This window comes from Cuculus canorus, chromosome W, assembly GCF_017976375.1.
Source record: "Cuculus canorus isolate bCucCan1 chromosome W, bCucCan1.pri, whole genome shotgun sequence".
Classification (NCBI taxonomy): Eukaryota; Metazoa; Chordata; class Aves; order Cuculiformes; family Cuculidae; genus Cuculus; species Cuculus canorus.
Genome location: NC_071440.1, coordinates 12,225,899 through 12,370,077, shown reverse-complemented (window position 1 = coordinate 12,370,077; position 144,179 = coordinate 12,225,899). Strand labels below are relative to the sequence as shown.

Below are 144,179 nucleotides of genomic sequence, written 5' to 3'. Positions count from 1 at the left end.
CCGTATGATCCATGTCTATTTTGGCAAAAGGTAAAACAACAGGCTATGCTAGAAGGACAGTGGACATTGTCTGAGGCAATAACTACACCTTTAAAGGAACGTGACCCGAGTCCTGTGACAGCTATGGCATTCCTGGTGGTCTGGGGGGATCCAGGACAGGGAATTATGGATGAGCACAGACCATACACCTAGAAAGTAATACAGGAGCTTCAAAAAACTGTTACACAGTATGGTCCCAGCTCCCCTGCAACAATGCAATTGCTTCAGTTATTAACTATGGAAGAAATGACACCATATGACTTTGCCCAAATTGCACAAATTATGTTTCAGCCTGTTCAGTGCACAGTTTTTCGAAATATTGTTGAAAAAAATTTGCTTTTACAGATCCTTTGACTAATCATTCAAGATATCATTGGAAGGTTTTCCGAAAAATTGGAAAAGGAGAATTGGAAAGGGACACTAGACAAATGTTGGAATGTTATGGCCTGATCATTGCCCCTGAAAAGGTACAACGTGTTAAACCGTGGTTGTATTTGGGCATGAAAGTGCTGGCCAAAACAGTCCAACCTCAGGCAATTAAAATAGTAACTGAAATCAGGACTTTAAATGATGTTCAAAAAATAGTTGGAATTATAAATTGGCTGAGACCCTATTTGGGCCTTACGTCATCACAAATACAACCCCTAGTTGATCTGTTAAAAGGCGACACAGATATTGCAGCACCCAGGGTTCTAAATAAGGAAGCCAGAAATGTTCTGACACTTGTAGAGCAAGCCATTCAGGAAAAGCATGTCTGGTGCATTGACCTGACTGTAATTGTGCAGGCATTGGTCTTTGTGGAAGGCTCGATGCCCTATGCTGCGCTCGTGCAGTGGGATCAGGGGTGGGAAGACCCCCTCCATATATTGGAGTGGATCTTCTTACCATTTCGAACAAAAAAGGGTGCTCCAGGATTATATGAGCTGTTAGCTCAACTCATTATAAAAATTCGAACACGATGTGTGGAACTATTGGCACGAGATCCGGAATGTATTGTTATTCCTCTACAACTTCAATATTTTGAATGGTGTCTTGCCAATAGTTCTGCACTTCAAGCAGCGCTACTTAATTTTACAGGCCAGATATCGTATCATTTTCCTTCCCATCCACTTTGTAAACTGGGAACTCAAATCTCTATTGCACAGAAATTGTTAAGCCAAACAGCACCTGTTGATGGACCTACAGTTTTCACAGATGGGTCTGGGAAAACAGGGAAAGCTGCTGTTACATGGTTTGATGGACAAAATTGGCAACATTTAATTGAGCATCAACAAGGCTCCCCACAAGTGGTGGAATTACAAGCAGTCGTATTGGCATTTCAACAGTTCCCACAAGCCATAAATGTGGTAACCGACTCTGCTTATGTTGCAGGCCTAGTGCAGAGACTGGATAAAACAGTTCTTGGACAAGTGACAAACCACCTGTTGTTTCGAGTTATGAAGCTCCTGTGGGAAACTGTACAAAAACGCAGCCTACCCTATTATATTCTACACATAAAAAGCCATACTGACTTACCTGGTTTTATAGCAGAAGGAAATGCCTGGGCTGACCAATTAGTATCTGCGGTAGCATTAGGACCAGTACCAAACATTATGCAACAAGCAATTGCTTCTCATCAATTTTTTCCACCAGGGTCACAGAGCACTCAAGAGACAGTTTCAGCTTTCTACTACTGAAGCTCGATCTATCGTTGCCTCATGTCCCAATTGTCAAGGCCAACATTTTCCAACAGTTTATGGAGTAAATCCTAGAGGCTTACAGGCCCTACAAAGTTGGCAAACTGATATAACTCATATTACAGAATTTGGCCGACAAAAGTATGTACATGTATCAATTGATACCTTTTCTTCTGTCATTATTGCTACTGCACATACTGGAGAAACAGCAAAAGATGCTATTAGGCATTGGCAAAAAGCCTTCGCCACCTGTGGTGTTCCTCCACAAATTAAAACTGACAATGGTCCCGCTTATGTTTCTGGGCGAGTGAAATCATTTTTACAGTCTTGGGGTGTCAGCCATGCTACAGGTATTCCTCACTCTCCCACTAGTCAGGCACTTGTAGAACGTGCCCATGGTACACTTAAGTGCCTTTTACAAAAACAAAAGGCGGGAATGTCTGGGGAATCACCTGAAGCAAGGCTGAACAAGGTGATGTATGTATTAAATTTCTTAACTATCCATGAGGAACGTCAGAATCCCCCAATGATTCGACATTTTGAATCCTTGAAGTCTACCACAGCTATCTCTGATGGAGTGAAGGTTCAAGTGAAGGACCTTCAAAGTGGTCAGTGGTCAGGCCCATGCAAGCTATTAACTTGGGATCGAGGATATGCTTGTGTTTCCACAGATGAAGGACCTCGGTGGTACCCTGCTGGTTGTGTTTGCCCTGCTGTGGATAAGCCACGGAGGCCACGTGTGGAGAATCAAACAGCTGGAGATGAGTGTGATGGATAGCCCTTGCTAACATCAAAGAACTGCCATAACAACTGGAGTATAAATCGCATATCGGAACCACAAGTTAGAGCTGTTAGGATCAGTAGAAGTGGAGCATAAGTCATGTACTGGAATCACAAGTTAGAGCTGTTAGGATCAGTAGAAACAGAGTATAAGTCATGTACTGGAACCACAAGTTAGACCTGTTAGGATCAGTAGAAACAGAGTATAAGTCAATGTTTGTATACTTTTCAGATGCACCTACAATATTACTCAGCGTGGTCAAGTATTGATGCTGCCTTGCTTCCCTGTTTCAAGAATGGGTATGTTTGTAGTTGTGCTGTCGATGTTGCCCTGAATTGTGTGTCTGCTGCGAAGGGCCTCGCAGCAGCCGACACAGGCAATTTTCAACGGGCAATTTTCTTTAGCACAAATACAAAAAGGGGGAATTGTGGGGTCCACAGCGGGCTGAGGACCCCTGATTAATGCACCCGGAAGGACATCATGGGACGGGAAGTGGGCAGACAATATAGGACCATGCATGAAAGTAGTACTATCCATTCACAGATTGTTTATGTATAAGCTAATCCAATCACGCGGAGACGCGTGTGTTAATCAAGGGTATAAGAGGCACGCGTAAGATCAAGCACCGGCCAGTCAGCCCTGTAACTTCAATAAAGAAACTTGCTTCCACATCACCGTGTCGTGTCTCAACAGCGACAGATGCGGTTAGCTTCTACTGTAACTAACTCATCTCCTGTTTCTATTAAGGGAGGATGAACAGCTGCAGACCTTTCGACAGTTTGATTCATGGGCGTGCCAAACTCAGAAGCCGTATTGAAGAATTATACGATGTTACATGATTCTGCTATTAACATTTCTTATTTGGTGTCTTTTCTCAGCAGGTATACAGCTACACGCCAACAAACATTACAGAATTGATTGACGGTGGACTGTTCCCTCCTTTGACACCATAAATGCTGCTTCAGTTGTGAAGGCATGTGTTGCTTCAACAGAACTGATGAACCAGCCAACGTAGAGGGCAACATTCAACATTACCACAACTCAGTACACCAAATGAAGCAATCTACTGATGGTGCCTGGCTGGCCAAGTGGTTTAATTCCCTGACAGGATGAATGGCACACCTGGTTCAAAGCATTATTGTAGAGATATATTTATTCCTTTTTCCATAGTATCAGAGTAGTTAGGGTTGGAAGGGACCTTAAAAATCATCTAGTTCCAACCCCCTGCCATGGGCAGGGACATCCCACTAAAGCAGGCTGCCCAAGGCCCCATCCAATCTAGCCTTGAACACCTCCAGGGATGGGGCAGCCCACAACCTCCCTGGGCAACCTGTTCCAGCGTCTCACCACTCTCATGGGGAAGAAATTCTTCCTAATGTCCAGTCTAAATCTGCCCCTCTTCGGTTTATATCCATTCCCCCTAGTCCTATCCCCACAAGCCTTTATGAATAGCCCCTCTCCAGCTTTCCTGTAGGCCCCCTTCAGGTACTGGAAGGTGGCTATAACATCTCCCCTGAGCCTTCTCTTCTCCAGGCTGAACAGGCCCAACTCTCTCAGCCTGTCCCCGTAGGGAAGGTGCTCCAGCCCTCTGATCATCTTTGTAGCCCTCCTCTGGACCCATTCCAATAGCTCCATATCCTTCTTACGTTGAGGATTCCAGAACTGGACACAATATTCCAGGTGAGGTCTCACAAGAGAGGAATAGAGGGGCAGAATCACTTCCCTCGACCTACTGCCCACGCTTCTTTTGATGCAGCCCAGGATACGGTTGGCCTTCTGGGCTGTGAGCGCACACTGCCGGCTCATGTCAAGCTTCTCATTGACTAGCACCCCCAATTCCTTCTCTGCAGGGCTGCTCTCAAGCACGTCATCCCCCCATCGTGTACTGAAAACAGGGAATGCTCCGACCCAGGTACAGGGACCTTGCACTTGGCCTTGTTGAGCCTCATGAGGTTCTCAGAGGCCCACTTCTCCAGCCTGTCCAGGTCCCTCTGGATGACATCCCGTTCTTCCGGTGTGGCAACTACTCCACTCAGCTTGGTGTCATCCGCAAACTTGCTGATGGTGCGCTCAATCTTGCTGTCAATATCTTTGATAAAGATATTGAACAGCACCAGTCCAAGTATAGACCCCTGAGGGACACCACGTGTCACGGATCGCCATCTGGATGTTGAGCCATTGACCACTACTCTCTGAATACGAGCATCCAACCAGTTTCTTATCCACCTTACCATCCACCCATCAAATCCATCTCTCTCCAATTTAGAGAGAAGGATGTTGTGGGGGACCGTGTCAAAGGCTTTACAGAAGTCCAGATAGATCACATCTGTTAGTTTACCCCTGTCCACTGCTGCAGTTACCTCATCACAGAAAGCCACCAAGTTGGTCAGGCAGGACTTGCCCCTGGTGAAGCCATGTTGGCTGCCATTAATCGCCTCCCTGCCCTCCATGTGCTTTAGCATAGCTGCTAGGAGGATCTGTTCCATGATCTTCCCAGGCACAGAGGCGAGGCTGACAGGTTGGTAGTTCTCAGGGTCATCTTTTCTACCCTTTTTAAAAATGGGCACAATGTTACCCTTCTTCCAGTCACCAGCGACTTCTCCTGATTGCCATGACTTTTCCAATATCATGGAGAGTGGCTTGGCAACCACATCTGCCAATTCCCTCAGGACTCTGGGATGCATCTCATCAGGTCCCATGGACTTATATATGTTCAGGTTCCTCAGGTGTTTGCGAACCTGATCCTCCTCTACTGTGGGAGGGGGTCTACCTCCTGGTCACTATCTGGCTGTCCCATGACCCAGGAGGGGCGAGGAGAGCAGTTATCAGTGAAGACTGAGGCAAAAAAGTTGTCGAGTACCTCAGCCCTTTCCTTATCTGTTGATACATGATCCCCATTTCCAGTCATCAGTGGGGGTACATTCTCTCTGACCTTCCTCTTTTGATTGATGTACCTGTAAAAGCCCTTCTTGTTGGCCTTTACTTCCCTTGCCAAGTTCAGCTCCAGGTGCGCCTTGGCCTTCCTGACTTCATCCCTACACAACTGTGCAGCATCTCTACACACATCCCAGATTACCTGTCCCTGCTTGCACTGCCTGTGCAGTTCCTTCTTCTTTTTTAGTTTGACCAGCAGGTCCTGACTCGGCCATGCCGGTCTCTTCCCTTTCCTGCCTGATTTTCTACATACGGGGACCGAGCGCTCTTGCACTTTATGGAAAGCATCCTTAAATATTTGCCAGCTCTGTTCCACTCCCTTGTCTCGGAGGACCATGTCCCAGAGGGTCCTACCAAGCAATTTCTTAGAGAGCTGGAAGTCTGCTTTCCCAAAATTTAGGGTCCTGACTATAGTCCTCACCTGTCCCATATCCCTCTGGACCTTGAACTCCACCAGTGCATGATCGCTGCAGCCCAGGCTGCCACCGATCCTAACATCACTCATGTGTTCACTTGTATTGGTGACCATAAGGTCCAGTATTGCTTCTCCTCGGGTGGGGGTCTCCGTCAGCTGGACTAAGAAGTTATCTTCGATGCACTCCAGGAGTCTCCTGGACTGCCTACAGCTTGCCATGCTACTTCTCCAGCATATATCTGGGTGGTTGAAGTCCCCAAGTAGGATGAGAGCTTGCGAGCGCAAAGCCTCCTGTAGCTGGAGGAAGAAGGCCTCATCAGTTGTCTCACCTTGTTTGGGTGGCCTGTAGTATACACCAACCACAAGGTTCCCGTTGGTTCTTCCATCTTTAATTTTTACCCACGAGCTTTCAATCTGTTTGTGGCTATTCTGCAATGACAGCTCTTCATGTTCTACCCCTTTCCTGAGATAGAGGGCAACGTCTCCACCTCTCCTACCCGGTCTGACTCTCCTGAACAGCCTGTAGCAGTCAATAGCTACATTCCAGTCATGGGACTCGTCCCGCCACGTTTCCGTGATGGCAACCAGATCATAGCTTTCAAGTAGCACAGCAGCTTCCAGCTCCTCCTGCTTGTTACCCAAGCTTCTTGCTTTAGTGTAAAGGCACTTCAGCTGGGCTGCCAGTTGCATCACCTTCCCAGTGGACCTTCTTTTGCCTATAAGGTGTTTTGGAGAAGTCTCCTCCCTAACACCTGACACCTGTCCTTCCACCTTTTGTTAAGGGCTAGCTCAGTGTTATCCCCCTCCTTTTTGTATCTAGTTTAAAGCCCTATCTACAAGCCCTGTGAGTTCCCGGGCAAAGATCCTCCTCCCCCCTCTGAGAAGGGTGGCTCCCATCTGAAGCCTGTAACCCTGGTGCCATGTAGGCCATCCCATTATCAAAAACCCCATAGTTATTGTTGTGACACCAGCAACGGAGCCATGTATTAATAGACTGGACCCATCTGAGCTGTTCTATGTCACCACCTGTTACTTGGAGAAGGGAAGGAAAAAAAAAAAAAATCACCTGGGCCCCTGATTCTCTCAGTAGCCATCCCAAGGTCTTAAAATCACTTTTAATCTCCCTTGGGCTTCTTACAGCTGCTTCATCGCCTCCCACATGGAGCAGCAGTAACGGGTAATAGTCAGTTGTTCTCACCAGGCTGGGAAGTTCCTTGGTTACATCCCTTACCTGGGCTCCTGGGAGGCAACAGACTTCCCTGTGAGTGGGGTCTGCTCAACATATCAGACCCACTGTCCCCTCCAATAGAGAGTCTCCTACAACTATGACTCTCCTATTGGTCCTTGTGCCGGTCGTAGCAATGGTGTGTTCACATCGTCTCGGTCTCTGACGCTGCTCTGATGTGGGTGCATCTTCCTCCATGCTTTCCTCTGGTCTGTCCTCCACATTGAGAGCCTCAAATCTGTTGTGGAATGACACCTGAGGTGGAGTGGGCAAGGAGGGGGTTGATTTTCTGCCCCACCGGTGGACTCGCTTCCACTCCCTATCTCCTTTTGAGCCTTCGCACACAACCTTAGCGGGGGAAGATGCCAGATCCTTTTCTTCCTGGGCTCTTACCTGTGTATGCGTCTTCTTGTCTTTTGCTTTGGAGCTCAGGGTGTGATCCCGTCGGTCTATTACCATCTCACACTCCCCGATGCTCCTCAGCCTCTCTAGTTGCTCTTTCAGCTCTGCTACCAGGATGAGGAGGAAGTCCACCTGCTCACACCTTACGCAGCCCTCGCCGCCCTCTGTTTCCAGTGCAAGCTGGTGGCACTCCGTGCAGCCAGAGACCTGGACGGCTGCGTGCTTTCCCGGGAGCTCAGTCTGAACCGAGGCATCCCTCCTGGCAGGTGCGGAGAAAAGAGCCTTTCGCCGGGTGGACGCCATGGCTGGGCTCCCTCTCACTGACCGAGCTTGGCTTTCGAGCACTGGAACTGCTCCCTCCTTGCGCGCCCTGCATTCGCGAACTGATCTCGCTAACTGATGCGAGCGCGCCCCTTTTTGTGCGCTCCTGTTAGCATCGCTCCTGGTCGCGTTTTTCCCAGAAGACCGTTTAAATCTCCCGCGGCCGCTTCCGGGACCGTCCCCTCGCGTCACCCGTCACGTACGAGCCTGGGCTTGCTGCGGTCCGGACCCGCCCGCTGGGCTTCCCCAGCTCTGTCAACCGCCCCTCTGCCTCGATCTAGTGCCCGGCTGCAGCACTTACCGTGTCTGCCGCCAAACCGCGTCAATGTGTTTGTTGCATGCCTCTGTAAATCGCTTTGCACTACACCTCACAGACCTGGATGTGCACCTTCAGTTTTGCCAGCCCCAGCGGAGGTGGTCTCTTGAGCAAGGGGGTGGAATGTGGGAATATAACAGAAGATTGGCGAGGAGGAACTATGGACATGCTCGAGTGACTTGCAGATGGGATGTAGAAAACCACATATCTCATACTAATTGTTGTTTAGCCTTGTGTGCTTGACAAGTAGAACCTCTGTGTTTAGACAACATAGGCCTGTGAAACTCAGATTCCAGCTCTGCCATGAGAAAGATCATAAACGGGGGAAAAGCAGCAGTTCACTCTCATGCTTTCTAGCAAGGACTGAGCTCCGCAGTACCTGTGTTCCCAGTTGCGTTCCCTCTGCCCAGGCACAGTTTTGGAGTTGAGGTAACGATAATAAATTTATTCTTTGCTTTTTATCTGTGGCTTTGTGGTTGTTCCTGTGCTTTGCCTGCATTTGGCTCACACAGACCCCCTACCGCAAACTAGTCTGTGGGGATGAAGACCGGCAGACCTATAAACAATGAAGCTACTGATTCTTGGCCTGTGTTCGGGGAAAAACCCAAAAAGATCGGTTTATATTACAAGCTCTGTCTATCATTGCAAAGGGACATCCCAACAAAATGTAACAGTGGCAGTCATACAGTCTAGTTTGTTTGTTTCACGCCCAATGGTGGTTTGAAAAGAAGTATTTGCAATTAGAATGAGAGAAAGACACACACTCTTAGGCATAGTCACAGCAATAAGGTTCCCTCCCTTTTTGCTCCAACCTGCTTTTTTTTTTGCTCTACGAGCTGGAAGAAGAATGTGAGGAAACACCGAAATGATTTTACACGCTAGCAAATGGGGTGGGAGTGATCTCTGTGAGACCAGGGCAATGGATACACTGCAGAGCACAGCTGAGACAATCAGAAAAGCTGGTAATGCCTCTGTGAAAATATATTTGAGAAAGAGCAAAACGCCACATGGCAGTGTGAGGAGTGAGAAAAAAAGAGGCGTGAGAAAAAGAGGCATGAGAAACCACCCTGCAGACACTAAGGTCAGAGAAGAAGGTGGGGGAGGAGGTGCTCCAGGTGCCAGAGCAGAGTTTCCCTTGCATCCTGTGGAGAAGACCATGGGAGAGCAAGTATTTCCCTGTAGCCTGTAGAGAGGACCATGCCAGATCAGATCTCCATACTACAGTCATGGAGGATCCCATGCTGCAGAAGCTGGATATTCTGTGAAGGAACTCTGGCCTGTGGAGACCCCACACTGGAGCAGCCTCTCCTGACAGGACTGCAGCCCATGGAGAGCACATGCTGGAGTGGATTCTCCTGACAGGAACTGCAGCTTGTAGAGAGTCCATGCTGGAACAGAGCTTTTCCTTAAGAACTGTAGCCCATGGATAGGATCCATGCTGGAGCAGGGGAAAAGCGTGAGGAGAAAGGTGCAGCTAAGACAAACTGCTATGTATGGGCCACAATCCCCCAATTCCATGTGCATTCCATGCGCCATTTGGGGTGGCAGGAGAAGGAAGTAGAGGAGTTGGGAATGAAGGAGTGAAGCTGAGCCTGGGAAGAAGGGGTGGGTGGGGGGAAGGTGTTGTTTTAGCTTTTATCTTTGATTCTCATCATCCATCTCTATTTTAATTGTTAATAAATTAAATTAATTTCCCCAAGTCAAGTCTCTTTTGCCCGTGATGGTAATTGATAAGTGATCTCCCTGTCTTTATCTCGACCCACAAGCTTTTTCATCTTCTTTTCTCCCCCTAGCCTATTGGGGGGTGGGGGGTGAGATAACGGCTGAGCGGGCATCTGGCAGCCAGCCAAGGTCACCCCACCACAGTGGGGCAAAATGAGGCCATTCCCCTGTTGAAAGCTCTGTTTTGGCAGTCTTCCAAGCTATTGGTAGCAGTGTCTTTGTGCTTCTAGCAGTCCCTAAGTGCAAGAACAAGCACAACAGCTCTGGCAGCATACCAGCACCTGAGAGGATGGGTCTGGGAGCTCAGTGCCAGTGCAATAGTGCGTTGTTGGCACTCTCTACCCAGGCTTGGCAGCAGCGTGTAACACCCTGGGTGAGTGTCCACAGCTGAGCTACTGACCCATGCTACTTGCCCCAGGAGCGCTGGGACCAATCTCCCCTGGGTGTGGACGCTGGGGAGGATGGGGGACGGGGGACAGATACACACGACAGGATACACCCAACACTGACCTACAGCTGTGTCAGCCTGTGTGTATAGCCCAGCCTGCAGCTGCCTCCCCTTACAGAGCTGTACCCTAAGCTGCTTGTTAGCATCACTGTTTTGTCCATAGCAATCATAGTGTCTGGTACCAAACTGTGTTTTCTAGGGAAGTGCCGTGAGCTACATACTACTCTCTCTGCAGTCACCACCGTGACCAGAAATGACATGACAAGCAGTACAAGAAGGCCCACTTGAGCACTGCACTGAAGTCTAACCCTTTCAGCAGCACTTCCCACATCAAGAAAATTGTCCTGGAAAAAAAGTGTAAGTGAAATCTAATCTTTCATCTGTGAGATCAAAAGGTTAGTGCTGTGCCGCTGCTGTGGGTTAACTCCGGTAGGCAACTAAGTACCACACAACTGCTCGCTCACTCCCCCCCCACAATGTGATGGGGGAGAGAATCAGAAGGGTAAAAGTGAAAAGAGTGGGTTGAGATAAAGACAGTTTAATAGGGAAAACAAAAGCTGTGCACACAAGCAAAGCAAAATAGGGAATTCATTTACTACTTCCCATCAGCAGGCAGATGTTTAGCCACTTCCAGGAAAGCAGGGCTCCATCATGCATAATGGTGACTTGGGAAGACAAACGCCATCACTCTGAACGTCCCCCCTTCCTTCTTTTTCCCCCAGCTTTATATTGCTGAGTATGATGTCATATGTCATGGAATATCCCTTCGGTCGGTTGGGATCAGCTGTCCCGGCTGTGTCCCCTCTCAAGTTCTTGTGCATCCCCAGCCTACTTGCTGGTAGGGTGGTGTGAGAAGCAGAAAAGTCCTTGACTTGTAAGCACTGCTCAGCAGTAACTAAAACATTCCTGCGTTATCAACACTGTTTTCAGCACAAATCCAAAACATAGCCCCATGCTAGCTACTATGAAGAAATTTAACTCTATTTCAGCCAAAACCAGTACAATCACTTACATCTATTCTTCAACCTGTGTTGTTTTAGCTGTCATAACTGATTATCAGTTACTGTTTAGAAAATATTCAAAACAAAATTTGACTTTCTCATTATGACTGTGGTAATTATGCATAGTAATATTAGCCAGTTCCTATTGTTTTCAATCACTTCTAAACTTTGTAATTCAAATAATCCTGTACGAAGAGTTAGTTCTTTTCATTGAATCCTAAATCTGTTTCTGAGAAGAAACGCGTGGGGCCCTACACTTAGATTAATAGCTCCTGTAGTTCTCAAGGACCGTTTTCGATGTACCTTCTCTCCAGAACAACCACGGATACACTGATATCTTTCCTTTGTAAAGAAAGAGTAAACTTTCTTTTAAACACAGACATGTTTTCTAGAAAACAGTTGTAATCCTGGACTGGTAGAAGAAGAAAGCCTCTGAGGGAAGCAGTGAGTAATACATGGAATGAATACAAGGATACAAGGAATGAATAGCAAATGTTAAGAGGTTGGTTACTGACATTTTAATGTTTAGACTTTTATTGTACAGTTTTGTGGGACATCAAAAATCTGATTTCATAAGAAAAATTAGAAATCAGATTATACTATAAATTTTAAGATAAAGTGGTTATGTAACAGTACTAAGGTTCTCCAAAGAAAACAATTAGTTTCCACCCAGCTTCCAACAGTCTTCTAAGATAGGTTTCCTATGGAATTATTAATTCTGAGTATTTCAATGCTAAATACCTAACCTAAGTAGGGCCAGGAACATGTAAACAAAAGAAAAGGTAGAAGATGAGCTCCGTAGCCTATCAAAACTTTTCTGTTGTGGCTACATTTGTACAGTAATACTGTCCAGGGAGATTCCTGACACTGAGACTAATTGGCATGGAACAGCTACATCTTTGCTAGTGAACTCTTTGCCAGTGCCCAAGAGAGTAGTTATTGCAAACTGCTGTTGGGAATGGTCCCTGAAATATTCTGACTCCCAAGCTATGACCAGGAATTGTTTGGGAGAATTTTAGTGGGCAGAAATCAAAAGCATGCTAGGGACCATTCTGACATTTTGCATTAAAGACAATGGTGCTTCAGTGCCTGGGAACTTCCTGTTCCAGTAAATTAAACAGTAGCATGCTGTAGCATGAAGGAACTAACAGTTTAGTTGCACAAAACTTTGGATTGGGGTTTTCTTTAGCTCTCTGAAGAAATTTTTGCTGGTGTACTATTTTACTCCTATATCAAATGAACCTGCTTGAGTTTCTTAAAGCTTTGTGAATTGATGATTTTTAAATATCTGTGATACTGATAATTTTTAAAGCGATTTCTTTGTACTTTCAGTGGCGTGGAAGCTAAGCAGTGCAATTCTGCCATCAAAAAATGTGTCAAGAGTCCAACTGATCAAGAACAGCAAAACAAATTAGAAGCCTTTGTTCCCAAAAATGGTTGCTTGAACTTCATTGAGGTAAATGACTTATTTCTAATAGTACTATTAAATTCACAGTCCCAGCGCAACTGTGCTCAGAAGTAGCTATCTCATTGGCACTACGCTTTGAGGGATCTTAATCATAGGAAAACTACTATGCTTTTCTGCTTAGTAATGTGGACTATGAAAGAGTTGAGTTCAAATTTTCAGACTTGAGGCTACTTCAGAAAACTCAAAGTGTAGTTACACTACATTGTATGGATGCATATAAATTTAACAAAGCAAGTCTTTGTCTTTAGCCTTAAACTACTTATTTGAGGTGGTATTTGAATGAAATCTGACAGTTGTTTTAAGATCCTGATAACTGCCTCATTCTAGAAAAATGATGAAGTTCCAGTTGCTGATTTTGGTCTGAAGGGTCATGTTGTTGGTGACGTTCCTGGAGTTTACTTCAAGGTTGTCAAAGTATATAAAATTCCTTTTGTGCCAGCTAGATTACTAATAAACTTTTTAATGTGATAAATATTTTGTATTGGGCCTGGCTGGGATGGAGTTAACTTTCCCCATAGCAGCCCTCATAGTGCTGTGCTTTGTATTTCTATCTAGAACAGTGTTGATAACACACCAATGTGTTGGCTACTGCTGAGCATGGAGGCTGCCTCTCCAACATCCCACTCCCAAAGCCAAATAGGCTGGGGGTGGGCAAGAGAGGTTGGGAGGGGACATAGCTAGGACAGCTGACCCAAAGTAACCAAAGGGATATCCCATACCACATGATGTTGTGCTCAGCAATAAAAGCTAAGAGAAGGGGGAAGGGGGGCATTCGTTGTTACATTTGTCTTCCAAAGCAACCACTATGTGTATTGAGGCTCTACTTCCCAGGAAGTAGACGGACATCACCTGCTGATGGGAAGCAGAGAATAAATTTTTTTTTGTTGTTTTTCTTTGCTTCTGTGCATGGCCTTTGCTTTTCTATATTAAATTGCCTTTATCTCAACCCAAGAGATTTTAGTCTTACTCCCCCCCGTCCCCCCGAGAAGGGAAGCAATAGAGTGGCTTGGTGAGCACCTGGCAGTCAGCCAAAGTCACCCCACCAGATCTTTGTTTGGTTTTTCTGTGTTATAATTAACGGTTTGCATATACAAATAAATACTCCGTTACATATAACTGCTGTCAAAGATTCTCCTGCCTCTTCTAGACATGTGGATTCCATTCCTCCCTAACAGGTTACAGGTATCAAACCCCTCATGACGGCACCAGCCACGTAGCCAGGAGTTGATATGCATTATAGTTCTATTTTTGGCTGCCCCCTTCCCTCCAACTGGTAAAATGGAGGGAAAGATAATTTAGGCACCAATACTTTTCACTCGTACCCCCCAGGGATTTATAGTCTTCCTTGATTCTGCCCAGGTTCTGGCTTGTGGTGTCATTCACACCCACATGAAAGAGTTACAGTGGATAGTAGTCTGTGTTCTTGACAAGTTGTGGCACCCTCTTGGCAAAATTTTTAACGGGCAGTTTTCAACAGGCAATTTTCTTTAGCACAAATACAAAAAGGGGGAATTGTGGGGTCCACAGCGGGCTGAGGACTCCTGATTAATGCACCCGGAAGGAGATCATGGGACGGGAAGTGGGCAGACAATATAGGACCATGCATGAAAGTAGTACTATCCATTCACAGATTGTTTATGTATAAGCTAATCCAATCATGCGGAGACGCGTATGTTAATCAAGGGTATAAGAGGCGCGCGTAAAATCAAGCCAGCCGGCCAGCCCTGTAACTTCAATAAAGAAACTTGCTTCCACATCACCGTGTCATGTCTCAACAGCGACACTCCTGGATCATCGAGTCCAACCATTCCTAACTGCCACTAAACCATGTCCCTGAGCACCTCATCTACCCATCTTTTAAATACTTCCAGGGATGGTGACTCAACTACCTCCCTGGGAGCTTGTTCTAGTGCCCAACGACGCTTTCTGTGAAAAATTTTTCCTGATATCCAGTCCGAACCTCCCTTGGCACAGCTTGAGGCCATTCCCACTTGTCCTGTCACTTGTCACTTGGGAGAAGAGGCCAGCACCCTCTTCTCTACAACCTCCTTTCAGGTAACTGTAGAGAGCAATATGGTCTCCCCTCAGACTCCTCTTCTCAAGGCTAAACAACCCCAGTTCCCTCAGACGCTCCTCATAAGACTTGTTCTCCAGCCCCTTCACCAGCTTTGTTGCTATTCTCTGGACATGCTTCAGAGCCTCAACATCCTTCTTGTGGTGAGGGGCCCAGAAGTGAACACAGTATTCAAGGTGCGGTCTCACCAGTGCTGAGGACAGGGGCAGAATAACCTCCCTGGACCTGCTGGCCATGCCATTTCTGATACAAGCCAAGATGCCATTGGCCTTCATGGACACCTGGACACACTGCTGGCTCATGTTCAGTCGGCTGTCAACCAACACCCCCAGGTCCTTCTCCTCCATGCAGCTTTCTAGCCAGACTTCTCCTAGTCTGTAGCACTGCATAGGGTTGTTGTGCCTCAACTCCATTTACCACAACTCTTTGGGTCTGGCCATCCAACTAGTTTTCCACCCAGGAGAGGGTGCATCTGTCCAGGCCAGAGGCAGCCAGTTTCCTAAGCAGAATGCTCTGAGAAACTGTGTCAAAGGCTTTACTGAAGTCCAAGAGGACTACGTCCACAGCCTTTCCCTCATACTGTAAGTGGGTCACCTTGTCATAGAAGGTGATCAGGTTATTTTGGCCGGACCTGCCTTTCATGAACCCATGTTGACTGGGCTTGATCACCTGGTTATGCATGTGCTTTATGATAGCACTCAAGATCACCTGTTCCATGATCTTCCCTGGCACTTAGGTCAGCCTGACAGGCCTGTAGTTTCCTGGATCCTCCCTCTGACCTTCTTGTAAATGGGCGTAACATCAGCCAGCCTCCAGTCAAGTGGAACTTCCCCAGTCAGCCAGGACTGGAAGATGATAGAAAGGGGTTTGGCAAGCATGTCTGCCAGCTTCCTCAATACCCTCAGATGGATCCCATATGGTCCCATAGACTTGTGAATGTCTAATTGGCCAAGCAAGTCTCTAACTACCTCCTCTTAGATCGTGGCAGCTGTGTTCTGCTTCTTGCTCATGGGGATGTATACACAGGGAACAACTTTCCTTACTGTTAAAAACTGAAGCAAAGAAGTCATTAAGTACCTCAGCCTTGTCACAGTGTCCTTTGTCACAGTGGTTCCCTTTGCATCCAATAAAGACTGGATTTTCTCCCTGCTCCTCCTTTTACTATTGATGTATTTGTTGAATTGGCTAGTCTGAGTTCTAGTTGGGCTTTAGCCCTCCTGAATTTTTCCTCTGCATGATCTCACTTCATCCCTGTAGTCCTCCCGAGATGCCTCCCCCTTCTTCCAAAGCTCATAGACATTCCTCTTCTTTTTGATGTCCACCCAGATCTCTCTGCTCAACCAAGCTACTTTTTTTCCCTGCCAGCTCATTTTCTGGCACATGGGAACAGACTGCTCTCGTGCTTCCTTCTTGAAGAGCATCCAGGCCTTTTGGGCTCCCTTGCCCTTAAGGACTGTCTGCCATGGGACTTTATCAACCAGCCTTCTGAACAGTCCAAAGTCTGCTCTCTGGAAGTTCAAGGTGGCCGTTCTGCTAACCCCCCTCCTCACCTCACCTAGAACTGAGAATTCTACCATCTCATGATCGCTTTGTCCCAGGCGTCCTCCAACCGTCACATCTCCCACAAGGCCTTCTCTATTCACAAACAGCAGGTCCAGAAGGGCACCTTCCCTTGTCAGTTCACTCACCAGTTGTGTGAGGAAGTTGTCTTCCACACACTCCAGGAACCTCCTATACTGATTCCTCTCTGCTGCATTGTACTTGCAGCAGACATCTGGTAGGTTGAAGTCTCCCACAAAGACAAGAGCTAGCGATCTTGAGACTTCTCTCAGTTGTTTGTAAAAAAAAGCTCATCAACCTCTTCTTCCTGGCTAAGTGATCTATAACAGACTCCCATCACAATATCTGCCTTCTTGTGGGCTCCTCTGATTTTTACCCACAGACACTCAATCCTATCATTGCCATGATCAAGCACTCTCTAACATACAGGGCAACCCTACCACCTCTCCTACCTTTCCTATCCCACCTGAAGAGTCTAAATCCCACCATATCAGCACTCCAGTTATGTGAGTCATCCCACCACGTTTCCGTGATGGCAACTACGTCATAGCCTCTCTGCCCTACAACAGCTTCCAATTCCTCCTGTTTATTGTCTATGCTGCATGCATTGGTGTAGATGCACTTCATTTGGGCTGTTAATCTCTCAGCACTCATAAAGGGAATAGTCTTCATTCCCAAATAACTGGTCCTTAAATTATCTAACCTATCAGTGCCGTTTACATCTTTTCTGTCACTTGTACTCGCCCCCACTCACTCTGATGTGACATACTGGAGGTCCTCACCAGAACACACCACCTCTTAGGTACTGGAGTTTCCAGGCTCTGTCAAGTCTGGCTTCATCCCCCTCCCCCTTCACATCTAGTTTAAAGCTCTGTTAATGAACCCTGCTAGATTTTTCGACAGAATTCCTACACCTCTAGGGGACAAGTGTGCCCCATCCCTGGAAAGGAAGTCTGGAGATGTGTAGGCGAGACTATGATCAAAGAACCCAAAGTTTTGCTCCTCACACCAGGTTTGGAGCCAGGTATTAATTGTCTGATTTTTCTTTGTTTATGTTGTCAAAAGGAGATTCAGATTTAACCTCTCCCAGGCAATTAGACAAAGATTCTTTGTTTGCATTGGATAAGGTCGCTAAAAAGCTTAGTCAGAAACAAACATTTCACAAATGTTTAAACACTCCAATTGAATTATATATTATTTCAGCCAAATTCCAACCGTTTGGAGTTTTAGCCCAAGGGGTAGAAGGTGTGTCTGACAAATTTAGACCTTTAGAATGGATATTTTTACCACATCAGTTTTCTGAAACAATAACAACTCAGCATGAAATGTTACCTATGTTAATTCAAAGGGCCTCAATCATTTATTGGAATTGGATGGGACAGATCCCTTTATCATCTATGTTCCAATGACTCAACAATAAGTAGACTGGCTTTTGCAACATTCTTTATGAAACAAATTGCATTAGCAGACTTGAAAGGACAAATTGGCATTCATTATCCTCTGGGTCCCCTTTTAAGTCTGTTTGAGTGTATGAGCCTAATTTCTACCACAAAATCCAGTCATACCCCTCTTAAGGAGGCGTTGACACTTTTTACAAATGGATCAGGGAAAACTGGGAAATCAGTGATTGTTTGGACGACCACACAAAGCATGTGGAAATCGGAAATTTGTAAAGTATCAGGATCATCTCAAATTGTGGAATTGGCTGCAGTTGTTAGATGTTTTAAGCTGTTTTCACAACCCATAAACATTGTTACCAATTCTGCCTATGTTGTTGGCATTGTTTCACACTTGGATAATGCCTATTTAAAATATGTAGACAATGGACAGTTATATGCTTTTTTAAAGGAATTGAAATACCTGTTAGACAATCGACATAAACCTTATTTTATAATGCATGTACGTTCTCACACAAATTTACTAGGATATTTGGTTGAAGGCAATCGCCAAGCTGTTGCTCTGACAGCCCCTGTAATCATATATGGGACAAAGCATGTATGGGTTTGATCTTGACAAGACAAGACTGTGTCCCTGAATCAGTATGGGCGTAAAAGATTCCGCTGCCACACGTATGCCAACGCAAGTGGCCGATGCCTTGGCATGCCTGCCATATCAGCAGCAAGCACAGAGCAAGTAGCCATTGTCCTGAAGCATGCTAGCAAGTTTAAGACCTTGGAATCGCTAACAGGGCCCGTGAGATACTAGAAAGGAATGCGTAAGTCGAAGGAACAGAGAAGGGAAACATGAAGATAAGGACCACATTTGCAGCACTAGTCATTGCTCTCTATCTTTGTAGTCATTGAAAGCTTAGCACTGAAATTTTACTGGGGTAGCTGTTAACAAGTAAGATAAGGGTATATAAGCTTTTACTTGAACACAGTAAATGGATTTTGTTTGTACAATGAACGGAGTCCGTGCCCTTAAACACCAAAATCATAGAATCATAGAATAGTTAGGGTTGGAAGGGACCTTAAAGTTCATTTAGTTCTAACCCCCCATGACATGGGCAGGGTCATCCCACTAAAGCAGGCTGCTCAAGGCCCCATCCAACCCCTCCAGTGCAACGGGCGAGGGAAGCAAGCAGTCGACTCAATGTGAGTGATAAAGCAAGCTTTGACTTTATTGATTACAGTTGCGGTTTATATACCTTTTACTACATTTTGCTTAGTCATTCCCTAAACTTGATTGGTTTGGTTATACATTTTTCAAACAATCATTGGCTACTACTACATTCATTTAATCTTATTCTCTCCTACTTGTGGATACAGCTGGGGGCCCACGATACTCTCCTGCTTCCTTGAAGTTGTTTGTTTGGCATATCTTCTAGGTCCGCCTGACCTTTACTCACTTCCTTATCAGTATGTTTTAACATATCTCTGGTACATCTTCATTGCAGCTGATAAGTTTCCACTGAGATACTCATGCTAAACTAAAGCCTCATGATAACCGTGTCTCACACAATTTCTCCATAGATCCATGTCCTTGTTCACTTAGCCATTCATGCATCCATTCTCCAACACTCCAGGAATGGGACAGCCACAACTTCCCTTAAATGAGCCCCTCTCCAGTTTATATACATTCCCCCTCGTCCTATCCCCACAAGCCTTTATGAATAGCCACTCTCCAGCTTTCCTGTAGGCCCCCTTCAGGTACTGGAAGGTCGCCATAAGGTCTCCTCGGAGCCTGAACAACCCCAACTCTCTCAGCCCGTCCTCATATGGGAGGTGCTCCAGCCCTCTGATCATTTTTGTAGCCCTCCTCTGAACCTGTTCCAACAGCTCCATATCCTTCTTATGTTGAGGATTCCAGAACTGGACACAGTATTCCAGGTGAGGTCTCACGAGAGAGGAATAGAGGGGCAGAATCACTTCCCTCGACATGCTGGCCACGCTTCTTTTGATGTAGCCCAGGATACGGTTGGCCTTCTGGGCTGCAAGCGCAAATTGCCGGCTCATTATGAGCTTCTCATTGACCAGCACCCACAAGTCATTCTCCACAGGGCTGCTCTCAATCATACCATCCTCCATCATGTACTGAAAATGGGGATTGCCCCGACCCAGGTACAGGACCTTGCACTTGGCCTTGTTGAACCTCATGATGTTCTCACAGGCTCATTTCTCCAGTCTGTCTAGGTCCCACTGGATGACATCCCGTCCTTCCCATGTGGCAACTATACCACTCAGCTTGGCGTCATCTGCAAACTTGCTGAGGGTGCACTCAATCTTGCTGTTAATATAATGGATAAAGATATTAAACAGCACTGGTCCCAGTACAGACCCCTGAGAGACACCACTCGTCACGGATCTCCATCTGGATGTTGAGCCATTGACCACTACTCTCTGAATATGAATATCCAATCAGTTTCTTATCCACCAAATGGTCCACCCATCATATCCATATCTCGCCAATTTAGAGAGAAGGATGTGGGGGGGACCATGTCAAAGGCTTTACAGAAGTCTAGATAGATCACATCTGTCGGTTTACCCATGTCCACTGCTGCAGTTACCCCATCATAGAAATCCGCTAAGTTGTTCATACAGGATTTGCCCCTGGTGAAGCCACGCGGGCTGCCATTAATCACCTCCCTGTCTTCCGTGTGCTTTAGCATAGCTTCCAGGAGGATCTGTTCCATGATCTTCCCAGGCACAGAGGCGAGGCTGACAGGTCGGTAGTTCTCAGGGTGATCTTTTCTACCCTTTTTAAAAATGGGCACAACTTTACCCTTCTTCCAATCTCCAGGGACTTGTCCTGACTGCCATGACTTTTCAAATATCATGGAGAGTGGCTTGGCAACCACATCTGCCAATTCCCTCAGGAATCTGGGATGCATCTCATCAGGTCCCATGGACTTATATATATTCAGGTTCCTCGCGTGGTCACAAGCTGATCCTCCTCTACTGTGGGAGGGGTTTTACTCCCCTGGTCACCATCTTGCTGTCCTATGACCCAGGAGGAGTGAGGAGAGTGGTTGTTAGTGAAGACTGAGGCAAAAAAGTTAAGTACTTTAGCCTTCTCCTCATCTGTTGATACATGATCCCCATTTCCAGCCACCAGTGGGGAAACGTTCTCTTTGACCTTCCTCTTTTGATTGATGTACCTGTAAAAGCCCTTCTTGTTCGTCTTTACTTCCCTTGCCGAGTTCAGCTCCAGGTGCGCCTTGGCCTTCCTGATCTCATCCCTCCACAACCAGGCAGCATCTCTATACACGTCCCAGGTTACCTGTCCTTGCTTGCACTGTCTGTGCAGATCCTTCTTCTTTTTTCATTTAACCGGCAGGTCTCGACTCAGCCACGCTGGCCTCTTCCCTTTCCTGCTTGATTTTCTACATACAGGGACTGAGTGCTCTTGCACTTTATGGAAAGCTTCCTTAAATTTTCCAGCTCTGTTCCACTCCCTTGTCTCGGAGGACCATGTCCCAGGGGGTCCTATCGAGTAACTCCTTGAAGAGCTGGAAGTCTGCTTTCCTGAAATTTAGTGTCCTGACTATACTCTTCACCTGTCCCATATCCCTCTGGACCTTGAATTCCACCAATGCATGATCACTGCAGCCCAGGCTGCCTCCGATCCTAATGTCACTGATGAGTTTGCTTGTATTGGTGACCATAAGGTCCAGTATTGCATCTCCTCAGGTGGGAGTCTCTATCAGCTGGACTAAGAAATTATCCTCAGTGCACTTTAGGAGTCTCCTGGATTGCCTACAGCTCGCTGTGCTACTTCTCCAGCATATGTCTGGGTGGTTGAAGTCCCTGAGTAGGATGAGAGCTTGCGAGCATGAAGCCTCCTGTAGCTGGAGGAAGAAGACTTCATCAGTTGGCTCTCCTTGATTGGGTGGCCTGTAGTATACACCAACTACAAGGTTCCTGCTGATTCCTCTGTCTTTAATTCTGACTCACAAGCTTTCAACCTGTTTGTGGCTGTTCTCCAATGACAGCTCTTCACATTCTACCCCTTTCCTGACATAGAGGGCAACGCCTCCACCCATCCTACCTGGTCTGTCCCTCCTGAACAGCCTGTAGCCGTTGATAGCCACACTCCAGTCATGGGATTCATCCCACCACGTTTCTGTGATGGCAACTAGATCATAGCTTTCTAGTAGCACAGTAGCTTCCAGCTACCTGTTTGTTGCCCAAGCTTCGTGTGTTAGTGTAAAAGCACTTTAGCTGTGCTGTCAGTTGCATCACCTTCCTAGTGGATCCTTTATTACCTATAAGGTGTTTTAGAGAACTATCCTCCCTAACACCTGACCCCTGACACCTGTCCTTCCACCTCCTGTTAAGGGCTAACTTGATGTTATCCCCCTTTATATCTAGTTTCATTCCAAATACATTACAACAAGCACATATATCGCATGCTTTCTATCACCAAGGTACTACAGCCCTTAGGAACGTGTTTCAGTTAAGACATGAGCAAGCTCGACAAATTGTACAGATGTGCCCTGATTGCCAACTAGTCCCAAACATTACTTTTGATGGTGTAAATCCTTGTGGATTAAGTCCACTTGAGATATGGTAAACTGATGCAACACACATCCGTGAGTTTGGACGTCTAAAATATGTACATGTCGATTGACACCTTTTCTACCTGCAGTGTTGCTTCTGCACACGTGGGAGAACGGGCAAAAGATGTAAAAATCTATTTATTATATGCAATTGCTATTTTGGGAGTGCCAAAACCAGTAAAAATGGACAATAGCCTGGGATATGTCTCTAATATAACCAAATCCTTTTTTTCAACAAGGGGGAATCTCACATCTCATGGGCATCCCTCACTCACCGACAGGGCAAGCCATAGTTGAACGAGCTCATGGTATGTTAAAAAATATGTTGTTAAAACAAAAAAAGAGGGAGCCTGGAATACTCCCCTCAAGAGAGACTATTAAAAACTATATATGTTTTAAATTTTGTGTTGTGCAACCGCCATTCCATGGATCCTCGCACAATCTAAAGAAAACATCTGGGTAACTCTAGCCAATGCCACAAATCAAGACTCATTGTGTTTGTCAGTAGCAACACCAGCCAATCCATTTAGCACCTATTTAGTAGGTTTGCTGATAGATTATGTAACAAAAATATGTTCAGACCACGCATTTACATCTGTTTGCACCAATAGTATCACATGTGCAGACAATTGGGATGGCTGGGTAGCCCATTTCCCTCCAAAAGGAATAGAACCACAAGAAGTTTCTTTATTAGGTGCAATAAAACTAGATTTTTGTAAATATTTTAGTCATATAGGCAAAAATGTAACACTTATACAACATGTTCATTCTTCACTTAGTGTGTACAGAAATAATTCTATTATGGTGTAATTACAAGTCTGCAAATATATCCAAATCCAACAACATGCCCCTGCAATTACCAAGAGGATTGATTTTATTTGTGGAGATAGAGCATGGGCAGGTATTCCTTCTCATATTTCAGGAGACCCATGTACAATTTATGTTGTTAATTCCAAATATTTCTATGAATTCGATATGGAGTTACCTTTTGGAACACAGCAGAAATAGTTTCTGCTTCAATATTATCACCCAGTGTTGCGGCAGCAAAACCACTAGGAATGTTAAACAAACTAGGGTGTTGGTTACCAAAACAAACAAATGCCACATCAGCAGCTTTATCTAGTCTTTGGAGAGATGTAGATTCCATGAAACATGCCACCATGCAAAATCGAGCAGTTATAGATTATTTACTCTTAGGACACAGTCACGGCTGTGAAGAATTTGATGGCATGTGTTGTATGAATCTATCAGACCATTCAGAATCTATACATAAAAGTATTAACACCCTAAAAGATTTAACAGAAAAATTGCAAAAAAGAGAATGAATGGAATCCATTTGCAGGACTTACTGCTGGATTTGGACTTTGGATTAAAAAATTAGTTACAATAGGTTTTATGATTTTACTTGGGTTTTTTTGTAGCATATTGATTTGTGTGCCTTGCTTAATCAAAGTAGTGCAAAGCTTGATTGATAGCACATTAAGACAAATATTAGTAATTCACGAAAACAAAAAAGGGGGAGATGTCAAAAGAGATGGTGAGCAAGATATGGTCGTGACAGTATTGTTAAGCCTCTGGAGCAGGAGTACAGAACATTTAATATCCAGTGGGCCATGGGCCTGAGAAGAATAAACATCGCTGGCAGAAACAAGAAGGCATGAAAACAATAACGGTGGTCACAAGGAGGTTGGAATGAGAAAAACATACCATGGAAATTTTTATGAGGGACTTGTGGGAGCAGTGTTGACATTTTTAGTAAGGTATAAATATGAGCCTGTAACAATAAACTAGGTTTTAGCTTATAATGAAAGCCATGTTAATATGCCATGAATGAGGCATTGGAGACAGTCCTGGAGGCAGAGTCGATAGCTCTGCTGGGAGCACAAAAGGCACTGGTTGATCTGAAAAGGGCAAAGGAGATTTTGGGAGGTAGCTTAGAAGATGCTAATGCACATGAGGAGAGGCTGAGATTACCGTTGCTCCGCGGTGGTTGGGCCAGTAGGGAAACTGGGTTTTTAAGTTTTACAGATGAGGCCGTTTATCTGGCAGGGGAAGCTGCCACCTATCTTTGGGGTGATGGGGTGTTGAAACTCGATTCACTGCCTCATCCTACTCCCAATCTCTGACCCCCGATTAAAAGAGAGGTTACTTGAGGGAGAGGGAGAGGGAGAGGGAGAGGGAGAGGGAGAGGGAGAGGGAGAGGGAGAGGAATCTGAACGTCTGTTGTTACAGAGGAAGTCCCATACACTGTTAGGGAACTGGCCGAGCTGCAAGACAAGTACTGCAGGCAGGCTGGGGAGACCAAGACAGAGTTCATGTGGTACGTTAGCCTAACGAGTGGTGATAGGATTAGACTTTCTGAGCTAGAAGCTGAGGGACTCTGTGGACCGGGAACTATTTTGACGTTGGAAGCATGGCTCAGCAGCAGGGTGCTATAGATGAAACAAAAGTGATTGGTTCGCTACTGCTGGGTGGTAGGGTGTTGTGAAACTGTTTTTCCCAGTTTGGAGTGTCAGGATCCTGATGTGGGTCATTGTTTTTTGAGCAAGGAGTGGTGAAATCAGATCCCACTCTGGATTCTGATCCCGAACTCCAACCCCTGATTATTATTAACGAGAGATGGCAGAACCTGATCCTGCTTGATGCAGATCCTAATTTCAAACTCCAGCCCCTGATTATTATTGATGAAGGGGAGAAGTCTGAAACCTCTACTGTAACAAAAAACAAATGCACGTATCCTACCAGAGCTGGCTAAATTGCAGGAGCTCGCCCAGTTGCAGGTACATGTGACTCATGGAATAATGACACCAAATGCAGAGTTAGGTGCAGGCATGTGGCTGTGCACAGGGTGCAAGGGAGATCTTTCCTCCAAGCTTGTAGACCATGTGTTAAAGCCAACATTTATTGTGCTATATTATACATATGCATTAGGTTAACATACATAGTCATGACTTTTCCAAGAAGTGGGTAGGGTTAGTAAGATTAGTCCCTGGAACTCATTATCATAGTAAGATTAATTCCAGGAACTCATTATTATAGGTCTCCTCCTCTTAGTGCTTGCGCATTTTCTCATGGTAGTGGTCGATAGGGTCTTTGGGGATGAAGACAGGCAGTCTTCCTCACATTGAACTTCTCACCTTTCCTCCTTGTGCATGCTCTTAGAGAGCCTAGGCCACCTTTGGGCCTTATCTGGCCCAGCTGGTAGTTCTTCCTCTGACTGTTGTACCAGTCCTTGTTATCTGGCTTCAACCAGATACAGTCATCGCCCCGTTAAAAAATCCTTTATGTCAGAATTCTATATTTTGGTTAATATTCAAACTTTTAACAAATGATTTCTTCTTTCACATGAGGGAGCACCATACTTTGTGATTCAAACAATATTTTGCTGGGGTGGAGGAAATGGATTTTCAGAGCAGGATGGTGTGATTGCAATCCCTACTCCTGGGATCAGCCACCTCACTGGGAGCATATAAAAGGCAGCTTGCTTGCAGTTGATGTGTGCCCTGATGCTAATGTTAGCAAACCCAGGCAAAAATATTCCCCTGATAAGAGATGTGTCTGATTCCTTGAGGCTTCGCAAAGTTTCACCGAGTCAGTTAGGAAAGGGGTTCCCCGATATTTAATGGATGGCCTGCCCCTATCTGACCTGCACTGGCTGGCAAAAAAAGCAGCAACCCCCGGACAAAAGCCACCGTCCTTCTTGAGAGAAGGAAATGTCTGGAGCCGCTTTAACAAAGGGTGCGGCAGCTGCTACTTCAGCTCCTGTCGGTAAGATTACCTGGCCCCCAGGCTGAAAAAACTCCTCGCTGAAAGCAGACAGTGGTCTTATTTTATAAGGCTCACAGAAAGCAAACAAGGGGATTTATTGGCTACTTTCTCTCTCGGCAAACCTAGATACTGCCCGGGACAGCCTGTCCTGGTGAACCTCCCAATTTCTTGAGAGGTACATACTCTGAAAAACCCACTTAATCTGTATGCGTGGGTGGCCACCGATGCCCATGGAAAGGAGTATAAAATAAATACATGGTGGATTGTTCTGTCCTTTTAAAACTGGTCCTGTTTTGGACTGAGTTTTCCTTTTCTTTCTCTTTATCAGGAAAAAAACTTGAGGAACCACCTGGACCTAGGACATGTCCTGACACGCCCTGCTATGACCTCCGCTGCTAAAGGTGGGCTGAGATTTTTTTGCCACAACTGTTGATTCTGTGTTTGTGTTTAATATGATTAATGTGGTTACTTTCACTATACCTGTATTACAGATTTTGGTTTTCCCTAAGTTGAATATTTCCTTTCATAAGGAAGTTGTATATTTCTCTGTTAATGCTATTATTGCTCCTCAGACAGAGAGATCTAGAACCACTGATCTCGACTGGGAGCAAGAAAGTGGTGGTGAAGGATACTCTTTTGAAGATATCATCACCACACGGTTTTGTGAATTCTGTCCTTGGGATCCAAAGTTCTATCCTTTGGAGAGACCAGATTAGTACGAGGCTTCGTATGTGCTCCAAATTTCATAATACTCTGGTTTTAAGCCCCCCAAATTTACGTGAGCCGGTGGGATTCTAGTTACAAAATTGAACCTTAAAACTTTTGGGAGAATAAGTGGCACCCTTTTGAGTGCTCCAAAACTACTATTGCTTGTGGGTTATGCATTCAAATTGGAGTCATGTGTTTACCATGGCTATTAATCTAAGGGATAGAAAACCAAGGATAGGAACTGCAGTTTCAACCCAATTTGTTAAAATGTTTTTCTGGGGGTTTTTTTGATTGTTGCTTGTACTGCTTCGCTCAGCTATTGTTGTATTAATCCTGATCCTTGTACGATCACCTGTGGTGTCCTGGTTCTTTTCCTTCCCTTCTTTCTTCCTCTATCGGTTATATCCCTTCCTTCTTTCTTCCTCGGCCTTTTTCTCCTCATCCTCTCCCCTTCTTATAAGGGTCATCACTATAGACAGCATGGACTTGAGTTTTGGATTTGAGGTCTGTGACAAATGTTTAAGTCATGGATGGAATGTAAAGCCCGACTTTGCTTATTTCTTTGCCTTAAACATTTTGTCTGAAGGCTGGCCATTTGCGCGTTTGTTTTGTGGCGCCGGCAATGACTATCAGAGGTGGTGCAGCAGCAGGCCTCCCCAAAGATGATAAATGAAACCCCTCCACCGCATCAGGCCTGGACGCGAGTTGATAGCTCATGGATCTGGGGCGTGATATCCATCCTTGGCCACATCTTTTTAGATTATCTCCAATATTAGCTTTCCTCTTAATGTTTCAGTAGAGAGGGAGAAAGAATAGATTTTGTGAGTTTGATGTGTCAGGAATATGCTGAACTCCTGGGATTGCTGAGCCCTTGGGGTATTTGATTCCTGTTCAAAAGAGTCTAGGACTTGAGAGTCAGATAAAGAAGGAGGAAGACTGACTGACAAGATACCTACTTGAAGCCATGGAAATTGGCACTTGACACAGCTAGCTAGAGCTATGATTCATCCATGATGTTTCTCTGGTCATAACTACATTTCCATGATGCTTCATTTCACATGTTTATACTTTTACTGCAAATAGAGAAGTATTACTTTTAGTCTGCTATAAGCATGCTGTGTCACTTCTTGGATCCTGGGATCCATTTTGGGGGGGGTTAAATGGAAGGGGAAACAAATCGCCTGTCAGCCACTTGTCTCCCATAGTGTATGGGGCTACCCTACTTACACAAATAATCTTAAAAATTATTCTACCAAAACTTCATGTCTAGTACAGTGTGGTGTGTTGACCTTGCCTAGGTGCTCACCAAGCCACTCTATCTCTCCCTCTCCTCAACAGGACACCTCGAATACTGTGTTCGGTTTTGGGCCCCTCAGTACAAGAAGGACATCGAGTTGCTGGAGCGTGTCCAGAGGAGGGCAACAAGGCTGGTGAAGGGGCTGGAGCACAAGTCTTATAAGAATCAGCTGAGGGAACTGGCATTGTTTAGCCTGGAGCACCTCCCTTCCCCCACACCCCCCCTTCTTCTCTGACCATGGTGTCTTGTAGGGTGGTTTCTCTCACATTTTTTTCTTTCTTCCTCTCACAGCTGATGTGCAGTATTTTGTTTGTTTGGCTATTTTTTCTGTTTTACCCTTTCTTAAATATTATCACAGAGGTACCACCAAATTCACTGATGGGCTCAGCTTTGGCCAGCAGCAGGTCCATCTTGGATTTGGGTGAAACTGTCTCTGTCCAATATGTTCTCTTCTCACAGAAGCCACACGTGCAGCTACTGCCAAAGCCTTGCCCTGTAAACCAAATAGATCCAGCTTTCTCTGCCTCTCTTGCTCCCACAAAGCTCTCCTTAGTCTGGCTTCACACCATGTTTGTTGCATGTGCGCATCACGTGATCATACCTTGGTGGAGTGTGGGTTAATTTACTGAGAAATTGAGATTGTTATGTTGGAACATGATCCATTGCTTCTTGTGACATGCCTGCCCAAGGTCTGTCTTAGGCTTAGTGACTATGAAATGACAGAGTTTTCAATTCTTGATGAAGTAAGGAGGGGGGTCAGCAAAACCACTATTGTAGACTTCAAGAGAGCAGACTTTGGCCTGTTCAGTCACCAGTTGAGAGAGTCCCTTGGGAAACAGTCCTGAAGGAAAAAGGGATCCAGGAAGGCTGGACATTCTTCAAGAAGGAAATCTTAAAGGCACAGGAGCAGGCTGTCTCCATGCGCTGCAAGACCAACCATCAGGAAAGATGACCAGCCTGGCTGAACAGGGAGCTTTTGCTGGGACTCAGGAAGAAAAAGAGAGTATATAATCTTTGGAAGAAAGGGCAGGCAACTCAAGAAGAGTACAGGGATCTTGTTAGGTCATGCAGGGAGAAAATTGGAAAGGCAAAAGCCCTGGAACTCAGTCTGGCCACTGTTTACAAATACATCATCAACAAAAAGAGAACCAAGAGGAATCTCCATCCTTTACTGGATATGGAGGGAAACATTGCTACCAAGAATGAGGAAACGCCTAAGGTGCTTAATGCTTTCTTTGCCTCAGTCTTTAATAGTCAGACCAGTTATCCCCAGGGTATTCAGCCTTGAAGGGTATTCAGGGTAGGAAGACAGGGATGGAGAGCAGAATAAACCCCTCGTAATCCAGGAGGAAGTAGTCAATGACCTGCTATGCCACCTGGACACTCACAAGTCTATGGAGCTGGATGGGATCTACCAGAGAGTACCGAGGGAGCTGGCAGATGAGCTTGCCAAGCCACTCTCCATCATTTATCAGCAATCCTGGTCAACAGGGGTAGTCCCAGATGACTGGAGGCTTCCCAATATGGTGCCCATCTACAAGAAGGGCCAGAAAGAGGATCTAGGGAACCAGACGCCTATCAGCCTGACCTCAGTACCAGGAAAGATTATGGAGAGGTTCATCTTGAATGTGCTCACCAGGCAAGTGCAGGCCAACCAGCAGATCAAGCCCAGCTAGCATGGGTTCATGAAAGGCAGGTCCTGCTTGACCAACCTGATCTCCTTCTATGACCAGGTGACCCACCTAGTGGATGAGGGAAAGGCTGGGGATGTTATCTACCAGGACTTCAGTAAAGCCTTTGACACCGTCTCCCACAGCATTCTCCTAGAGAAGCTGGCAGCTCATGGCTTAGACAGGTGTACTCTTCACTGGGTAAAATACTGGCTGGCTGGCCAAGCCCAGAGAGTGGTGAACTGAGTTATATCCAGTTGGCAGTTGGTCATAAGTGGTATTCCCCAGGACTCAGTGTTGGGGCCAGTCTTATTTAATATCTTCATCGATGATCTGGATGAGGGGATTGAGTGCTCCTTCAGTAAGTCTGCAGATGACACCAAGTTGGGTGTGCGTGTCAATCTGCTTGAGGCAAGGAAGTCTCTGCAGAGGGACCTGGACAGGCTGGATCGATGGGCCAAGGCAAATTGTATGAGATACAACAAGGCCCAGTGCTGAGTTTTGCACTTTGATCACAATAACCCCATGCAATGCTACAGTCTTGTGTGGCTGGAAAGCTGTCTGGCTGAAAAGGACCTAGGGGTGTTGGTCGACAGACAGCTGAACATGAGTCAGCAGCGTGCCCAGGTGTCCAAGAAGACCAACAGCATCCTGGCTTGTATCAAAAATGGTGTGGCCAGCAGGAGTAGGAAAGGGATTGTCCCCCTGTACTCAGCGCTAGTGCGACTGCATCTCAAATACTGTGTTCAGTTTTGGGCCCCTGAAGTGACAGGGCCTGATTGACAGGCCTAGAGCAATGTGGGTGACCCATAGATGATTTGTATTGCACTGCTATGTGCACTGCTCAATCTGTAACTTCTCACATTGCTGTTATCAGTAAATTGTGCTGTGCTATTCTTAATACATAAAAGTGTGAGGAAGTGTTTTATTATCAGTGTGATCGTGCTGTGCTATTCTTGGCACAAGAAAGCGTGAGAAAGAGAGGCAGTAAGCAGCTGGGGCCAGAGACTCCGCGTTTTTGGAGTGATGTAAGTTGTTTGATCAATGGTATAAAGGCTAAGCCCCTCACAGCAATGATGGAGAGACCTCACCCACGGGTGGACGCACCACGTGGGCTTCCCAATTGCCTCTCCAAATCCTCACTGTGAAAAACAAAGCCCACCCCCCCCCCCCCTCGCGGATATGGATGATGATAAGAAAACAATTGATGATGCATCTTTCTTAATCAGTGTACTTATTCTCTTACAATAATGATTAGACACATTGCCTTTACAAGCTGTTGCTGTTAACTTGTTGATCACTACTAATCACTTGCTTTCTTTCTTGCTGTAATAACTTGACTAAAACTTGATTTCACAGAGTATTTGAGAATTTGGGCTTTTATGATGATTTTTACTAAAAGCCCCCCTTTGTGGTAAAACAGCCCCTCAGTACAGGAAAGATATTGAGCTGCTAGAGCGTGTCCAAAGGAGGGCAACGAAGCTGGTGGAGGGTCTGGAACACAAGTCTTATGAGGAGCAACTGAGGGAACTGCTATTGTTTAGCCTGGAGAAGAGGATGTTGAGGGGAGACCTTATTGCTCTCTATAACTACCTGAAAGGAGGTTGTAGCAAGGTGGGTGCTAGTCTCTTCAACCAAGTAACAAGTGACAGGACAAGAGGAAATGACCTCAACTTGCATCAAGGGAGGTTTAGGTTGGCTATTAGAAAAAAAAAATTCTTTACTGAAAGAGTGTTGAAGCACTGGAACAGGCTGCCCAGGGAAGTGGTGGAGTCACCTTCCCTGTAGGTGTTCAAAAATTGTGTAGATGTGGTGCTTCAGGACATGGTCTAGAAGGCATGGTGGTATTGTGTTGATGGTTGTCTTTGATGATCTTAGAGGTCTTTTCCAACCTTAACGATTCTATGATTCTATGAAAGTGATTTGCCCTAAAAGCAGAGATAAGAAAGAGACAGATTAGGTCTGTCCCACCAGTATGGTACAGAACCTTGTCATGAGGTCCAGGGAAAAAGTAGTGGGCCTTAAAATAGGTGTTCGTGATTCTCAGTTTTGTACTTAGTTCATGAAATAAGGTTGTGCTCCATGATACTTCAGCAGTAGGAAGCAGAGCAACTACTAGGAAGACCTCCCAGTGGGCTGGCTGGAATTGTACCCAACCCACCTTTTGGCTTTCCAGGACCTTATTATTATTAGTGGTGGTGGTGGGTTTTTTTTCCTCAGGTAATGGGATAAATATAACTGAGAGATACTAATACCAAGGCCAGTACCAGGTCATCTTCTTGATTACCTTTAGGACATTTTTCCTGTTTGTGAAAGTTATACTCATTTAATTACTTTGAGAGTGTCTGAGAATAAAAAAAAACCCAAAACGTAATTTCAGTGCATTCGACTAAGATTATTTTCTCATTTTCTTTAAAATTAGTTTGGGGTTTGTGACAGTCACTGCTGTTACTAGAGAAAACAGTATTTTTATTATCTATTATTTTTCCCTAAAGCAAACAGTGAGTTTTCTCCCTGAGAAGCAGCTGCTAGTATTGCAGCTTACCAGGGAGGGTGTCAGAGTGATGCCAGAGCAGCAGATACCTTCATGGGGGAGTTCTGACATACTCACATAGGGATTCTTCTTTTCCAGACTCCTTACAGACCCCTAATTCAGGTCCCAGTTCAGGAGTAAGGAGTAGCTGACAAGTCAAATAAAACTGTCTGGTTTGTTTTGCTGGAAGACACAGACATGCCATTTCTTCTATGCAAGAGCTGCTTTTGAAAATTCATTCGCTGATTAGAAAGCTAGCACGGTGCTACAGTTGAAAACAAGGTTCCATGCTCTCTGGTGTCCAGTCTTTAACGTTCCCCATGCTTGAAGGAAAGATATAATACTTCTATGAAGGAGCAAAGCATATGGCATCTTTATACCCATGGAAATAATGAATTCTGATTTTGAAGTTGATGACCAGTTTGTATCTGTGAAATCTAAAGATCTAATGCCAGGTTGTTTTTGTCAGATATAATCTAAGGTACTACTACATATCACAAGTCCTTTTCTACTCATATCTGCTTTTTAGAAGCTGTTTTGCAGGGCCAGTACTTGCAGGCAGAGAAGCAAGGAAAGCCTTATGAAAAGTGCTTTCTGGAAATCAGATTATTTTCACATTTTGCCCTGATGTGGTGAAACAGCTTTTTTGTCAACTGGGTTGACTTTTGCCTGAAACAAAATTAAGAGTAAGGCAATGCTCCCTGCCCCACAAGTAACATCGCAATAAAGATTTCTAATAAACTTCCCTTTTTGCTCTCTTCCACCACCCTCTTGCCTAAGCAGAGGCCACCAGTGGCAAAGTGAAGCTAGACAAAGAGATGCTTTGGTACACAGGCAGAGAGCTGAACTGCCACTGGGGATATCTTCTGCCACGTCAGTGTGGTTTTCACACACATCCTGACATGTTAATTGAAAGATCTTTAATTTGCATGTGGGAATTATCTGATTGACTCTCTTCCATGAACTCTCTTTATAATTATGCAAATGGTCCAGCACAAGGGAGAAACGAGTCATTTTATTAACTTCTAAAGCAGTATGTTTCAAATAAAGTAGACAATGCCAAAACTTGCTGATGATATACCAAGCACTAACAACAGGTCCAAGAAATGTATGTTTAGCCCCTTTAGCAACTGAAGTCCTTTATCCTGAAGACCTATATTTATTTTTATTGCTCAGAGATATGGTTTAGTAGTGGACAGGCATGGTTGAACTCTATGATCGCAAAGTTTTTTCCAACCAAACAATTCTATGATTCTAATTTTAATTTGACTACAGACATTTCAGTCACTGATTTATGATAACTAATTTTGGATTTGCTTTTTGATGTAACACACCTCCACAGTTTAATGCTTTTATTTCTTTATTTTAGGAAGCCTTGTCAGTAAAAAAAATATATATATGTATAAATATGCACGCAGGCCATTAGTTTAACTACATCCAGTCCCTTGCATAACTTGAAGTGAGCACATGTACAGTACTGCCACTGCGCAGGGTTACAGCAGACATAACAAACATGACATTTAACATTACAGTTAAATCTGAAAATAGATATTGAAAGTATACCTTTATTAACAGAACTCTACTGATCAGCAGACATTCTCCAGACAGATCAATATAATTTTATAGATGATAGGTCAGAGTTTCTGAAGATATTCAGTTGCTGCTGTTCTCAGGAATTAAGGAACTATATTAGAATTTAATGGAGTCAAAGAATGGTGTCTAATACAGAAACTCTCTAAGACAGAGATTTTAGCAGGAGACAGGCTAGTTTGACTTTACTTTCAAATCACATCCTTACTTGCATTATAAATTTTATTTCAAGAGTCTGTACAAAAAAGATACTTTATTTTCCTCTGCTGTCAGTCTGGGAAAAAAAGTCTTAATGAAATAATGCTTACTTTCTTAAGTTAAACCAACTTATTTTTCCACAATATTTAAATGGAATACAATATTAAGAGTTGGTTTATTACTCTTAATATTTCTATCATGACTGTAAGGGACACATAAGATGAAATTTTCAAAAGCTATCACCACTTTTTAAACACTTCTCTCCATGGGTTTAAAAATGCCATTAGTATGGGTCAAAGTGAAGCTATCTGAGCCCAGCCTGCCTTTAAAAATCCTATCAAGGGTTACACAGGAATTGAAATTCTTTAGTTTTAATTTTCATTCTGTAAAACGTGGAGAGGGGCATGGTGATGAAATATTTTACAGCTCTGTAAAAAAGCAGTATATTTATTTTTTTACAAGTACAAAAGGCAGGAACATGAATTACAACACTACTGCTTGCTCACTGACAGGTTTTGAACAAGTACCGGGGTCTAAAGACTTCATGAACTTTTGTTATATGCACTGAACACCAAGCTGGAAAGGGAAGGGGGGTAGGGAGAAGTGGTGGTGGAGAGACTATATACAAATTACAACTCTCTGGAAAGCTTGGAGATAAAGTGTAAGGGGTATTCTATTGGCTTTGAATTAGCATCTTTCACGTGTAAAGCATACCCATCAATAAAATTGAGTGAACAGCAAATCAGTCAGTACAAGACTGTTGGATATTTCCTTCTTTAAAACAAACAAACACAAACACTCAAAAAAACCCTCACAACACAAAACAAACTACTTCTCAATTCTTTTCAGAGTTGGATCTTCTCCTTTATTTCCCTTTTCTGGCTTGCCTCTTCTGCACCCAGTCCAATATATGCTTATGGATAGCTGCTTTAAAACCCAAGATTAAACAATTTTAAATACATATTTCAACTTTTTTGACTATATTCAGAATTTTCTGATCAGTTACATAACTCACAGGATTTAAGGTTAAAATCTTCTTTTCAATTGCCAAATTGTGGAGTTTTTTTAAAAGTCCTTGTTATACAAGAGATACCTTTTAGCTTAACTTCATGAAAACTCTGTGGATAGTTTCTGTAACATTCTACAAGTCAGACCTGAATAAAATCATCCCCATATACAGTTGTACATGGATTATTTTTAATGTTGCCATGCAAATTTAGTCACTATGAAAATTAAAGAAATGGCACCCTCTTGTGGTACCTTTGGCTTTAATGAAGTGTTCCTATTTTCCCAGTATACCATTTTATAAGCAAAGAGCTTTTCTAATATACCCACTATTAAATGCAGTTTTGCTTACTTTTTTCAGACACAATAAAACTAAATAATTTGCGAAACTACACAGTGATAGGAAAGCAGCTGTGTGACATTACCAAGCAGTAATATTAAATTTCAAACCCTTTATAACCAAAATCAAACTGGACATTGTCAAAAGTGAGTGCCTAAAAGGTTAGAGAGTGGTGAGAGTGTGCAAACAAAAATTCTATTATGCCATTAAAGTGTGATGTATCTTTTAGTATTAAAGATAATATTTTATCCCTACTACAAACCTTATTCCACCTACTGCAACTTTTAACAGTTAAAGTCTTCTCCAACAAAACCAAAATTACACCTACACTAAAAGTGTCTCAGTGTTTTACTGCTACTCAATTACTAATTGTTATTACTAGTTGACAATAGTTACATAGTTAATTTAAATACTGATTGTACCTCAAGCAGTAAACTTACCTCAACAGTCCATTGTACAGTTTAGTCAAAGTTTTACTTTTTCTTAAATTCTAATAGAATAGACTTTAAATATTACATATCTGTTTTACTTATGCAATCTGGATCTTGTCTCAAAAGAATGTTCATGGAGGTCAGATTCAGTGCTTTAGTATCTTAGTAAAGCTTGGAAAAAATCACTCTTTTCCCTACTTCAGCTTTGCCCTTTCCATTTGACAGTGGCCTTGTTGCAAGTTATGGATTGTATTCTTAGAAGGATATGCCTTCTGAATGACTGGAGATCTCACTTTCTTTAAAGCAAAGTTCCTGTAAGGCATGCTATAAGGTCAAGTCAAATTAGTTACTTTGAAGATCCTAAGAGTAATTGTGAAAGTAATTGTGAAAAAGTAGTGATTATTCTATAGAAACTATTCGCTATCACAGCTTCATACTCAATGGAGTGAAAGCTACCTACCCAAACAGAAGGCACTATGAAGATCTAGTCCCTTGCAGGTTTACTATCATTGGCTAGGAAACAAAAGTAATAATAATTTCCTATCCAAACTTTAAGTATTTTAAAAGGCTTTGATCATATAAAACTCAAACCACCAGCAGATTCTATTTTAATTTACTTGTTTGTTTAATATTCTATGTTGCTATATCTATGAGACTTTGATCCAGAGGCAGAGGCCTGACAACCAACTCTGTTGTATGTAAAAGAATGTGTGCTTAACATCCTCCTTTATATTCCATTATAAATTTGTTTCATTTAACTCATTAACAATTTTGAGTCAAGGCCAGTAAGTTTAAACCATTTGCAAGCAATGTTTTTTAGAGCAAACTGGCTGTATCAAAAGATTGTTCAGATAAAGTGTCTAATGCAATACAGGAAAAAGCTGGATAATCACCAATTACAAACACACTGAAACGAGATGCTTAAATACTTTTAAATTCATTTATTACCTGTGCACAAGAGGTAGCTACCAATAAAAACTCATGAGATATACAGTATGTTTCTATACGGTGGTTAAAAGGTATTAGAATATCACACTAAAAGACATGTCTTACTACTAATTTTTTCCCCTGGCCTTTTTTGTTTACTTATCATTTCATTCTACTGCAATGTGTAATTTTCTAGAAATGAGCTGTCTCTATTGTATATGTTGTATTTATAGTTCATACAAATAAAAGCAAAAATGGTAGATTACTCAAGTGGTATAAATCTTACAGCATTTTGCTAGCAAAAAAATACATGCTGAAATCACCATAAGCAGCACTGGTACCCACAAATTATAGCCTTCAATTTTTTCCTTTTTAATTTGTACCCTACATAAATTACTACTGAAGGCTAATGGTTTAGTAGTAAATAAATTGGACAATTGTAAGTCAGACAAAGCCTGCTCAACCAACCGTGAAAGCTGATATTGTTTCAAAAAAATTAAGACATAATGAAGAACAAGTGATGCATGCAACTGCATGAAAATGCATCAATTCCCCATTTGAAGAAAACTACTGCACTTGACCTTAAAATGCATGACTGATTTTAGTTATAACAAGACAATCCCAAGAGTCAGAATGAAATAAAGCAACTATTTTAAAGATTTAAGAGCTGTTATCAAAAATAAATTACATTTTTTTCAAGTTAAAGAAACACTGCTATGAAGGCTGAGAGGCGAGCAGCCTTTCAATAGCTGCACTGATATCTCCTCCTGTTGCTATTAGAGCTTGTAAGTTTGCTTCATGGTTCAAAAAGCCCATTGCACTCAGCTGCTCCAGTTGTTGCCGAAATCTAACTTCTGGATTTTGTAACTGCTAAGAAGAAAAATCTCAAGCTATAAAAACATAATACACATTTGGCAAAGTACAGGATTTAAACATAACTGGTTCTGAAACATTTCTTTTCTTTACTAATTTCTGAATGCATCTTTCTCAAGTTCTCCAAACTAGACTATGACAAATTTCATTCACAATTGAATTATTGATCAAACAAGTATCAAATTTTAATATCTTTAATATCTTCGCTTATGTGACATTTTTTAGCTACAAGAAAACCTGCTTGTTTGATAAAAAAGGAACAGTTAAATCTGATAAATGTGTCTCAAGATGTGCATGCAGACTTTTTCTTTTTAATTTTTTTTTTAATGAAAGAGTCTAACCAAGTAATGAGGGACAGCAGGCTTTCAGAATTTCACTGTTGGCAACAGTGAATGAAGTAGGCTTTTTTTTTTTCCCTTGACATAAGTCACCTCTTTAATGCTCCAAGTATTTGTTGACTAAATTTACCAAAATTCTAGTTAGAAAAATTCAGCCTCAGGCTAAGTGACAGCTGTTCTTTATGAGTTGATCTTGCTCAAATAAACTGCTCATAAACTAATGGCAAAATTCTCAATAATTTCAGTTGTATGATCTTCAACTCGGAGGCATTTTTGAAACAAAAAAATTATATGAAAATAATATGGTTTAGGTATATAGGGTCAGAACAATACTGAGAAGCAACTTTTTGGAATGAGTGAGACAGCTTACATATCAACACAAGATTTTTGCAGCTATTGCTAATTTTCTGTTTGTCCTACTTAGTTTCATCTGTTGAGAAATTCCTATTAGTATTTAAAAACTGTGTATACTCCCAAACCAATAAAATGCAAATATACTGGCTGAAATTTAAACATTCTTCTCCTCCCTCACCTGCTTCCCCCAAGCAAAACCAAACAGAATACTGAATTGGTAGCATAAAATCTGGTAGGATAAAAATATCTATGGGAACATGTTTTCCTACAGCTACGCCTGGGCCCAGACCTGTTCAGTATCTTTATCAATGACCTGGATGAAGGCATTGAGTGCACCCTTAGCAAGTTTGCAGATGACACTAAGCTGGGAGGAAGTATCGATCTGATTGAGGGTAGGGAGGCTCTCCAAAGGGATCCGAACAGGCTGGACCGATGGGCATGAGGTTTAACAAGGCCAAAATGCTAGGTCCTCCACTTGGGACACAAAAACCCTGTGCAGTGCTACAGACTAAGGGAAGAGTGGCTAGAAAGCTGCCTGGAGGAGAAGGCCCTGGGGGTGTTGATTGACAGCCGACTGAACATGAGCCAGCAGTGTGCCCAGGTGGGATCTTGGCTTGTATCAGAAATGGCGTGACCAGCAGGTCCAGGGAGGTTATTCTGCCCCTGTATTCGGCACTGGTGAGACCACACCTCGAATACTGTGTTCAGTTCTGGGCCCCTCGCTACAAGAAAGATGTTGAGGCTCTGGAGTGTGTCCAGAGAAGAGCAACAAAGCTGGTGAGGAGGATGGAGAACAAGTCTTACAAGGAGTGGCTGAGAGAGCTGGGGTTGTTTAGCCTGGAGAAGAGGAGGCTGAGGGGAGACCTTATTGCTCTCTACAACTACCTGAAAGGAAGTTGTAGAGAGGAGGGTGCTGGCCTCTTCTCCCAAGTGACAGGTAATAGGACAAGGGGAATGGCCTCAACGTGCGCCAGGGGAGGTTCGGACTGGATATCAGGAAAAAATTTTTCACAGAAAGGATCATCGGTGACTGGTACAGGCTGCCCAGGGAGGTGATTGAGTCACCATTCCTGGAGGTATTTAAAAGACAGGTAGACGAAGTGCTCGGGAACATGGTTTAGTGGTGGATAGGAATGGTTGGACTTGATGACCTAGAGGTCTTTTCCAACCTAGTGATTCTATGATTCTACCACCACTTTCTCATGGTTACATAAAATAACATTCTTTCTGTCACATCAGCAAGCTGAACTGCCTTATTCTGTGTCAACAGAGGAGGTAAGAGCAGTGCTGTCCCTTTTACCAGCAGTCTGCCATTATACTAGATATGTACCGCAGTGTAATGGTGCTGTTTCACACAGCACTCTTGAGATACCTCTACACTGTTACGGGTGTGCCCCCTCTAAAGTCAGTCTTGCTCACCACCCTACACTTACTTTTAAAGCTTCCACCTTTGCTCGACTTCTGGAGCTCTCCAGAAAGCCTGAATCCCACTTGGCATACCAAGTTGGACCACCCCCTCCAACTAGAATACAGTGACCTACTTTACCTGAGCATTTGCACCAGCAAGTGCCTGCAACATTTGTTGGACAAACTGCTGGTGACCAGGTTCAGCAGACCCTGATGTTGGACTTGTATTTTCACTAGGAACAGAGCTAGGTACAGTGGACCCTGTAGGAACTCCAATGCTTCCCAATCCACCTAAACCAGGATTGAATCTGCACAAATAACAAGGAGAAATACATCACTGACATAGAAAATGGCTTAGTTGTAATATCTCTTCCCATTATATGTAATTACTAATTAAAAATTCTGTCAAATAAAAAATGGATGACAACTTAAGTAAAGCACCAAGACAAAGACCATAGCCATCATTGCTTAAAAGTGCATTGCAGACAAGTGTGACAGATTCTAAAACAAGTTTAGTGAAACTAGAAACAAGAGGAACAGTCTATAAAAACTAGATAAACCTCTATGTGTAAAAATTAAAGACAAAAAGCTGAAAAAAAACCCAAACACAAGAGAAAAGCTCTTGTATACATTTGTATGACAAATTCTTACCCTGGTATAAGTCCTGGTGCTTCTGTTGCTAGTGTCTGCAAGCCCTGCTGAATCTGTAGCAAAGCCTGCATTGCTCTAGGGTTTGACATAGCTGATAATGTGTCAGGATTTTGCATCTAAAAACAGGAGAGAAACTCATAATTGAATAATATACAGACATTCAAAGTTGGTTTATAGAATCTGATATCCTTTCATAACTTGTTTTTCAACTCTGTATTTGAATGTTTACATTAAAAACTTCAGATTTTTTTTTCTTGAGAAAACTTTCACAGGAAGTGATCAACAAGCTCCCTAGATTCCTTTTAAATAAAGAAAACAAGAGAAGTATTTCTCATTACTTCTTCTAGTAGACTTTATCATCTTCCAAAGCCACAGGAGTGTATTAGTTCAATGTAATTCTAAATTAGTCTCCTATATCATACTACCGGTAAGCAACAGGGCTGAATACAGTGAAACCTGTCTAGTAGGTATCTAATACAGAAAGTTAAAAAACGTGTTTTTCTAGCTAAATTCATACCACAACTATTTGATCATGATAATTTGTGCATGTGTTCATCTGTAGTGCCATCAACACCTACAGACATACAAATACTCTGCAAAACATACTAGCAAACATATAATATTCAAGTACCCTCACTCTACTGCAAATTCAACTAATAACTGGCTTTTGCATCCACAGATAAAATACGTGCTTTTGATTTCTGAAATTAAATGCCTGGAACCCAGACTATTTTAGATACAAAATCAAAACTAATGGCTTATGCTCACGTCTGCTTATAGATGCAAATGTAATCGATAAGTTAATTTTTTCAGTTAGAGGTCTCAGTAGCCAGGCCTGCTCCACATAGCAGACAGCTCGATTAATCTCAGCAACCTTGACTTGGTAATTAGACCTAATTCCTTCTGCTGCAAAAACATTTTTTTGATTCAAAGAACTGCACAAATCAATGTTAAGCTTCCTCTGGTGCAAAACAGAAGAGCAGAATAGAGCACAAAGACCAAATGTTGAACCTGTCCTGAAATAAGGTCTGTAATGAGACTTGAGCACAGCAAGTTTTTAAACAGTCTCTATTTGTCTCTTGGATTTGTATCTTCATGATAGCTAAAAGTCAGAGAAGAATAACTAAATGTATAGCTGGTGAAGTTAATCCAAATCATTAAAGGAAGAAAGCATTTTAGATTCATTGAAGTAAGCTGCTGTGATTACATTTACTTTATTTAAGAAAATAACCTTTAGGTCATGACTTACTGACTGATATTTAGAGTTGTTTTTACAGAAAACTGACCCAGTAAGTCTGGATACAGCTGCACCTAGACTTCTCTCTGAGAAGGAGTTTAGAAAGCAAGGGGGTTCATCAACAGAAGGGTCTCCCTGGCAGTTTTATCTGACTCTGACATTCTTTATGCAGTAAATAATCAAGTGTACTTTGCCACCGAATCTTGTTAAACCAATGTTGCTTTTATCACTGCAAGATGTTAACTATTATATCAGACAAGTTTATTGTTGCTTCTCTGTTATGAGTGAAGTGATTCCCTCTCATTCCTTCCATGACAATGAGTGAGGATATATGGGCTGTGATATTGTCAACATTCTGAGAACACTTAGGTATTTCTCCAGCTTACTTAATCTGTTAATGTTGATCACCTGAACTAACATGGAGAAGACAGCAGAAAACTAGCTGGGCAGATAAACCCCAAGGTGATACTGATGGAAAGAAATATAGAAGCATTAACAGTGTCTGAGTGAGGATTAGGGGAATGGGAAACAAAGTGAAAGTTGCAGTGAGTGCCTACTATCTATCACTGAGTCAGAATGATCGAACTGATGAGTTACTCTATAGGCAATTAGGAGAAATCTCTGGATAGATAGCTCTTGTCTTGAGGCTCTGATGACGCCTCAAACTGGGGAAGTTACTAGAAAGGGGGAGCTGTCTCCGCAGGTATGAGTTTGCCTTCGGCGCGCTTGCGCGCTAGGATCAGTATTTTGAAGATTTTGAATCTTAAATAGACACAGTGACAAATAGTTTCTTAAACTGACATATGGAAGTTTTACATTCATTTTCGATATAGCCAAGTGACTCCAGTACTCTGAAGTTCCAAATATATGCATTAAAAATGTTATTATGAGTTTTACAATGTTAAAGTGTTTATGTCCTACATATAATTTACACTGTTACCTGTGTATAATATAATGCTCAATGATATTGTATGAAGAAACAAAGCCGTGCCACGTCCTGTGTGACTTTCATGTTAAAAAGAGAGGGAGGAAAATTATATACAGATTCTGAATGTATGTGAAGAGAGATCATAAAATTGACTTTTCCTTCTAGGTTACTTGTTTAGCATCAGCTTAATGATAAAATTTAATATCTCAAATAAAAACATTTTACCACTTTAAAAATAGAATTACTATGGAAGCATTCCATAGCTGGGAATCAGATTTTCAAACAAAAAACCACACACACACACACACACACACACCATAGCCCCCCCCTTAATCCATACTTAAATTTAGTATCACCAAATTAGATCCTTTCCCAAAACATTAGTGATTTTCCTATCCATCAGATAGGAAATTCCAGATTTGTATCCCTGTTTTAGTATCAATTATACGAATGGCTTTTAATTCTAGAGTCAAATATCCTTTCTCCCTTATCCTTAAGTTATTCTGGAATTACCTTTTCCTGCAATAGTCTGATTCATCAAGTGATTTGTTGGCTTGGTCTACTATTGGGATAATTTCTCAGAAACTATTTAAATTGATGCAGTAAATTTTCACTAAACCAATTAAACAACTGTTAAAAGATTTTAAAACTGGAATAGCGAAAAATAGCTAAAGCCTATCCCAAGTTTTGTCTTCAATTTATTACAGTAAAAATTATTTCAAGCATGTTTAACCACTGAAACTTTCCTTGGTCATGCCGTTTCCTTTTCCACACGTTAGAACTTGACCCTACAAAGTGTTCCGATACAGCTAGTGAGATATTGTCCTATTGAGTGGCAGAATGAGGGCCATTATGAAATAACATTTTGTACTGCAATCAAGTAGTGATTTCAAGCAGAAATCAAACAGATCAAAGGACAAGATGTTCCTCATCCATGGCTCTTAGCTTATATGCTAGTTTATGCTGACTATATAATTTTACACTGCTGTATCGTATTATTATTTGGAGTACAGTTTGTACTGAAATAGTACAAATACTGTCTGCTTTAACTTAGTGTAGATTTATAAGTTTTCATGTTTACATGTCAGATGAGAGAATTAATCATCTGTGTTACTTACTGAGAATACCTGAAGGACAAAGAATACAAATTCATATAAAATAATAACTTGCAAATCATAAAAAGCTCTTAATTAAGCAAAGTGGAAGTTGTGATGGTAGTTTCATCATCTTAATTTTGGTATAGATAAAATGGGAAAGGGTATTTATTTGCCTATACTGAAAGTGTCAAGGTAGAAAATACCCTGAAACATGACAACATGCTTGTAGTTCAGAATACAGCTTATACACAATGCATAGAAAATGAAAATGATCCAGCGAAGGATTTTGAGTTCTTACTTCTCCATAGGCTGTTTTTATTTTTAACATGATCTTTTCACTTTTCATTTGTTTACTCTTGGTTTTACTTTTTTCCCCCACTTCTTTCCTTCCTCCTGTGCTTTTTTTTCTTCTTTCTATAATCATCTATTATGGTAGATGGGGACAGGGTAGTCCTGCTTATAGGTACAAATTGGGGGATGAGAGGCTGGAGAGCAGCCCTGTGGAAGGAGATCTGGAGGTTTGGGTTGATGGCAAGTTGAAGATGAGTCAACAGCGTGCCCTGGCAGCCAAAAGGGCCAACCTTGTCCTGGGGTGCATGAAGCATAGCATAGCTAACCAGTCGAGGGAGGTGATCGTCCCACTCTACACTACACTGGTGCAGACCCACCTTGAGTATTGTGTGCAGTTTTGGGTGCCTCAATATGAGAAGGACATAAGACTATTAGAGTGTGTCCAGAGGAGGGCAAACAAGATGGTGAAAGGTCTCAAGGGCAAGATTACAAGGAGTAGCTCAGGTCACTTGGTTTGTTCAGCTTGGAGAAGGCTGAGGGGTGACCTCATCACAGTCTCCAACTTCCTCAAGGGGAGCAGGGGAAGGGGAGATATTGACCTCCTCTCTCTTGTGACCAGTGATAGGACACAAAGAAATGGAATGAAGCTGCATAAGGGAAGTTCAGATTGGACATTAGGAAAAGGTTTTTCACTGAGAGGGTGGTTAGTCACTGGAACAGGCTCCCCAGGGAAGTGGTCATGGCACCAAGCCTGTCAGAGTTCAAGGGGGGTTTGGATGATGCTCTTAGTTATATGATTTACTTTTAGGTAGTTCTGTGAGGAGCGGGGAGTTGGATTCGATCTTTATGGATCCCTTCCAACTCAAGATATTCCATGATTCTGTAATCTGCACAACTTTTCTGCATCAACTTCTCATCCTAAATAATATATTTTAGAATATGTTTGATATTAGAGACAGCAGTTTAATTTTTATGCCATTCCTTTTTCCTCGCCTACAATTATAGCATTTACTGCAGCAGTGCAGCTTCTTTATGTACAGACAAGTAACTTCATACAGTACAAAGTGCTTATTAATAAACAGATCAAGATTCAAGCTAGACAGAAATCTTGCACAACTCTCCTTCCAGTGAAGTGTCTAAACTTCAACAGCCATATCAGACCACTAATGTGAACTCTATTATAAACTGATGAGTTACTCTATAGGCAATTAGGAGAAATCTCTGGATAGATAGCTCTTGTCCTTATGGGAGACTTCAACTTCCCAGGCATCAAATGGGAATATTGTACTGCTGTGATGAGCAGGTCTGGGAAATTCTTGAAGTTTGTGGAAGATAACTTCTTGACACAAGTACTCAGTGAGCCAACTAGGGAAGATGCCAGGTTAGACTAATTGTTTGTGAATAGAGAAGGACTTGTGGGGGATGTGATGGTAGGTGGCTGTCTTGGCCACAGTGATCAAGAAATGATTGAGTTTAAAATTTTCAGTATAATGAGAAAAAAGGACAGCAGAGTTCCTATCCCGGATTTCAAAAGAGCAAACTTTAAGCTACTCAGGGAGCTACTTAGCAGTGTCTTCTGGGAATCTGCCTTTGAGGGCTTAGGAGTCCATGAGTGCTGGTCAGTTTTTAACAACCACCTTTTAAAACCACAGACATGAGCAATCCCATTGTGTCATAAGTTAAGCAAGCAGGGCAGAAGAGCAGCTTGGCCGAACAGGGAACTCCTCATAGAGCTCAAGAGGAAAAAGAACCTGTATGATCTCTGGAAGTGAGGTCAGGCTTCACAGGAAGATTACAGAGCTGTGGTTCTTAGATGCAGGGAGAAGACATGAAAGGCCAAAGCTCAACTAGAGCTGAAACTGGCCAGTTTTATGTCAGACAACAAGAAGGGCTTTTAAAAGTATGCTAATAGCAAGAGGAAATCCAATGAAAACATTGGACCGATACTTGTTGAAGATGATCACCTGACAAATAGGGGTAAAGAAAAAGCAGAGGCATTCAATGCTCTTTTTTTTTCCTCAGGCGAGTCCTATCACCTGAATGTTCAAAAGTCCATGGGGCCCAATGAGATTCATCCCAGCATACTGAAGGAGCTAGCGGATGTTACAGCAGGACCCCTCTCGATCATCTACCAATGGTCTTGGGAGCCTGAGGAGGTCCCCACTGCCTGGAAGCTAGTCAATGTTATTCCAATTCACAAGAAGGGCTTGAAGGAAGTCCCAGGAACCTACAGACCTGTTAGTCTACCCTCAGTACCTGGGAAAATTATGGAGAAGATCATACTGGGTGCTATTGAAAGGCATTTAAAGGACAGTGCAATCATCAGGCACAATTCACAAAGGAAAAGCCCTGTTTAACTACTTTGATATTTTTCTACGATAAGGTCACCCACCTGGTGGATGAAGGGAAGGCGGTGGGTGTAGTTTTTCCTGGATTATAGGAAGGCTTTTGATACTGTCCCTCACAGCATCCTTCTGGACAAGTTGTCCAACTGTGAGATAAGTAGGTACACTGTGAGCTGGGTGAAGACCTGGCTGAATGGCAGAACTCAAAGGGTTGTAGTGGATGGGGCTACATCTGGCTGGAGACCAGTCACCAGCAGTGTTTCTCAGGGCTCAGTTCTTGGGCCTGTTCTGTTCAATATTTTATCAATGATCTGGATGCAGGAGTTGAATGCACCATTAGCAAGTTTGCTGATGATACTAAACTGGGAGTTGCTGTTGACTCTCTCAAGGGCCAAGAGGCTCTGCAGAAGGATCTGGACAGATTGGAGTATTGGGCATTAATGGCATGAAATTAATGTTGTTATTTATTTTACTCATAACACTGCCTACATGCAGTGAGATCCTGCCTAATGATTCTTTGCTTAGTCCTATTTAAGGACACAGTCCTCGTACCCACTGTGACATTTAAGATAAAGCAAATACTGGGGTTGCAACCACAATGGTCTAAGAGGGAAAGCTGGTGTTTAGGCAATCTTTATAGGCAAATATCTTCAAGAACCCACTCCACGTCTTTTGAATTGGCTTATGACTTGCCACTTTCAAGGCATGCTGTAAGGTCTCTTTACCCCAAATAATTAGGGCAGGGTGGAGGAGATATGAGAAAAGTACTATAAAAGTTTATCTTAATAGTGGGAAAAGTAATAATATTTTTTCTTTAATTTGAAAAAAAAAATCATGTAGGAAACAGGTATTCTCTGGCTGGTGTGCAATAAGAAAAGTCATTTATTCTAAGCAAAATCAACAGCAAATCAAAGCAGTTGTGCTAGTCAGACAAAAACATCCACTAAAAGCCAGAATTAGATTTTGAAAGGGATGGAGAGATAAATCAAGCATTTAATTATCAAGGGATATGCAACTCAATGTCTAAAGCTAATGAAAACACATGGAACAGATCCTAGCTTTAAGTGAAATGAAGGAAAAACACCAGTTTATTGCAAAAATTGCTCACTGAATTTCAGATGTTTATTAACAATGCTTAGCATGTTATCTTACTTGTTGAAGGAAAGTAGGAAGCTGTTGTCTCATTTGCTCCTGAAGTTGAGGATTTCCAGCAAATAAAGGATTATTCAACATCATCTAGGGGACAAAAATATTTAACATCATAGATGAAGCAGTAGATCGAATAGTAAATACTAGAGTGGATTTTAAGACAACTATTTACTACATATGAATCAGAGAACAAGATAATAGCCTATGATAACCTCATAGTAATTATCTCCCATTTCCTCTTTGGCCAAAATTTGTTGTGAAACAATGAATCACCAGCCTGAGAACTGACTGAAAGAACTGATGGCATGGAGTTGGGTTTTATTTTTCATTTGGTATTTTTGAGTGTGGGTTTTTTTGTGGGTTTGGTTTTCTTTGATGGGTTGAGGAGGCTGTTAAATTTTTGAAGTGAATCCTTGCCAGATCCTCACCAAAGCAACCTCATTTATGTAACAAGAAAAGCCTTTTCTGGTCAGCCCCCACTACAGATATGATGGTTTCCCTGTAAACATCGTCTGTAAAAAGCCTGGGATATTTTCTAATTAAGTATTTAATAAACAAAAGATAATATTATCTCAGTTCAAGATTTGACTTTGGATATTTTTGCTGTAAGTAAAATTGGAAAGCACTTTTACAATACCATCCACAAAACAGCAGTAAGTATTAGCACTTTTATTGTGAGCAAGCATCACAGATGAGAAATGAAAACCAGAATAACAGCTAGATATGGCACCAACTCCTTTCTACTTCTGTCCTCCCAAGCTAGGGTATCTGTTTATTTACTAGCAGATCTACCTTAATTTATAATCAAAGCATCTGTTTAGTTTAACTGGTTCTTATGCTAGGCCACAAAATTTTAGGGCTGTATGAATAATATAAAAACTTAAAAGTTGCTACAAGAGAATGCCTGACGATATTCTGCCAACTACAAATTGAAGAAACTTACTGCAACAGATTGCTAAAGGTAGCTAGGCAATAATTTCAATAAGTCAGGAATTAACATACTTTAAAAACTGGACCATTCACAATAGACAAGTCAGTGTTGAGAAGTTGGCACAATTACTCTGTAGTGAAAATATAACTGTATCATAAATTCAGTTCCTTTTTTTCACTTCAGTGCACACAACACATTGCTATACCAAAAAGAATTACCTGTACTGCAAGATCAGGATTCTGGCTCAATGACTGCATCATGCTTCTCATATAGGGTGCAGACAACATATTTTGCATAAGTTGTGGATTTTCTGTTATCTGCTGTAACAAGCTCTGCATTCCTGGCGTGTTGAACATACCAACTTTAAAAAAAAAAAAAAAAAAAAAAAGTAAAAGGTCGCTTTAGTAAAAATCTTTACCATAAACAAATTAATTAGACTGCCTAGAACTGGGATACAAATGTGTGGGTTTGTTTGGGGTGGGGTGTGAGGAGTTTGTTTGTGTTTTCTTAAATGAGCTTTAGCTCCTTAAATACATCTCAACATGTTTCTGCTTATACAGATGCATCTGCCCTAGAAAAAAGTTTAATCAGAGGTCATACCAAACAAGCAGTCTCACTGAGTATCTACAATATTAGCTGTTTTCTCATCTATATATTCCCTACTTTTTGGCAGTACACAAATATTGTTAGTACTCTTGGTTTACTTTTCATGTTTGTTTTTCTACAGAGGACTAATACTAGTCAAATGTTCTACAGAAATAAACAGCAATACAAACTTTGAATCAAAACATCTCTTTCTAATAAAAGTATCATTTCAGCACTCCTAAATATATGCAAATATATACAATTGCAATAAGAGACACACCTCCTAGTCCAGGTCCCAAATTTGGTATAGTTGAGCTCTGTCCCGTATTGGCAGAGGTGCTGTTTCCAACATTATAACTGCCACTGCTCTCACCACTGATGCTGGTACTTGAGGAACTCTGAGAGCTGGACTGAGGAGCCCAGGGATTTGGTAAAGGATCTCTATTTTCTGTACGAGATGGCCGAGTGTCCCTTCCTGATGATGCATCACTTACTAAGGAAGCAAATGGGTTACCTCCAAACTACAGAAGGAGAAACAAACACAATAACATCTATTAGTCAACTATTTTTTGAGTCTGATAGAAATGGCAAGTTACTTTTCCAAAATTACACAAGAAGATAAATGTTGATGGCTCTTAATCAATTATAATAACCATCCTAAAATAAGCCACTGTAAGTATTCTGAAAAGATACCAACACTGAAAGAGATATTATCTCCAACAACAACAACAAAGAGATAAATTAATCAAATCTCATTTTAAATGCAGTGTTTAATACTACAGTAGTACTTCGAACACAGTAAGATTATATCTTGCATAGTGGTTTCCAACTTGGAAAAAATTCAAAGTCTTTTTTCTTCACACCTTAGGTTCCAAGTTATTAAACACACTCTTAATTTTTCCTGGACCTCAGGAATTTTATAAGTCCAAGAATTAAAAATAAATAAATTGAGAATATATTTTAATGTTAAGAAGTTTTTTGTTATATAAGTTATCAAACTCACAAAACAATCTTTATTCCTTCAAGTTTAAAGAGCAGAGGAACAAGCCACATGTTGACTTCAAGCTTCGAGAAATCAAGTTTTGTGAAGTACACATTTGAAAAGTTACATTATTTATCTTCTTTAATTTCGAAAAAAAAACCCAAAACACCCAACCCCCCCCCAAAAAAAAACCCTAACCTAAACCCAAAATCTATTTACTTTTAGTGGCCCCTACAATTATCTCTCACCTGTTCCTGTGCTGCATTCAACATTGGCTCCTGAATATCTGTGTACATACGTCGCAAAGCATTGTAGCCACCTGGTATACTTTCAAGGTTGCTTAAGGCTCGGTCTTGGTTTCGCATCATTTCCTGCATCATTGCAGGGTTTCTAGCAAGTTCTAGTGTCTAATGAAGTAGAAAATTTAATTCATATTAATAACAAAATCCATTCTAAAGTGAAAACATCAGCATTTAACAGTATCTCAGTTACTATTTTCTAACTCCATTTGAAATTAGGATTAAAGCCAACTCAAGATGTCAGTTTAGCAGGAAGGGAGTCAATGGATATTTAGCCAATATTCTGCCACAACTGTCAGTATGCTGGCTAAGTTAGAAAGCATTGACCTGACATTTGGCCTTGTTGAACCCCATACAGTTGGGTTGTCAGCTGTGTCACCTTCTTAAAAGAACACCCCTTAATTCCTTTGAGGTATGTACCTGGTGTTTCCCTCTTGGCTCCTATTACCTCAGCAGCCCCTGGCTCATCTCTGTACAGCTTCAACTGTGCTCCAGTGTATCCAGCACATCTCAGAGACACAGGCTGAGGGTCCATGCTAGCACACTGTCCCTCTGACCTTGGCGTGTCATCCCACAGCTTGTCTCAGGCAAGCCTGATATTATCCCTCTCCCCCTTCATGTCTAGCTTAAAGCTCCGTCAATAAGCCCTGCAAGTTTGTGAGCAAAGACCCTCTTTCCCCTTGGAGAAAGGTGAATCCCATCAAACACCAGCAAGCCTGGTGCTGTATAGGCCATACCATTATTGAAAAACCCCAAATTATGGTGATGACACCAGCCACGGAGCCATGTGTTAATAGACTGGCCGTGTCTCATTCTTTCAGTGTCACTGCCCACAACTGGAAGGAGAGAAGAGGAAATAACCTGTGCTCCAGATTCCCTTACCAACCATCCCAAGGCCCTGAAGCCTCTTTTGACTGTCCTTGGACTACGTGTTGCAGCCTCATCACCTCCCACATGGAGGAGCAGTAACGGGTAATAGTCCAAGGGCCATACCAGGCTAGGAAGTTTCCTAGCAATGTCCTTAACCTGGGCCCCAGGAAGGCAGCAGACTTCCCTAAGAGGAGGGTCTGTCTGTCTCTGTTCCCCTCAGAAGGGAGTTGCCTACAACTCTAACCCATTTTTTCTTCCATGTGGAGGAGGTCTTGATATGGGGGACAGGCCTCTGGTATAGATGGACTGTTATCCACATATCCCATTGACTGGTCTTCTGTCTCCAGAGCCTCATACCTATTATATAGAGGCATCTGGGAAGGTGAGGTGGGCAAGGAGGGCGTTCGCCTGCCACACTGAGCATGGACTTCACCCTTTTCCTTTGAGCTACTGCTTTCATCTTGGTGAGGGAGGGATACAGGATCCCCTTTATCTTGTGTTTTTTCTGGTGGCTGTTCCTGTGTCTGCCTCAGGAAGGGCAGAGCGTAGCTCCACCAGTCTACCTCTATCTCAGACTCCCTGATGCTCCTTAACCTTCCTACTTCCTCACATTTATCTGCCACTGGGCTGTGCAGACCATCCACCTGGTCAAGATATTCCATGATTCTGTAATCTGCACAACTTTTCTGCATCAACTTCTCATCCTAAAGAATATATTTTAGAATATGTTTGATATTAGAGACAGCAGTTTAATTTTTATACCATTCCTTTTTCCTCGCCTACAATTATAGCATTTACTGCAGCAGTGCAGCTTCTTTATGTACAGACGAGTAACTTCATACAGTACAAAGTGCTTATTAATAAACAGATCAAGACTCAAGCTAGACAGAAATCTTGCACAACTCTCCTTCCAGTGAAGTGCCTAAACTTCAACAGCCATATCAGACCACTAATGTGAACTCTACCAGGTGCTGTAAATGTTCGTTAGAAGTAAAATTCTGAGCATTATCCTATATAATTTAAAATACTTTATACTCCTAATAATTCCAAATAATGTAATTTTCAAAATTGTTTCCTTTAATTTTTTCTTGTTAATAGGTATCCAAGAAGAAGAAAATTCTGCTTTCTGTCTAATAGACCTGATTTACTTCAAGTCAGGCATCTTACCAGTTTTCATTTCACCTTAATTCCCAGTTCTGGCTAAACATCTTCAATTTGTGATTTTTTTCCATAGGTACTTGATTTAGTCAAATGTAGTCACTTAAACTTGCAAAAAAAACCCCTATAAACTAAAACAAACAAAAACCTCACACTCAAGTGAAAATGAACTTGCAGGGACCAGAGAATATTTTGAATCAAAATCAAAATACTGGCTCAAGCCAAGTTGAAACAAATTGAAAATACCAGTAAAAGATTTGGAACCATTTTAGCTAAAGTCAGTTTGAAATTATATCTTAGGTTAAAATGATGCAATTCTGAGTTCAGATAAGGCCTCAGGTGGTATAATTACATTAAAACTTACAACCAAGATCTCCAAAGTTTTGCTATAAACTAGACATAACATTCTTTATATTTCTGAACATTAAAACCAGAAGATAGCACATTCACCTTTCATGTTTTTCATTCATAAGGGAAGAAAGAAATAAAAATATTTACTTATACTTTCATATGTCCAAAAGGAAAAAATGAAAAAAAAAAAATAAAGAAAAAAAGTTTCCCTTCCCATTCCTGAGTTGAGATTAGGACTCTTGTTCTGGAGTCAATTAAAAAGTTTAAATTGAAAATGCTGCATGCTGAAGTGTAAATGGATAGACAACAGCCATCTTCTACTGTTGTTATGGGGCTCACTTTGTGAATACCCTGCCTTTAATATAGCAAACTATAGGAATAATGTTTTGCAAGAACCGGAGTGCAACATCCTTGTTAGTTCATCAATGACTGAGTGAGACTTGTCTTTACTCTCCAGAAGACATTAAAGAACTCCATAAAAGTAGCACTAGACAGGAATAGAACTCTGAGCTTCTGAACTATGGCTGCTAGTTCTTAGCTGGAATCACTCTTTCAAAGTCTAGAGAGAAAAAAAGAAGAAAAGAAAACAACAAAAAACCAACAACACTCATCAATTTTATTATCCTGAGCAGTAGACAGGCAGTTTCCAATTGGACTCTACTATCTAAGCATTATCCCTACTTATATTTGTTGTTTTATTCACACTATTATCTCCATAAACAGGAGTCTCTCTCTTTCTTCCCTCTGTTCAGGATTTCTGTCACCTCACCTTTGGTCTTGAAATTCTGTTAATTTTTATTTTATTTTTTTAAAAGGCATAATCTTCATTTGCTGAGTGTTCCTATATATGTTGCTACATACGCAATTTACAGCTTATTTCAAAGCAACTAGGATAAATATAGAATACTATTGAAGATTTGTACTGGAAAGAAGAGTGACAAATTACTCAGATTATGGGAAAATAGCAAGAGAATTGCTAAATTTTCAGAAGAAAGCATACTGGGAGTGTGCGTGTGTCTCCCCCTCCCCATCCCCCCAAAACAGGCTGCAGCAACTATAAAATAAGCTTTCTGTTTATGAACATTCAATTATTACAAATGTAAAGGGGACAAGTTATGGGAAAACAGCATTTCTCCCCCCCAACAGTCATATGCAACTAAGTTCTAAGAATAAGGATGACATAGTGGAGAACAAATCAGCTGATTAAAGAATTTCCTTGCAATTTATACTGGACTGCTTGGCTAATATATCAAGTGGTGAACCGGGAAAGGAGGACTGAGATTAATTGCTGAACAACGAGAACTGTATTCAGCACTGCCCAAATTAGAAGTGTGTATCTATTTCTTTAGCACTTAAAAACAGAATAAGCTTTTTATGTGGAGATAAACACGCACTTTTAGAATACAACTTCTTTCTTCTTTTAACAGAATTCTTTCTGCTGCCAATCAACAAGCATTATACAATTTTCACTTATGTCAAACTAAATAAGACAAGAAAAAATACTGTTCCACGGTGCTGGCACAGGGGATGATGATGGACAGATACCTTTTACTGGTGGTCGGGAGGGAAATCTATGTCAAGGAGGGACAGAACAGTAATTTAAAATTTACAGGAAGACAAATTTAAAGAATAGTGGAAGCTAGCCTGTTGGCTTTTGGCTTCGAGACATCTGAAGTAACCCAGCTTTGAATTCTTATCCCTAAATATAATTTAAAAATTTAGTGATGTTTTGAAACAGAGTGACTGGATTTCAGGAAAAGCTATATCCTAGAATTCCTAATTAAAAATTGCTCACAAATATTAATATATTGAAAGAAGGTATATCTTAAAATTACAAGCCTTGTTTGGGGAAAAGAAGGAAAAAGAAGTTCTTAAGGAACAGCAGATAATGAAAAACACAAAAGAACTGAAGTTTTTTAATTTGCATTAGACTATTAAAAAGACAGATTACTTCGATCCACCTAGTAATGTTTTATCTATTAGGACAAGATGCTGCAGTTACTATTTGGTCACAGAGTACACAGTTCTGAAAAGTAGTATCAATGTAGGTTACACCAATTCTAAACTGTGACCAGTCCCAAGGATGTTGTATTTGGAAATTCATTTTGAAGAGCTGGTCAGAACAAGAACCACCGCTATGCAAACAAACATACACAACTACAACAACCTAGGACAAATAAGTCAGTGAAGCTACAGCAAGACTTCCAGTATTATGATGAAATTTAAATGTTTGTTCTTATACCTACGATGTCTAATTTCTTGAAGTTCTATTCCACTGTTACCACCTTCATGCTATTAATTTTCAGAAGTAACTGATAACCATAAAAGGTTTGATGAAGCGAGGCTTCATGCTCGCAAGCTCTCGTCCTACTGGGGGATTTCAACCACCCTGACATATGCTGGAAAAGTAGCACGGCAAGCTGTAGGCAGTCCAGGAGACTCCTAGAGTGCATTGAAGATCATTTCTTAACCCATGTAATAGACAGCCCTACCCAATAGGATGCAATACTGCACCGGATGGTCACCAATGCAAGTGAGCTCATCGATGACATCAAAATTGGAGGCAGCCTGGGCTGCAGTAATGACACACTGGTGGAGTTCAAGGTCCTGGGGGATATGGAGCAAGCGAGGAGTATAGTCAGTACCCTACATTTCAGGAAGGCAGACTTCCAGCTCTTCAAGGAATTACTCAGTAGGACCCCCTGGGACATGGTCCTCAGGGACAAGGGAGCAGAACAGAGGTGGCAAATATTTAAGGATGCTTTCCATAAAGCACAAGAGCGCTCAGTCCCCAGATGTAGGAAATCAGGCAGGGAAGGGAAGAGAGCAGCTGATGCTGAAAGCCATTTCCAGGCACAGGAAGGACAAGAAAGCCATCAGGAGTAGTCAGCATGGATTCGCCAAAGTGAAGACATGCTTGACCAACTTGATAACCTGTGATGAAATAACTGGCTTTGTAGTTGAGGGGAGAGCAGTGGATATAGTCTAACTAAACCTCAGGAAGGCCTTTGACACAGTCTCTCAAAACATCCTCATAGACAAACAGTTGATATATATGGGCTAGGTAAACAGATGGTGAGGTGGACTGAAAGCTGGCTGAATGACCAGTTCCAGAGGGTGGCGATCAGTGGCACAAAATCTAGTTGGAGGCTAGGAGCTAGCACTGTACCCCAGGGGTCAATACTGGGTCCAATTCTGATTAACGTTTTCATTAATGATCTGGATGATAAACACACCTCACACAGCTGTTTTCACTACCGCCATCCATTAGCAGTGAAAGGCTCTGGCACTTCCTGCAGCCTGAGACATGGATGGTTGCTACCACCCTGTTCTTTCTTCTCAACACAATATATTTCTAACAGCATGCAGCTTATAACATGAACTTGAAAAATAAATAACTTTATCTTGCAAAACCTCCATTTCTTTCTTGATGCCCTCTGCCACATAAGGCATACCTTACATAACACATAACTTTAGAAGCAATCAGAAGTACCCACAGTTACATAAACTGGAAATATGCAGTATTTTGGAGAATTGTTATTTATATTAAACTCACTGTTGACCAGACAACAGAAGAAGATTTCAAGCAGCATTCAACTCTAAACTCAGAAGATATAATTATAGTCTTCAGTATCTTTCAAAACTATGCTGGTTTTTTTTTTGGCTTTACTATCAGCTTATTTCAGACACCAGCGGCTAGAAATAAAAACATCAGTTTCCTATAGTGACCTATTACAGATTGTCTAACAAGCCTAAATTCTTCAACAATATTTCAGCTCTCATCTAAGGACATCCATTTTTTGCTCTTTTGTTCACAGTTAGGGTATAATCAAAGGTCATGAACTTAGAGATCTTTCTACATACCTGTCTCATAATATCTGGATTATTCAGCATGTGACTGATTTCTGGATTCCTCTGTATCAGTTGCTGCATTTGAGGGTTAGCCATAATTAACTGCCTCATCAGGTCAGGATTTGAAAGCATGCTCTGAACAAATGGATTTTCCATTATCTGAACCATCATTTCTGGGTTGGACATAAGTTGTCGTTGCATCTGACTCTGTAACTCTGAAAAGTTTGATGCATTTAGGCCCAGGCTACTCAGGCTTGCCATACCTCCAAGGCCACCTTTAAGAGGAAAGAAAAAAAAAAATTAACCTTTCGGCTTCTAGTATATTTCTAAACACATCCAGGTTCTTTCTAAGTACAAAATACATAAACATAACCCACACTTCAAAATAATGACGCTCAACTGAAATTCTACCTTTGCAGGGTTGTTAAGGAGTCATCCACTAAGAGTTTGCTTCTTTACATAACGAGACACTTAGAAATCCAAATCGCATCTGAAATATAACTTGTTACAATTCTAACAGCTTTTCTTCTACTTTACTATACTTGAGGTACAAGGGATGTTTGAGTTTTGGGGCCTCAGGTTAATTCCCAACACTTTCCAACACATTTATAGTAATCATTTATAGACAGACCACCGCCACAAGGAATATCTTAATATGATGCATACTCCCTATTCTAAACAAAAAGTAGAGCTCTTCTTTTTGCTGATGCAACAAGAACTAATAATGCTTTAAATTCTCTTTCTTTGCAGAGTTCAGCAAACGCAAAAGTTTCACATTTTTAGAAGGTACTCGTCAGTCTGGAGAACTGTTTACAACCAAAAAAGGCAATTGCTTAACAGTTTTTCTGGATTTCTTGATTTGTTTTTTAAAAAGAAAGCAAACAATGAAAGAGCATGAATAACAAAACCCAGTAACTATGGAAAGAGATAATATTTTTAAATCAATAAACTTCTGTCTCTATTCCTGAAAGAGAAGACTGATATGCGGTCAGATTCAGAACCTGAGAAATACTGCTTGCAGGACAGGAGTAACTTTATTACTTCTGTTCCAAGTCTTAAGTTGATGTTATGGGTCCAACTTCAATACTCTCTTCAGGCCAATTCAAATGCAGTGTTAAGGAGGAGACTGGAAGGAGTTTAATTACCTGTAGTGCCAGAATATGAGATCAATAGCATCTTACTACTGAAGATGAAACAGCATAAGCCTGAGGTTCTGTACATAAAAATTAAGGAAACAACTTACCCTTTGATAACTTACTGATCAGAAACTTATTACAACCAATACCACAGTTTTTTGTAATCAGTAATTTTATCTTTTTTTTTTAAAGTCCCATTTACATTAGAATAAAGCTCCAGGGATACTTACCTGAAACCAAGATACCTAAGATAATCACCATGTTCCCTAAGAAATATTCTTACCCAAGCCAAAAGAGTTACTATTTGTTGAAGGTGGTGTTGAGGTATTACTGCTTGATATTGATGTAGCAATACTGCCAGTGGCATGTGTTTGTTGACCTGGATGGTCTTGTGATCTATAAAAAGCAAGTTAAAAAAAAAAATACAAGTTGAACAAGTTGTGGTAGGTTGACCCCAGCCAGTTAAATCCCCACACAGTCACAAGCTCATTTTCCCCACCGCTCTAGGCAGGACGATGGAGAGAGTTGGAAGGACAAAAGTGAGGGGGAAATTCATGGGTTGAGATAAAGACAGTTAAACAAGCAAAGGAAAAAAAAACACAAAAAAACCAGCAAAGTGATATGAAGGCAATCACTCACCACTTCCCACCAGCAGACCAATGTCCAGCCAGTCTCCGAGCAACAGCTACTTTGGAAAAGTTCCTCCCCAAGTTTTATTGCTTTGCATGACATTATATGGTATACAGTTTCTTTGGTCAGCTTGGTTCAACTGTCCCAGCTGTGTCCCCTTCCCAACCCTAACCTAGTCACTGCAGGGGGGGAGCAGGCACAGAGCAAAAAAGGCCTTGATGCTGTGTGAGCGCTGTTCAGCAACAGTTAAAACATCAGTGTGTTATCAACACCGTTAGGTCAAAAATCCAAAACACTACACCATACATGATGCTATGAAGAAAATAAAAGACCATCCGAGCAAGACCCAGTACAGAAGGTCTGGCATTTAATATAATGCAATAATAATATTTAATACAGGAACAGCATTATACCTGAGAATATTAATTTCCATTTTTATTATTTATTGTAAAAAAGAAAACCAAACGTATTATCTCTACATATTTTCCTGGCCACAATCAAACAGGAAGTACACAGACAGTGGAAGCAAGGACGGGTAACCTCCGAGTCTCTCTAACTCAAACAGAGTTCAGAAAGACAAAACCCAAATGGAATTGAGTCTGGCAAGGGATGTCAAAGACAACAAGAAGAACGTCTATAAGTACATAGGAGAAAAAAGGAAGATTAGGGGAAATATGGGACCACTGCTTAATGAGACAGGGGACCGGTTTACACAGGACACAGAAAAGGTTGAGGTACCAAATGCCTTCTTTGCCTCAGTCATTACTAGCAAGAGTGGTCTTCAGGAATACCAGGCCACTGAGACCAGATATTAGGAAGAAATTTTTTACTGTGAGGGTGGTGAGGCACTGGCACAGGTTGCCCAGGGAAGTCATGGATGCCCCAACCCTGGAGGTGTTCAAGGCCAGGTTGGATGGGGCTTTGAGCAACCTGATCTAGTGGGAGGTGTCCCTGCCCATGGCAGGGGGGTTGGAACTGGATGGGCTTTAAGGTCCCTTCCAACCCAAACCATTCTATGATTCTACGATTTGTACCCTGTAATATTCCAACAACCATCCCAGTATAAGTAAGATCCCAAGATTTAGTACTAAATTCAGTGCTGCACAAACAATTCTGTATTTTCATAGTCACATCACATTCACTGATGGTACACATGGGGCAAATAAATGTTTGAATTTTGTCTCTAGCTATTTACTATTGACCATGCTCTGAGGCAAGACAGGGCATTTTTCAGACCCAAAAGATACAAAAGCTCTTTTTACATGGTAGTTGTATGTGCTAGCTTCTGCATGTTGCAAATGGAACTCATGTATATATACAAAAAATGGAAATAAAAGGATACAGATGTGCTATACAGGGAGAGGAAATGATTGTTGACATTAATTAGATTTTGATTCAGCCACAGGGAGATGACTTTGCATGAACTGCCTCATTTTTAGTTTTGGGTTGGTGAAACTTTCACTATTTACATACTAATGTATTTGTATCTTGATAGTCATTAAATGCAGTATTTTTAATTGAGAAATTTTAAGGAAGCAAGAATTCAAACATACAAATTGAAGAGTAATTTTTATTGAATGATGAAAAACTAATTATCACATTTCAGTTAAAGTTTAAGCTTTGCTAGAACACTGGTTTTCTATTTTCTCTTTAGTAGAAAGTGCAACAAATAAATTATTCAGAATGTTAGTCAAACTAGTAATTGTTAATTTCTCTCAAAAAACCAGCATAGTTGAGCAGGGGTTTTTTGTTTGTTTTTTTTTATTGCTCTGAATCCGGTGTCAGAGGAGAACATTCACACTAGTCAGATTCTGGATGCCTTTTCTCTTTTTACCCACCCTGTGAGAGAATTTAAAAAAACGTTTAGCTAATATACTAGACATGACGCTTTATATCTGCAGTTATTTTCCATATTTAAGTAGTGTAAATTAACAAGATAAAGACTAAAAGTGCATTTGAGGTCCCCAATTTGAATGGGACACCTCATGCGCATGAATATCTAATGACTCTTGTAATTCTATACTTTGGCTCTCTTCTTTGTCAGTCAGCATGGGCCAGTTGCAAAATTTTTGCAACAGTTATCACATCTCCAAGGCTCTGAGCACAAACAGGTGAGCAGTCACGCAAAAATGGTCTTGAAAATGGCCGTGCACAAATGCTCACTGTAAATCCATGAGCTGTAAGGTGCTTACAGTCCAGTGAGTGGCAGCTGCACCAGTTCTGCCTTGACCTGTGAAATGGCTCACCAGGATCAGAACAGCGACACTCTCTCAGTGCATGCTGGGAAATGGATGTCTGAGGGTGAAGATGGCTCACCTCCATCCGGTTTGGTCCCTTAGTTATCCCTTAGATCTAGGCAGGAGTCTTTAGTCGTAACACCCTCGTGACACAGCTGCAACAGCGCACACCCCCTGATGCCCAGGACCCAGCAAACCAGCAGGCAACGTAAATAAAAAACCCATGAGCAAGCAGTGCTACAGTGTTTTTCCTATCTCTTCTGGCTTTGGTTGTTCATCTGCCCCGTGGACCATTATAAATGCTCTCCAAGGGGTGGCGGCTGGTCTATTATCCTTCTCTCGCTGCTGAGGCAACTAGAGTGAGTGTCTTCTGGGCCACACCTGCTTGCCTCCTTATTGCTGCATTCCAGTCCTCCAGGCTGCTCCTTCCACCGTGTTTGCAAGCAAGTGCCAGCAGTGGCATGGATAGGGTTCTGCTACATCCTGCCTGTAGTGGGAAGCAAGAGGCTGTGGACCTGTCATGATGGCGAAGGAGGGCTTTCCTCTGGGGCCAGAAGCTGTGGCTTATAGCAGCTCCTTTCTAGTGGGTCTCACTGGGCCCTCGTGGTAAAAGCAGAGCCCTCTGGTGCCTTGGGGCAGCAGGTGCTGCTCCGCTGTGACGGGGCAATGGAGGGGGCGGCCAGTAGCTCACACTGCCTGATGGCTGTGGGGGAGGCTGACACCGCTAGGCGATTAGCCAGTAGGCAGCTGGGACGAGGCTACAGTCAGTGTGGCAGGCAGTGCTAGGACCGGATTTAAATCCACACGCAGCTAGCTTTCTCTCTTTGATTACTGTTGCACAGCTTGAGTGCCATAAAGTCTCTCTGGTGCTCTGTCTTAAATTTATTTCCCTTTCCTAATTTAATATCCTTGCATTTTGTCTTAAACTGTCTTTGTTTTCAGATGTCTATAAGGAATTACCATTCTCTTAATCCTCATATATGCAATATATGTATTGGATTGTGTGTCAGCTTGTATAGAATAAAACAAATTTACATTGTGCTTGAAATTCGGGAGGGGTGGCGGTGTCTGTTTGATTTTTAGAATACAGGAGCCTTTCCCCAAAAGTGACTTTTTCTGACTGTGTATTTTCTTCCATGATGTAAAAAGGACTTGCCGCTTCTGTTTGTGTGTATTGGAGAGAGAGGCATTAATTCAAAAAACTTGGCTACAGCAAAAATGCTGATCCTAATTAGAACTCAAAATTTCATTGGGACTACTGAGGTCAGTTATTTAAGTTTACTAATATATATTGGTATCTTAAGAATGCTAGTATTCTTTTTTTTGCATTAATGATGCATGATAAATTGAGTGTGAATTTTTGAAGCTTGTTAGATAAAAGTTCCTAACTTTAAAACTTTACTAATTCTCTCCCTCCTTTTTTGAGGGGGAAGGGGTAAGGAACGCAAGGAAGGTTAATTAGTTTGCTCATGGAAATGCTCACTGACACTTTAAAGTCAGAGTTGTCTGGTTACAGAAAAGGCTCAGGTACTGAATGCCTTCTTTGCCTCAGTCGTTACTAGCAAGAGTGGTCTTCGGGAATACCAGGCCCCTGAGACCAGAGGGAAAGGCTCGAGCAAGGAAGATGCGCCCTTGGTGGAAAAAGATCAGATCAGGGAATGCTTAAGCAAAATGGACACCCATAAGTCCATGGGCACTGGTGGGATGCACCCATGAGGGCTGAGGGAGCAAGCAGATGTCATTGCAAGGCCACCCTTGATAACCTTTGATCATTCATGGTGACTGGGAAAGTGCTCGAGGACTGGAGGAAAACAAATGTCACTCCTGTCTTCAAGAAGAGCACTTCAAAGAGGAGGACCTGGGGAACTATAGGCCAGCCAGCCTCACCTTGATCCCTAGAAAGGTGATGGAGCGGCTAATGCTGGAAGCCATTTCCAGGCACAGGAAGGACAAGAAAGCCATCAGGAGTAGTCAGCATGGATTCGCCAAAGTGAAGTCATGCTTGACCAACTTGATAACCTTCTGTGATGAAATGACCGGCTTTGTAGTTGAGGGGAGAGCAGTGGATATAGTCTAACTAAACCTCAGGAAGGCCTTTGACACAGTCTCTCAAAACATCCTCATAGACAAACAGTTGATATATATGGGCTAGGTAAACAGATGGTGAGGTGGACTGAAAGCTGGCTGAATGACCAGTTCCAGAGGGTGGCGATCAGTGGCACAAAATCTAGTTGGAGGCTAGGAGCTAGCACTGTACCCCAGGGGTCAATACTGGGTCCAATTCTGATTAACGTTTTCATTAATGATCTGGATGATGGGGCAGAGTGCACCCTCAGCGAGTCTGATGATGACTCAGAACTGGGAGCAGCAGCTGATATGCCAGAGGGCCGTGCTGTCACCCAGAGGGACCTTGACAGGCTGCAGAAATGGGCTGACAGGAACATCATGAAGTTCAACAAGGAGAAGTGGTACAAAGTCCTGCGTCCCAGGCACCAATATAGGATGGGAGTCACCCAGCTGGAAAGCAATTTGGCATAAAAAGCCCTGGGAGTCTTGGTGGATACCAGGTTGAACATGAGCCAGCAATGTGACCTTGCAGCAAAGAGGACTAACGGTATCCTGGGCTGCATTAGGAGAAGTGATGCCAGCAGGTCAAGGAAGGTGATCCTTCCCCTCTGCTCAGCACTGATGAGGCCACACTTGGAGTTCCATGTCCAATTCTGGGCTCCCCGGTATAAGAGTGAGACCAATGAAGGGCCACAAAGATGATGAAAGGAGTGGAACATCTCTCCTATGAGGAAAGGTTGAGAGAACTGAGACTGTTTAGCTAGGTGGAGAGAAGGCTTGGCAGGGAGGGTGGGGAGATCTCATCAATGTGTATAAATATCTGAAGGGAGAGTGCAAAGAAGAGGGAGCCAGGCTCTTGTCAGTGGTGCACAGTGACAGTACAAGAAGCAATGGGCACAAACTGAAACACATGAGGTTCTGCCTGAACATCAGGAAACGCTTTTTTACTCTGAGGGTGACTGAGCACTGGGACACCACCTAGGGTGGTTGTGGAGTCTCCCTTCTTGTAAATATTCAAAAGCTGCCTGGTCATGGTCCTGGGCAACCAGCTCTAGGTGACTCCGCTGGACCAGATGACCTTCAGAGGTCCCTTCCAACCTCAACTGTTCTGTGATTCTCAGACATATATAATTTAACCGACGGATGTGATCTATCTGGACTTCTGTAAAGCCTTTGACACGGTCCCCCACAACATCCTTCTCTTTAAATTGGAGAGATATGGATTTGATGGGTGGACAGTATGGTGGATAAGAAAGTGGCTGAATGGTCGTATTCAAAGAGTAGTGGTCAATGGCTCGAAATCCAGATGGAGATCTGTGCAAGTTTGCAGATGACACCAAGCTGAGTGGTGCAGTTGCCACACCAGAAGGACAGGATGTCATCCAGAGGGACCTGGACAGGCTGGAGAAGTGGACCTCTGAGAACCTCATGAGCTTCAACAAGGCCAAGTGCAAGGACCTGCACCTGGGTTGGGGCAATCCCCGTTTTCAGTACACGATGGGGGATGATGTGATTGAGAGCAGCCCTGCAGAGAAGGACTTGGGGGTGCTGGTCGATGAGAAGGTCGACATTGGCCAGCAATGTGCGCTCGCAGCCCAGAAGGCCAAACTTATCCTGGGCTGCATCAAAAGAAGCATGGCCAGCAGGTCGAGGGAAGTGATTCTGTCCCTCTATTCCTCTCTTGTGAGACCTCATCTGGAAGACTGTGTCCAGTTCTGGAATCCTCAACATAAGAAGGATATGGAGCTGTTGGAACGGGTCCAGAGGAGGGCTACAAAGATGATCGGAGGGCTGGAGCACCTTCCCTACAAGGACAAGCTGAGAGAGTTGGGCCTGTTCAGCCTGGAGAAGAGAAGGCTCAGAGGAGATCTTATAGCCACCTTCCAGTACCTGAAGGGGGCCTACAGGAAAGCTGGAGAGGGGCTATTCATAAAGGCTTGTGGAGATAGGATGAGGGGGAACGGGTACAAACTGGAGAGGGGCAGATTTAGACTGGACATTAGGAAGAATTTCTTCACCATGAGAGTGGTGAGACACTGGAACAGGTTGCCAAGGGAAGTTGTGGATGCCCCATCCCTGGAGGTGTTCAAGGCCAGGTTGGATGGGGCCTTGGGCAGCCTGATTTAGTGGGATTTCCCTGCCTATGGCAGGAGAATTAGAACTAGATGATCTTTAAGGTCCCTTCCAATCCTAACTATTCTATGATAATCTCATCACTTCTTCTTTGGAACAGTAGTTTCTCACATTAAGAAAATGGATGGGCATCACTGCAACTGTGACCGTCTTTTCATCCTAATCCTGGGGTACCTATCAACTAATTTCTTCCTCAGCCCTTGCCTTGTTTTAGGGATCATGATGTACACCTACCTGCTCAAATAATACTAATTCCATGTCCGGGGCTGAAAGAAGGAAAGGCTAGCAAAGTCTATAATACAGGATTTATTCCATACCACACCTTAGTAGGACACATCACTGAATGCCAAATTAAGTTAAAGTCTTATTTCATCACAAGACTAATATAAGAATTCCAATATTCTTTAAGACTGTAAGAGCACAGTAACAGTGTAGTTACACAAACTTTATGCTATGATAAACTCGCACAAGCACTAAAGGCTGTTTGCCCAATTTGAATACTCACCACACCTGTCTACTGCAGGGGTATAAGCATGGGTGCTACCATGCAGTGAAACACATCAAGGACTGTTCAGATTGTCTTCAGACTGTTATTCTGCACCAAATGTAACTAAAGAGCTGATTCAAGTGATTTCATAGTAATGGCTCAGTGTAGAAGATAATATTAACTTTAAAAAGGTGTATGTATGATATGTAGGGACACAACCTTACAGAATTCGGGTTACTTCTCTTGTTCATAGCAGGACTATTTGTACTGCTTTTGAATGTATTTTAGTCAAACCTAGGTTTGCCCAAGAGAAATCTATCACAGCAGGAATTAAGAATATTTTTACTACTTAGAGGTAAAAAGAAGATCGCTCATCTGTCAGGTTACCTGTTTTGTGTTTTGATGACCAGGTGAACAGTGAGTCCATCGTGAATCCCATGCTGAATCAATGTATCTTGATCTTTTAAAATTTTTCCAGCAAATATCAAAACAAGTTGATCAGTGTGGGACTTGAAATGCTTAGATATTTGTTCCTTGAACTAAACAGAAGTTAATATTATATAGTTATGTAATTGAATACTGAACTATTAATTTCTTAATAATTTAAGGAAGAACTATTTTACTCACATTTATTATATTAATTCACTTGCATGATGCTTTGCTTTATACAATCTAGAAACACTTCACTAAGTTATCTCAACTTTCTTTTTATCCAAAGGTAGATGGGAAAAAAAGGCATTCTTTTTCCATACAATTATAATGAGGTGTTTCATATCTAGACCACTAACTATATAGCAGGCAATAACAAAAATTGTCTTCCACTTAAAGACTATACTGCCATTTCAGTCAGGCACGTACACATGATGCAATAAATACACATGCCATTGAAACCACCCATTGCTGAAATGCTGAGAATGCAACAGCACATTATGTTAATTCCGTCCACATTTGTGCAGGCACTGAAAGGTGCAGTATCCTTTCTTCTTGGACATGTTACTGCTACCTTTCATGTGTCAAAACTAGCAATCTTTTTTCCATACAGTCAAAAATTATTTCTTAGGTGGCTCTGCTCTCTCATCCAACTCATGGCAGCTAAATGAAATGCACAGTGAATAGCCACACATTTCAGCTGACCATGAAATCATACCTTCATTAAAACAGATGACCCTGGAAAAGCAATTGAATTTCTTCCTGCCTTCTTAACCGATAACAACCACGTTATGCTTTGACTGACTATTGACTGAGATTCATTATTCTATAGAAAAATACTCTCGCATAAAAAGCAATTAGTTCACAAAATGTAAAAAGGCAAATATAAGAAAACCAAATCAAATTATTCAACATGACTAGTCAGTACACTAAATGTTTCAGAGAGGATCTTAGGCTGTTAGGAAGCCCTCCAGATTCCCCAAAAATGAGCCTGAGACAAAACAGAGGTAAGAAATCTTTGTGCTTGGGTAGTAAGCAGCATTTGGTCACTTAGAAGTCTGCTCACACAGAGCTGGTTCCAGTTCTCGGAGAAACATCTTTTAAGTCAGCCTTTATACTGGTAATACTGAGACTTGCAAGCATTCTAGGAAGCCATTTAATCAGTTCCTGCTTGAAGTTGATTACTTACCTAAATTACTCAGACATGAACCCACCAGGAACCCACCAAGCCACTCTATCACTCACCCTCCTCAACTGGACAGCAGAAGAGAGAAAATATGATGAAAGGCTCATGGGTCAAGATAAGGACGGTGAGATCACTCAGCAATTACCATCACAGGTAAACCAGACTCGACTCGGGCTAATTAAATTAATCAAATCAGAGTAGAATAATGAGAAATAAAAACAAATTCCTCCCACCCCTTCCTTCTTCCTGGGCTCAACTTCACTCCTGAATTCTCTACCTCCTGCCCTGAGCAGCACTTAGTTACTGGAGCAGTACAATCAACTAGTTTCTGTGAACATGTTAGGTGCTAGGTATGGAGAAACATTACTTTTCTACAACTTCAAGCCCTTTTTTCAGTTTAGATAAAACTGAACACCTTTCTGATATTGTAATGGCTAGTACTATTGAAATGATTTCAAGTATGAATTCTTGAACAGTAAAAATAATTGGCCAAAACCATTGTTTGCAGTATCTACATATTAATAAAAAGGGAAGAGATAGTGCGGTAGGTGAATTAAATGGAAATGTTAATCATTCCCAGCCAGCTGGCAAGAATTTGAACTCTTCCTGATTCTGGTTTCCCTAAGCACCAAACTATTATAAAGCATTATCTCTAATTTACCGATAGTGTTATGTAGCTCAGTTGTACAAATTGAAGATTTAGTACTCCAAAGATTCTTTTCTTACAACTGCCTTAATATGTATGAATTCTCATTGTTGTCTCCTTTCCCTTCCACCATTTGATGTCAATTGCATACATTTAACGAGACACTGAGATGATGTGTACTGGATTGACAATTAAAATTCAGTTTAGGGTAAAGGAAATTGAGCTAGTTGTCTTTACTGCTCACATCTAAGAGTTTCCAGAGTTTATGCTTTTTTCATTAACCTGGCACTGGAGCACCTCATTCTCTGAACTCTTTGTTGCCAGTAAGAGTGATGGGAGTCCTATGAAAGCCACACAGATAAGACCCTTGAGAATAAGAATGCAATTGCCAGTCATTACTCTTGTTCTTTTACTGTTTGAATTTAAAGAAACCTGTTTTTTTGGTTTTTTTTTTTTTTTTTTTTTGCCATTTGCTATGGGAGAATGGTCTTGCAGTTTAGTTATGGCTGACAGTGAGAGATGAAGAATAGCAAAGAGGAATCTTTGCCCATAAAGGATGGTAAAAAGTCCTCTCCTCCACCCTCCCCAACTTTATTTTGCAATACAGCCAGCAGTGATCTGTGCTGAACTTCAGCCTAGGGCTAATCATCTTCCAGTGTTGGCAGAGACTGGGTGGTGCTGAAGACTGAATTGTATTACTCTTTGATATTTTCTTTTTTCAGAAGCAACATATTTGATACTGACAATTTAAAACAAACAAACAAAAAAACCCCACACCTGTATTAAAAATAGGTTTCAGGATTCTTTTGGACTGATACATAAATGATTCTCTAACCTCTGCCTCAGCAAAAAGTAAAGTGTGCTGTAGACATGCTAATCTGTTATTGATGGTATCTTTTTTAACAATAATCAGGAGACTTATTTGCAAAACATCTTGGATGACAACCTAGGTTTTGTAAAATCTGTTGTGGATGAAACATCAAACAGAAGGGCTGGTTCAGTTCATATCTTCTCATTCAGAAGTCTCAAAGTTGTACTGAATTTCAGTGATGCTGATGAAGAGACCTGACACTTTTTTTGCAGCTCTGTTGGGCTTTTAACATAGATATGCTTCAGTTAGACAAAATTGTGGCTCGATATTCATAACAGTCATCTTATGCTGGCTGGAAAGAGATCCCTTGCATATGTGGATCATCCACATTCATTACTGTAGGAGTTCTTTTGTGGTCCTGGTACACAGTCTGTTGTATTCATTTCTTACTGTAGTGCTGTTTTTACAGATTGTCTAATTACCATGGCTGCATGTTAGTAGAGAAAGGGAAGTGTATATGCTTTGATACCTGCATACTGGCACTATTAAGACAGTGCACGGTGAAGCTCTATAAGTGTCTTGTTTCCTTAACTACATGGATAAATAGCTGCTTCTAAAAATGTATGACAAGGTTTAGGATAAAGTTAACAATGTTGATTATACTGTATCAGCATTCTGAAGACAACTAAGTTGTGGAATTCACTGTAACAACATATTGTGGAAAATATGATAGCAAATGAGTTTGGATGAACATAATTAATCTCTGGTCCAGCACACTATGGTAGTTCTTTATTCTTATGAATTACCTTTGTACCAAATTATGAGAATTTCTGTTGGTTTTATGTTGCAACAGAATGTGTATTTGTACTGGTTTTGGCTGGGATAGAGTTAAATTTCTTCATAATAGTTTGTACATAACTGGTTTGGATTTGTGATGAAAACAGTGTTGATAACACAGGGATGCTTTAGCTGTGGCTGAACAGTACCTGCACAGCATCAAGGCCTTTTCTGTTTCTTATACCACCCCACCAGCAAATAGGCTGGGGGTGCACAAGAAGTACCATATGACGTTGTGCTCAGCAATAAAAGCAGTAGGAAGGAAGGTGAGATATTTGTAGTGATGGCGTTGGTCTTCCCAAGTAACCATTACATATAACGGAGCCCTGCTTTCCTGGAAATGGCTAGACACCTGAATAGGAAGCAGTGAACAAATTCCTTATTTTGTTTTGCTTGTCTGTACAGCTTTTGCTTTACCTATTAAACTGTCTTTATCTCAACCAATGAGTTTTCTCACTTTTACCCTTCTGATTCTCTCTCCCATCCCACTGAGGGGGAGTGAGCAAGTGGCTGTGTGGTGCTTAGCTGTCAGCTGGGGTTAAACCACGACAGTACTCTTAAGAATAATTAACCAGAAAAATGCAGATTGGGAAGCAACTGCCTGCATAATTCCTCTGCAGAAAAGGGTCTAGAGGTTATAGCTATTAAATGAGTAAACACTGTTAAACTGATATTTTCCCATATCAGCCAATCACTGACAATAGTTTCCCATATGAGCCAATCATCGACTGTGGTAGCGTCCCTGTAATAACGTATTTATGAAAGGGTAAAAATTGCTGCACAACAGCAGCCGGAAGAGAGAAGAATAGGAATATGCAAGACAAAACTCTGCAGGCACCAAGGTCAGTGAAGAAGGAGGGAGAGGAGGTGCCCCAGGTGTCAGAGCAGAGATTCCCCTGCAGCCTGTGGAGAAGACCATGGCAATGCACGGAGGTCCACGGTGGAGCAGATATCCACCTGCAGTGCATGGAGGATCTCATGTCAGAGCAGGTGGATGCACCCAAAGGAAGTTGTGACCCTGTGGAAAACCCGCACTAGAGCAGGCTTCTGGCAGGACCTGTGACCCTGTGGTGGACCCACATTGCAGCAGTCCGTTCCTAAAGGACTACACCCTGTGGAAATGGACCACGTTGGAGGAGTTCTTGAAGAACTGCAGCTGAAGCAGGTAAAGAACATGAGGAGGAAGGAGCAGCAGAGACAAGGTGTTATGAACTGACTGCAACCTCCATTCCCCATTCCCCTGTGCCGCTCACGGGGAGGAGGTAGAGAATTCAGAAGAGAAGTTAAGCCCGGGAAGAAGCGAGGGATGGGAGGAAGGTGTTTTAAGATTTTGTTTTAGTTCTCTTCATCCTACTCCAATTTGATTGGTAATAAATTTCCCCAAGTCGAGAATGTTTTGCCTATGATGGTAACTGCTGAGAGATCTCCCTGTCTTTATCTCTACTCACAAGGCTTTTGGTATATTTTCTCTCCCCTGACCAGTTGAGGACAGGGAGTGACAGAGTCACTTGGTGGGCACCTTGCAGCCAGCCAAGATTAACCCACCAGACCTACCCTTATACTGAAACATCAAAATGAAACTCACTGTCAATAAAAGCATCTGTAAACAAGAGACTTCACACTATTATTTAAATAGGTATTCATATTTTATTATACCTGCCAGTCAGGAAAGATTTGTCAAGTACCTTGGCTATATAACTAATATTTTCAAGATGTATCTAAGTCAGCCATCAGGGAAGTCAATATACTATCTTCTAAAAGTTTCTATGCTATCAAACAGCAAATTCAGTGCACTGAAACATAATATGGCAAAAAAAAACCCAATGCTTTAACTTTGGTGCTAAAGAATTCATGCACTCAAGTTCCTTAAGTGCCGACAGAAAGCTAGATCGTAACACTGAAAAAGAAGAATGGATTGGACTACATTAGTTCTAACCTCTTTTGGTTGTACTGTTCAGTAATCCCTGGACTACAGGGAAAACAGAACTGGTTATGTTAAAAGAACTGAAATTAAGCTGTCTTTATGAAATAAAGCATTATAAGAAATATTAAAAGCATACAGAAGTTAGGAAAGATGTTACACTACCAAATCACCTGATGCCACCCTTAACACGTACACGTGATCTTTATATGTCAAATACGGCCAACTTGCAATTCTGAAAGCCAGGCACAAATCTGAAGTACTGGATCTATGGATTTAAAGTTTCAACAATAATATTTATTCACATTTTAAACAAAGTATACAACTCTAACCATGTTTCCACTTGTCAATGAACAGAGTCCCAACACAATGTATACATTTACACATATAGTTCAGTAGGCAAGTTTGTTCGTAATTCAGCGTAGTACAGGAAGCACAATTTTCAGGTATATAATTAGTTTAAAAATATACACTACACTGATAATAATAATAATTACTACTGAAAACTATATTCCTCACTGAAGAAAAAAGAGAAAAAAATAAACTGTTTTCTGTGGCTATATGAACTAAACTTGATTTCACTAACTTTTCCAAACAGACTTTATCCTGAAAGTTTCAGATAACCATAGGATTGTCAATAATTCTCTGCAAGAACTGCAGGCTTTTAAAAGTAATAGCATACGCTTGCTATATCCAAACTCTGTTAGCCTAATAATTAAAAATATAAGGCAATCTATGCTATTCTCCAAGAGTTATAGTGTTTATGAAATGCATAATTTGATATCTTAAAGTCTACATACATGCTGGTGGATAGTAACTCAGAATCAATTATAATAACATCTTGAATTTTGCCAATGTTGCTACGCTGTGCCTACGGGGTAAACAGACTAAATGAAGAAAGTAGAATTGCTTTTAACATAACTGGTTCCAACACCTCATTACTCAAAGAATTCAAGTCATTCACTAAGAAGAGACAGTAACGTACGTGTAGTCTGCAACATGATTGCTTACTCTCTCTGTGCATGAGTTTTACCAAAACACACTGTTAAGTCAAGCCCACAGAACCCACAAAATAAAACAAAGGAAAAAAATGAAAGACAAACAGAGCTAACTGAGCTAAAGTTTCCTGTGTATTGGAATTTCAAATCAGCAGGTTTATAGGTATTCATCTTGACCTACCATGAACAGAAATCTTTGTACAGAGTAGTGTACATGCCTGAAAGTTCAGTACCAAGTCAAGAAAGCAAATATTTGGTCCTTGTCCCAATACTGAGCCAAGCTGTGCTCAGCATAATCATACAAGTTTGGTGGAAAAGACAGGCAGATGGGTGACACAATCAACTGACCTCCCAGAGGAGTTTGGTACTTGAGGGTTATTTTCCATTCTAACCTACATACTGCCTGTTCTAGAGGCACAACATAGGATGAGCAATAATAAATCTTATGTTACTGAAGTCTTCTAACATAGTAAAATCTTCCTCAACTTTGAACGGTTGTAAACTTAAATTAGAACCAGCATGTTTTATAAAAATACAAAATACAACTGCAAAGAATTTTACAACTAGATGGCACAAGAGTCTGTAAAATGTATAGAGCCAGCACCCTGGCTAGATCACTACTCAGAGTTTTTTAACTCACATTTTGCATTTCCTCTCTGAAAACAACGTGTCTTCTGACTCATCAGCACGAAATGGTTTAAAGCTCCATTTCTACATACCAGTTGCACTATTAGTTGCACTATTACATATCTAATGGGGTTTTTTTGAGAGGTTTGCAGTTACCAACTGCACACAAAAAAAAAAAATACCATGACATCAAGCTGCATACACTGAATTTCAGAGAAATTTTATAGAAAATTAAGTAAGCTCTGACTCTCCTTCAGGGAACTTCACCTTTTTAAGTATTTTAGCATAGCAATATCTACATCCTTCACGAGTAGAAGACTGTCTTTATAGATAGCTGCCTTACTCTCTGACCTATGATTTCTTATGATTTGCAGCCTCCTAATCTAAACAAATTAAGTCCTGGCAAATACTCACATGGAAGGCCTCCAAAAAACTGAAGTGCTGCAGGAAACTGTCAATGATTCAATAAGTGCCACTGTTTCTCTTGAAGCAAAGGCACAATGAGATACTAACTTTCATAAAAACTTAGAACAAAGGCTCTAACAACTCAGAGTTCTTGGACACTAATACACTGAAACACAGCAGAAGCTGTACTTTATTTGTAGTGGAAGTTTTATATAGTCTAAAGATGTGGCTTTTCTAAAATTAAGCAATCTTTGCCATAGCTGTTTCTAAAGCCAATTTTAGATCAAGATAATTATTGGCACTATAGCACTGCCACGTAGGTGACTCCTACTGCCAGACTGTCAGCTTACCAGGGCAACTCAGAATTACGAAACGAGCTACATCCACCTCCCGGGCCGGTTCTCAGCATCGCAACAGGGAGGAAACGACGCAGGTTTCTTCACTACTACTCTTGATAGCCTCAGTTAGCAACGGTCCTTCACAAGGCAGGGCCAGCCAGCCCCGATACTCGCCCAACAGCGACGAGAACAGCTCAGATAAGCAGAAGCTGCTTCGTCATCGCGAAGGGCCCTCACCCTCCAGCGTAGGAGGTGGAAACCACAGGCCAGGGCTCTTCCCCCGGCTGCTCTCCGCATCCCCGACCCCTCACCTGCTGGATACTGCTGGTCTCCGGCACAGCGAACTCTTCTTTCTCCTTGGGAGTCTTCACCGTGATTTTGATGATCCGCGGCTCGGCAGCAGCGAAGCCCTGAGCGGAGGACTCAGAAGATCTGTGGGCCCCCGCGGAACTCTCCGCACTCTCCGACATGGCGGGTGGGGCCTGACTCGCACGATTCCAGGCGAGTCCTCCACGCAATAGACTAGCCCCCAAAGCGGCGTACAGAAACAACCCAGCTCACCCGCGGCGCGCACTGATGACGCCTCAAACTGGGGAAGTTACTAGAAAGGGGGAGCTGTCTCCGCAGGTATGAGTTTGCCTTCGGCGCGCTTGCGCGCTAGGATCAGTATTTTGAAGATTTTGAATCTTAAATAGACACAGTGACAAATAGTTTCTTAAACTGACATATGGAAGTTTTACATTCATTTTCGATATAGCCAAGTGACTCCAGTACTCTGAAGTTCCAAATATATGCATTAAAAATGTTATTATGAGTTTTACAATGTTAAAGTGTTTATGTCCTACATATAATTTACACTGTTACCTGTGTATAATATAATGCTCAATGATATTGTATGAAGAAACAAAGCCGTGCCACGTCCTGTGTGACTTTCATGTTAAAAAGAGAGGGAGGAAAATTATATACAGATTCTGAATGTATGTGAAGAGAGATCATAAAATTGACTTTTCCTTCTAGGTTACTTGTTTAGCATCAGCTTAATGATAAAATTTAATATCTCAAATAAAAACATTTTACCACTTTAAAAATAGAATTACTATGGAAGCATTCCATAGCTGGGAATCAGATTTTCAAACAAAAAACCACACACACACACACACACACACACCATAGCCCCCCCCTTAATCCATACTTAAATTTAGTATCACCAAATTAGATCCTTTCCCAAAACATTAGTGATTTTCCTATCCATCAGATAGGAAATTCCAGATTTGTATCCCTGTTTTAGTATCAATTATACGAATGGCTTTTAATTCTAGAGTCAAATATCCTTTCTCCCTTATCCTTAAGTTATTCTGGAATTACCTTTTCCTGCAATAGTCTGATTCATCAAGTGATTTGTTGGCTTGGTCTACTATTGGGATAATTTCTCAGAAACTATTTAAATTGATGCAGTAAATTTTCACTAAACCAATTAAACAACTGTTAAAAGATTTTAAAACTGGAATAGCGAAAAATAGCTAAAGCCTATCCCAAGTTTTGTCTTCAATTTATTACAGTAAAAATTATTTCAAGCATGTTTAACCACTGAAACTTTCCTTGGTCATGCCGTTTCCTTTTCCACACGTTAGAACTTGACCCTACAAAGTGTTCCGATACAGCTAGTGAGATATTGTCCTATTGAGTGGCAGAATGAGGGCCATTATGAAATAACATTTTGTACTGCAATCAAGTAGTGATTTCAAGCAGAAATCAAACAGATCAAAGGACAAGATGTTCCTCATCCATGGCTCTTAGCTTATATGCTAGTTTATGCTGACTATATAATTTTACACTGCTGTATCGTATTATTATTTGGAGTACAGTTTGTACTGAAATAGTACAAATACTGTCTGCTTTAACTTAGTGTAGATTTATAAGTTTTCATGTTTACATGTCAGATGAGAGAATTAATCATCTGTGTTACTTACTGAGAATACCTGAAGGACAAAGAATACAAATTCATATAAAATAATAACTTGCAAATCATAAAAAGCTCTTAATTAAGCAAAGTGGAAGTTGTGATGGTAGTTTCATCATCTTAATTTTGGTATAGATAAAATGGGAAAGGGTATTTATTTGCCTATACTGAAAGTGTCAAGGTAGAAAATACCCTGAAACATGACAACATGCTTGTAGTTCAGAATACAGCTTATACACAATGCATAGAAAATGAAAATGATCCAGCGAAGGATTTTGAGTTCTTACTTCTCCATAGGCTGTTTTTATTTTTAACATGATCTTTTCACTTTTCATTTGTTTACTCTTGGTTTTACTTTTTTCCCCCACTTCTTTCCTTCCTCCTGTGCTTTTTTTTCTTCTTTCTATAATCATCTATTATGGTAGATGGGGACAGGGTAGTCCTGCTTATAGGTACAAATTGGGGGATGAGAGGCTGGAGAGCAGCCCTGTGGAAGGAGATCTGGAGGTTTGGGTTGATGGCAAGTTGAAGATGAGTCAACAGCGTGCCCTGGCAGCCAAAAGGGCCAACCTTGTCCTGGGGTGCATGAAGCATAGCATAGCTAACCAGTCGAGGGAGGTGATCGTCCCACTCTACACTACACTGGTGCAGACCCACCTTGAGTATTGTGTGCAGTTTTGGGTGCCTCAATATGAGAAGGACATAAGACTATTAGAGTGTGTCCAGAGGAGGGCAAACAAGATGGTGAAAGGTCTCAAGGGCAAGATTACAAGGAGTAGCTCAGGTCACTTGGTTTGTTCAGCTTGGAGAAGGCTGAGGGGTGACCTCATCACAGTCTCCAACTTCCTCAAGGGGAGCAGGGGAAGGGGAGATATTGACCTCCTCTCTCTTGTGACCAGTGATAGGACACAAAGAAATGGAATGAAGCTGCATAAGGGAAGTTCAGATTGGACATTAGGAAAAGGTTTTTCACTGAGAGGGTGGTTAGTCACTGGAACAGGCTCCCCAGGGAAGTGGTCATGGCACCAAGCCTGTCAGAGTTCAAGGGGGGTTTGGATGATGCTCTTAGTTATATGATTTACTTTTAGGTAGTTCTGTGAGGAGCGGGGAGTTGGATTCGATCTTTATGGATCCCTTCCAACTCAAGATATTCCATGATTCTGTAATCTGCACAACTTTTCTGCATCAACTTCTCATCCTAAATAATATATTTTAGAATATGTTTGATATTAGAGACAGCAGTTTAATTTTTATGCCATTCCTTTTTCCTCGCCTACAATTATAGCATTTACTGCAGCAGTGCAGCTTCTTTATGTACAGACAAGTAACTTCATACAGTACAAAGTGCTTATTAATAAACAGATCAAGATTCAAGCTAGACAGAAATCTTGCACAACTCTCCTTCCAGTGAAGTGTCTAAACTTCAACAGCCATATCAGACCACTAATGTGAACTCTATTATAAACTGATGAGTTACTCTATAGGCAATTAGGAGAAATCTCTGGATAGATAGCTCTTGTCCTTATGGGAGACTTCAACTTCCCAGGCATCAAATGGGAATATTGTACTGCTGTGATGAGCAGGTCTGGGAAATTCTTGAAGTTTGTGGAAGATAACTTCTTGACACAAGTACTCAGTGAGCCAACTAGGGAAGATGCCAGGTTAGACTAATTGTTTGTGAATAGAGAAGGACTTGTGGGGGATGTGATGGTAGGTGGCTGTCTTGGCCACAGTGATCAAGAAATGATTGAGTTTAAAATTTTCAGTATAATGAGAAAAAAGGACAGCAGAGTTCCTATCCCGGATTTCAAAAGAGCAAACTTTAAGCTACTCAGGGAGCTACTTAGCAGTGTCTTCTGGGAATCTGCCTTTGAGGGCTTAGGAGTCCATGAGTGCTGGTCAGTTTTTAACAACCACCTTTTAAAACCACAGACATGAGCAATCCCATTGTGTCATAAGTTAAGCAAGCAGGGCAGAAGAGCAGCTTGGCCGAACAGGGAACTCCTCATAGAGCTCAAGAGGAAAAAGAACCTGTATGATCTCTGGAAGTGAGGTCAGGCTTCACAGGAAGATTACAGAGCTGTGGTTCTTAGATGCAGGGAGAAGACATGAAAGGCCAAAGCTCAACTAGAGCTGAAACTGGCCAGTTTTATGTCAGACAACAAGAAGGGCTTTTAAAAGTATGCTAATAGCAAGAGGAAATCCAATGAAAACATTGGACCGATACTTGTTGAAGATGATCACCTGACAAATAGGGGTAAAGAAAAAGCAGAGGCATTCAATGCTCTTTTTTTTTCCTCAGGCGAGTCCTATCACCTGAATGTTCAAAAGTCCATGGGGCCCAATGAGATTCATCCCAGCATACTGAAGGAGCTAGCGGATGTTACAGCAGGACCCCTCTCGATCATCTACCAATGGTCTTGGGAGCCTGAGGAGGTCCCCACTGCCTGGAAGCTAGTCAATGTTATTCCAATTCACAAGAAGGGCTTGAAGGAAGTCCCAGGAACCTACAGACCTGTTAGTCTACCCTCAGTACCTGGGAAAATTATGGAGAAGATCATACTGGGTGCTATTGAAAGGCATTTAAAGGACAGTGCAATCATCAGGCACAATTCACAAAGGAAAAGCCCTGTTTAACTACTTTGATATTTTTCTACGATAAGGTCACCCACCTGGTGGATGAAGGGAAGGCGGTGGGTGTAGTTTTTCCTGGATTATAGGAAGGCTTTTGATACTGTCCCTCACAGCATCCTTCTGGACAAGTTGTCCAACTGTGAGATAAGTAGGTACACTGTGAGCTGGGTGAAGACCTGGCTGAATGGCAGAACTCAAAGGGTTGTAGTGGATGGGGCTACATCTGGCTGGAGACCAGTCACCAGCAGTGTTTCTCAGGGCTCAGTTCTTGGGCCTGTTCTGTTCAATATTTTATCAATGATCTGGATGCAGGAGTTGAATGCACCATTAGCAAGTTTGCTGATGATACTAAACTGGGAGTTGCTGTTGACTCTCTCAAGGGCCAAGAGGCTCTGCAGAAGGATCTGGACAGATTGGAGTATTGGGCATTAATGGCATGAAATTAATGTTGTTATTTATTTTACTCATAACACTGCCTACATGCAGTGAGATCCTGCCTAATGATTCTTTGCTTAGTCCTATTTAAGGACACAGTCCTCGTACCCACTGTGACATTTAAGATAAAGCAAATACTGGGGTTGCAACCACAATGGTCTAAGAGGGAAAGCTGGTGTTTAGGCAATCTTTATAGGCAAATATCTTCAAGAACCCACTCCACGTCTTTTGAATTGGCTTATGACTTGCCACTTTCAAGGCATGCTGTAAGGTCTCTTTACCCCAAATAATTAGGGCAGGGTGGAGGAGATATGAGAAAAGTACTATAAAAGTTTATCTTAATAGTGGGAAAAGTAATAATATTTTTTCTTTAATTTGAAAAAAAAAATCATGTAGGAAACAGGTATTCTCTGGCTGGTGTGCAATAAGAAAAGTCATTTATTCTAAGCAAAATCAACAGCAAATCAAAGCAGTTGTGCTAGTCAGACAAAAACATCCACTAAAAGCCAGAATTAGATTTTGAAAGGGATGGAGAGATAAATCAAGCATTTAATTATCAAGGGATATGCAACTCAATGTCTAAAGCTAATGAAAACACATGGAACAGATCCTAGCTTTAAGTGAAATGAAGGAAAAACACCAGTTTATTGCAAAAATTGCTCACTGAATTTCAGATGTTTATTAACAATGCTTAGCATGTTATCTTACTTGTTGAAGGAAAGTAGGAAGCTGTTGTCTCATTTGCTCCTGAAGTTGAGGATTTCCAGCAAATAAAGGATTATTCAACATCATCTAGGGGACAAAAATATTTAACATCATAGATGAAGCAGTAGATCGAATAGTAAATACTAGAGTGGATTTTAAGACAACTATTTACTACATATGAATCAGAGAACAAGATAATAGCCTATGATAACCTCATAGTAATTATCTCCCATTTCCTCTTTGGCCAAAATTTGTTGTGAAACAATGAATCACCAGCCTGAGAACTGACTGAAAGAACTGATGGCATGGAGTTGGGTTTTATTTTTCATTTGGTATTTTTGAGTGTGGGTTTTTTGTGGGTTTGGTTTTCTTTGATGGGTTGAGGAGGCTGTTAAATTTTTGAAGTGAATCCTTGCCAGATCCTCACCAAAGCAACCTCATTTATGTAACAAGAAAAGCCTTTTCTGGTCAGCCCCCACTACAGATATGATGGTTTCCCTGTAAACATCGTCTGTAAAAAGCCTGGGATATTTTCTAATTAAGTATTTAATAAACAAAAGATAATATTATCTCAGTTCAAGATTTGACTTTGGATATTTTTGCTGTAAGTAAAATTGGAAAGCACTTTTACAATACCATCCACAAAACAGCAGTAAGTATTAGCACTTTTATTGTGAGCAAGCATCACAGATGAGAAATGAAAACCAGAATAACAGCTAGATATGGCACCAACTCCTTTCTACTTCTGTCCTCCCAAGCTAGGGTATCTGTTTATTTACTAGCAGATCTACCTTAATTTATAATCAAAGCATCTGTTTAGTTTAACTGGTTCTTATGCTAGGCCACAAAATTTTAGGGCTGTATGAATAATATAAAAACTTAAAAGTTGCTACAAGAGAATGCCTGACGATATTCTGCCAACTACAAATTGAAGAAACTTACTGCAACAGATTGCTAAAGGTAGCTAGGCAATAATTTCAATAAGTCAGGAATTAACATACTTTAAAAACTGGACCATTCACAATAGACAAGTCAGTGTTGAGAAGTTGGCACAATTACTCTGTAGTGAAAATATAACTGTATCATAAATTCAGTTCCTTTTTTTCACTTCAGTGCACACAACACATTGCTATACCAAAAAGAATTACCTGTACTGCAAGATCAGGATTCTGGCTCAATGACTGCATCATGCTTCTCATATAGGGTGCAGACAACATATTTTGCATAAGTTGTGGATTTTCTGTTATCTGCTGTAACAAGCTCTGCATTCCTGGCGTGTTGAACATACCAACTTTAAAAAAAAAAAAAAAAAAAAAAAAAGTAAAAGGTCGCTTTAGTAAAAATCTTTACCATAAACAAATTAATTAGACTGCCTAGAACTGGGATACAAATGTGTGGGTTTGTTTGGGGTGGGGTGTGAGGAGTTTGTTTGTGTTTTCTTAAATGAGCTTTAGCTCCTTAAATACATCTCAACATGTTTCTGCTTATACAGATGCATCTGCCCTAGAAAAAAGTTTAATCAGAGGTCATACCAAACAAGCAGTCTCACTGAGTATCTACAATATTAGCTGTTTTCTCATCTATATATTCCCTACTTTTTGGCAGTACACAAATATTGTTAGTACTCTTGGTTTACTTTTCATGTTTGTTTTTCTACAGAGGACTAATACTAGTCAAATGTTCTACAGAAATAAACAGCAATACAAACTTTGAATCAAAACATCTCTTTCTAATAAAAGTATCATTTCAGCACTCCTAAATATATGCAAATATATACAATTGCAATAAGAGACACACCTCCTAGTCCAGGTCCCAAATTTGGTATAGTTGAGCTCTGTCCCGTATTGGCAGAGGTGCTGTTTCCAACATTATAACTGCCACTGCTCTCACCACTGATGCTGGTACTTGAGGAACTCTGAGAGCTGGACTGAGGAGCCCAGGGATTTGGTAAAGGATCTCTATTTTCTGTACGAGATGGCCGAGTGTCCCTTCCTGATGATGCATCACTTACTAAGGAAGCAAATGGGTTACCTCCAAACTACAGAAGGAGAAACAAACACAATAACATCTATTAGTCAACTATTTTTGAGTCTGATAGAAATGGCAAGTTACTTTTCCAAAATTACACAAGAAGATAAATGTTGATGGCTCTTAATCAATTATAATAACCATCCTAAAATAAGCCACTGTAAGTATTCTGAAAAGATACCAACACTGAAAGAGATATTATCTCCAACAACAACAACAAAGAGATAAATTAATCAAATCTCATTTTAAATGCAGTGTTTAATACTACAGTAGTACTTCGAACACAGTAAGATTATATCTTGCATAGTGGTTTCCAACTTGGAAAAAATTCAAAGTCTTTTTTCTTCACACCTTAGGTTCCAAGTTATTAAACACACTCTTAATTTTTCCTGGACCTCAGGAATTTTATAAGTCCAAGAATTAAAAATAAATAAATTGAGAATATATTTTAATGTTAAGAAGTTTTTTGTTATATAAGTTATCAAACTCACAAAACAATCTTTATTCCTTCAAGTTTAAAGAGCAGAGGAACAAGCCACATGTTGACTTCAAGCTTCGAGAAATCAAGTTTTGTGAAGTACACATTTGAAAAGTTACATTATTTATCTTCTTTAATTTCGAAAAAAAAAACCCAAAACACCCAACCCCCCCCCAAAAAAAAAAACCCTAACCTAAACCCAAAATCTATTTACTTTTAGTGGCCCCTACAATTATCTCTCACCTGTTCCTGTGCTGCATTCAACATTGGCTCCTGAATATCTGTGTACATACGTCGCAAAGCATTGTAGCCACCTGGTATACTTTCAAGGTTGCTTAAGGCTCGGTCTTGGTTTCGCATCATTTCCTGCATCATTGCAGGGTTTCTAGCAAGTTCTAGTGTCTAATGAAGTAGAAAATTTAATTCATATTAATAACAAAATCCATTCTAAAGTGAAAACATCAGCATTTAACAGTATCTCAGTTACTATTTTCTAACTCCATTTGAAATTAGGATTAAAGCCAACTCAAGATGTCAGTTTAGCAGGAAGGGAGTCAATGGATATTTAGCCAATATTCTGCCACAACTGTCAGTATGCTGGCTAAGTTAGAAAGCATTGACCTGACATTTGGCCTTGTTGAACCCCATACAGTTGGGTTGTCAGCTGTGTCACCTTCTTAAAAGAACACCCCTTAATTCCTTTGAGGTATGTACCTGGTGTTTCCCTCTTGGCTCCTATTACCTCAGCAGCCCCTGGCTCATCTCTGTACAGCTTCAACTGTGCTCCAGTGTATCCAGCACATCTCAGAGACACAGGCTGAGGGTCCATGCTAGCACACTGTCCCTCTGACCTTGGCGTGTCATCCCACAGCTTGTCTCAGGCAAGCCTGATATTATCCCTCTCCCCCTTCATGTCTAGCTTAAAGCTCCGTCAATAAGCCCTGCAAGTTTGTGAGCAAAGACCCTCTTTCCCCTTGGAGAAAGGTGAATCCCATCAAACACCAGCAAGCCTGGTGCTGTATAGGCCATACCATTATTGAAAAACCCCAAATTATGGTGATGACACCAGCCACGGAGCCATGTGTTAATAGACTGGCCGTGTCTCATTCTTTCAGTGTCACTGCCCACAACTGGAAGGAGAGAAGAGGAAATAACCTGTGCTCCAGATTCCCTTACCAACCATCCCAAGGCCCTGAAGCCTCTTTTGACTGTCCTTGGACTACGTGTTGCAGCCTCATCACCTCCCACATGGAGGAGCAGTAACGGGTAATAGTCCAAGGGCCATACCAGGCTAGGAAGTTTCCTAGCAATGTCCTTAACCTGGGCCCCAGGAAGGCAGCAGACTTCCCTAAGAGGAGGGTCTGTCTGTCTCTGTTCCCCTCAGAAGGGAGTTGCCTACAACTCTAACCCATTTTTTCTTCCATGTGGAGGAGGTCTTGATATGGGGGACAGGCCTCTGGTATAGATGGACTGTTATCCACATATCCCATTGACTGGTCTTCTGTCTCCAGAGCCTCATACCTATTATATAGAGGCATCTGGGAAGGTGAGGTGGGCAAGGAGGGCGTTCGCCTGCCACACTGAGCATGGACTTCACCCTTTTCCTTTGAGCTACTGCTTTCATCTTGGTGAGGGAGGGATACAGGATCCCCTTTATCTTGTGTTTTTTCTGGTGGCTGTTCCTGTGTCTGCCTCAGGAAGGGCAGAGCGTAGCTCCACCAGTCTACCTCTATCTCAGACTCCCTGATGCTCCTTAACCTTCCTACTTCCTCACATTTATCTGCCACTGGGCTGTGCAGACCATCCACCTGGTCAAGATATTCCATGATTCTGTAATCTGCACAACTTTTCTGCATCAACTTCTCATCCTAAAGAATATATTTTAGAATATGTTTGATATTAGAGACAGCAGTTTAATTTTTATACCATTCCTTTTTCCTCGCCTACAATTATAGCATTTACTGCAGCAGTGCAGCTTCTTTATGTACAGACGAGTAACTTCATACAGTACAAAGTGCTTATTAATAAACAGATCAAGACTCAAGCTAGACAGAAATCTTGCACAACTCTCCTTCCAGTGAAGTGCCTAAACTTCAACAGCCATATCAGACCACTAATGTGAACTCTACCAGGTGCTGTAAATGTTCGTTAGAAGTAAAATTCTGAGCATTATCCTATATAATTTAAAATACTTTATACTCCTAATAATTCCAAATAATGTAATTTTCAAAATTGTTTCCTTTAATTTTTTCTTGTTAATAGGTATCCAAGAAGAAGAAAATTCTGCTTTCTGTCTAATAGACCTGATTTACTTCAAGTCAGGCATCTTACCAGTTTTCATTTCACCTTAATTCCCAGTTCTGGCTAAACATCTTCAATTTGTGATTTTTTTCCATAGGTACTTGATTTAGTCAAATGTAGTCACTTAAACTTGCAAAAAAAAACCCCTATAAACTAAAACAAACAAAAACCTCACACTCAAGTGAAAATGAACTTGCAGGGACCAGAGAATATTTTGAATCAAAATCAAAATACTGGCTCAAGCCAAGTTGAAACAAATTGAAAATACCAGTAAAAGATTTGGAACCATTTTAGCTAAAGTCAGTTTGAAATTATATCTTAGGTTAAAATGATGCAATTCTGAGTTCAGATAAGGCCTCAGGTGGTATAATTACATTAAAACTTACAACCAAGATCTCCAAAGTTTTGCTATAAACTAGACATAACATTCTTTATATTTCTGAACATTAAAACCAGAAGATAGCACATTCACCTTTCATGTTTTTCATTCATAAGGGAAGAAAGAAATAAAAATATTTACTTATACTTTCATATGTCCAAAAGGAAAAAATGAAAAAAAAAAAAAATAAAGAAAAAAAGTTTCCCTTCCCATTCCTGAGTTGAGATTAGGACTCTTGTTCTGGAGTCAATTAAAAAGTTTAAATTGAAAATGCTGCATGCTGAAGTGTAAATGGATAGACAACAGCCATCTTCTACTGTTGTTATGGGGCTCACTTTGTGAATACCCTGCCTTTAATATAGCAAACTATAGGAATAATGTTTTGCAAGAACCGGAGTGCAACATCCTTGTTAGTTCATCAATGACTGAGTGAGACTTGTCTTTACTCTCCAGAAGACATTAAAGAACTCCATAAAAGTAGCACTAGACAGGAATAGAACTCTGAGCTTCTGAACTATGGCTGCTAGTTCTTAGCTGGAATCACTCTTTCAAAGTCTAGAGAGAAAAAAAGAAGAAAAGAAAACAACAAAAAACCAACAACACTCATCAATTTTATTATCCTGAGCAGTAGACAGGCAGTTTCCAATTGGACTCTACTATCTAAGCATTATCCCTACTTATATTTGTTGTTTTATTCACACTATTATCTCCATAAACAGGAGTCTCTCTCTTTCTTCCCTCTGTTCAGGATTTCTGTCACCTCACCTTTGGTCTTGAAATTCTGTTAATTTTTATTTTATTTTTTTAAAAGGCATAATCTTCATTTGCTGAGTGTTCCTATATATGTTGCTACATACGCAATTTACAGCTTATTTCAAAGCAACTAGGATAAATATAGAATACTATTGAAGATTTGTACTGGAAAGAAGAGTGACAAATTACTCAGATTATGGGAAAATAGCAAGAGAATTGCTAAATTTTCAGAAGAAAGCATACTGGGAGTGTGCGTGTGTCTCCCCCTCCCCATCCCCCCAAAACAGGCTGCAGCAACTATAAAATAAGCTTTCTGTTTATGAACATTCAATTATTACAAATGTAAAGGGGACAAGTTATGGGAAAACAGCATTTCTCCCCCCCAACAGTCATATGCAACTAAGTTCTAAGAATAAGGATGACATAGTGGAGAACAAATCAGCTGATTAAAGAATTTCCTTGCAATTTATACTGGACTGCTTGGCTAATATATCAAGTGGTGAACCGGGAAAGGAGGACTGAGATTAATTGCTGAACAACGAGAACTGTATTCAGCACTGCCCAAATTAGAAGTGTGTATCTATTTCTTTAGCACTTAAAAACAGAATAAGCTTTTTATGTGGAGATAAACACGCACTTTTAGAATACAACTTCTTTCTTCTTTTAACAGAATTCTTTCTGCTGCCAATCAACAAGCATTATACAATTTTCACTTATGTCAAACTAAATAAGACAAGAAAAAATACTGTTCCACGGTGCTGGCACAGGGGATGATGATGGACAGATACCTTTTACTGGTGGTCGGGAGGGAAATCTATGTCAAGGAGGGACAGAACAGTAATTTAAAATTTACAGGAAGACAAATTTAAAGAATAGTGGAAGCTAGCCTGTTGGCTTTTGGCTTCGAGACATCTGAAGTAACCCAGCTTTGAATTCTTATCCCTAAATATAATTTAAAAATTTAGTGATGTTTTGAAACAGAGTGACTGGATTTCAGGAAAAGCTATATCCTAGAATTCCTAATTAAAAATTGCTCACAAATATTAATATATTGAAAGAAGGTATATCTTAAAATTACAAGCCTTGTTTGGGGAAAAGAAGGAAAAAGAAGTTCTTAAGGAACAGCAGATAATGAAAAACACAAAAGAACTGAAGTTTTTTAATTTGCATTAGACTATTAAAAAGACAGATTACTTCGATCCACCTAGTAATGTTTTATCTATTAGGACAAGATGCTGCAGTTACTATTTGGTCACAGAGTACACAGTTCTGAAAAGTAGTATCAATGTAGGTTACACCAATTCTAAACTGTGACCAGTCCCAAGGATGTTGTATTTGGAAATTCATTTTGAAGAGCTGGTCAGAACAAGAACCACCGCTATGCAAACAAACATACACAACTACAACAACCTAGGACAAATAAGTCAGTGAAGCTACAGCAAGACTTCCAGTATTATGATGAAATTTAAATGTTTGTTCTTATACCTACGATGTCTAATTTCTTGAAGTTCTATTCCACTGTTACCACCTTCATGCTATTAATTTTCAGAAGTAACTGATAACCATAAAAGGTTTGATGAAGCGAGGCTTCATGCTCGCAAGCTCTCGTCCTACTGGGGGATTTCAACCACCCTGACATATGCTGGAAAAGTAGCACGGCAAGCTGTAGGCAGTCCAGGAGACTCCTAGAGTGCATTGAAGATCATTTCTTAACCCATGTAATAGACAGCCCTACCCAATAGGATGCAATACTGCACCGGATGGTCACCAATGCAAGTGAGCTCATCGATGACATCAAAATTGGAGGCAGCCTGGGCTGCAGTAATGACACACTGGTGGAGTTCAAGGTCCTGGGGGATATGGAGCAAGCGAGGAGTATAGTCAGTACCCTACATTTCAGGAAGGCAGACTTCCAGCTCTTCAAGGAATTACTCAGTAGGACCCCCTGGGACATGGTCCTCAGGGACAAGGGAGCAGAACAGAGGTGGCAAATATTTAAGGATGCTTTCCATAAAGCACAAGAGCGCTCAGTCCCCAGATGTAGGAAATCAGGCAGGGAAGGGAAGAGAGCAGCTGATGCTGAAAGCCATTTCCAGGCACAGGAAGGACAAGAAAGCCATCAGGAGTAGTCAGCATGGATTCGCCAAAGTGAAGACATGCTTGACCAACTTGATAACCTGTGATGAAATAACTGGCTTTGTAGTTGAGGGGAGAGCAGTGGATATAGTCTAACTAAACCTCAGGAAGGCCTTTGACACAGTCTCTCAAAACATCCTCATAGACAAACAGTTGATATATATGGGCTAGGTAAACAGATGGTGAGGTGGACTGAAAGCTGGCTGAATGACCAGTTCCAGAGGGTGGCGATCAGTGGCACAAAATCTAGTTGGAGGCTAGGAGCTAGCACTGTACCCCAGGGGTCAATACTGGGTCCAATTCTGATTAACGTTTTCATTAATGATCTGGATGATAAACACACCTCACACAGCTGTTTTCACTACCGCCATCCATTAGCAGTGAAAGGCTCTGGCACTTCCTGCAGCCTGAGACATGGATGGTTGCTACCACCCTGTTCTTTCTTCTCAACACAATATATTTCTAACAGCATGCAGCTTATAACATGAACTTGAAAAATAAATAACTTTATCTTGCAAAACCTCCATTTCTTTCTTGATGCCCTCTGCCACATAAGGCATACCTTACATAACACATAACTTTAGAAGCAATCAGAAGTACCCACAGTTACATAAACTGGAAATATGCAGTATTTTGGAGAATTGTTATTTATATTAAACTCACTGTTGACCAGACAACAGAAGAAGATTTCAAGCAGCATTCAACTCTAAACTCAGAAGATATAATTATAGTCTTCAGTATCTTTCAAAACTATGCTGGTTTTTTTTTTGGCTTTACTATCAGCTTATTTCAGACACCAGCGGCTAGAAATAAAAACATCAGTTTCCTATAGTGACCTATTACAGATTGTCTAACAAGCCTAAATTCTTCAACAATATTTCAGCTCTCATCTAAGGACATCCATTTTTTGCTCTTTTGTTCACAGTTAGGGTATAATCAAAGGTCATGAACTTAGAGATCTTTCTACATACCTGTCTCATAATATCTGGATTATTCAGCATGTGACTGATTTCTGGATTCCTCTGTATCAGTTGCTGCATTTGAGGGTTAGCCATAATTAACTGCCTCATCAGGTCAGGATTTGAAAGCATGCTCTGAACAAATGGATTTTCCATTATCTGAACCATCATTTCTGGGTTGGACATAAGTTGTCGTTGCATCTGACTCTGTAACTCTGAAAAGTTTGATGCATTTAGGCCCAGGCTACTCAGGCTTGCCATACCTCCAAGGCCACCTTTAAGAGGAAAGAAAAAAAAAAATTAACCTTTCGGCTTCTAGTATATTTCTAAACACATCCAGGTTCTTTCTAAGTACAAAATACATAAACATAACCCACACTTCAAAATAATGACGCTCAACTGAAATTCTACCTTTGCAGGGTTGTTAAGGAGTCATCCACTAAGAGTTTGCTTCTTTACATAACGAGACACTTAGAAATCCAAATCGCATCTGAAATATAACTTGTTACAATTCTAACAGCTTTTCTTCTACTTTACTATACTTGAGGTACAAGGGATGTTTGAGTTTTGGGGCCTCAGGTTAATTCCCAACACTTTCCAACACATTTATAGTAATCATTTATAGACAGACCACCGCCACAAGGAATATCTTAATATGATGCATACTCCCTATTCTAAACAAAAAGTAGAGCTCTTCTTTTTGCTGATGCAACAAGAACTAATAATGCTTTAAATTCTCTTTCTTTGCAGAGTTCAGCAAACGCAAAAGTTTCACATTTTTAGAAGGTACTCGTCAGTCTGGAGAACTGTTTACAACCAAAAAAGGCAATTGCTTAACAGTTTTTTCTGGATTTCTTGATTTGTTTTTTAAAAAGAAAGCAAACAATGAAAGAGCATGAATAACAAAACCCAGTAACTATGGAAAGAGATAATATTTTTAAATCAATAAACTTCTGTCTCTATTCCTGAAAGAGAAGACTGATATGCGGTCAGATTCAGAACCTGAGAAATACTGCTTGCAGGACAGGAGTAACTTTATTACTTCTGTTCCAAGTCTTAAGTTGATGTTATGGGTCCAACTTCAATACTCTCTTCAGGCCAATTCAAATGCAGTGTTAAGGAGGAGACTGGAAGGAGTTTAATTACCTGTAGTGCCAGAATATGAGATCAATAGCATCTTACTACTGAAGATGAAACAGCATAAGCCTGAGGTTCTGTACATAAAAATTAAGGAAACAACTTACCCTTTGATAACTTACTGATCAGAAACTTATTACAACCAATACCACAGTTTTTTGTAATCAGTAATTTTATCTTTTTTTTTTAAAGTCCCATTTACATTAGAATAAAGCTCCAGGGATACTTACCTGAAACCAAGATACCTAGGATAATCACCATGTTCCCTAAGAAATATTCTTACCCAAGCCAAAAGAGTTACTATTTGTTGAAGGTGGTGTTGAGGTATTACTGCTTGATATTGATGTAGCAATACTGCCAGTGGCATGTGTTTGTTGACCTGGATGGTCTTGTGATCTATAAAAAGCAAGTTAAAAAAAAAAATACAAGTTGAACAAGTTGTGGTAGGTTGACCCCAGCCAGTTAAATCCCCACACAGTCACAAGCTCATTTTCCCCACCGCTCTAGGCAGGACGATGGAGAGAGTTGGAAGGACAAAAGTGAGGGGGAAATTCATGGGTTGAGATAAAGACAGTTAAACAAGCAAAGGAAAAAAAAAACACAAAAAAACCAGCAAAGTGATATGAAGGCAATCACTCACCACTTCCCACCAGCAGACCAATGTCCAGCCAGTCTCCGAGCAACAGCTACTTTGGAAAAGTTCCTCCCCAAGTTTTATTGCTTTGCATGACATTATATGGTATACAGTTTCTTTGGTCAGCTTGGTTCAACTGTCCCAGCTGTGTCCCCTTCCCAACCCTAACCTAGTCACTGCAGGGGGGGAGCAGGCACAGAGCAAAAAAGGCCTTGATGCTGTGTGAGCGCTGTTCAGCAACAGTTAAAACATCAGTGTGTTATCAACACCGTTAGGTCAAAAATCCAAAACACTACACCATACATGATGCTATGAAGAAAATAAAAGACCATCCGAGCAAGACCCAGTACAGAAGGTCTGGCATTTAATATAATGCAATAATAATATTTAATACAGGAACAGCATTATACCTGAGAATATTAATTTCCATTTTTATTATTTATTGTAAAAAAGAAAACCAAACGTATTATCTCTACATATTTTCCTGGCCACAATCAAACAGGAAGTACACAGACAGTGGAAGCAAGGACGGGTAACCTCCGAGTCTCTCTAACTCAAACAGAGTTCAGAAAGACAAAACCCAAATGGAATTGAGTCTGGCAAGGGATGTCAAAGACAACAAGAAGAACGTCTATAAGTACATAGGAGAAAAAAGGAAGATTAGGGGAAATATGGGACCACTGCTTAATGAGACAGGGGACCGGTTTACACAGGACACAGAAAAGGTTGAGGTACCAAATGCCTTCTTTGCCTCAGTCATTACTAGCAAGAGTGGTCTTCAGGAATACCAGGCCACTGAGACCAGATATTAGGAAGAAATTTTTTACTGTGAGGGTGGTGAGGCACTGGCACAGGTTGCCCAGGGAAGTCATGGATGCCCCAACCCTGGAGGTGTTCAAGGCCAGGTTGGATGGGGCTTTGAGCAACCTGATCTAGTGGGAGGTGTCCCTGCCCATGGCAGGGGGGTTGGAACTGGATGGGCTTTAAGGTCCCTTCCAACCCAAACCATTCTATGATTCTACGATTTGTACCCTGTAATATTCCAACAACCATCCCAGTATAAGTAAGATCCCAAGATTTAGTACTAAATTCAGTGCTGCACAAACAATTCTGTATTTTCATAGTCACATCACATTCACTGATGGTACACATGGGGCAAATAAATGTTTGAATTTTGTCTCTAGCTATTTACTATTGACCATGCTCTGAGGCAAGACAGGGCATTTTTCAGACCCAAAAGATACAAAAGCTCTTTTTACATGGTAGTTGTATGTGCTAGCTTCTGCATGTTGCAAATGGAACTCATGTATATATACAAAAAATGGAAATAAAAGGATACAGATGTGCTATACAGGGAGAGGAAATGATTGTTGACATTAATTAGATTTTGATTCAGCCACAGGGAGATGACTTTGCATGAACTGCCTCATTTTTAGTTTTGGGTTGGTGAAACTTTCACTATTTACATACTAATGTATTTGTATCTTGATAGTCATTAAATGCAGTATTTTTAATTGAGAAATTTTAAGGAAGCAAGAATTCAAACATACAAATTGAAGAGTAATTTTTATTGAATGATGAAAAACTAATTATCACATTTCAGTTAAAGTTTAAGCTTTGCTAGAACACTGGTTTTCTATTTTCTCTTTAGTAGAAAGTGCAACAAATAAATTATTCAGAATGTTAGTCAAACTAGTAATTGTTAATTTCTCTCAAAAAACCAGCATAGTTGAGCAGGGGTTTTTTGTTTGTTTTTTTTTATTGCTCTGAATCCGGTGTCAGAGGAGAACATTCACACTAGTCAGATTCTGGATGCCTTTTCTCTTTTTACCCACCCTGTGAGAGAATTTAAAAAAACGTTTAGCTAATATACTAGACATGACGCTTTATATCTGCAGTTATTTTCCATATTTAAGTAGTGTAAATTAACAAGATAAAGACTAAAAGTGCATTTGAGGTCCCCAATTTGAATGGGACACCTCATGCGCATGAATATCTAATGACTCTTGTAATTCTATACTTTGGCTCTCTTCTTTGTCAGTCAGCATGGGCCAGTTGCAAAATTTTTGCAACAGTTATCACATCTCCAAGGCTCTGAGCACAAACAGGTGAGCAGTCACGCAAAAATGGTCTTGAAAATGGCCGTGCACAAATGCTCACTGTAAATCCATGAGCTGTAAGGTGCTTACAGTCCAGTGAGTGGCAGCTGCACCAGTTCTGCCTTGACCTGTGAAATGGCTCACCAGGATCAGAACAGCGACACTCTCTCAGTGCATGCTGGGAAATGGATGTCTGAGGGTGAAGATGGCTCACCTCCATCCGGTTTGGTCCCTTAGTTATCCCTTAGATCTAGGCAGGAGTCTTTAGTCGTAACACCCTCGTGACACAGCTGCAACAGCGCACACCCCCTGATGCCCAGGACCCAGCAAACCAGCAGGCAACGTAAATAAAAAACCCATGAGCAAGCAGTGCTACAGTGTTTTTCCTATCTCTTCTGGCTTTGGTTGTTCATCTGCCCCGTGGACCATTATAAATGCTCTCCAAGGGGTGGCGGCTGGTCTATTATCCTTCTCTCGCTGCTGAGGCAACTAGAGTGAGTGTCTTCTGGGCCACACCTGCTTGCCTCCTTATTGCTGCATTCCAGTCCTCCAGGCTGCTCCTTCCACCGTGTTTGCAAGCAAGTGCCAGCAGTGGCATGGATAGGGTTCTGCTACATCCTGCCTGTAGTGGGAAGCAAGAGGCTGTGGACCTGTCATGATGGCGAAGGAGGGCTTTCCTCTGGGGCCAGAAGCTGTGGCTTATAGCAGCTCCTTTCTAGTGGGTCTCACTGGGCCCTCGTGGTAAAAGCAGAGCCCTCTGGTGCCTTGGGGCAGCAGGTGCTGCTCCGCTGTGACGGGGCAATGGAGGGGGCGGCCAGTAGCTCACACTGCCTGATGGCTGTGGGGGAGGCTGACACCGCTAGGCGATTAGCCAGTAGGCAGCTGGGACGAGGCTACAGTCAGTGTGGCAGGCAGTGCTAGGACCGGATTTAAATCCACACGCAGCTAGCTTTCTCTCTTTGATTACTGTTGCACAGCTTGAGTGCCATAAAGTCTCTCTGGTGCTCTGTCTTAAATTTATTTCCCTTTCCTAATTTAATATCCTTGCATTTTGTCTTAAACTGTCTTTGTTTTCAGATGTCTATAAGGAATTACCATTCTCTTAATCCTCATATATGCAATATATGTATTGGATTGTGTGTCAGCTTGTATAGAATAAAACAAATTTACATTGTGCTTGAAATTCGGGAGGGGTGGCGGTGTCTGTTTGATTTTTAGAATACAGGAGCCTTTCCCCAAAAGTGACTTTTTCTGACTGTGTATTTTCTTCCATGATGTAAAAAGGACTTGCCGCTTCTGTTTGTGTGTATTGGAGAGAGAGGCATTAATTCAAAAAACTTGGCTACAGCAAAAATGCTGATCCTAATTAGAACTCAAAATTTCATTGGGACTACTGAGGTCAGTTATTTAAGTTTACTAATATATATTGGTATCTTAAGAATGCTAGTATTCTTTTTTTTGCATTAATGATGCATGATAAATTGAGTGTGAATTTTTGAAGCTTGTTAGATAAAAGTTCCTAACTTTAAAACTTTACTAATTCTCTCCCTCCTTTTTTGAGGGGGAAGGGGTAAGGAACGCAAGGAAGGTTAATTAGTTTGCTCATGGAAATGCTCACTGACACTTTAAAGTCAGAGTTGTCTGGTTACAGAAAAGGCTCAGGTACTGAATGCCTTCTTTGCCTCAGTCGTTACTAGCAAGAGTGGTCTTCGGGAATACCAGGCCCCTGAGACCAGAGGGAAAGGCTCGAGCAAGGAAGATGCGCCCTTGGTGGAAAAAGATCAGATCAGGGAATGCTTAAGCAAAATGGACACCCATAAGTCCATGGGCACTGGTGGGATGCACCCATGAGGGCTGAGGGAGCAAGCAGATGTGATTGCAAGGCCACCCTTGATAACCTTTGATCATTCATGGTGACTGGGAAAGTGCTCGAGGACTGGAGGAAAACAAATGTCACTCCTGTCTTCAAGAAGAGCACTTCAAAGAGGAGGACCTGGGGAACTATAGGCCAGCCAGCCTCACCTTGATCCCTAGAAAGGTGATGGAGCGGCTAATGCTGGAAGCCATTTCCAGGCACAGGAAGGACAAGAAAGCCATCAGGAGTAGTCAGCATGGATTCGCCAAAGTGAAGTCATGCTTGACCAACTTGATAACCTTCTGTGATGAAATGACCGGCTTTGTAGTTGAGGGGAGAGCAGTGGATATAGTCTAACTAAACCTCAGGAAGGCCTTTGACACAGTCTCTCAAAACATCCTCATAGACAAACAGTTGATATATATGGGCTAGGTAAACAGATGGTGAGGTGGACTGAAAGCTGGCTGAATGACCAGTTCCAGAGGGTGGCGATCAGTGGCACAAAATCTAGTTGGAGGCTAGGAGCTAGCACTGTACCCCAGGGGTCAATACTGGGTCCAATTCTGATTAACGTTTTCATTAATGATCTGGATGATGGGGCAGAGTGCACCCTCAGCGAGTCTGATGATGACTCAGAACTGGGAGCAGCAGCTGATATGCCAGAGGGCCGTGCTGTCACCCAGAGGGACCTTGACAGGCTGCAGAAATGGGCTGACAGGAACATCATGAAGTTCAACAAGGAGAAGTGGTACAAAGTCCTGCGTCCCAGGCACCAATATAGGATGGGAGTCACCCAGCTGGAAAGCAATTTGGCATAAAAAGCCCTGGGAGTCTTGGTGGATACCAGGTTGAACATGAGCCAGCAATGTGACCTTGCAGCAAAGAGGACTAACGGTATCCTGGGCTGCATTAGGAGAAGTGATGCCAGCAGGTCAAGGAAGGTGATCCTTCCCCTCTGCTCAGCACTGATGAGGCCACACTTGGAGTTCCATGTCCAATTCTGGGCTCCCCGGTATAAGAGTGAGACCAATGAAGGGCCACAAAGATGATGAAAGGAGTGGAACATCTCTCCTATGAGGAAAGGTTGAGAGAACTGAGACTGTTTAGCTAGGTGGAGAGAAGGCTTGGCAGGGAGGGTGGGGAGATCTCATCAATGTGTATAAATATCTGAAGGGAGAGTGCAAAGAAGAGGGAGCCAGGCTCTTGTCAGTGGTGCACAGTGACAGTACAAGAAGCAATGGGCACAAACTGAAACACATGAGGTTCTGCCTGAACATCAGGAAACGCTTTTTACTCTGAGGGTGACTGAGCACTGGGACACCACCTAGGGTGGTTGTGGAGTCTCCCTTCTTGTAAATATTCAAAAGCTGCCTGGTCATGGTCCTGGGCAACCAGCTCTAGGTGACTCCGCTGGACCAGATGACCTTCAGAGGTCCCTTCCAACCTCAACTGTTCTGTGATTCTCAGACATATATAATTTAACCGACGGATGTGATCTATCTGGACTTCTGTAAAGCCTTTGACACGGTCCCCCACAACATCCTTCTCTTTAAATTGGAGAGATATGGATTTGATGGGTGGACAGTATGGTGGATAAGAAAGTGGCTGAATGGTCGTATTCAAAGAGTAGTGGTCAATGGCTCGAAATCCAGATGGAGATCTGTGCAAGTTTGCAGATGACACCAAGCTGAGTGGTGCAGTTGCCACACCAGAAGGACAGGATGTCATCCAGAGGGACCTGGACAGGCTGGAGAAGTGGACCTCTGAGAACCTCATGAGCTTCAACAAGGCCAAGTGCAAGGACCTGCACCTGGGTTGGGGCAATCCCCGTTTTCAGTACACGATGGGGGATGATGTGATTGAGAGCAGCCCTGCAGAGAAGGACTTGGGGGTGCTGGTCGATGAGAAGGTCGACATTGGCCAGCAATGTGCGCTCGCAGCCCAGAAGGCCAAACTTATCCTGGGCTGCATCAAAAGAAGCATGGCCAGCAGGTCGAGGGAAGTGATTCTGTCCCTCTATTCCTCTCTTGTGAGACCTCATCTGGAAGACTGTGTCCAGTTCTGGAATCCTCAACATAAGAAGGATATGGAGCTGTTGGAACGGGTCCAGAGGAGGGCTACAAAGATGATCGGAGGGCTGGAGCACCTTCCCTACAAGGACAAGCTGAGAGAGTTGGGCCTGTTCAGCCTGGAGAAGAGAAGGCTCAGAGGAGATCTTATAGCCACCTTCCAGTACCTGAAGGGGGCCTACAGGAAAGCTGGAGAGGGGCTATTCATAAAGGCTTGTGGAGATAGGATGAGGGGGAACGGGTACAAACTGGAGAGGGGCAGATTTAGACTGGACATTAGGAAGAATTTCTTCACCATGAGAGTGGTGAGACACTGGAACAGGTTGCCAAGGGAAGTTGTGGATGCCCCATCCCTGGAGGTGTTCAAGGCCAGGTTGGATGGGGCCTTGGGCAGCCTGATTTAGTGGGATTTCCCTGCCTATGGCAGGAGAATTAGAACTAGATGATCTTTAAGGTCCCTTCCAATCCTAACTATTCTATGATAATCTCATCACTTCTTCTTTGGAACAGTAGTTTCTCACATTAAGAAAATGGATGGGCATCACTGCAACTGTGACCGTCTTTTCATCCTAATCCTGGGGTACCTATCAACTAATTTCTTCCTCAGCCCTTGCCTTGTTTTAGGGATCATGATGTACACCTACCTGCTCAAATAATACTAATTCCATGTCCGGGGCTGAAAGAAGGAAAGGCTAGCAAAGTCTATAATACAGGATTTATTCCATACCACACCTTAGTAGGACACATCACTGAATGCCAAATTAAGTTAAAGTCTTATTTCATCACAAGACTAATATAAGAATTCCAATATTCTTTAAGACTGTAAGAGCACAGTAACAGTGTAGTTACACAAACTTTATGCTATGATAAACTCGCACAAGCACTAAAGGCTGTTTGCCCAATTTGAATACTCACCACACCTGTCTACTGCAGGGGTATAAGCATGGGTGCTACCATGCAGTGAAACACATCAAGGACTGTTCAGATTGTCTTCAGACTGTTATTCTGCACCAAATGTAACTAAAGAGCTGATTCAAGTGATTTCATAGTAATGGCTCAGTGTAGAAGATAATATTAACTTTAAAAAGGTGTATGTATGATATGTAGGGACACAACCTTACAGAATTCGGGTTACTTCTCTTGTTCATAGCAGGACTATTTGTACTGCTTTTGAATGTATTTTAGTCAAACCTAGGTTTGCCCAAGAGAAATCTATCACAGCAGGAATTAAGAATATTTTTACTACTTAGAGGTAAAAAGAAGATCGCTCATCTGTCAGGTTACCTGTTTTGTGTTTTGATGACCAGGTGAACAGTGAGTCCATCGTGAATCCCATGCTGAATCAATGTATCTTGATCTTTTAAAATTTTTCCAGCAAATATCAAAACAAGTTGATCAGTGTGGGACTTGAAATGCTTAGATATTTGTTCCTTGAACTAAACAGAAGTTAATATTATATAGTTATGTAATTGAATACTGAACTATTAATTTCTTAATAATTTAAGGAAGAACTATTTTACTCACATTTATTATATTAATTCACTTGCATGATGCTTTGCTTTATACAATCTAGAAACACTTCACTAAGTTATCTCAACTTTCTTTTTATCCAAAGGTAGATGGGAAAAAAAGGCATTCTTTTTCCATACAATTATAATGAGGTGTTTCATATCTAGACCACTAACTATATAGCAGGCAATAACAAAAATTGTCTTCCACTTAAAGACTATACTGCCATTTCAGTCAGGCACGTACACATGATGCAATAAATACACATGCCATTGAAACCACCCATTGCTGAAATGCTGAGAATGCAACAGCACATTATGTTAATTCCGTCCACATTTGTGCAGGCACTGAAAGGTGCAGTATCCTTTCTTCTTGGACATGTTACTGCTACCTTTCATGTGTCAAAACTAGCAATCTTTTTTCCATACAGTCAAAAATTATTTCTTAGGTGGCTCTGCTCTCTCATCCAACTCATGGCAGCTAAATGAAATGCACAGTGAATAGCCACACATTTCAGCTGACCATGAAATCATACCTTCATTAAAACAGATGACCCTGGAAAAGCAATTGAATTTCTTCCTGCCTTCTTAACCGATAACAACCACGTTATGCTTTGACTGACTATTGACTGAGATTCATTATTCTATAGAAAAATACTCTCGCATAAAAAGCAATTAGTTCACAAAATGTAAAAAGGCAAATATAAGAAAACCAAATCAAATTATTCAACATGACTAGTCAGTACACTAAATGTTTCAGAGAGGATCTTAGGCTGTTAGGAAGCCCTCCAGATTCCCCAAAAATGAGCCTGAGACAAAACAGAGGTAAGAAATCTTTGTGCTTGGGTAGTAAGCAGCATTTGGTCACTTAGAAGTCTGCTCACACAGAGCTGGTTCCAGTTCTCGGAGAAACATCTTTTAAGTCAGCCTTTATACTGGTAATACTGAGACTTGCAAGCATTCTAGGAAGCCATTTAATCAGTTCCTGCTTGAAGTTGATTACTTACCTAAATTACTCAGACATGAACCCACCAGGAACCCACCAAGCCACTCTATCACTCACCCTCCTCAACTGGACAGCAGAAGAGAGAAAATATGATGAAAGGCTCATGGGTCAAGATAAGGACGGTGAGATCACTCAGCAATTACCATCACAGGTAAACCAGACTCGACTCGGGCTAATTAAATTAATCAAATCAGAGTAGAATAATGAGAAATAAAAACAAATTCCTCCCACCCCTTCCTTCTTCCTGGGCTCAACTTCACTCCTGAATTCTCTACCTCCTGCCCTGAGCAGCACTTAGTTACTGGAGCAGTACAATCAACTAGTTTCTGTGAACATGTTAGGTGCTAGGTATGGAGAAACATTACTTTTCTACAACTTCAAGCCCTTTTTTCAGTTTAGATAAAACTGAACACCTTTCTGATATTGTAATGGCTAGTACTATTGAAATGATTTCAAGTATGAATTCTTGAACAGTAAAAATAATTGGCCAAAACCATTGTTTGCAGTATCTACATATTAATAAAAAGGGAAGAGATAGTGCGGTAGGTGAATTAAATGGAAATGTTAATCATTCCCAGCCAGCTGGCAAGAATTTGAACTCTTCCTGATTCTGGTTTCCCTAAGCACCAAACTATTATAAAGCATTATCTCTAATTTACCGATAGTGTTATGTAGCTCAGTTGTACAAATTGAAGATTTAGTACTCCAAAGATTCTTTTCTTACAACTGCCTTAATATGTATGAATTCTCATTGTTGTCTCCTTTCCCTTCCACCATTTGATGTCAATTGCATACATTTAACGAGACACTGAGATGATGTGTACTGGATTGACAATTAAAATTCAGTTTAGGGTAAAGGAAATTGAGCTAGTTGTCTTTACTGCTCACATCTAAGAGTTTCCAGAGTTTATGCTTTTTTCATTAACCTGGCACTGGAGCACCTCATTCTCTGAACTCTTTGTTGCCAGTAAGAGTGATGGGAGTCCTATGAAAGCCACACAGATAAGACCCTTGAGAATAAGAATGCAATTGCCAGTCATTACTCTTGTTCTTTTACTGTTTGAATTTAAAGAAACCTGTTTTTTTGGTTTTTTTTTTTTTTTTTTTGCCATTTGCTATGGGAGAATGGTCTTGCAGTTTAGTTATGGCTGACAGTGAGAGATGAAGAATAGCAAAGAGGAATCTTTGCCCATAAAGGATGGTAAAAAGTCCTCTCCTCCACCCTCCCCAACTTTATTTTGCAATACAGCCAGCAGTGATCTGTGCTGAACTTCAGCCTAGGGCTAATCATCTTCCAGTGTTGGCAGAGACTGGGTGGTGCTGAAGACTGAATTGTATTACTCTTTGATATTTTCTTTTTTCAGAAGCAACATATTTGATACTGACAATTTAAAACAAACAAACAAAAAAACCCCACACCTGTATTAAAAATAGGTTTCAGGATTCTTTTGGACTGATACATAAATGATTCTCTAACCTCTGCCTCAGCAAAAAGTAAAGTGTGCTGTAGACATGCTAATCTGTTATTGATGGTATCTTTTTTAACAATAATCAGGAGACTTATTTGCAAAACATCTTGGATGACAACCTAGGTTTTGTAAAATCTGTTGTGGATGAAACATCAAACAGAAGGGCTGGTTCAGTTCATATCTTCTCATTCAGAAGTCTCAAAGTTGTACTGAATTTCAGTGATGCTGATGAAGAGACCTGACACTTTTTTTGCAGCTCTGTTGGGCTTTTAACATAGATATGCTTCAGTTAGACAAAATTGTGGCTCGATATTCATAACAGTCATCTTATGCTGGCTGGAAAGAGATCCCTTGCATATGTGGATCATCCACATTCATTACTGTAGGAGTTCTTTTGTGGTCCTGGTACACAGTCTGTTGTATTCATTTCTTACTGTAGTGCTGTTTTTACAGATTGTCTAATTACCATGGCTGCATGTTAGTAGAGAAAGGGAAGTGTATATGCTTTGATACCTGCATACTGGCACTATTAAGACAGTGCACGGTGAAGCTCTATAAGTGTCTTGTTTCCTTAACTACATGGATAAATAGCTGCTTCTAAAAATGTATGACAAGGTTTAGGATAAAGTTAACAATGTTGATTATACTGTATCAGCATTCTGAAGACAACTAAGTTGTGGAATTCACTGTAACAACATATTGTGGAAAATATGATAGCAAATGAGTTTGGATGAACATAATTAATCTCTGGTCCAGCACACTATGGTAGTTCTTTATTCTTATGAATTACCTTTGTACCAAATTATGAGAATTTCTGTTGGTTTTATGTTGCAACAGAATGTGTATTTGTACTGGTTTTGGCTGGGATAGAGTTAAATTTCTTCATAATAGTTTGTACATAACTGGTTTGGATTTGTGATGAAAACAGTGTTGATAACACAGGGATGCTTTAGCTGTGGCTGAACAGTACCTGCACAGCATCAAGGCCTTTTCTGTTTCTTATACCACCCCACCAGCAAATAGGCTGGGGGTGCACAAGAAGTACCATATGACGTTGTGCTCAGCAATAAAAGCAGTAGGAAGGAAGGTGAGATATTTGTAGTGATGGCGTTGGTCTTCCCAAGTAACCATTACATATAACGGAGCCCTGCTTTCCTGGAAATGGCTAGACACCTGAATAGGAAGCAGTGAACAAATTCCTTATTTTGTTTTGCTTGTCTGTACAGCTTTTGCTTTACCTATTAAACTGTCTTTATCTCAACCAATGAGTTTTCTCACTTTTACCCTTCTGATTCTCTCTCCCATCCCACTGAGGGGGAGTGAGCAAGTGGCTGTGTGGTGCTTAGCTGTCAGCTGGGGTTAAACCACGACAGTACTCTTAAGAATAATTAACCAGAAAAATGCAGATTGGGAAGCAACTGCCTGCATAATTCCTCTGCAGAAAAGGGTCTAGAGGTTATAGCTATTAAATGAGTAAACACTGTTAAACTGATATTTTCCCATATCAGCCAATCACTGACAATAGTTTCCCATATGAGCCAATCATCGACTGTGGTAGCGTCCCTGTAATAACGTATTTATGAAAGGGTAAAAATTGCTGCACAACAGCAGCCGGAAGAGAGAAGAATAGGAATATGCAAGACAAAACTCTGCAGGCACCAAGGTCAGTGAAGAAGGAGGGAGAGGAGGTGCCCCAGGTGTCAGAGCAGAGATTCCCCTGCAGCCTGTGGAGAAGACCATGGCAATGCACGGAGGTCCACGGTGGAGCAGATATCCACCTGCAGTGCATGGAGGATCTCATGTCAGAGCAGGTGGATGCACCCAAAGGAAGTTGTGACCCTGTGGAAAACCCGCACTAGAGCAGGCTTCTGGCAGGACCTGTGACCCTGTGGTGGACCCACATTGCAGCAGTCCGTTCCTAAAGGACTACACCCTGTGGAAATGGACCACGTTGGAGGAGTTCTTGAAGAACTGCAGCTGAAGCAGGTAAAGAACATGAGGAGGAAGGAGCAGCAGAGACAAGGTGTTATGAACTGACTGCAACCTCCATTCCCCATTCCCCTGTGCCGCTCACGGGGAGGAGGTAGAGAATTCAGAAGAGAAGTTAAGCCCGGGAAGAAGCGAGGGATGGGAGGAAGGTGTTTTAAGATTTTGTTTTAGTTCTCTTCATCCTACTCCAATTTGATTGGTAATAAATTTCCCCAAGTCGAGAATGTTTTGCCTATGATGGTAACTGCTGAGAGATCTCCCTGTCTTTATCTCTACTCACAAGGCTTTTGGTATATTTTCTCTCCCCTGACCAGTTGAGGACAGGGAGTGACAGAGTCACTTGGTGGGCACCTTGCAGCCAGCCAAGATTAACCCACCAGACCTACCCTTATACTGAAACATCAAAATGAAACTCACTGTCAATAAAAGCATCTGTAAACAAGAGACTTCACACTATTATTTAAATAGGTATTCATATTTTATTATACCTGCCAGTCAGGAAAGATTTGTCAAGTACCTTGGCTATATAACTAATATTTTCAAGATGTATCTAAGTCAGCCATCAGGGAAGTCAATATACTATCTTCTAAAAGTTTCTATGCTATCAAACAGCAAATTCAGTGCACTGAAACATAATATGGCAAAAAAAAACCCAATGCTTTAACTTTGGTGCTAAAGAATTCATGCACTCAAGTTCCTTAAGTGCCGACAGAAAGCTAGATCGTAACACTGAAAAAGAAGAATGGATTGGACTACATTAGTTCTAACCTCTTTTGGTTGTACTGTTCAGTAATCCCTGGACTACAGGGAAAACAGAACTGGTTATGTTAAAAGAACTGAAATTAAGCTGTCTTTATGAAATAAAGCATTATAAGAAATATTAAAAGCATACAGAAGTTAGGAAAGATGTTACACTACCAAATCACCTGATGCCACCCTTAACACGTACACATGATCTTTATATGTCAAATACGGCCAACTTGCAATTCTGAAAGCCAGGCACAAATCTGAAGTACTGGATCTATGGATTTAAAGTTTCAACAATAATATTTATTCACATTTTAAACAAAGTATACAACTCTAACCATGTTTTCTTACAACTGCCTTAATATGTATGAATTCTCATTGTTGTCTCCTTTCCCTTCCACCATTTGATGTCAATTGCATACATTTAACGAGACACTGAGATGATGTGTACTGGATTGACAATTAAAATTCAGTTTAGGGTAAAGGAAATTGAGCTAGTTGTCTTCACTGCTCACATCTAAGAGTTTCCAGAGTTTATGCTTTTTTCATTAACCTGGCACTGGAGCACCTCATTCTCTGAACTCTTTGTTGCCAGTAAGAGTGATGGGAGTCCTATGAAAGCCACACAGATAAGACCCTTGGCAATAAGAATGCAATTGCCAGTCATTACTCTTGTAACGTCCCCCAGTAAGCTATCCTTCTCAATTCCGCTGGTACTCTGTTATACATCAAAGAATTCACAGAGTATACTTATGACATAAAAGAAACAATGTATAGCAGTGATCACTCGCTTCGTTCGTCTCCGGCTGCTTCCTTTGCAGGAGAGCAGAACTGGATAGGAATTCCGCACTCACTTCGCCATCAATTGCGCGTCTCACGTTACCACGTACTCACATACAAACATTCCATACCATATGAGAAATTTAAAATGAGCTCTTAACGATGTTAAAATATACACGGTACCGATACTGAAGATTTGCAACAGGTGTAGAAGATGATAGCTATCTCATATGCAGCACTCCTGCTTCCTCAGCAAGGAGTACCCAGTTCACAATAATACTGTTATCTTATCTATAATACCATAATCCCTCACTCCACGTCCACCGTCTTACGGGAATCTTGGAATTATATTTTACCTGGTGCTTTGCTATCACAGCAGGGAGCACCCATACCAGACCACAACAGCAAATTCGCTATTTTTCCCAGGGGCGGGCAGTGCCACCTCCTCACCCAGCACAAGAAGGGGATTTGTATTCCCCCTCACGATTTTACGGGATCTCAGCAAAGGGACCCTAACCTGTTGTCATTACATGAGGTGTCCCATACACGATTTACAGACTCTTCCCCTAATTCCCCTGCAGGTTAATCCAAATTATCATACCATATCGTACATAGATCACATACCTGGTCCACCCGCTGATGGGCCATCTCTCCCCCTGCAGCGACTGGGTAGAGATGGGAGATTCTCTGGAGAAATAGCTTACCAGGGCACACCTTAGAATGTTCCACTCCCCACCGATCCTGCAGCCGGGCAGAGAAAGGGTCCCATCTGGGGTGCCAAATTGTTTTGCGGAATCAAGCCCTATAACCCAAAATGAGTTATAAAGCAGGTATGTTTATTTCCAGCGCTGGGGTGCAAGGGGGTTTTCCTCCTAGCTTGCACACCGTACAACTTAACAAGCAGCTACTTATAAAGACATGCATAGTTATAAGCACCTACTACATATTCATAACCTTTCCCGCTTTGTATTATAATTAGGTTCTGGAAAGCTCGCTCCACTCTTGCGCCTGCGTAGTGCCTCCTGGTGGTTGTGGGCCAGGGTCTTAGGGATGAAGTAAGAAGTCTTCCTAAGGATGAAAAAAGTTTTTTTTTCCTTGAACTGCGCACAAGCACAATCTCTTCTGGTTGTTTTCCAGCTTTCTGCATTCCAATGCCCACTTATCAGTAAACTTCTGCAAGGTCTTCAAGGCAAACAACGCCAAGCTCTAACGAACACTCCCAACCCCCCTTGACTGCTTTCGCTCATCAGCACCTTGTTTAATAAAAATATTGTTTACACCCTCCTCCTGAGTGATTTGCATCACTCTGGCACCATGCCAGGATAAAGAGCTCACTTTTTAAAGCAGGGCGTGACACTCCCTGCCTTCCAGATCTTTATCCCATGGTACCCTACCAAGATCCCTGAAGAGGCCCAAGTCTGCTCTCCTGAAATCCAGGGAACTGAGTTTGCTGTGCACTCTTCTTGCTGCCTTAAGGATCTTGAACTCCACCATTTAATGGTCACTGCAGCCAACTGACAAATTACTCCCCTTGAAGCTGCTGAAGAGGGCTACTGCTTTCCTGAGTCATGGGGTGGAGGGGATAGAGTGGTCTGGTGGCCACTCCACATCAGCAGCCACATCAAAGCCCATGTGTGCAGCAAGGATGAGTCAGGGAGGATGAGCTAGCCATTATGTCTCCTCCGCTACTTGTTTATCAGGATGACCAAACCAGCCCCGGTCACCTCCTCCCGCATATAAACGCAGGTATGCAGAGTTACACCATAGCCACAGAACAAAGAATCATATGTGATCCAGGAGGAGTATTAATAAGATGTATGAATAAAACCCAATATATGTTGCACTTGGATGACTTTTGTGTTCTGCGGAATTCAAACCCTATAACCCAAAAATGAGTTATAAAGCACGTATGTTTATTTCCAGCGCTGGGGGGCAAGGGGGTTCTCCTCCTAGCTTGCACACCGCATAACTTAACAGACAGCTACTTATAGTGTAAAGACATGCATAGGTATAAGCGCCTACTACATATTCATAACCATTCCCGCTTCGTATTATAATTAGTTCTGGAAAGTTCGCTCCAGTCTTGCACCTGCGTAGTGCCTCCTGGTGGTCGTGGGCCAGGATTCCCAGGGATGAGCAGTATAGTTATCTTACCTCGCACAAAACGACTTATAGGGTCTTGACAAGTTCCACTATTCTCACCTTTCGCATAAGACGTCTCTGCACAGCTTATACGGTCCATCCTCTGTTCCCCCTGCAGGTATTCCCCAAATCACATACTTGGTCCGCCCTCTGATGGGCTGTCTCTCCCCCTGCAGCGATCAGGTAGGGATGGGAGATTCTCCAGAGAAGCAGTCTGGGGCACGCCTTAGAATGTTCCACTCCCAATTGGTCCTGCAGCCGGGCAGAGAGGGTGTCCCATCTGGGGTGCCAAAATTGTTCTGCGGAATTCAAACCCTATAACCCAAAAATTATTTATAAAGCAGATATGTTTATTTCCAGCACTGGGGTGCAAGGAGATTCTCCTCCTAGCTTGCACACTGCATAACTTAACAAGCAGCTACTTATAGTGTAAAGACACGCATAGTTATAAGCACCTACTACATGTGGAAACATTCTTAGAAGCTGGAGGCCACAATGTTTTTAAAGGACCTTGAACGGCGAGATAAGAGAGAGTTGGAGGGAGAAATGAGAAGAATTGGTAGCACATCCGGAGTAGAAGAAAGAAAACAAGGCTTAAGAAAATACAAGTTATGATGACAGTGCAGAAAAGCATGTAAATATGCGCAGAGTCAGTTAACCAATTAAGTGTTTAGAATAGACACGTGAACAGTAGTAATTAACCAATAAGATTGTAAGCTTGAGCGTGTGGACAGTCAAGAAAACATATATAAGCTTAGCCTTCTCATTAATAAAGGGTCTTTGATTTGAACTCGGAGTCCGTTATCTTCAATCTCCTCAACTACATATTCATAACTTTTCCCTGCTTCGTATTATAAATAGTTCTGGAAGGTTCGCTCCAGTCTTGCACCTGTGCAGTGCCTCCTGGTGGTCATGGGCCGGGGTCTCAGGGATGAAGTCAACAGCCTTCCTCAGGATGAATTTTTTCTCCTCAAACTGTGAGCAGGTGCAGTCCCCCTCTGGTTGTTTTCAAACTACTGAACCAGGTGCAGTCAGCTTTCTGCATTCCAATACCTGCTTATCCGTAAACTTCTGCAAGCTAGCTCTCTCTTGTTATCAACTTTCAGGGTCTTCAAGGCCATCCCTGATGAACAGCATGAGTTCCAGTGAGCTATGCCTTTTCCAAACATGGTGTGATTTACATTTACAATTAACTAAGTCCTTTGAACTTCTCAGCTTCCCACCCCCCCATGTTTGCTTTTGCTCATCATCTGAATGTGGACACCGTGGGTTTTGTGTGTTGGAAATGGCTTGATGTACGACCCTGGAGTTTTTTGGATCCCTACACATTGATGGAGGTGCAGTGGAGGTTGCACCAGCAGGGGTGCCAAAGCAACCCATTGTGTCCCTTACCAGCGGCACCACTGACCAAAGATAAGGAGCTGGACCGACTGATACCCTGGATGGTATCACTCCAGAAGGGACTATAAGAGAATGAGAAGAGCGGGTCATAATTGGAGCTCTCTCTCAGCTGCTCTGAGACCCCCACTGACGTCAACATAACATCACGGATCCAACTCCTCCGAGCACTGGAGCGTCTGCAAAAACTTCACCTGCAGCAACCTGGTGGAAACATCTAAAAGGACTTTATCACTGAACTCTGGAGAGGTCGTATAGTCCCTCACAAACCCTTATAGAATGTTAATATTCATCTAGACCTAAACTTATAAACTTGACTTAGAATTGTAACATTATAGGTAATAAACTAAATGTTTGAATGCAGTTCTGGGTCCTACTCTGTCTCCCTCAGGGTGTGACAGAAAAATTGGCGTAGCGAGCAGGAGACCAAAAGGGGGCCAATTTGAGTCTGGCATCCCAGGAGGCAGGGGACAAGTCCCTGTGCTTCACTATGGCCTGTTCAGCTTTATCAAGGTATACAGCCTGATCAGTGCACAGTGCACATAAATAAGAAATAGACCCAACATTAAAGAGGGGATGCCCTTTAGCTGTGCTATTGGGAAAAAAATTATGGTACAGCAGGCCTTTTAAAGAAAAACAAAATTAAATGATGTTAGGAAGTTTTAACAAGTTCAGACAAAAATGGTGGCCACCTCAAAGAGTTTTCACTAACAGAAATGCACCTTTTATCTAAAAAGTATAAACCTTTAGCTGCAGCACACTCTCTTTCTCCCTCTTCTATATGCTTATCACTGTGTTATCTCTCTGCAATGCAGCCCGAAGTGGCTGTGTGTAGGGAGGGTGCTGGCTTAACTGTTTTTTTCCCCCTCTTCTTTCTCTTTGCCTCAGCTGTTTTGCTTGTATTTACTGTTCCCCCACTGTAGCAAACTGCAAATATTAATCCTGTATTTTTGTTGGTCATTCAATATCCCAATGCTATGTGCAACTTTCTTCAAATATAAAACCCATATTGTGGAATACCTAGAAATTTTTGGGAGTTGTTTAAAGCAGATGAGTGGGAAAAGATCTTACAAAAGGATATAAGATCTGGCTATTGAATAATCCACATTGGGATTTTTAATAACGTAAATGGTAAAACAACATATGAAATTTAATAGAAGCAATCTAAGCGTGTGCTAAGACTGGAGTTAACTGGGCAACAATTCAGGAATACAGGCAGAGATGGGATGAGCACCCCCAGGGATTACTGGGGAAGGCTCAAACAGGCTTCATTAAAATATAGAGGGATAATCCTCCAAAATGTTAATATAGAGTCCTACTCTGTCTCCCTCAGGGTGTGACACCAACATTTCCCTTGAGCTTCACATTCCCAACCAGCCCTCCCTTGTTGGTGAGAACAAGGTCCAGCACAGCACCTGTCCTCATTGGTTCTTCTGTCACTTGGAGAAGGAAGTAATCATCGATGTACTCCAGGAACCTCCTGGATTGCTTATACCCTGCTGTATTGTCCCTCCAACAGATATCAGGGTGCTTGAAGTCCCCCATAAGGACCAGGGCTTGTGAATTTGAGGATGCTCCTATCTGTCTAGAGGGCCTCATCCGCTTGCTCTTCCTGGTCCTCCTCACACTCTTCCCCTGCTGCAAAAACTGAGTCCCTCCCACGGGGGACAGCCCTTCACAAAGTGCTCCAGCATGGGCCCTTTCCATGGGGTACAGACCTTTGGGAATGGAATGCTCCAGCATGGATCCCCCATGCTATCACAGGTCCTGCCAGAATACCTGCTCCTCTATGGGCTCCTCCACACAGGGCTGCAGTTCTTGCCAGGAGCCTTGCTCCAGCATGGGTTCTCAGCTTCCTTCAGGTCACATCAACCTGCTCTGGCATGGGATTCTCCATGGGTTGCAGGATGGATATCTGCTCCACCATCGACCTCCATGGGCTGCATGGGGACAACCTCCCTCACTACGGTCTTCACCACAGGCTGCAGGGGAATCTCTGCTCCAGCCCCTAGTGCACCTCCTCCCTCTCCTTCTTCACTGACCTTGGTGTCTACGGAGTTATTTCTCTTGCATATTCTCACTCCTCTCCCTCATCTGCTGTTGCACAGCAGTTTTTGCCTATTCCTAAACATGCTATCACAGAGGTGCTACCAACATTGCTGATTGGCTCAGCTTTGGCCACGGTGGGTCCATCTTGGAACTGGCTGGTGTTGGCTCTGTTGGACATTGGGGCAGCTTCTGGCATCTTCTCACAGAAGCCACCCCTGCAGCCTCCCACTCCCTATCCCCAAACCTTGACATGTAAACCCAGTACAAGGCTCTGGTAAAAAGTCTCTCTCTGTCTTTCTTAGAAGCCCCCTTTAAGTACAGAAAGGCCAAAATAAATTCTCCCCAGAGCCTTCTCTTCACCAGGCTGAACAACCACAACTCTCTCAGCCTTTCTTCATCCTTGAATATTAACCACATTTCTTGGGTCCCTCTTCCCAGAGCTTCTGTAATCTGTGAAAAAGGAAAGGAAGAAAAAGATTAGCTTTAACCCAAAGTAATTTCCAGTGGTTCACTGAATTAAGGCTTTCTAAATTACTGTTCTGCTAAAACTGAAGCAGAACTTTTATCAATTCCAAAATATTTTTAAGAGTTTGGACAACATGTATAACAGAGTTTGGAATAGTTTTTAAGTTCCTCCACAGCTAAATATTTCTGAAATAATTTTGGAATAGGGATCCACACTATTCTCCTGATTTTTTTCCTGAATCTCTGTTGGCCACCTTATAAGTGGGATTCATACCATCATGTTGTGTAGCTCAGTATTCAGAGAGGGCTTTGGGATTTCTAGCAAGAATGACATTTAAAGAATTCAAAGAGTTTTGGGGTTCAATATCAAAATATTTAAATTTTTCAAATACCATTTTGTTATAATAGTTGTATTCTCCCTCTGTACAATCTATAGCAGAACTGTAGTATGGGAAATTAATTCTAGCAAAGTACTTCTGTTTGGGAGTGTGCAGCACATTTTATTTTGCTGATATAATAAGAACATAGTAATGCAGGTTCGACCAAATGTATTAAAACACACCACAACAAATGGTGCCAGCTGCCTCTTGCAAGAATTTCTAGAATATATATGTTGGAAGAGATGGTGAGCAAGAGATGGCCACCGGTGTTGTTAAGCCTCTGGAGCAGGAGTACAGAATACTTAATATCCAGCAAGCCATGGGCCTGAGAAGAATAAACATCGCTGGCAGAAACAAGAAGGCATGAAAACAATAACAGTGGTCACAAGGAGGCTCTAAATAAGCAGGTAGACAATATGACCGCTAGAGAAATTTTGCTTAAATAATTAGCCTTAGAAAATGCAAATGCAGACTGTCACAAAGTTTTACTGCCTTTAAAGAGCAGAAACCCGTCACACCGCAGTTCAGCTCATCCCTATGGCAATTAAGGGCCCCCTAGGAAACAGACTTAGTGCACTGTTAATTGGACGATCATCTGTCACAAAGCAAAAGGATTGTTTGTTTTACTGGGACTGATCAATGCCGACTTTACAGGAACAATACAAGTACTGACTTGGACGCCTATGCCTCCTTGCTTTATACCAGAGGGCACTAGAATTGCTCAGTTGATTTATTTTCAAGCAATTGCACCCCACACAGCAAATCACATACGGGGAGAAGGAAACTTTGGCTCGACTGACCAACCCATGATTCTATGGACGCAGAAACTGCAAACATCATGACCGACATTAACCTGCAAAGTATGACACTCACAGAGCAACAAATAACAATGTTTTACTGGTATTATAGACAGCAGAGCCGACATAACAGTTTTTAACAGAATGACCTTTAACAGATTGACCTTTGACTGAACCACTTACTGCTCCGACGGGGGTGGGGGGAATGACCAGCCCACGACAAAGTTTACACTCCATAATCATATATGGACCTGAAGGTCATGGGGCAACTATCATACCATACGTTCTGTCACTCTCCACTGTCTTATGGGGTAGAAACTGTGCAGTACAATGGGGTCTGACTTTGAGCACCCATTTTTAGTGAGGGCCACTGCGGTGCAGACCACCCTTCCTCTTACTTGAACTACAGATGAGCCGATTTGGGTGGAACAGTGGCCTCTTAGCAACAATGAAACTGCACCACCTTAAAGCTTTAGTGCAAGAACAATTACAAGCTGGGCACATTGTACCAACTACCAGCCCGTGGAACACGTCTGCGTTTGTAATACAGAAGAAAAGCAGAAAATGCCGTTTATTACAGGACTTGCGAAAAATGAATGTGATTATTGAGCCTATGGGACCATTGCAACCAGGAATGCCCTCACCGAAAATGTTACCTCAGAACTGGGACTTAACCATTATAGATTTGAAAGACTGGTATTTTACCATTCCATTACATCCAAAGGATGTGATCCGTTTTGCTTTTTCTATTCCTTCTATTAACAGGGCAGAACCAAGCCAACGGTATCACTGGACTGTATTGCCGCAAGGCATGTGTAACAGTCCAACAATTTGTCAGTGGTTTGTAGCAAAAGCTTTATCACCAGTTTGCGAATTATATCCCCAAGCCCTGATTTATCATTATATGGATATTTTAGTTGCAGCCTCAACACCAGAACAGACAGCTAAAGCTGTAGCAGCTGCAACAGTAGCTGTTACCCAAGTAGGTCTTTGTGTCACACCTGAAAAAAATCCAAAAATCCCTCCATGGAAATATTTGGGGTGGAAAATTCAAGAACAAACCATTCATCCACAGCAAGTTAAACTTTTATATTCTGTAAAGATATTGAACGATGTGCAAAAATTGTTAGGAGCCATAAATTTGGTACGCCCCTTGTTAGGCATCAATATGGAAGAATTACATCCTTTGTTTATGTTGTCAAAAGGAGATTCAGATTTAACCTCTCCCAGGCAATTAGACAAAGATTCTTTGGTTGCATTGGACAAGGTCGCTAAAAAGCTTAGTCAGAAACAAACATTTTGCAAATGTTTAAACACCCCAATTGAATTATATATTATTTCAGCCAAATTCCAACCGTTTAGAGTTTTAGCCCAATGGGTAGATGTGTCTGACAAATTTAGACCTTTAGAATGGATATTTTTACCACATCAGTTTTCTGAAACAATAACAACTCAGCATGAAATGTTACCTATGTTAATTCAAAAGGATCACAATCGTTTATTGGAATTGGATGGGACGGATCCCTTTATCATCTATGTTCCAATGACTCAACAATAAGTAGACTGGCTTTTGCAATATTCTTTATGAAACAAATTGCATTAGCAGACTTGAAAGGACAAATCAGCATTCATTATCCTCTGGGTCCCCTTTTGAGTCTCTTTGAGTGTATGAGCCCAATTCCTACCACAAAATCCAGTCATACCCCTCTTAAGGAGGCGTTGACACTTTTTACAAATGGATCAGGGAAAACAGTGTTTGTTTAGAGGACCAAACAAGGCATGTGGAAATCGGACATTTGTAAAGTATCAGGATCATCTCAAATTGTGGAATTGGCTGCAGTTGTTAGATGTTTTAAGCTGTTTTCACAACCCATAGACATTGTTACCAATTCTGCCTATGTTGTTGGCATTGTTTCACACTTGGATAATGCCTATTTAAAGTATGCAGACAATGGACAGTTATATGCTTTTTTAAAGGAATTGAAATATCTGTTAGACAATCGACATGAACCTTATTTTAGAATGCATGTACATTCTCATACAAATTTACCAGGATATTTGGTTGAAGGTAATCAGCAAGCTGTTGCTCTGGCAGCCCCTGTAATCATTCCAGATACATTACAACGAGCACATATGTCACATGCTTTCTATGACCAAGGTGGTACAGCCCTACGGAAAAATGTTTCAGATAAAACATGAACAAGCTCGATAAAATTGTACAGATGTGCCCCGATTGTCAACTAATCCCAAACACTACTTTTGATGGCGTAAATCCTCATGGATTAGGTCCACCATGTTTGGACATCTAAAATAGAATCATAGAATAGTTAGGGTTGGAAGGGACCTTAAAGATCATCTAGTTCCAATCCCCCTGGAATGGGCAGGGACATCCCACTAAAGCAGGCTGCCCAAGGCCCCATCCACCCTAACCTTGAACACCTCCAGGGATGGGGCATCCACAACTTCCCCTGGCAACGTTTTCCAGTGTCTCACCACTCTCATGAGGAAGAAATTCTTCCTAATGTCCAGTCTAAATCATCCCCATCGTGTACTGAAAACGGGGATTGCCCCCACCCAAGTGCAGGATCTTACACTTGGCCTTATTGAACCTCATGAGGTTCTCAGAGGCCCACTTCTCCAGTCTGTCCAGGTCCCTCTGGATGACATCTCATCCTTCTGGTGTGGCAACTGCACCACTCAGCTTGGTGTCATCAAATATGTACATGTGTCAATTGACACCTTTTCTACCTGCCTTCTGCACACACAGGAGAAGGGGCAAAAGATGTAAAAACCCACTTATTATATGTGATTGTCATTTTGGTTGTGCCAGAAACAGTAAATTAACAAAAATAAAAAAAATAACAAAATCCTTTTTTCAACAATGGGGAATCACACATCTCATGGGCATCCCTCACTCACCAACAGGGCAAGCCATAGTTGAACAAGCTCATGGTGTGTTAAAAAACATGTTGTTAAATCAAAAAAGGGGGAGCCTGGGATACTCCCCTCAAGAGAGACTATTAAAAGCTACATATGTTTAAATTTTTTTTAATCATTGCCAAGGCAACATCCACCAACAGAGCAACATTTTATCAGGAAATCAAATGATAACATGAGTAAAGCTAAAGTAATGATACGTAACCTTAAAATGGGAACCTGAGAAGGTCCATGGGAGTTAATAAAATGGAGGAAAGGGTATGCTTGTGTCTCTACAGATTGTGGATCATGATGGATGCCAGCAAGATTTGTACGACCTGCATTGCGATAATCGTGGGAATTTTGTGTTGTACAACCGCCATTACATGGATCCCTGCACAACCCAAAGAAAACATCTGGGTAACTCTAGCCAATGCAGCAGGGCAAGATTCAGTGTGTTTGTTGGTAGCAACACCAACCAATCCATTTAGCACCTGTTTAGTAGGTTTGTCGATAGATGATGTAAAAAATATGTTGAGACCATGCATTTACATCTGTTTGCACCAATAGCATCACATGTGCAGACAACTGGGACAGCTGGGTAGCCCATTTCCCTCCAAAAGGAATAGAACCACAAGAAATTTCTTTATTAGGTGCAATAAAACTAGATTTTTAAAATATTTTAATTATATAGGCAAAAATGTAATGCTTATACAAAATGTTAATTTTTCAATTACTGTATAAAAATGGTTCTATTATGGTGTAATTACAAGTCTCCAAATACAACAACATGCCCCTGCAATTACCAAGAGGACTGGATTTTATTTGTGGAGACAGAGCATGGGCAGGTAATGCTTCTCATATTTCAGGAGGCCCATGTACAATTTATGTTGTTAATTCCAAATATTTCTATGAATTTAAACCACACTTTGGTTCACCATCATCATCGACAAAAAAGGACTACACACGCTTTTGATATGGAATGTAATGACCAAGTTACCTTTTGGAACACAGCAGAAATAGTTTCTGCTTCAATATTATCGCCCAGTGTTGCGGCAGCAAAAGCACTGGGAACATTAAACAAACTAGGTTGTTGGTTAGCAAAACAAACAAATGCCACATCGGCAGCTTTAGGACATGGTCATGGCTGTGAAGATTTTGATGGCATGTGTTGTATGAACTTATCATACCATTCAGAATCTATACATAAAAGTGTTAACATCCTAAAAGATTTAACAGAAAAACTGCAAATAGAAAATGAAAGGAATCCATTTGCAGGACTTTTTGCTGGATTTGGACTTTGGATTAAAAAATTAGTTATGATAGGTTTTATGATTTTACTTGGATTTTTTTGTAGCATATTGATTTGTGTGTCTTGCTTAATCAAATTAGTGCAAAGCTTGATTGATAGAGCGTTAAGACAAATATTAGTAATTCACAAAAACAAAAAAGGGGGAGATGTCGAAAGAGATGGTGAGCAAGAGCAGTGTTGTTAAGCCTCTGGAGCAGGAGTACAGAACATTTAATATCCAGCGGGCCATGGGCCTGAGAAGAATAAACATCGCTGGCAGAAACAAGAAGGCATGAAAACAATAACGGTGGTCACAAGGAGGTTGGAATGAGAAAAACATGCTGTATAAATATGAGCTTGTAACAATAAACTAGGTCTTAGCTTGAAACGAAAGCTGAGTCCGTGCACGTTAATACATCACGAGTATACAGTTTTCTAAGTCTTTCTCCGCTGCAGCTTCTAAGACAAGTTTTAACAAGCAAAATTATATCATGTAGCTCAGCAACATTCAACAGGTCTGCATCTATCTTCTCCAGAATACCTATGCAGGCTTTTGGCTGGGAATCAACAAGACTTTGATATCTCCTGTCACCATTTCAGAAATGCAGACGATAACTGAAGGTGATCTGAAGAAAACCTGGGACCTCCAAGATCTTTTTGAGAAAATGAACAGATGTGAAGAGGTGTCATCCACATGATTCTGCTATGAAAATGATCCAGAGTAGGCACCACAGAGGGCAACACGTGGAAAAAACATTGCAGCATCAGCTTTCCTCCATGATCAACATCAAAACCTGATGGACAGTTTCTTTTGGTGTGAGACAGAGGAACAGAGACTGCCCAAGTCCATGGCAGGCAGGGATGAGTGACAACAGGAGCCCCTGGTGGCAGAAGGACAGGAGCACTATGAGAGAAACCGCACAGCAAGAGCTTATCTGCTAGATATAACCTGTCAAGGGAGAAGGAAAGGCCAGGGGCAGGACTGAGGACAAATACCAGCTGAGGCACAGGGACTAACTGAGAGTCGGGAGACTGTACGGGCCAGAATAGATGGGCTGCTCTTCATTGCTATGGCCCAGAGAGAGGGACATGTTCATGAAAGGGATGCATGAAGCGGGAAAGAGGGGCTTCTCATATTTCCTTTAGTTATTATAAAATTTCAATAAAACTGAACACAGGACTGTGTACAGTTTTAGGCTCCTCAGTACAAGAGATGGACATACTGGAGAGAGCCCAATAAAGGGCTACTAAGATAATTGAGGGACTGAGCATCTCTCCTACGAGGAAAGGCTGAGAGAGCTGAGACTGTTTAGCTTGGGGAAGAGAAGGCTCAGGGGGTAATCTCATCAGTGTGTATAAATACCTGAAAGGAGAGTCTAAAGAAGACAGATCCAGTCTTTTTTCAGTGGTGTCCAGGATGAGGCACTGGGCACAAACTGAAACACTGGAGGTTCCACCTGAACATCAGGAAAGACTTTACTGTGAAAGTCAGTGAGCACTGGGACAGATTGCCTGGAGAGTTTGTGGAGTCTCCCTCCTTGGAGACAGTCAAAAGCTGTCTGGACATGTTCCTGAGCAACAGGCTCTAGGTGGCCCTGCTTGAGCAGAGGAGGTTGGATGAGATGACCTCCAGAGGTCCCTTCCAACCTCAACCATTCTGTGATTCATGTAAGAAAAAAGCAGATTCTTCACAGAATGTGACTCCTAAGAACTAAAGTGTGTAATCAAGAAAATCTTTGATGCAGCAGCTCTGCTACAGACCTGATATTTCCTAGTAAGTTTGCTATGCTCAGCACTGAGTGGCATAGTGCCACTTTAAAACGCCTGCTACAAAGAGTCCTCTCCTATGAAAATGCTGAGAAAAGAGGCCACACAGTACTTTGCTAGGCCAGTTTTGCATAGCTTGTGTTTTTCCTCTCTTCCCTACTCTCCACAAGGATTCTTGAGCCTCTTTGGGTACAGAGGGCAGCCTTGCCTTCTCCAGTCCTACTTGCACTCAAAGGGCGTGCTTACAGTCCAGAGAAAAGCAACGAAGCTGGTGACGGGGCTGGAGAGCAAGTCTTACGAGGAGTGGCTGAAGGAACTGGGGTTGTTTAGCCTAGAGAAAAGAAGGCTGAGGGGAGACCTTATCAGTGTCTACAACTACCTGAAAGGTGGGTGTTGGTCTATTCTCCCAAGGGACAGGCAATAGGATGAGAGAAAATGGCCTCAAGCTGCACCAGGGGAGGTTCAGATTGGACATGAGGAAAAATTTCTTCACCAAAAGTGTTATCAGGCACTGGCAAAGGCTGCCCAGGGAGGAGGCTGAGTCACCATCCCTTGAGGTATTTAATGGATGCGTTTTTCCCTTGTGCACAAATACAATCATTTTATTATCAAAGGCACTCAGGTTGGTTAGGCATGATTTACCCTTGGTAAATTCATACTGACTGTTTTCAATTCCCTTCTTCTCTTTCATGTGCTCTAAGAGGACATGCTGTGTGAGCTTCCCAGGGACCAAACTGAGAATCATCAACCTGTAGTTCCCTTGATTGACTTTTGGCCTTTTTTGAATATGAGTGCACATTATGCAACATTTGCCTTTCTCCAGTTGTCAGGAAACTTCTCCAGTTTCTGCATTTCAAATGTGTACTTTCAAGTACATTGGTCAGCTTCCTCAGTACCCTTGGGTACAGACTATTTGGTCTCAGGGATGGGTGCAGACCATTAGGTCTCAGAGACTTGTGTGGGTTGGATTCTTTGTCCAAATTGAAGCATATAAGGTATTTAACTTTCTATAGCTCAAGTAAACCGTCAAAATATCAAAGTAGAGCACAGTCAATTCCAAAACCCAAAACATTATAGAAAAAGTCAGCTGCTTATTTGTGAATAAAATGTGTTGAAGATAAAGGTCATTCTGCATCTGGTCTTCCTAGTCATGGTATTACAGACTTTTTCCATTAATCACAGAATCGTAGAATAGTTTGGGTTGGAAGGGACCTTAAAGATCTTTTAATGCAGTATCCAGTATTTCCATTATTATCTGCCACCAGGTAGTTTAGGCAGAGTAGCCTTTTTCTGTAAGGCATCACACTGCCAACAACTAAGGTGCCTTGTCACAGCAGCCATTCAGTTGGGTGTTACCTGTGGTATATGTTCTGCTATTATCATAGTTGAAGTACCTAAATCCATATTAAGAATGTCATTATACCAAAAGATTCTGATGTCTTATTAGGCCTTATTTATTCTAATTATTAATACTTGTATTGAGACTCATGTGGTCATATTCTAACCACTGCAGCTTTGCACTCATTAGCTAAACTCTACAGTCATTGAACACCCAGTCTGAAGCCCAGTGCCTGATTCCATGTTCCCTTGAGTTGACAGATAGCTTAGCTGAATTTCTGGCACAGTGAATTCTGAAAACTCTGAAAAATCTTACTGTGAGAAACACTGAACCTAAAAAATTAAAAACGTAAAAATAAATAATCTAGGTATCTATGGTATTCCCATTTAGGTATTTCATAGCACTGTATTTAATGGTAGTTACGTAAGATTCATACTTCTCATTTAAAGCAGTGGAGTATTTTCACAGCTGTGGAAACTGAGTGATGTCTTATGTCAAAATTAAAAATTGCTAATAAAACAATAACTTTAAATGTATATTCTCAATTCTTCACTTTTTGCTGTTAACAGTTGTCATAACTTCACCATACATGCTAATTGAGATTTTGCTGAATTTTTAAATGCAAATCTTGTACTATTCCTTCTTTCTGTTTTAAAATTATTAAATTAATCATCTCAGCAAAAGAACAAATTTTAATTTATTAAGAATTTTTATGAACAACAGGAAGTAAAAATGAATTTTAAAGCTATTTAAAATATTCCAGACAGCATCCTTCCCACAAAGCATTAGCAGCTGTGATTACTCAGTGAACTTATACTAGGCCCATATTGGTAAAGAAAAACATAGAAAGACCTTGAAGGACTAATAAATTTAATCAGTATTTGAATTCCCTGTCAAAGACCTATCATCAGAAACTTCTGCTGCCAGAAGAATTATTTACTTTCACTTGAGCATAAGAACAGCTCACAAAAAATTCCAGAGACAGACCTTATAACACAAGAGTCTGTTGACTTAATTATTTGGAGAATTAAGTTCCTAAGGATAGGTTCAATGATTTGCTTTGCCCCTTCTTCTGCAGAAGAGAGAGATCGGGAGATGTGATCCCTTTTTGACTCGGGGACTCTTAGGAAAACAGATCTGACAAATTCACCTATGATTCTCTTGCCTGAGAGACCAGCGTGGAGGACTGAAAGAGTGTGGCTGCTGTTCATTTGCTAGCTCATGTAAGTTTGAATCCTAACCAATGTTTAATTAATTTTCAGGGTAGGGAACCAGTAAAAAATCACAGATATACAACTATATCAACAGTCACTTTTGAGTGGAAGCTATGTGGGATGCTTAAAGACAGGCTACGATCACAGCAAGTGCTGTATTTTATTGAACTCTAAGGGAATAGTATGTTGTAGAACACTGCATAAAAGAGATTTTATGTTGGTTTCAAGCACGCTATATTGAAGAGCATGAAAAAAATATTGATTTTCTTTGCTAGGTGATATTAAGCTAGGATTGTGGTTGAGGTCTCTAAGAAACAAAATATGTCATCCTTCCCAGAGGTTGATAATCACATATCAACAAACAGGTAAATGATTTAATTCCATAGCTCTCTTCTTTTTCTGGAACAAATGGGAAAATGTGCACATCTGTATTATAAACAAATATATATCAGTTATATATCAGCATATATAACTGCTCAGTTTGTCAGAGTACAGTAAACACTGAGCAATTATGCAAGGACAATTAACGTTATCCAGCTTCCTCTACACTGCTTTCTTTCTCCAACAATCTCGCAAGAACAAAAATATACCGTCCAGCTTGCCAGGTCACAGCAAACACTGAGCAATCACACAAGGACAATTAATATTGTCCAGCTTGCTCAAAACTGCTGCTCTTGGGCTTATTAACAGCAATCTCACAAAGATAATAATAATTATTATAATAATCTTGTCTAGCCTGCTGAGTTTTAATCAGAAACTCCCTTTAAATCCCCCTTAACAGTTAGTAAGATTCCTGAGATTGGTATATGTATAAACAAGTTAATTTTACTGAAAATAATTTATTATAGCAATTCGTGATTAAATAAGGGTTTGGTGGTGGCTGGGGATAAGATACTGTCTGCAAAAATACACTGAAAGTCAAGCACCTGAACATAGAAAGGAGCAATATGCAGGTAAGAAATATGTAGTTAAGGTCAAAGTATAGAGAGATACTAATAATTAGCTTGATGTTAAGGTGTATGTTTAGCACACATAACACAAAGATCTTAACCCAGATGGCATCCCAGTGGGGAAAGGGGAGATGAGGTCCAGCCCATCAGCTGATCCCAAAAGTTTTGATGACATTTCCCCCCTCAGAACTTTCCCCTTTGATTACATTTTTATAATAACTTGCACCTTTGGGGCAGAGTTTTAAGTGGAGCTTGAGTGACTGAACACCAAACCCTGCTGATTGGTGGAGAAAGAAATTCTTGCTTCACATGCCAAAACTTACCTGCGCATGCCCAGTAGGAGTGGTTATGGGAGTGATTTGGCTCAGAGGTGGGGAGGAGGCAGGTAGCCTTAGGTGTGGGGGTGTAGTATAGTATTATAATGATGTTATAATGAGTACAGGTCAACTGTAGGGCTGGATTGTCAGAGCAGCAGCTGCAATTCATCTTCTTGAAACATAATTGGGCAGTTGTACCAGGCTCCTTGCTGATAGCAGGGGCTGGCTACGTCTGTCTCCAAACGTTACGCCTCTCACTTCACAGGACAAGATGTCCTTGCTGCATTCCTTTCTGATGAACAGTGTGCTGCCCCCGTGTGTGTTGCATATCCACTGACCGCTTTTAACAAAAAACTGTCTTGTACTCAAGGGGGGGGGAGTATTCAGAAAACTTTAGGGTTCCCATTTCTCTCCACATTTACCTTTATTCCCACATAATCTACTTCCTGACTATAGTCACTCAAGCTTCACAACACCTAAATAGGTTTGGGGATGACTACGTTCCATGGGACATCAAGTGTATTATGTGTGCTAAGCATTGATAGTAAATAAGTTAATTTATTGTTCTCCTTTCAGGTCCACATTCTGTGCTCTAAAGGATAGAGTATGGTTCCATTATGATTTAATCCTAACGCAATGACTTGGTATATCATACATACCAAAGCATTGAGTATGGTCAGCACAAGTGCTGAGTCTGTGTTAGCAATGGGATCAAAGATAAAATTTACCAAATACCACCAGGACTGGAATTTCTTTTCAAATTCAAATGCGTTGTCCCAGATCACCTTTCTAATAAATTCTTATATTACTGATGCACATAACACACACACACATATATTAAACCTGTGCATACTGTTCCACAATTACACACACACACAACAATAAAACTGAAAATAACCACACAGAAATACATTACGTTTTCTCCCTGCCAATCAGGCAGATGTTTCTTAAAATATTTTTTTGATATCCTGGAATGCCTGATCTACAAATATACTGGCAGCCAGTGCTCTATTAAAATTTTGAAGGGTCATCCCTCCATATTTTAATAAAGCCTATGTGAGTCTTCCCCAATAATCACTGGGGTGTTCATCATTTTTACCCAAATACAATTATCATGGCATTAGGATTTGGTATTGCCTGCAGAGATGCAGGGTTAATTCCTGCAGTCTGCCATAAACCTGTTAGGTGCATAATTTAAAGGTGACAAGGTAGCACTACTTTCTCCGCTGGGCACGTGTTGCTGATCTGATAAGGGATGTTAGAATGCACTCCTCCTTAGTCTTTTGTGAGGAGTTTGCCCTCTATTCCCCCTATTCCTAAACTACAAATTTAATTTTTTGGCAGAGAGAGAGATCAGTTTCGTTTCTTCCAGGAGACAGAGGGTGATTTTTGCTGTGGGGCATTCTTTTACAACTCCTAGTCCTATAATCCGACCACAATGATTCTGTCAAGTTCTGGGAACTACTGAATATCATGAAGTTACAATCCAAAATATTATTGTCCACAAAAGTAGAAATCACACTAGGTCAACAAATCACCCTTCCCTCAGAATAGATGCGCTTTCCTATGTTTAAAGGAATGCTGCATCACCTACCTGGTATTTCTCTTACAATTCGTAAAACTTTAGAGTGCAAAAGATCAAAAGTTGTTTGTCCAATACCAAAATACTGGTGGAACAGCAAGAAAGCAGTATTTCAAATAGCTTTGAAAAATTGGCGTGAATTAACTCAATGCAAATGCCCTCACTCTTCTTCACTACTTAGTTCCAAAAAGTTTTTTGGTAAGCTAATATTTAGAGATATTTCCCATATATATACAATCCTTCCAAGTAACAATTGAAATAAATAAATAAAATACAGTAATAGATATGCCTGACAGTATTTTACATGATCACACTGTCCAGACAAGTACAGAGTATTTAGCTATCAAATATTTTCAGATCTTTACTTATAACTTTTAGTTACTTATGCCACGTTTAAAACACTCCCAAAGGAAAATTACATATTCATAATACAAAAGCCATGTAAAACCCATTCAGGACACTTAAAAATTAAAACATTAAATGCAAAAATGCTGGCAACAATACAAACACCTAATACAGTTAAAGCATTCCAAAATAGTTAGAAACACTGAGACTTAAAAAAGATTTATTCCCCCCCAAATAAAATAAAATAGCCCTTTAAAAAAAATTTACCATTTGTCTCTGCGTTGGTAAAGGTCTCCTCCTGTTGTTCAGTCTCCATTACCTTTTATTCTTAGGTATGCAAATAAAACCTGTCGCAGAATAAAAAAAGCTAGGACATCTATTTTGTGGAAGAAAAAAAAAAAAAAAGCAATCTGTACATCACACTAAAGGGAAAAACAAGGAGAAACACCCGCTTTTAGAACTTACCGGTTTTATATAAGCTTGCAGAGCAAAGCTGAAGCGTTCTGGGCAGGATCAAACCCCAACAGCCTACTGCTTCAGAAGCCTATGAAAATAGCATAGATCAGGCTTTGTTCATTTATAGGTCTGATTTTCACTACAGCTAAAAATGGGGGGTTGACTCGAGTTTTTGCTACAAAGTTTTTGGTTTGTTTTTTTTTTTTTTTTATAAATGAGAAAACATAACAAGGCCAAACTCATTACTAAGAGGAGAAATAATAATCAAGTCTGTGAATTGACAGATAAACAATTACAGTTGGAATTATTCTGGATTTGCTCAATTTTGAAGCATTTGCTAGTTTTAAGCAATCGTATTTACTGATGATTTTCAGATTTTTAAAGTGAATAGTTTTAAAGTGAATATTCGGTTTCTAATTTTAGCATGTTACATAATACATACCCTGAATTTCCTTTTAAAGGGACGCTATCAATCTGCTTACTGTTTAGTTCTAAACAATTTAGATTAAAAAGTTACTATAATCATCAGCATTAATCTTATAATTTCTCTATCAACTCACTATCAGGCATTCTATCATGCCTTCCATTCAATATAACAGCTGAACAAAAGAAATCACACACAAGCCACATAGAAAAACTGTTAAAAATACCACACTGTACTTATATATAACCTCTGCATACATGCACAATCTCAAAAGCAGGTGAACTTTTTTTGACTTTGTAAAACAGGTACCTCTTTCAAGATCTATTTTCAAGTCCATGCGAGAACACTTGTAAAACACATATTGCTCAACTTCCATAGCCTGAACAAATGGTTGACACTTGCGTATCCACATAGAAAAAGCGAGGTATGCTTAACTTTTTAAGACATCCTTTCAATCATCTGTTAATTTGTAACAGTTACCCTGTTTGTGCAGGGTAACAACAAGCACTGCCGGTAGCCATGCGCTCTTTTACAGCCACTGCCGAGACCGCTTTCCCAGCACATGCTAGTATTTCCAGGCCCCTAATTTGAGCTAATGGAAAAGCGCCACTTAAAGACGACGTTGCCAGAGCGCGGGTGGCGTAGTAAGAAAAATTTCACCAGATTCAAATGACTAGCCCTTCCAGACTCTCTTCCATTCTATTACAGATCCTATTCTATTTACGACCCTATCAAAAATTGTAGAGCTGCGGGGGGACGAAGCGTAATACAGTGTTCATTACAAGGCTCTGTCGTGCAAACCGAGTTTGCGGAATTAAACTGACTAACGCATTGTTTTTTAAGATATCGGAAGGATAAAGCAGCCATGAACATGAGTAGAGGGCTGAGAGATGCCAGCGCGTCCCTACCCCGCTCCCTCCAGGATGAACGGCCATTCCCGCCCGCACACCTCAGCCTATATGAAAGCCTCGCCACCATCTGTTCGGACACAGCCAGTCCACCCACCACCCCAGAGCGCTCGGAAGCCTAGCTCACTCCCTGGGCGGGGGCAAGACAGTGTTACATAAACTCCCGCAGCCCAAGACCCATCTCCACAGTGGCAGGGAGCAGCAAAAATGGCGGCCGCTATAATGGCGCCTACCCACTACTAGGCGGAGTCGAAAAAACACCACCACGTGCTCACAAGATTTTCTCCACTCTGCCCAGGTGAGGCACAAAGGAGACACTCGGCGGCCCTCACCCAAGCTTAAGCGGGGCCGACAGAGCCCAACGGCCCCACCACGAGAACTCCGCCGTCACCGTGATCGCCCCTAAAGAAAGCAGGCCCTGCTGCAGAGCGCTCCCCAATCAGTTTGGTACGGCCGCTTCCGCACAGGCCGCAACCGAGAGCGACTTCCCTTCTCTTCCCTTCTGCCCGCCATAATTCCCAAAAACTCGCCCCATACACAGTTACCCAGGGTAGGCGCAGGAAGGCGGCAGCAGCCGAACCCTCGGCCTTAGCGCGCGCTCGCTAGCGCAGCTGGCCTCCATCATATCGCTACTCCGAGAGCCGCACCGGTTGGGCCGCCGAACCTGCACTATGGTCACCAAGGCGCGGCAGCTGCCGGCAGACACAACAAATCACCCTTCCCTCAGAATAGATGCGCCCCCGCCTCGGGCCCGTACGTTGCGCCAATTCACTCTACAGTAGCTAAGGAGGAGTCACTCCCGGCTCCTTCCTTCTCCACGCAGCAGTCTCTGAACCTACCCAATTCCGCCACCCCACCAGCGGGAAAGAGCGCGGTCCCTGGAGGAGCCCACGAAAATCCTAGGGCCCAGCGGCGATTCAGGCCTCCCGTGTTATTGTGTCATATAGCAGCAGCGAGAGAGGCGCGATCAACGGCCCCATTTCCCTCAGTCTGGCTTAGCCCACCCCGCGCAGCGCGCACGCAACGTCCCCTCCTCATCTTCAGAAGTTACATGCGCGAGCCGTGCTCACCTGCACCCACCACGTACGAGAAAGAAAAACAAGCGGCTCCCACCACCAACGTTACACATCCACCAGCACTGCTAGGTGACTGGCCCAGCCACTTCCTCTCCCGTGGAGACCCAATACGACCCCGCTGGGTAAGGGAGCTGCCGGTCGGGGGGGGGGGGGGGGGGGTTCCCCTAGTTCGCCCTGCCCTCCGTGTGGACCGCGGTGAGACAGGCCTGGGCCGCAGTGTGCCTAAATCGTTTCTTTCTTTGTTTTACCTGCCTGACGGGCGCCACGAGAAAAGCAGCAACAACAGTGAAGACAATGGAAGTCGGTAAAGGAGAGCGATCTGGTTTTTTTGGGGAGGGAAATGGCGTCTGCGAAAACTCCTCCTTGTGCTTGTCCCCTAGCACCAGAGGGGGCGGAGCAGGGCAGGGTTCTTGCGATGCTTAAAGGCACGCGTGGCTTCATGCTTCTTATTGGCTGTTGGGTTGCGCGGGGTTTTGGGGGGCTGCGCACAGAGGGCAGGTGTATTCTTCCTTCCCACCCGCAGCTCGGGTGATGGGAGGTGGGCTTCCCTGCTAGTTCTAGCTGCTCCCTTCGGCACCGCCTCTGCCTCGGATAAGCGTGAGGTGGGTCGGCTGAGCGTAGGGTGCGGGGGAAGGGGCTCAGGCTCAGTCAGCCTCTGAGGATTAGGGAGATGTGTGTCCCGTCCCCAATATGACTCTGTGGTGGGGCGGAGCATCTCACCTCAGTGTCTATGGCCGTCCACTGCAACTAGTCGGTTCCAGCAGGGATGCGGGGTGGCAGCTGGCCTCACCACCCCTGGGCATCTTGGCACAGGATAGCAGCGCCAACTGGGTGACAAGCTGCCTAAGGACTGTACGGCCAAGATGACAGACTTATCAAAAATGGTGTGACGTGCCAGTCCTTACCTTACAAGAGGCCTACAGGATTAGACCTGTTGATGAGTAAACAAATGGGTTATTTCCCTTAAGTAACTGTACAGTTTTTTTTCTGAGTGGTGGAGTTTTGGGGAGGATTTTAAGGTAGGGTAATTTTTTCTTAGTTGCAAGTTATAATGACAGAAGGCGAGTCTTGTGTTTCTTAACTATTCTCACAGTAATTTTTCTTAGGTGTGATTCTGTAAGGAGGTTGAGATACTTGGTCCTTAAGGGAATAAACAGATTCCAAATGCAGTTATATAACTTAAATGTGCATAGCTACTTCCAAAACTAGCAAGAACCTAGAGCTTATTAACCACTGATGTTCATGAGACAATGACTGCCAAATCTTGGTACTATTGCAGCCAAACCCTGGACTGGGTCTCTAGATAACATTGATATTTCAGGCTAGCCTTCTTTTGTCAGTTCCAAAGCTTTAATCGTGTTAATGTGTAAAAATCGACCCTGTGGTACAAATACAGATCCTAACTTGTTTGTATTGTAAATGGGCCTTCTCACTTGTGTTCTTAACAGCGCTAATGAGATGGGAGAATAACTTCTTGGGTCAATTTTTAAAAGTGTATGCTTCCAATTAAATCAACGGGAAAATACAAAGGGTTGCTTGTAGAAGTCTCAGTAGAATCATAGAATAGTTAGGGTTGGAAGGGACCTTAAAGATCATCTAGTTCCAACCCTCCTGCCATGGGACATTCCACTAAATCAGGCTGCCCAAGGCCCCATCCAACCTGGCCTTGAACACCTCCAGGGATGGGGCATCCACAACCTCTCTGGGCAACCTGTTCCAGTGTCTCACCACTCTCTAGTGAAGAAATTCTTCCCAATGTCCAGTCTAAGTCTGCCCCTCTCCAGTTTGTACCCGTTCCCCCTGGTCCTATCCCCACAAGCCTTTGTCAATAGCCTCTCTCCAGCTTTCCTGTAGGCCCCCTTCAGGTACTGGAAGGTGGCTATAAGATTTCCTCTGAGCCTTCTCTTCTCCAGGCTGAACAGGCCCAACTCTCTCAGCCTGTCCTTGGAGGGAAGGTGCTCCAGCCCTCCGATCATCTTTGTAGCTCTCCTCTGGACCTGTTCCAACAGTTCCAGATTCCAGAACTGGACACAGTACTCCAGATGAGGTCTCACAAGAGAGGAATAGAGGGGCAGAATCGCTTCCCTCGACCGGCTGGCCGCACTTCTTTTGATGCGGCCCAGGATATGGTTGGCCTTCTGGGCTGCGAGTGCACACTGCCGGCTCATGTTGAGCTCCTCATTGACCAGCACCCCCAAGTCCTTCTCTGCAGGGCTGCTCTCTAGCACGTCATCCCTCATCGTGTACTGAAAACGGGGATTGCCCCGACCCTGTAGCAGGACATTACACTTGGCCTCATTGAACCTCATGAGGCTCTCAGAGGCCCACTTCTCCAGTCTGTCCAGGTCCCTCTGGATGACATCCCGTCCTTCTGGTGTGGTAACTACACCACTCAGCTTGGTGTCATCCGCAAACTTGCTGATGGTGCGCTCAATCTTGCTGTCAATATCATTGATAAAGATATTGAACAGCACCGGTCCCAGTACGGACCCCTGAGGGACACCACTTGTCACGGATCTCCATCTGGACTTTGAGCCATTGATCACTACTCTCTGAATATGACCATCCAGCCAGTTTCTTATCCACCGAATGGTCCACCCATCAAATCCATATCTCTCCAATTTAGAGAGAAGGATGTTGGGGGGGACCGTGTCAAAGGCTTTACAGGAGTCTAGATAGATCACATCTGTCGGTTTACCCGTGTCCACTGCTGCGGTTACCTCATCATAGAAAGCCACCAAGTTGGTCAGACAGGACTTGCCCCTGGTGAAGCCATGCTGGCTGCCATTAATCACCTCCCTGCCCTCCATGTGCTTTAGCATAGTTTCTAGGAGGATCTGTTCCATGATCTTCCCAGGCACAGAGGTGAGGCTGACAGGTTGGTAGTTCTCAGGGTCATCTTTTCTACCCTTTTTAAAAATGGGCACAACGTTACCCTTCTTCCAGTCACCAGGGACTTGTCCTGATTGCCATGACTTTTCAAATATCATGGAGAGTGGCTTGGCAACCACATCAGCCAATTCCCTCAGGACTCTGGGATGCATCTCATCAGGTCCCATAGACTTATATATGTTCGGGTTCCTCAGGTGTTCATGAACCTGATCCTCCTCTGCTGTGGGAGGGTGTTTACCCCCCTGGTCACCATCTTGCTGTCCCATGACCCAGGAGGGGTGAGGAGAGCAGTTATTGGTGAAGACTGAGGCAAAATGTTGTTAAGTACCTCAGCCTTCTCCTCATCTGTTGATACATGATCCCCGTTTCCAACCATCAGTGGGGGTACATTCTCTTTGATCTTCCTCTTTTGATTGATGTACCTGTAAAAGCCTTTCTTGTTGGTCTTTACTTCCCTTGCCAAGTTCAGCTCCAGCTGTGCCTTCCTGACTTCATCCCTACACAACCGGGCAGCGTCTCTGTACGCGTCCCAGGTTCCCTGTCCCTGCTTGCACTGCCTGTGCTGTTCCTTCTTCTTTTTTAGTTTAACCAGCAGGTCTCGACTCAGCCATGCCAGTCTCTTCCCTTTCCTGTCTGATTTTCTACATATGGGGACTGAGCGCTCTTGCGCCTTTTGGAAAGCTTCCTTAAATATCTGCCAGCTCTGTTCTGCTCCCTTTTCTCGGAGGACCATGTCCCAGGGGGTCCTACCAAGTAATTCCTTAAAGAGCTGGAAGTCTGCTTTCCTGAAATTTAGTGTCCTGACTATAGTCCTCACCTGTCCCATATCCCTCTGGACCTTGAACTCCACCAATGCATGATCACTGCAGCCCAGGCTGCCACCGATCCTAATGTCACTGATGAGTTCGCTTGTATTGGTGACCATAAGGTCCAGTATTGCTTCTCCTTGGGTGGGGGTCTCTATCAGCTGGACTAAGAAATTATCTTCGATGCACTCCAGGAGTCTCCTGGATTGCCTACAGCTTGCCGTGCTACTTCTCCAGCATATGTCTGGGTGGTTGAAGTCCCTGAGTAGGATGAGAGCTTGCGAGCACGAAGCCTCCTGTAGCTGGAGGAAGAAGGCTTCATCAGTTGTCTCACCTTGTTCGGGTGGCCTGTAGTATACACCAACCACAAGGTTCCTGTTGGTTCTTCCACCTTTAATTTTGACCCACAAGCTTTCAACCTGTTTGTGGCTACTCTTCAATGACAGCTCTTCACATTCTATCCCTTTCCTGAGGTAGAGGGCAACGCCTCCACCACTCCTTCTCGGTCTGTCTCTCCTGAACAGCCTGTAGCCATTGATAGCCACATTCCAGTCATGGGACTTGTCCCACCTCGTTTCCGTGATGGCAACCAGATCATAGCTTTCAAGTAGCACAGTAGCTTCCAGCTCCTCCTGCTTGTTACCCAAGCTTCGTACTTTCCTGTTAGTTCGTGATGAGTAAACTGTATAGACTGCTTATGCTGTTTGAAGCTTACTTGTTTATTTGAACTGCAAGTTTATTTTTAGCATCAGTGGAAGTGCTTTTAATTGTAATTGCTTCTACATTGTCACACTTAGAATAGTTGAACTTTGAATTGAGAGAAAATTTCTGTAAAGTGCAAGTGAGAGACATCATGACTTTAGCTATTGTCAGAAGAAGAAAAACTTTCTGGATTTTGTTCTAGAGAATTAACTTTTTTTTCCTTTTATCTTAAAAGAAAATGTCTGCATCTAACATTGCAGCAAGAGTGGAAACTTGGCTTTCATCTGCATGGCATGTTGAAGTTTCTTTGATGTGGCTGGAAATCTATATTAATTGAAAAAAATAGCAGTAGTAACTTAAGTCAAGCTAAGATTAACAGACGGATATTTGAGCAATGGCTTCTTACCAGATCTAAGAGATTTGGAATATCCCATTTTGCCTGATTGCATTTTAGATGCTCCCAAAAAAAGAGGTGTCTGGCTTCTACTTCATACGGATTGATTTACTGGTTGATGTTAGCCAACCAGCATGTTCACAGTTGCAGAAGCTCAGAGGAAAAAATACTGTAAATGAAGTAACAGCCAACACTTGAGCATTTGTATTGCGCCTGGCTGAGATGGAGTTAACTTTCCCCATAGCAGCCCTCATAGTGGTGTGCTTTGGTTTTATAGCTAGAATGGTGTTGATACAACACCAATGTTTTTGCCACTGCTGAGCAGTGCTCCACAGCATCAAGGCTGTCTCTCCAACATTCCCCTCTCACCAGTAGGCTGGGAGATGGGCAAGATCTTGGGAGGGGATATAGCCAGGACAGCTGACCCAAACTGACAAAAGGGATATACCATACCATATGATATTTGCTCAGCAATAAAAGCTAAGAGAAAGGAGGAGGAGGGAGGGCAGGCATTTGTTATTATGATGTCTGTCTTCCTGAGCAAGCACTACATGTACTGCGGAAGCCCTACTTCCCGGGAAGTGGCTGGATATCACATGCTGACGAGAAGTAAAGAATAAATCTTTTGTTTTCCTTTGCTTCCATGTGTGGCCTTTGCTTTTGCTTTATTAAACTTCCTTTATCTTGACCCACAAGGTTTTTCTCCATCTTATTTTCTCCCTCACCATCCTGCTGAGGAGGGTAGTGATAAAGCAGCTTGGTGGACACGTGGCATTTAGCCAAGGTCAACCCATCACAGCATTCCAAGAGTCCTGGGAAGCAAAGTGTACTCAAATGCTGATGCTGCAACAAACTGATGAGATAGGTCAAATTCAGAACATGGAATATCAACCAGTCTGTGTTCTCCATAGTAATCTTCCTCCTGTAACAAAAAAACACTGTACAGGGGAATATTGCGTGTTGTCTTGGAGTCCTTCTTCTTAAAGCAGAAAATGTGAAATTCTTGGTGAATTGGATAAAGTGGAGAGTCTTATAGTAGAGTATATTCAGGAAAAAAGTCCTTGCTAGATTAATTGGGGAAGCTGAGAACCTGAATCCTGTTGGACAAACTGATCGTGAACAAATTGTTCCAAGGCCTGTAGATTAATTTGGACAAAATCTAGGCCTTTCAAACAAAGACCTTTTAGCTAGTCTTGATGAAAATATTGAATTTGCTTTAAATAATGCAACACCCTCAGAAAGCAGATACAGCAGTAGAAGTGACAATTTCAGTAAAACCTCAGGTTTGCTCACTGCACGTGATGAAAATATTTTGTAACAATACTTTGGAAATCCTTTGCCTCATTCAGATGAAGAAATTTCACCTCCTCTGGAATGCTGACGGCTTTTCCATAGAATCACTAGATTGGAAAAGACCTGTGAAATCTTAGAGTCCAACTGTACCTGTCCACTACTAAACCATAGCCCTGAGCACTTCAGTTATCTGTCTTTTAAATACCTCCAGCAATGGTGACTCAACTACCTCCCTGGGCAGCCTGTTCCAGTGCCTGATAACTCTTTTGGTTAAGAATTTTTTCCTGATGTCCAATCTGAACCTCCTCTCACACATCTTGAGGTCATTTCCTCTAGTCCTATCGCTTGTCCCCTGGGAGGAGACCAAGACCCACCTCGCTGCAACCTCCTTTCAGGTAGTTGTAGACAGTGGTAAGGTCTCCCCTCAGCCTCCTTTTCTCTAGGCTAAACAACCCCAGTTCCCTCAGCCGCATCTCATAAGGCTTGTTCTTCAGCCCCTTCACCAGCTTTGTTGCCCTTTTCTGGACACGCTCCAGTACCTCAATGTCTTTCCTGTAGTGAGGGGCCCAAAACTGAACACAGGACTTGAGGTGTGGCCTCACCAGTGCTGAATACAGGGGCAGAATCACTTCCTTGGTCCTGCTGGCCACACCATTTCTGCTACAGGCCAAGATGCTATTTGCCTTCTTGGCCACCTGGGCGCACTGCTGGCTCATGTTCAGCCAGCTGTCAACCAACATCCCCAGGTCTTTCTCTGCCAGGCAGCTTTTCAGCCACTCTTCCCCAAGCCTGTAGAGCTGCACGGGGTTGTCGTGTCCCAAGTGCAGGACTCGGCATTTGTCCTTGTTGAACCTCATCCCGTTGGTCTCAGCCCATTCCAGCCTGTTCAGATCCCTCTGTAGAGCCTCCCTACCCTCAAGCAGATCGATACTTCCTCCCAGCTTAGTGTCATCTGCAAACTTACTGAGGGTGCATTCAATCCCTTCATCCAGGTTGTTGATAAAGATATTGAACTGAACTGGACCCAGCACTGAGCCCTGGGGAACACCACTTGTGACTGGCCTCCAGTTGGATTTAACTCCATTTACCATGACTATTTGGGCCCGGCCATCCAGCCAGTTTTTTACCCAGCAGAGGGTACGCCTGTCCAGGCCAGTGGCAGACAGTTTCTCAAGCAGAATACTGTGAGAAATGGTGTCAAAGGCTTTCCTGAAGTCCAGGTACACTACGTCCACAGCCTTTCCCTCATCCACCAAGTGGTTCACCTTGTTGTAGAAGGTGATCAGGTTAGTTTGGCAGGACCTGCCTTTCATAAAGCCATATTGACTGGGCCTGATCAGCCGGTTGTCTTGTGTGTGCTGTGGGATAGCACTCAAGGTGACCTGCTCCATGATCTCCCCCAGCACCAAGGTCAGACTGACAGGCCTATAGTTTCCTGGGTGCGGAAGGATGGCTCATGATTTAATAGCAGTGAACAATCCAGGGTTTGCTGTCTGTAGCTAGGCCTGACCTTGAGATAAGATAAAAGGGAGTAGAATACAAGAATGTGGAATCCAGCGCGGGAAAGTCCCGAAGAGTTGTGATGAGAACTTTGTATCTGCCCCTTTCGCATGCTCAAGAGCGTCTGGCCAGTTGCGTGACAGCATAAGGCGCGTGAACAGCGGGACATAACCAATTAGGATTTGTTTTGTTAGTGCGTGCACTATTGGGATAAGTATATAAGAAGTGTAAGGTGCATGAATAAATGAGAACGATCATACTCATATTGAGACTCCATCGTTACTCCAGATCCGCCTCCCACTCCGACAATCAACCACCCTGACACATGCTGGAAAAGTAGCACGGCAAGCTGTAGGCAATCCAGGAGACTCCTGGAGAGCATTGAAGATAATTTCTTAGTTCGGCTGATAGAGACCCCCACCCGAGGAGATGCAATACTGGACCTGATGGTCACTAATACAAGTGAACTCATCAGTGACATTAGGATTGGAGGCAGCCTGGGCTGCAGTGATCACGCACTGGTGGAGTTCAAGGTCCAGAGGGATATGGGACATGTGAGGAGTATAGTTAGGACACTAAATTTCAGGAAAGCAGACTTCCAGGTCTTTAAGGGCTGGATCAGGGGGCTGGAGCACCTCCCATATGAGGACAGGCTGAGAGAGTTGGGCTTGTTCAGCCTGGAGAAGAGAAGGCTCTGAGAAGATCTTATAGTGACCTTCCAATACCTGAAGGGGGCCTACAAGAAAGCCGGGGAGGGACTGTTCACAAAGGCTTGTAGTGATAGGACTAGGGGAATGAGTATTAACTGGAGAGGGGTAGATTTAGGCTAGACATAAGGAAGAATTTCTTCACCATGAGAGTGGTGAGGCACCGGAACAGGTTGCCCAGGGAAGTTATGGATGCCCCATTCCTGGAGGTGTTCAAGGCCAGGTTGGATGGGACCTTGGGCACCCTAATCTAGTGGGATGCCCCTGCCCATGGCAGGGGGCTTGGAACTAGATGATCTTAATGTCCCTTCCAACCCAAACTATTCTATTATTCTGTTATTCTATGCTTCTATCAATTCTCAACTCCTTCATAGAGAAGGATCCGATGGTTGTGTCTGGTTTTGATTGTCCTCGGTTATTCTTCTGATGATGCTGTGATGGCACTGATTTCAAAGGATCTCTTTGTGTTGGAGGATTTAACAGTCATACAGAACTCGGTAATGGTAAAAGACTTGGCGATTGTGAAATACTAGGAAATGGCAAAAGACTCGATGGCCATGATGGAAATGGCAATGGTGTAGGACTCAATGGTCGTGATGAAGTTGGCAATACTGGAATCTGTACTGAAACCTGTAATGTTAATGGCTGACATATGGATCATAGACCATAGACCCAACAAGCCAGGGTTCATTTGTTGTTCGTGATAGCATTTTTCTTAGACATAACCTTACACAACTGAAAAGAACTATTTCTACAAGTATAACTATCAACAACATTAATCCCATTTTTAATACGCTCCTAAGCCAACCAGTCAATCCTAACCAGTTGGATAATCCATCCAAATCAAAGAAAAGAGAAAAAAAAGGAGAGACCTAGGTCAAAATCGCCACAGCCATGACCATGCGCCAATAATAAACAAAAAAAGAAGAAAAATTTATTGCTGCAGCCAGTTCAGACAAAATTTGACTTGTCATGTTGGCTTGCTTCACTACCGAACAAAATAATTCTTCTAAGTTTTTATGCGCTTTTATGGCTGCGACTCTTGATAGCAAAAGAAATGCAAAAATCTTTCCCAAAAATTCCATAATTCAGGTCTCTTTTCCACCTTGTGGGATGAGTTTGATTTGGATGATGATATGGAACGCCCAAACTGGTACATGGTACATGGTCCACCCTTTGGGTTAGAGGGCATGCCTGCCCACGCTCGATTACCACAGATCGAAAGGTATCCTGGTGGTAATCGTCTTGGTAATACAGTGCCAGGAGCGGAGTGGGTTTTATTTCGCATTGTAATGTTGCACCATTTCCGCTCCCAATCACTGCTGTTCCCCATGGGATTAATTATTGTTGGTGCTGCTTGGTCCGCTAGTCTTGTTTCCTTCTATACCTCAGACCACGATGTTAAACCTATAAAAACAAAAAAAAGACCAAAAAACAATACGTAGCATTCAGAGAATCCACAAGTTCAAGTTCTTGTGGCTTGGATCCAATTGGAAGTTTGTTATCCCAATTATCATATTTATCGAATGCTTCGCTCTGGTTTTCCCATCGAAAGAGTAAGTTACTAGTGATGTTAAACTGTAACTTCAACTCTTGCATTGTTTGATTAAAGTTAAAAATTTTTTATTTTATTTTATTTTTTTTTATATGGGAAGTCCTATAAGACAAGTCACAAATGGTCGCCAAACTGGCACAAAACTAGTAATGTTCAAGACTTATGCAAGAGTAACTCATACATTTTTCGATACAGTTTCCATTTACAAGAATGCCTACAGTTTTCTTTTACTTTCTTCCAAGTTTGATCCTTAATAGTCCGTATTACAGGGTCACTGATTATTATCACAGTCACCACAGTTATGGAACGCCCAGGGATCACAATTCCCACAATTACAGCTTTCTTCATTCATTCCTGTGCAGGATCTTCTTGTGTAGGCCGTTGATCACGTTCTGATGACGTCTGTAGATAGGGTCGAATGCTTTTTGCTGGTATCCACCTAGGACCACCTTCTGTGGAAACACACATATATCCTCGACCATTAAATATTACAGCAACAGGTCCTTTTCATATTCCCGTTACTGGATCTCTATATAATACTCGAAAGCTGGGAATAATTGTCTTTTCATTCAACCTTATACTTTGATGATGTATCATCACCGGTGGCTCTTCTCTATCACTCATTAAACACAAATAGTTTAATGTGAACAAAACCTTATTCGATCTCATTTGCACGTCCATTTCAGTGTCTTTTTGTCTTTGTAAATAATCTTTCAACACTTGATGAGTTCGCTCCATCAAAGCCTGCCCAGTGGGAGAGTGCGGGATTCCTGTGATATGTTGTACCCCCCCCCCCTTGGACAAAAAGACCCTCGTCTTTTGACTAGTATAGGCAGGCCCATTATCCGTTTTTATGGTCTCAGGCACCCCCATTACAGCAAAGCAGGACAACAGGTGTTTACACACATGTTGTGCTTTCTCACCAGGTAATGCGGTTGCCCATACAAATTTCGAAAAGGTATTGATTGTCACGTGAACATATTTTAGTCTTCCAAATTCCCCAATGTGAGTGACAGCCATTTGCCAAAGCTCTAAGGACTTTAGTCTTTTAGGGTTAACTCCGATCCCTATTCCTGGACCGTGATTTCCACATCTTGGACAGGCTTGTACAATACTACGGGCTTCATTCTCTGTTAAGCCATACTGTCGTTTTAATCCTTTGGCATTCTGGTGAAATTGGTCGTGACTCTGTCTTGCTACACAAAATTTATCCATAGGGGGCATATGCTGAGCTGGACTAATGAAGCTATCTGCTATCTGATTACCCCTTCCTAGTCCCACGTCAAGTTGATGACTTCGCACATGAATAACACAACAAGACTCTGCGTTGTTGAAGCGTGGAGTGTAATTGCACAAACAATGCTCCTAATCTTGGGTTAGTTGTCTGTCTTAGAAGAGCATCCTCTAATCTTGGGACTACTCCTGCTACATATAGTGAGTCTGTTACAACATTAAGAGGGGTGGTTAGCCAATTCAACAGGGCCCAACCAACAGCAGTTAACTTTAAGGTCTGTAAAGAATCTTGGGGCTGTCCCTCCAAAACATGCTTGTGCCATTCAGCACGTTCGTGCCATACACAAACAGCACGATGCAGTCGTTTTCCGGCATCAGTATATACAGTAAGGCCATCCACCAGTGGTTGCCTACTGACTTTCGTTCTTTCCAGCCACTGATTTTGTGACAATATCTGCTACTTTTTCCCTTGCGGCTGCTGCGAATGTATTTGTCCTTCAAATCCTAATAGGGCTTCCTGAAGTGGTATTACATTTCGTAACCACCACTCTAGGTCTACAGCATTAACTGGAATGCTAATGTCTGCAGGTTCTTGACCGCTGATCTCAATAATTCGAGATCTGCCTTTTCATACTAACTCTGCCACAGCTTCGGGTCTGGTTTGAATGCTCGTTTTTGGCTGCACACCCAGAAACACCCATTCCAATACCCAGAATGATTCAGCTTTATCAGTTCTCTTACTACTGGCAATGGCAGGGTCATTCAGGTCTCTGTCCTTCCCAAATTCCCCTCTTTTGTTTTGCCATTGACAGATGACTGCATATGGGGATTCGCTATTGTTACAAACCAAAAGCGATATCGGTAAATTCAGTATCTTCCAAGATGACCAAGATATTTTGTAAGCGACAACTGATTTTTTGTAAAAGAGTCCTTTGACCTGTGGTAAGCTCAATTTTGGAGGCTGTGTCGGCACTGTGCAACAACACAGTCAAGGGAGCAATATCAGAGTTGGAAATGTCCACACAACGGTGGACCCATTGAATATTCCCTAACAATGTTTGAACATCTTTAACAGTTCATAAACTGGTCGTCAGTTCGATTTTCTGTGTTGGGATTTGGGCATCAGAAATGCACCAGCCCAAATACTTCCACAGAGCTGACCTTTGTACTTTTTCAGGTGCAACAACAAGTCCTTTATCTCTCAGCATATCCCTCAATGTCTGCAGTGCCAGTTCATCAAATGGTTCTTATAACGGACACTGGAATGCAGAGTGTTCTTCATAAATTGTTACTCCCCTAGAGAAAGATAAGGACTGCCAAGCTGAAACAAAACAAACAAAAAAAACCACCTTCACATACCAGGAGTAAGGGCGGGGAGGAATGGGGGGGGGGGGGAACCTCACACACAGCCACAGGGCTGGGTTTTTTTTCCATTTTCTTTTACTATTGTCTACGTTCTTTTTGGGTTTGTTTGTTGTTTTGTTGTTTTGTTTTTGGTTTTGATTTGGGTTTTTTTTTTTGGTTTTTTGTTTGGGTTTTTTTTTTTTTTTTAAGTTTGAAATTGTGTCCTCTGCAGCCTTTCACTTCAAAGGTCCCAGGTAAATCTACCTGTTTGCCGGCTTAGTGGACGTTTGAGATTGAAAGGTCTCAGAGTTGCATTTTTAAGATTAATCGAAACAAACAGAGGCTCAAGCTCCTATAACCAAAACCCAATTTGCAAATCTTACAAACGTTTAAAGCGCTTTAAACACACACAGGCATACACACACAGAACCACTATTTGAGAGCTGGCTTAATATGCCTATACAATATTGTTTACGACCAGTCAAATAAGAATAACACGATGGTATGGATATTTAAACTATACACGGTACTGAACACATACAACACTTACAATATGCACATATATTACAAGATAAGGTTTGTATCAATTGTTTAACAGGTAACAGTCCTTGGTTGTCATATACTTTTAATACAGCCTTTTGTCCTTCAGGGAACTCTAGTTGAATTGGTTCCCGACTGATCTGTGGGAGGGAGTGTCCTCCTACTCCAGCTATAGCTGATAAAGGTTGCTCCACTGGCCAATGTCGAGGCCATGTTTCACAGCTGATTATCGTGATATCTGCACCAGTGTCTAACATGGCTCGAATCTGTCGATTCTCATTGTCACGGAGCAGTCCAATTGTTAATACAGGCCGTTGATGTAGTTTAGTGGTAAAACAAACAGCAGGGCCTGTAGATCCAAAACCTCGGTCGCCCCTATAGAATTCCACTCGGGACTGTGAAGGTAAGATACTTTCAATGGCCACAATCTGTGCTATTTCACTACCTGTCGGTATAAAGATAGGTGGACAAAGTGTATACACCATGACTTGTATCGTCCCTGTATAATCTGCGTCGATCAATCCAGGTATTATAATTAATAATGCCCTTCATTCCCACATCGATAACACTTCCCGTGGAAGGGTTGGTTGGTTGATGACTTTCCTCCCTTTAGCACACGGCCCCTTCCTTTCTGAGCTGCGGTAGCAAGTGATTGCACAAGTTCACATACAGCTCCCTGCACTGCGGCAGCAACAGAGCTACTTTGTTTGTAAGAGTCAGCTCTTTCTACTCTTAAAAGCATCTCCTCCACTCCGGCTCCCTTTGGGAGCCTGGCTAGAATCTGTTTGGTAGCCTTGTTGGCATTATCGAAGGCCAATACTCGAAACGTTTGCTCTTTACTTTCAGGAGAGAGATCAGGGTGGTTCATGACGTTATCCCAAAGTCGATCAACAAAGTGGGTATATTTCTCTGTTGCACCCTGCACCAGGTTACCAAACGATGGGGCACTAGGTCCTGGTAGGCTCAAAAAGGCTTCTAAAGCTAATTGGGCGGATAAGCACAGCATATCCTCAGGAAAGGTGGTTTGCACTCTGGTATCAGCATATTGACCTTGACCGGTGAGCATATCTGGTGTTACCCCCCTAAGGGGATCCTGTGGATCCTGGCGACGTGCTGCTGCTGCAACTGCACGCTGCTGCCATGAGGATTGCCATAGCAAAAGTTGAGTCGGGGTCAAAAGTAGTCTCATTAAATTTTGACAATCATACGGACACATCAAATCTGCTGAGAAAATCCAGGTCACTATCTGTCGCGCAGCTTCGGATTTCGGCCCATATGTGGTCATGGTGGCACGTGCCTGTTGTAAAATCTTCCAATCATGCGGTTCCCACTTCCCCTGTCCATTTTCTTGGACGACAGGAAAGGCTAAGGGCATTAGCCCCTCACTATTGTTAGGTGACATCCACTGGCCTTGCACTATGGTATCTTTGATAATTCCCTTCCATCGCACTCCCCGTAATAAAGCCGGTCGAGTAGTGGATAAGCAGGGCGGTAAGGCTTGTTCGGCGACAATGAAGGATACAGAGGCGGAGGGGAAGGCGGCACCGGAGGAGTTAATTCCTCGATTGGGGGGGGCAGAAGGCTGTACCGAAGGAGGAGCACAGGAACGTGGGCGGCAACTAAAGCCACCCTTGGGTACTTCCTGCTTTTTCTCAGTCGGTTCCATGTCTCCCAACGCATCAACTTCCTCCTTCCCGAACCAGCGCTCCCCCTCCTTCTCCCCTGTTTCAGCTTTTCGCGTTAACTCGCCAACATTCTTGCAAATAGTTCCTTTCATGCCTTTCACCGCAGGCAATCCGAATAAACGGGAAATCGAACCCGCCCCGGCTGGGGTTTTTTCGACATTAGGTAGAGGTCCCAGCATTTGGGCTGCTGCACAAGCCACCTCCCTCTCCACTTTCATCTCTTTTGAAGTGTCCAACACCAAATTCCAATCCCCGCGAACAGTTTTAATTTCCTTTTCCTCTTTGTCTGTTCCTGATATAGTCTTTTGCCACAACATTTCTCCATAATCTCGCCACTCCGTAACAAAAAACATCGTGTGCGGATCAGTAAAGTGTCCCCATTTTCTACCTAAATGTAGAAGTTTTATCAGCAGTTTTGCGAGCAGTTCATGCCCTCTCTTAGAGAGGATCCCCACAAGTAGCGTTGCCGCAGCTTCTGTTTCCATAATTATCCCTAAGGGGTGAGGAGCGACCTCACACCAGCTGTCTACCTTGACTATGCACAGGCAGCGCTTCCCTTAGCCGCGGTTTCCCACTCCCCTCCTCTAGCTGCTTACCGCAGTCTCGAGAAGTCAAAGGCGTCCTGTAACCATCCTCTGCTACCAGATGTCGGAGTGGGAGGCGGATCTGGAGTAACGATGGAGTCTCAATATGAGTATGATCGTTCTCATTTATTCATGCACCTTACACTTCTTATATACTTATCCCAATAGTGCACGCACTAACAAAACAAATCCTAATTGGTTATGTCCCGCTGTTCACGCGCCTTATGCTGTCACGCAACTGGCCAGACGCTCTTGAGCATGCGAAAGGGGCAGATACAAAGTTCTCATCACAACTCTTCGGGACTTTCCCGCGCTGGATTCCACATTCTTGTATTCTACTCCCTTTTATCTTATCTCAAGGTCAGGCCTAGCTACAGACAGCAAACCCTGGATTGTTCACTGCTATTAAATCATGAGCCATCCTTCCGCACCCAGGAAACTATAGGCCTGTCAGTCTGACCTTGGTGCTGGGGGAGATCATGGAGCAGGTCACCTTGAGTGCTATCCCACAGCACACACAAGACAACCGGCTGATCAGGCCCAGTCAATATGGCTTTATGAAAGGCAGGTCCTGCCAAACTAACCTGATCACCTTCTACAACAAGGTGAACCACTTGGTGGATGAGGGAAAGGCTGTGGACATAGTGTACCTGGACTTCAGGAAAGCCTTTGACACCATTTCTCACAGTATTCTGCTTGAGAAACTGTCTGCCACTGGCCTGGACAGGCGTACCCTCTGCTGGGTAAAAAACTGGCTGGATGGCCGGGCCCAAATAGTCATGGTAAATGGAGTTAAATCCAACTGGAGGCCAGTCACAAGTGGTGTTCCCCAGGGCTCAGTGCTGGGTCCAGTTCAGTTCAATATCTTTATCAACAACCTGGATGAAGGGATTGAATGCACCCTCAGTAAGTTTGCAGATGACACTAAGCTGGGAGGAAGTATCGATCTGCTTGAGGGTAGGGAGGCTCTACAGAGGGATCTGAACAGGCTGGAATGGGCTGAGACCAACGGGATGAGGTTCAACAAGGACAAATGCCGAGTCCTGCACTTGGGACACGACAACCCCGTGCAGCTCTACAGGCTTGGGGAAGAGTGGCTGAAAAGCTGCCTGGCAGAGAAAGACCTGGGGATGTTGGTTGACAGCTGGCTGAACATGAGCCAGCAGTGCGCCCAGGTGGCCAAGAAGGCAAATAGCATCTTGGCCTGTAGCAGAAATGGTGTGGCCAGCAGGACCAAGGAAGTGATTCTGCCCCTGTATTCAGCACTGGTGAGGCCACACCTCAAGTCCTGTGTTCAGTTTTGGGCCCCTCACTACAGGAAAGACATTGAGGTACTGGAGCGTGTCCAGAAAAGGGCAACAAAGCTGGTGAAGGGGCTGAAGAACAAGCCTTATGAGATGCGGCTGAGGGAACTGGGGTTGTTTAGCCTAGAGAAAAGGAGGCTGAGGGGAGACCTTACCACTGTCTACAACTACCTGAAAGGAGGTTGCAGCGAGGTGGGTCTTGGTCTCCTCCCAGGGGACAAGCGATAGGACTAGAGGAAATGACCTCAAGATGTGTGAGAGGAGGTTCAGATTGGACATCAGGAAAAAATTCTTAACCAAAAGAGTTATCAGGCACTGGAACAGGCTGCCCAGGGAGGTAGTTGAGTCACCATTGCTGGAGGTATTTAAAAGACAGATAACTGAAGTGCTCAGGGCTATGGTTTAGTAGTGGACAGGTACAGTTGGACTCTAAGATTTCACAGGTCTTTTCCAATCTAGTGATTCTATGGAAAAGCCGTCAGCATTCCAGAGGAGGTGAAATTTCTTCATCTGAATGAGGCAAAGGATTTCCAAAGTATTGTTACAAAATATTTTCATCACGTGCAGTGAGCAAACCTGAGGTTTTACTGAAATTGTCACTTCTACTGCTGTATCTGCTTTCTGAGGGTGTTGCATTATTTAAAGCAAATTCAATATTTTCATCAAGACTAGCTAAAAGGTCTTTGTTTGAAAGGCCTAGATTTTGTCCAAATTAATCTACAGGCCTTGGAACAATTTGTTCACGATCAGTTTGTCCAACAGGATTCAGGTTCTCAGCTTCCCCAATTAATCTAGCAAGGACTTTTTTCCTGAATATACTCTACTATAAGACTCTCCACTTTATCCAATTCACCAAGAATTTCACATTTTCTGCTTTAAGAAGAAGGACTCCAAGACAACACGCAATATTCCCCTGTACAGTGTTTTTTTGTTACAGGAGGAAGATTACTATGGAGAACACAGACTGGTTGATATTCCATGTTCTGAATTTGACCTATCTCATCAGTTTGTTGCAGCATCAGCATTTGAGTACACTTTGCTTCCCAGGACTCTTGGAATGCTGTGATGGGTTGACCTTGGCTAAATGCCACGTGTCCACCAAGCTGCTTTATCACTACCCTCCTCAGCAGGATGGTGAGGGAGAAAATAAGATGGAGAAAAACCTTGTGGGTCAAGATAAAGGAAGTTTAATAAAGCAAAAGCAAAGGCCACACATGGAAGCAAAGGAAAACAAAAGATTTATTCTTTACTTCTCGTCAGCATGTGATATCCAGCCACTTCCCGGGAAGTAGGGCTTCCGCAGTACATGTAGTGCTTGCTCAGGAAGACAGACATCATAATAACAAATGCCTGCCCTCCCTCCTCCTCCTTTCTCTTAGCTTTTATTGCTGAGCAAATATCATATGGTATGGTATATCCCTTTTGTCAGTTTGGGTCAGCTGTCCTGGCTATATCCCCTCCCAAGATCTTGCCCATCTCCCAGCCTACTGGTGAGAGGGGAATGTTGGAGAGACAGCCTTGATGCTGTGGAGCACTGCTCAGCAGTGGCAAAAACATTGGTGTTGTATCAACACCATTCTAGCTATAAAACCAAAGCACACCACTATGAGGGCTGCTATGGGGAAAGTTAACTCCATCTCAGCCAGGCGCAATACAAATGCTCAAGTGTTGGCTGTTACTTCATTTACAGTATTTTTTCCTCTGAGCTTCTGCAACTGTGAACATGCTGGTTGGCTAACATCAACCAGTAAATCAATCCGTATGAAGTAGAAGCCAGACACCTCTTTTTTGGGAGCATCTAAAATGCAATCAGGCAAAATGGGATATTCCAAATCTCTTAGATCTGGTAAGAAGCCATTGCTCAAATATCCGTCTGTTAATCTTAGCTTGACTTAAGTTACTACTGCTATTTTTTTCAATTAATATAGATTTCCAGCCACATCAAAGAAACTTCAACATGCCATGCAGATGAAAGCCAAGTTTCCACTCTTGCTGCAATGTTAGATGCAGACATTTTCTTTTAAGATAAAAGGAAAAAAAAAGTTAATTCTCTAGAACAAAATCCAGAAAGTTTTTCTTCTTCTGACAATAGCTAAAGTCATGATGTCTCTCACTTGCACTTTACAGAAATTTTCTCTCAATTCAAAGTTCAACTATTCTAAGTGTGACAATGTAGAAGCAATTACAATTAAAAGCACTTCCACTGATGCTAAAAATAAACTTGCAGTTCAAATAAACAAGTAAGCTTCAAACAGCATAAGCAGTCTATACAGTTTACTCATCACGAACTAACAGGAAAGTACGAAGCTTGGGTAACAAGCAGGAGGAGC

General features: G+C 42.1%; 2 protein-coding genes and 3 pseudogenes across 3 annotated transcripts; 2 read left to right on the top strand and 3 right to left on the bottom strand.

The window, feature by feature from the left end:
* The first annotated feature begins 8,974 nt into the window (after positions 1–8,974).
* LOC128850222 (40S ribosomal protein S23-like) lies at positions 8,975–26,864 on the top strand (annotated as a pseudogene).
* A 10,697-nt stretch (positions 26,865–37,561) lies between these two features.
* LOC128850266 (ubiquilin-1-like) lies at positions 37,562–73,903 on the bottom strand. Of its 2 annotated transcripts, none has more exons than XM_054053276.1 (11): positions 73,745–73,903; positions 65,623–65,774; positions 57,965–58,077; positions 56,558–56,820; positions 50,264–50,422; positions 49,314–49,554; positions 48,667–48,809; positions 47,521–47,604; positions 40,471–40,586; positions 39,959–40,127; positions 37,562–37,717 (listed from the first exon to the last, which is right to left on the bottom strand). In XM_054053276.1, the coding sequence occupies exons 1-11, from the start codon at positions 73,901–73,903 to the stop codon at positions 37,562–37,564; spliced, it is 1,755 nt and encodes a 584-aa protein (XP_053909251.1). The 2 variants fall into 2 exon arrangements, with proteins under 2 accessions (XP_053909251.1, XP_053909252.1); XM_054053277.1 differs by having other exon boundaries at positions 37,562–37,714.
* A 5,258-nt stretch (positions 73,904–79,161) lies between these two features.
* On the bottom strand, positions 79,162–104,142 carry LOC128850221 (ubiquilin-1-like). The gene is made up of 8 exons (XM_054053215.1): positions 104,119–104,142; positions 97,280–97,431; positions 89,622–89,734; positions 88,214–88,476; positions 81,917–82,075; positions 80,965–81,205; positions 80,316–80,458; positions 79,162–79,254 (listed from the first exon to the last, which is right to left on the bottom strand). Exons 1-8 carry the CDS (start codon positions 104,140–104,142, stop codon positions 79,162–79,164), a joined length of 1,188 nt encoding a protein of 395 aa, XP_053909190.1.
* Positions 104,143–129,948: 25,806 nt separating this feature from the next.
* On the top strand, positions 129,949–131,422 carry LOC128850220 (recQ-mediated genome instability protein 1-like; annotated as a pseudogene).
* A 10,968-nt stretch (positions 131,423–142,390) lies between these two features.
* On the bottom strand, positions 142,391–143,863 carry LOC128850219 (recQ-mediated genome instability protein 1-like; annotated as a pseudogene).
* Between the last annotated feature and the right edge of the window lie 316 nt (positions 143,864–144,179).

What these genes read in the sequence shown, in the direction of transcription:
- LOC128850266 (XM_054053276.1), bottom strand. Translation starts at nt 73,903, where the DNA reads ATGTCGGAGAGTGCGGAGAGTTCCGCGGGGGCCCACAGATCTTCTGAG. An exon ending in TAGTAACTCTTTTGGCTTGG is followed by an intron (nt 56,821 to 57,964) that starts GTAAGAATATTT and finishes TTCCTCTTAAAG; the next exon opens with GTGGCCTTGGAGGTATGGCA. An exon ending in GCACCAGGACTTATACCAGG is followed by an intron (nt 40,128 to 40,470) that starts GTAAGAATTTGT and finishes TTATTTGTGCAG; the next exon opens with ATTCAATCCTGGTTTAGGTG.
- LOC128850221 (XM_054053215.1), bottom strand. Translation starts at nt 104,142, where the DNA reads ATGGCCCATCAGCGGGTGGACCAG. An exon ending in GTCATCAAAACACAAAACAG is followed by an intron (nt 89,735 to 97,279) that starts GTAACCTGACAG and finishes TGCTTTTTATAG; the next exon opens with ATCACAAGACCATCCAGGTC. An exon ending in TGAATGCAGCACAGGAACAG is followed by an intron (nt 81,206 to 81,916) that starts GTGAGAGATAAT and finishes CTCCTTCTGTAG; the next exon opens with TTTGGAGGTAACCCATTTGC.